The 144,179-nt window shown below is 48.1% G+C and overlaps 1 long non-coding RNA gene across 2 annotated transcripts; it reads right to left on the bottom strand.

Moving 5' to 3' along the window:
* Positions 1-26,968: 26,968 nt before the first annotated feature.
* LOC140399159 (uncharacterized) lies at positions 26,969-121,342 on the bottom strand. Of its 2 annotated transcripts, none has more exons than XR_011937648.1 (3): positions 120,955-121,342; positions 91,541-91,655; positions 26,969-27,001 (listed from the first exon to the last, which is right to left on the bottom strand). It is a non-coding gene; the product is annotated as an uncharacterized lncRNA (long non-coding RNA). The 2 variants fall into 2 exon arrangements; XR_011937649.1 differs by having other exon boundaries at positions 26,976-27,001; positions 91,546-91,655.
* Positions 121,343-144,179: the final 22,837 nt, after the last annotated feature.

Below are 144,179 nucleotides of genomic sequence, written 5' to 3'. Positions count from 1 at the left end.
GCCTCCTCTGGATCATTAGATCGGTCGTCGATAAAGGTATGTGCAAGTTGATTTTCTGCCACTAGATGTCAGAAGCACACTAAGTAAGGGCGTAAGAAAGTGTGAAGCAAGGAAATGCCCTTCTCCCAGGCCATGTGGACCCCTCTGCACACGATCCACCCCATAAATAATTTCCTAAGAGGGATTTTTGCATACCAGCTCTCCAACCCCGAAAGGCAATTAATATAGTGCCAGAATATTGTACCGTTGGCTTACAGCACTGTGGGTACATCTCCCTCCATTTCCACCCCACACCTCAACAACACAGCAATCATCATGTTGTAGAGTGTCTGATCACTTGACTTATTCCTTATAACTTTCAATTCTTTTCTTTCTGAAAACAATTAATCAATGTGATACCAACGTTTCTCCTATGACAAAGTATCAACGGATGAGACAACACTATTATAAGAACTTTAAATCACTCTATGCAAAAGTAGAAAACTGGATTTGAGTGTCTAGTAGTTAGAGAAGTCCACATCTAAGAGTGCTCCAACCACTATCCTACAAGTCAAGAAGCAGTCAATATCCTACTGTTAGATATCCTACAGGTAAAATAATAAGAACTTACTCTTTAGGGTTGATTAAGCTTTATCATAGGCTGAATGTGTGGAATTCTTGAGATTGGGCATTTTCTGGTGTCTGCTATTTACCACTGCTGACGGTATAGCTTCTTCATGGCACAAGTGCAGAAAAGGTTATTCTGCAAATGTTATTTTCTAGTATTACAGATTTCCTTGACAAGGAAGATTATCAAATGATCAGTAGAACTTATGTTGTCAAGAATGTAATACATGTTCAGTTCTATGGTAATGCAAAAGCCTTTGGATCATTTTCAGAGGATTTGGGAGTTTCTAGGGAATTGATATCCATCTTGTTCTCTCGATGCTGTTCTGATAGTGAATGACGCGAAGCACGGATACTGAGGTATTTCACAGAGTCCTTTTTCTGAGAAAAATAAATCCTTAAAAACAAATGGTTCACTAAAGAAAGACTGGCTCTTAATCTTATTACTGTTGTACTAATACTCAAAGCAAACTGCCATAAAATGAGTGTTCTGCATCTATTTTGCACCAACTAGTTAATCTGCGATCATATCATTTAAGAATCCGCTGGCAGGTAGAGATCAATGTTCCAGTTACATTCAAGATAGATAATACTGGCTTTACAAAGCGAAACATTAATTATTTTTGTTATTATTGGCAATAACATGAATACAATATTTCTGATAATATCTAAAGGAAGAAGTTTCAAAACGGAAAAAGAAAAGTTTGGTGATGCAAGTTATTGGTAGAACTTAGAATCCCCAGGCACTTGTAAATAGCTTTAATGCAGAATGTATTTTTCCTAAATTGTTTCCTAAATCCATAATGTCGTAACTTAATGCATTGACCACACCAATATTTCATTCAAGCATAAATAAATCATTTTAACGTTACTACAAAATCATTGGCAAACAAGGTTTTTGAAGTCTCATTAACAAATCATATTTGACAGTTTCCTTGATAAATGTAAAAAACCTGAACTTGAAGTACATAATCATGTGATTTTAAATATCCTGTTCCTCATTGATCATTTCAGGTGCAGTTATTTTGTGGTATCGCTATATTTTTGCTTTTGCATTCTGAGCATTTTAAAATAGAAAGAACCATTAGAAAATAATAAGTCACAAAGGAAAGAAGACAGACACAACCACAAATAGACTGTGCCCAATCGGGGGAGTGCTCTAGGCATGGGCCCTTATTTAGTAGCCTATTTAAACAATCTCTTTCTTTCTGTGCCTGTGTCATACAATTAGCATCAATTCCTCCTCGATAAATCATTAAAATGTGCATTGCATTATTTCAGCTGACTCAGTCCATTTTGGGTGACTCCTGTTATTGTCAATGTCTATGCACACCTGTGGTGACAAGGATTCTGTTAATGAGCTGATGAGAAAAAAAAGTGCTCTGATGTGTTATAATAAGTTCTTTAACTAGATCGCACACATAGTGAGGAGTGAGACAGTTGTACTGATTACAGTTTAGATGAAGGTCGGTAATTAGTAATACTCCCCCATTGTTATTGGCTGCAGTCAAGTCTAATTGCTCATTTTCTTTCAATGCTTTAGCCATTAGAGATCTGAAATTGTGCAGCATTCATTTATTTCAGCAATTTGAAGGCTATCAATCATATTCAAAATGGTGTTTAAAATAAAGACTATTGGACTTTCATCCAGAGATCGGGCCGGAATTCTCTGAGCCCACGCCGGCTCAGAGAATCGGAGTTGACGGCGAGACGGTGCGCGACACCAGGATGCGTTTCTCCGTCGACCGGAGAAACGCCGCCAGTCGTGCGCACGCGGTCGACACGCGCCGGTCGGGGGCCATTGAAAGAGGCCCCCGCGGTGATCCTCCACGGTCGACCAGCCGAGTTCCTGCCAGCATGGTTCTAACATGGTTCCACCCGACGGGAACTTGGACCCGTGGCCGCGGTGGCCGTCCTGGTGGGGCGGCAGGGGGATCAGACTCCGGGGGGGGTCTGCATGACGGCCAGGCCTGTGATCGGGGGCCGCCGATCAGCGGGCGCGCGTGATCCGGGGGAGGCCTACCTTCTTCCACGCTGGCCCGCTGTGTGGCTCCGCCATGTTGCACGGGCCCGGCGCGGAAGGGGCCGCCCCGCACATGAGTGGACCCATGGCCGACCGCCGCGCGCATGCACGGACCCGCAGCCGGCAGTGCAGGGCCGCGTATCGGTGCCGGTGCTGCGTGGAGCACTCCAGCACCGTGCTGCACCCCTGTGGGCCACGGAATCGCTGGGCCAGGAAGCCCGTTGACGCCGGCATGAAACACACCGGTGTATACTCCGGCGTCAACACTTGCAGAATCCCGGCCCATAAGTTCAAACCTCGTCTTGGCAATCATCCTGCCACAGCTAACCTTCTCCCATACAATGTTCTGGTTCTTTATCGAGTGTTTAGATGGTCTATCCTATATAGAATCATAGAATTTACAGGGCCATTCAGCCCATAGAGTCTGCACCAGCACTTGGAAAGAGCACCCTACGTAAGCCCATGCCTCCACTCCATCTCATAACCCAGTAACCTAACCTTTTGGACACTAAGCGGCAATTTATCATGGCCAATCCACCTAACCTGCACATCTTTTCACTGGGGGAGGAAACCGGAGCACCCGGAGGAAACCCACGCACACACGGGGAGGAAGTGCAAACTCCATACAGTCAGTTACTTACCTGAGGCCGGAATTGAACCCTGATCTCTGGAGCTATGTGTGAGCAGTGCTAACCACTGTGACACCGTGCCGCTCATAGTCATAGAACACTTTCTCTTGGGAAAACGGGGAGAAAGAAATGAAAATAAACTAAGACCTTAAAATCATGCCTCCTTTCATGTGACTGAAGCAAAGAAAGAACATTTTATGACCTTGCGGTGTCCCAAAGCACTTGGCAACCAATGAATTGCTTTTGAAGTCTGGTCACTATTGTAGGAAACGCAGCAGTCATTTTGTGCACGATAAGTTCCCACAGACAACAATAAAATAATTGACTACAAACATCGATTTTAGATGTTGTTTGAGGGATATAACTGCTAGCCATAATACTGGGAGAAACCCCCTGCTCTTTATTATCATTTACATCTACCTGAGGGGATAGTCCGGACCTTGGCTTAATATCCTACTTAGAAGAGACACATCCAGCAATGCAACTCATGTCATTTGCCTGTGAACTAATGGGAATGATGAATATTTTCGCATTTAAAAAAAAACTGCAAGGCAAACAGACAATTTACCTTGACCCCAGATAGAGTCCAGGGGTCAGGTGACCTATTGTGACTTCTGCAATGGCAAAGAACTAACTCATAGAACATAGAACATTACAGCGCAGTACAGGCCCTTCGGCCCTCGATGTTGCGATGTCTCTGGAAAGTCATTAAAATGTCAATGACAACGGGCGGAGTATTCTCCCTTGAAATAGCATTCTGGATACACTACAACATACTAATTTATAGCTCGTCTGGTTTGGACATTTACAAAAACTCAAATTCAATTATCCCCTGCCCCCTCCACACATACACACACACACACCTCTTGCCGACCATCTCAAAACCTATAAAAGATGGGTGGGGAGAAACCAGTTTATCACAAGCAGGTGTGAATAGCTGTCATTCATTCCCCCCCCCCCCCCCCCCGCTGTTTCAATGGCTTCTAACTTCAAGTCATTCACGTGGACAATTGAAGTGTTGATCACATGAAAGGAACTTGGCTTGAGGCAGCAAATCTCTTTACGATAAGGCCAGGCCAGAGAGAAGTCAGTCTGGGACAAATAACATAAAGAACCATACCTAAACAGCCAATAAATTCAGGTAATCTGAAGGGGCTTATGCATTTTACCTACAAAAGCTTGGACACAAACGTATCTGAAAACTGTTACAATGACAGGAAAGTGTAAAGTATGACTGAGTGAGGTCTGCCTACAACTTCACCAGTTAATCACTGACATATTGGGCAGTTTAAAGATGGCCTACTTTTTTCAATGAAAAAAGACACTGATCAAAAATGGCTGCCATAAATCATCTGATGGCTCATCCGGTAAGGGTGATCACTTCGCTGGAAAGTCTATAAGGATAGCACTGCAGACCTGTTACATGGAAATTCACACGGGGGGGTTAAGGTCTACTTCAAGGGATACTCTTGAAAGGAAGACATTAAAAATGCAAAGTGTTGGGTGGCACGTGGTGCAGTGGTTAACACTGGGACTGCGGCGCTGAGGACCCGGGTTCAAATCTGGCCCTTGGTCACTGTCCGTGTGGAGTTTGCACATTCTCCCTGTGTCTGCGTGGGTTTCACCCCCACAACCCAAATATGTGCAGGTTAGGTGGGCAGGCCATACTAAATTGTCCCTAAATTGGGAAAAAAATAATAATTGGGTGCTCTAAATTTATTTTTAAAAATGCAAAGTGATGGACTCTGATCAGATACTCAACTAGCATTAAAACAGCTGTGATAGACCTTAAGATCATAAGACATAGGAGCAGAATTAGGCCATTCGGCCCATCGAGTCTGCTCCGCCATTCAATCATGGCTGATGTGTTTCTCATCCCCATTCTCCTGCCTTCCTGCCGTAACACCTGATCCCCTTATTAATCAAGAACCTATCTATCTCTGTCTTAAAGACACTCAGTGATTTGTCCTCCACAGCCTTCTGTGGCAAAGAGTTCCACAGATTCACCACCCACTGGCTGAAGAAATTCCTCCTCATCTCAAGGATCATCACTTCAGTCTGAGGCTGTGCCCTCGGGTTCTAGTTTTTTTCTACTCGAGTAAACATCCTCTCCACGTCCCCTCTATCTAGGCCTCTCAATGAGTTTCAATAAGATCCCGCCTCATCCTTCTAAACTCCAACGAGGACAGACCCGGAGTCCTCATGAAAACCTAGCTTGTTTGGCTCCTTATTAAAAAATACATTTGGGCTGAAAAAGGCATTTACAGGGAAAAAAACATCAGCCGAGAAGCCAACTCACTTCTTCTCACCCAGCCATAACAAAACCCTGAGACTTCCAACTCCCATTCACCTTCAAAGAACCATGAGAGAGGACCACATCAAGCCCTGCAATGATTTCACCTTAAAGGACTAATTTAAACACATGGGGAGGGATCTTCCCTCCCGCTGCACCCGTTTTCCGGAGCGGGATCCTCCGTCCCGGCAGCTGGCCAATGGGGTTTCCCAGTGTGGGCACCCCACACGCCATCAGGAAATCCTGTCGGCAAAGCGGAGGATCCCGCCAATGGAGAATCCAGCCCATGATTTGTTTTCTTATTATATTGTTAATTACCTGAGCCACCTGTAAAACTCATTTTATCTTGAGTGTATGTGCCTGTGTATTTGAGGAATTGAGTATTTAATTGCATTTACATTCCGGCTGTTGTGTGAATAAATGTTTCTCTTTTCTTTTCATTTAAACTTACCAGAAGGCCTGTTTTATGTCTATCCTTTAAAGTCACAATACTAATAAAGTTTAAAGCACTCCCTCTAAAAATATACAACTTTTTGCAGATAACTGGGAGGTAAGGAGAAAAGATGTCCCACTGTCTCTCCCCATCCGTAACAGCGCCACAGAACTGTACAAATCAGTGTGGGCCTACATTAAGTGCTTAAGTGTCTGGAGTTTGACTTGAACCCACAACCTCTAACTCTGTTGCCTCTAACTCTACTACTGAGGATGCCATTCATGGAAAAATCTCCTGCGCAGATCACACCATCATTCAGATGAGGCATTCCAACATTGATGTGGGAAATCAGAGATACAACAGGAATGCAAAATATGTATAAAAGATAAAATGAAAACACCATAGTTTTTTTTTAATACACTCAGTTTATCTGCTTGCTTCATAATTATGGCCAGACCAACAATTCCTGTTTCCTTCCTATTTTACTTTTGGTCTATTTAAAGAAATTGCATAAGAGCAACACAGCTCTTAGAACAGTGAAATAATTAAAATAATATTTTCCATTCATTCAGTGATGGCACTTGCAACAGGTTTAAGTGGGTTAACTTCGGCACTTTGTTTGATGTGGCGTCTAGTGTCAGTTACCCCAAGCAACTTCAAATCTGGAACTCATGAGAACGTTTGTTCAAAATTTATAATCTGAGTTTTATTGCTAAAGTCACACCAAGTATCACTACATTGTTCCCATTTTCCATCATGTCCTTCAAACCATTCGCATTTCCACCCATTAATGCACCAAAAGAGGTGTACATTAAACAGACATCAAAGGTTTCCATGAATACACTGAACTAACTCGTCGTCCTTAGCCAATGCTGTTTTCTTAGAATTCATTTTTACAGGATGGTGGTTCGCTGGCTAGGCCATCATTTGTTGCCCATCCCTAATTGCCCTTGAGAATGTGGTGGTGAGCTGCCTTCTTGAACCACTGCCGTGCATTTGGTGTAGGTGGACCCACTGTGCTATTAGCGAGGGAGATTCAGGATTTGACCCTGTGACAGTGAAGGAACAATGATATATTTCCAAGTCAGGATGGTGAGTGACTTGGAGGGGGAGCTCCAGGTGGTGTTGTTCCCATGTATCGGCTATCCTTGTCCTTTTAGATGGTAGTGGTCATGGGCTTGGGAGATGCTACCTAAGGAGCCTTGGTGAGTGCATCTTGTAGATGGTACACACTCCTGCTATTGTGCATCGGTGGTGGAGGGAATGAATGTTTGTGGAAGGGGTGTCAATCAAGCGGGCTGCTTTGTCCTGGACAGTTTCAAGCTTCTTGAGTAAAAGCAAATTACTGCGGATGCTGGACTCTGAAACCAAAAAGAAAATGGTGGAAAATCTCAGCAGGTCTGACAGCATCTGTAGGGAGAGAAAAGAGCTAACGCTTCGAGTCCAATGACTCTTGTCATTGTCATTGGACTCAAAAGATTAGCTCTTTTCTCTCCCTACAGATGCTGCCAGACATGCTGAGATTTCCCAGCATTTTCTTTTTGGTTTCAAGCTTCTTGAGTGTTGTTGGAGCTGCATTCATCCAGGCAAATGGGGAGTATTTCTTTTTTTAAAAAAATATTTAGAGTACCCAATTCATTTTTTCCAATTAAGGGGCAATTTAGCGTGTTCAATCCACCTACCTTGCCCATCTTTGGGTTGTGGGGGCAAACACAGGGAGAGTGTGCGAACTCCACACGGACAGTGACCCAGAGCCGGGATCGAACCTGGGACCTCGGCACCGTGAGGCTGCAGTGCTACCACTGCGCCACCGTGCTGCTCTCAAATGGGGCGTATTTCATTACACTCCTGACTTGTGCCTTGTAGTTGGTGGACAGGCTTTGGAGATTCAGGAGGTGAGTTACTCGCCACATAATTCTTAGCCGCTGACCTGCTCTTGCAGCCACAGTATTTATAGGGCTGGTCCAGTTCAGTTTCTGATCAATGGCAACCCCCAGGATGTTGATAGTGGGGAATTCAGTGATGGCAATGCCATTGAATGTCAAGGAGCGATATTTTGATTCTTTCTTTTTGGAGATGGTTATTGACTGTCACTTGTGTGGTGTGAATGTAACTTGCCACTTGTCAGTCCAAGCCTGGATTTTGTCCAGGTCTTGCTGCATTTGCACATGGACTGCTTCAGTGTTTGAGGAGTCGTGAGTGGTGCTGAACATTTTGCAATCATCAGCGAACATCTCCACATCTGACCTTATGTTGGAAGGAAGGTCATTGATAAAGCAGCTGAAAATGGTTGCGCCAAGGATACTATCCTGAGGAACTCCTGTAGGAATGTCCCAGGATTGAGGTGACTGACCTCCAACAACCACAACCATCTTCCTTTGTGCTAGGTATGACTTCAACCAGTGGAGAGTTTCCCCCCCGATTCCCATTGACTGCAGTTTTGATCGGGTTCCTTGAGAACATAAGAACTAGGAGCAGGAGTAGGCCATCTGGCCCCTCGAGCCTGCTCCACCATTCAATGAGATCATGGCTGATCTTTTGTGGACTCAGCTCCACTTTCCGACCCGAACACCATAACCCTTAATCCCTTTATTCTTCAAAAAACTATCTATCTTTATCTTAAAAACATTTAATGAAGGAGCCTCTACTGCTTCACTGGGCAAGGAATTCCATAGATTCACAACCCTTTGGGTGAAGAGGTTCCTCCTAAACTCAGTCCTAAATCTACTTCCCCTTATTTTGAGGCTATGCCCCCTAGTTCTGCTTTCACCCGCCAATGGAAACAACCTGCCCGCATCTATCCTATCTATTCCCTTCATAATCTTATATGTTTCTATAAGATCCCCCCTCATCCTTCTAAATTCCAACGAGTACAGTCCCAGTCTACTCAACCTCTCCTCGTAATCCAACCCCTTCAGCTCTGGGATTAACCTAGTGAATCTCCTCTGCACACCCTCCGGTGCCAGTGCGTCCTTTCTCAAGTAAGGAGACCAAAACTGAACACAATACTCCAGGTGTGGCCTCACTAACACCTTATACAATTGCAGCATAACCTCCCTAGTCTTAAACTCCATCCCTCTAGCAATGAAGGACAAAATTCCATTTGCCTTCTTAATCACCTGTTGCACCTGAAAACCAACTTTCTGCGACTCATGCACTAGCACACCCAGGTCTCTCTGCACAGCAGCATGTTTTAATATTTTATCATTTAAATAATAATCCCTTTTGCTGTTATTCCTACCAAAATGGATAACCTCACATTTGTCAACATTGTATTCCATCTGCCAGACCCTAGCCCATTCACTTAGCCTATCCAAATCCCTCTGCAGACTTCCAGTATCCTCTGCACTTTTTGCTTTACCACTTATCTTAGTGTCGTCTGCAAACTTGGACACATTGCCCTTGGTCCCCAACTCCAAATCATCTATGTAAATTGTGAACAGTTGTGGGCCCAACACTCATCCCTGAGGGACACCACTAGCTACTGATTGCCAACCAGAGAAACACCCATTAATCCCCACTCTTTGCTTTCTATTAATTAACCAATCCTCTATCCATGCTACTACTTTCCCCTTAATGCCATGCATCTTTATCTTATGCAGCAACCTTTTGTGTGGCACCTTGTCAAAGGCTTTCTGGAAATCCAGATATACCACATCCATTGGCTCCCCGTTATCTACCGCACTGTTAATGTCCTCAAAAAATTCCACTAAATTAGTTAGGCACGACCTGCCCTTTATGAACCCATGCTGCGTCTGTCCAATGGGACAATTTCCATCCAGATGCCTCGCTATTTCTTCCTTGATGATAGATTCCAGCATCTTCCCTACTACCGAAGTTAAGCTCACTGGCCTATAATTACCCACTTTCTGCCTACCTCCTTTTTTAAACAGTGGTGTCACGTTTGCAAATTTCCAATCCGCCGGGACCACCCCAGAGTCTAGTGAATTTTGGTAAATTATCACTAGTGCATTTGCAATTTCCCTAGCCATCTCTTTTAGCACTCTGGGATGCATTCCATCAGGGCCAGGAGACTTGTCTACCTTTAGCCCCATTAGCTTGCCCATCACTACCTCCTTGGTGATATCAATCCTCTCAAGGTCCTCACCTGTCATAGCCTCATTTCCATCAGTCACTGGCATGTTATTTGTGTCTTCCACTGTGAAGTCCGACCCAAAAAACCTGTTCAGTTCCTCAGCCATTTCCTCATCTCCCATTATTAAATCCCCCTTCTCATCCTCTCAAGGACCAATATTTACCTTAACCACTCTTTTTTGTTTTATGTATTTGTAGAAACTTTTACTATCTGTTTTTATATTCTGAGCAAGTTTACTCTCATAATCTATCTTACTCTTCTTTATAGCTTTTTTAGTAGCTTTCTGTTGCCCCCTAAAGATTTCCCAGTCCTCTAGTCTCCCACTGATCTTTGCTACTTTGTATGGTTTTTCCTTCAATTTGATACTCTCCCTTATTTCCTTAGATATCCACGGTCGATTTTCCCTCTTTTTACCGTCCTTCCTTTTTGTTGGTATAAACCTTTGCTGGGCACTGTGAAAAATCACTTGGAAGGTTCTCCACTGTTCCTCAACTGTTTTACCATAAAGTCTTTGCTCCCAGTCTACCTTAGCTAGTTCTTCTCTCATCCCATTGTAATCTCCTTTGTTTAAGCACAAAACACTCGTGCTTGATTTTACCTCCTCACCCTCCATCTGTATTTTAAATTCCACCATATTGTGATCGCTCCTTCCGAGAGGATCCCTAACTATGAGATCCTGAATCAATCCTGTCTCATTACACAGGACCAGATCTAGGACCGCTTGTTCCCTCGTAGGTTCCATTACATACTGTTCGAGGAAACTATCGCGGATACATTCTATAAACTCCTCTTCAAGGCTGCCTTGACCGACCTGGTTAAACCAATCAACATGTAGATTAAAATCCCCCATGATAACTGCTGTACCATTTCTACATGCATCAGTTATTTCTTTGTTTATTGCCTGCCCCACCATAATGTTACTATTTGGTGGCCTATAGATTACTCCTATCAGTGACATTTTCGCCTTACTATTCCTGATTTCCACCCAAATGGATTCAACCTTATCCTCCATAGCACCGATGTCATCCATTGAGACCATACTTGGTCAAATTCCGCCTTGATTTCAAGCGCAGTCACTCTCACCTCACCTCTGGAGTTCGGTCTTTGGTCCATTTTTGAATCGAGGCTGAAATGAGGTCCGGAGCTGAGTGACCCTAGCGGAACCCAACAGTGAGCAGGTTATTGCTAAGTAAGTGCCGTTTGATGCCCCCTTCCATCACTTTACTGATGATTGTGAATCGACTGATAGGGCTGTCTTTGTACAAATATTGCTGCTTTTACTTAATATTTAGAAATGTAACAAAAAACAAAGAACATTACAGCACAGGAACAGGCCCTTCGGCCTTCCAAGCCTGCGCATATCATGGTGCCTGTTTAAACTAAAACCTTCTGCTCTTCCGGGATCTCTATCCCTCTATTCCCATCCTATTCATGTAGTCATCAAGATGTCTCTTAAATGTTGTTATCGTATCTGCTCCCACCACCTCCCCTGACAGCGTGTTCCAGGTGCTCACCACCCGCTGTATAAATGATTTGCCTCACACATCTCCTCAAAACTTTCCCCTTGCACCTTAAACCTATATACCCGAGTAATTGACTTTTCCACCCTGGGACAAAGTGTCTGACTATCCACTCTGACTATGCCACTCCATAATTGTGCAAACCTCTATCAGGTCACCCCTCAACCAACTTCGTTCCAGTGAAAACCAATCAGAGTTTATCCAACCTCTCCTCATAACTAATATCCTAACCAGGCAACATCCTGGTTAAACCTCGTCTGTAACCTCTCCAAAGCATCCGCATCCTTCTGGTAGTGTGGCGACCAGAATCGTATGCAATATTCCAAATGTGGCCTAACTAAGGTTCTACACAGCTGCAGCATGACTTGCCAATTTTGATACTCAATGCCCTGACCAACGAAGGCAAGCATGCCATACGCCTTCTTGGCCACCTTATCCACCTGCATTGCCATTTCCAGTGATCTGTGGATCTGTAAGCCCAGATCTCTCTGCCTGTCAATACTCCTAAGGGTTCTGCCATTTACTGTTTAATTCCCACCTGTATTAGACCTTCCAAAATGCAGTACCTCACATTTCTGGATTAAACTCTGTCTGCCATTTTTACACCCAAGTCACCAACCGATCTATGTCGAGCTGTATCCTCTGACAATCTTCTTCACTGTCCGCAACTCCATCAATCTTTGTGTCATTCACAAACTTGCTGATTAGGCCAGGTACATTTTCCTCCAAATCATTTATATATACTATGAACAACAAAGGTTCCAGCACTGATCCCTGCGGAACTCCATAGTCACAGCCTTCCATTCAGAAGAGCATCCTTCCACCACTACCCTCTGTCTCCTATGACTGAGCCAGTTCTGTATCCATCTTGCCAGGCCACCTCTGATCCTGTGTGACTTCACCTTTTGTACCATTATGCCATGAAGGACCTTGTCAAAGGCTTTACTGCAGTCCATGTGGACAACATCCACTGCACTTCCTTCATCAATCATTGTCGTCACTAACACAAAAAACTCAATCAGGTTAATAAGACACGAAAGGGCCAACCCTTTCCTTGGTTGCCCTCTTGCTCTTTATATATGTATAAATGCCTTGGGATTCCCCTTTATCATCCTTGCCAAGGACTTTTCATGACCCATTTTAGCCCTCCTAACTTCTTGCTTAAGTTCCTTCCTACTTTCTTTATATTCTTCAAGGGCTTTGTCTGTTCTCAGCCTTCAAGACTTTGCTTACAATATCCCCCATTATCCAAGGTTCACGTAACTTGCCATACTTGTCCTTCATCTGTACAGGAGCATGCTGGTCCTGAATTCTAATCAACTGACGTTTGAAAGACTCCCACATGTCAAATGTTGATTTCCCCTCAAACATCGGCCTCCAATCTAAATTCTTCAGTTCCTGCTTAATTATCCTTCCCCCAATTTAGCACTTCACCCGAGGACTCCTTACCCACGAGTACCTTAAAACTTACAGATTAATGGCCACTGTTCCCGTATTGTTCCCCTACTGAATCTTCGAACACCTGGCCGGGTTAATTGCCCAATACGGCTCCTTTCCTAGTTGGACTATTTACATATTGTTTCAAGAAACCCTCCTGGATGCTCCTTACAAATTATGCCCCATCCAAGCCTCTTGCAGTCAGTATAGGGGAAGTTAAAATCACCCACCACAACAACCCTGCTGCTTTTACATCTTTCCAGAATCTGCCTACATATCTGCTCCTCTATCGCCCATTGGCTGTTGGGAGGCCTGTAGTAAACCCCCAACATTGAGACTACACCCTTCCTCTTCCTGAACTCTGCCCATATAGCCTCGCTGCATGAGCCCTCTGAGATGTCCTCCCTCAGTACAGCTGTGATATTCTCCTTAAACAGTAGTACAACTCTCCCACCCCTTTTACATCCCCCTCTATCCCGCCTGAAGCATCTAAATCCTGGAGCGTTTAACAGTCAACCCTATCCCTCCCTCAACCAAGTCTTTGTAGTAGAAAAACTATGATAGTTTCAAGTGCTAGTCCAAGCTCTAAATTCATCTGCCTTACCTGTTACAATTCTCGCGTTGAAACAAATGCACTTCAGACCACAAGTCCTGCTGTGTTCAGCAGTTTCTCCCTGCCTGCTCTTCCTCTTGGACTTACTGGCCTTAGTCTCTAGCTCTCCCTCAGTTACTTCACCTGCTGAACTACTGCTCTGGTTCCTAGCCCCCCCTGTCACACTAGTTTAAACCCTCCGAGTGACGCTAGTAAACCTCTCGACCAGGAGTTTGGTGCCCCTCCCATTTACCATCACCTGCCCTGGAAGAGATCTCAATGTTCTAGGTATCTGAAACCCTCCCTCCTACACCAGCTCTTTTTGAGGTATTAACTGGGAGGAAGAATGTCGTGGCTTTGCATGGTGTTTGCTGTGGAGAAATGCAGGCTCAGTGATTGTGTCCGTTCATGTTTCAAATTTACAACCAAGTGACTATATGATGCATTATAAATAGATTAAATTTGTTGTGCTGTTTTGAGTATTTCCTTTGACTGGGGAAGTTGGGACCTTAACCAAATAATATGCATTTGGAATCTGTTATTTTCACTGCTGTGCAAGATTTGTGTATGAAGCAATCTCCAGTTATAGTCTGCGCCACTCACAAGCCATAAACTGCTTCTATTTTTCTTTTCCATAAAGATCTAATTTGTTTTATAGAAACCAACACAATGCATTAATCAGTTTGTTCAATCACACTGCTACAGCAGATGTCTGAGGTTAGCTACTCATTATATTTAACAGCAATGTAATTAGAAGTTATGGACATGCTTGCACAGAGCTGCAGAGGTGCCTCAAACACACTGCGGGATCAGAACTGATGCTGGGCGTGCTCAAAAACAAAAATTGCAAGACTGATTTTAATTTTCCCACTGAAGTACTAATTAACTATAATGACTATAAAGAAAGTTGCAGTGTATGGTTTAAACATAGGGTGAAATTATTATCAGTTTATTTGATTTGTCATGTACTAATCTTCTTCTGTACAATCAGATCGCACAATTGCATAAACATGTAGACTGAGGTTCTGCCTGGTGTTGGAGTTGATTTTAGTCTTGGGTCATCTCTTACCGGCTGGCTGTCACTGAAGGAACATTGGGAGTGAGATTCTTCCTGCCAGTAATATTATGAGGAAAGTTACCATGAGTACAAAATGGGAAGGCCCATGTATTACTGACGGCAACTTTGTAATGAAATTATCAACAGGTGGAATTCCACCCCTGTGTGGATGAATCCTATTCCTGATCTCGGCAATTTTGCAGTAAAAGTGCAGAAAAACACAGTTATTTGTCTAAAAGCAGGCAGTAAATTGAAGCAAATTGGACCGTGTTTTTAAGAGAGGAAATTCCAGACTGACAGGCTGTGTTCAAAACTGGGCCCCATACATAATAATAGTCTTTATTAGTGTCACAAGTAGGCTTACATTAACACTACAATAAAGTTACTGTGAAAATCCCCTAGTCGCCACGGCGCCTGTTCGGGTACACTGAGGGAGAATTCAGAATGTCCAATTCACCTAACAAGCACGTATTTCGGGACTTGTGGGAGGGAACCAGCGCATCCGGAGGAAACTCACGCAGACACGGGGCGAACATGCAGACTCCGCACAGACAGTGACCCACGCCAGGAATCGAACCCAGGTCCCTGGCACTGTGAAGTTATTTATGTCTTAAATTTAATGTTGAAGAATTTTGAGGCTGTCTTTTAGCTGCCCCATATGAAACTGGAAAGATCCAATGTGAAACCTGAAATGTTATTTGGGTTCTTTTTTCAAAGTTATGTGTCATTTACTTTGTTAACTTCCTCTCTTTGCTCTTCCTTCAAATGCACCCAACTGCCCCGAAAGAAAAGATTCATTAGAGGATCCTATTGCTCCAAGTTGAGTGAAACATTGGGCTGGATTTTACATGGCTGTGTCGGGCCGGGGGGCGGGGTGCTCTTAAAATAGGGTGGTCGTCTACCCCACCACATTCCCACCTACCCCATAACACAGTAGGTGGGCTGGTACTGAAATTGGCAGCCCGCCTGCCATGTTAAAATGAATAATCAAGAATCAATTGAGCTTGGGACCAAGCCAATTGACCCCAACAATACACTGCCCATGCCAGATTATGGTTGGTGTGGACAATTGGGTGTATACATGCCATGGTCTTTACTGGCAGGATATATAGACACAGAATCAATGGCACTTTAGAAAATAGATCTCTCATTCATCTAAAGACTCAAATTGCTTGTTATCATTTTCAATCAAGACATAGGATGGATTACCCATCTGTCTGAAGTATCAATATGGCTCACACTTTCACGACTGAGTCAGAATGTTGTCAGAATGGAAAGTTCCTTTCCATCCCTTTGGACACAATGAGCTGAATTTTTACAGTCAGGATGAAACTCTCGGGAAGACACTAGGGCGGCATTGTGGCACAGTGGTTAGATCATAGAATCCATACAGCGCTGCTGTCGACAGCGCCTGGGTTCAATTCCAGCCTTGGGTGACTGTCTGTGTGGGTTTCAAACTGTCTGTGGGGGGTTTCTTCCGGGTGTTCCGGTTTCCCCCCACAGTCCAAAGATGTGAATGTAAGGTGGATTGGCCATGCTAAATTGCCTCTTAGTGTTATTATGGGCCAGGGTTTAGAAAACTCCACAGTATATCATGGAGTTTACCTGACTTACAACTTTTAATAGATTTTGGTTATGAGGAGCACAAGGGCCTACTTTCCAGGTGTTATGCAACAGAGACCGTCCGTATTTTTAAACAAAACAATGTTTATTCTATGAATTCAGTTAACATTTCATAAACACACTTATCAACTACCAACACAAATACCCCCCAAAGATACAATGCTCTATAGGTAACCCTTGATAACTTTCCTAACAACATCCATAAGCCAAACACCCTTTTTCTACAAAAACATTAGGTTTGAATTCCTTACAGAAAAACAGGTATTACTTTGACGTTATCAAGTAGTCTGGAGACATTCTTTAGCATGCAGAGAGAGAGATATCAAAAATACTTCTTTGTTTGAATGCAGCTCCCAACTGAAAACAAAACCAAAAAACTCAGAGCCACAAGGCAGCTTCCAGCTCAAAACGAAAGTAAAAGACAGAATCACAGCCCAGCTCCACCCACACAGTGACATCACTGCAGCCATTTGATAAAACACACTTTTCTTAAAGGGACACTCACATGACAGTGTCCAAAAGGTTAGATAGGGTCACTGGGTTACTGGAATAGGGTGGGGGTGTGGGGCCAGGTAGGGTGCTCTTTCCAAGGGTTGGTGTAGACTCAATGGGCTGAATGCCGTCCTTCTGCACTGTAGAGATTTTATAATTCTATGATACCATTAAAAATGGTGGGCTGGTCCCGATTCTGGGATTCCCTGACTGCATTTCTTGGCTGTCTGATTTTCATGAATACCGTTAAAACGTGCAAGCTGGTTTCTATCAAAAGCCCGCACCTGGCACTCCCGACATGACAGGCTCCATTGCGGAGATAGTCATGCCCTACCCCTCTGCAATTTTTATGGTGGCGAGGCAGTTTTTAAAGAGTCGTTGTTCACGGGTTCTCGGAGGAGTGATGAACTCGGGTCTGCATGATGGATCCTTTTAAAAGGCAAGTTAAAAAGTTCTTTTCATATGCCTTATGCCATGGTAAGAACCCCCATCAACATCCCATGGCCCTCATGCCCCCTATGCCAAGGCAAGGCAGCCCACCCACCCCAATATCTCATTACGAATGCTAGGCTGAGAGCCCAGACATCCATTACTCTTGTTGAAACAGCTGCATCCCAGGGAAAATATTGCTTGACTGACATCTCTGGCTCCCTGACCTCTGCAGTCAATTTCACAATGTTTATTTACATGAGGTTTAATGGTTTCATGCGCTTGTGGTTTCTGTTATTGCTACTTTAAAGGGTCTGGATAATTGGCACTTTTATTGCCTTGTAGTGAAATTATATTTTATATCCAAGTTGAAAATAATGAATATATCAGTTTTTAAATCTTTTTCTTTACACAATAGGATTCATTGGTTATATTCAGAATATAATGGATCAATGGGGTGGAAGTGCCATAGCTTTGCATAAAGAGGATGAGAGGCCAAGGGGAATGCGTGGAAGGGCTTGACGTTGTGGGTATGGGGTCTGTAGAAGTGTTGGGTTTTCAAACACTGACAACAAGGACTTGTAACAAGCGATACTTTATTTACTAGCTGAGCAGCTACTCCACACTTGTGCTCTGCCTGCACTCAGGAGAATTCCCGCACTTCTGTCACATGGCTGTTTTTGTAGCCATGTCATTACGTCATCATGTGACCACTCAGTCCACAGGGACCATGGGAGTGGGTGGAATGAGGGTGTGATGTGACATAAATTGGGAGCATGAGGACTGTGAGTCAGAAGACCTTTGTGTTTTTAATTTAACTGGAATGAAGTCCTATTTGCATGAATCAGGCCTTACAAACAACCTCTGTGCCTGCCGCTGACCCCTTTCCCGAGTCGGCTGGCCTGACTCCAGTCCTCAGCCACCCCCAGCAATGAAGGTCCCGCCTTTGCAGGCACTTTCCAGCGAGGCGGGTGGGCTGAGTCGGGGAATTCCCCGACTCTCGCTACCTGCCTCGGCAATGAAAGTTCAGGCCATAGTCTGGCCTGACATTTCAATGCCACTTTGAAGATGTGATGCCACGTCAGAACTGCTATCCTTTGAATGGGAAGTTGAATTGAAACCTCCACCAATATGTTCAGGCGAAGATCAATTTGTTCTTCCTTTACCTTTCCTATTGTTTAAATAAGAACAGTAAAAATTATCAAATGCATGAAGAGAAATCTGAATTAACCAATCATACAACACTAAAATCTCAGCTTGCACAATTTGAGTTCCGATCCAACACTAGAAATGACCAGTCTACTGGAGTTGAATCCTCCGACCACTGAATGCAGCGTATAGAATTCGCAGACATTTAACATCTGAAAAAATATTAATCTGCAAATTTCCTGTGCTGTACATTGCAAGAAAGGCAGCTCCTTCATCGGGTGAATGATGAAGGAGCTGTGCTCCGAAAGCTAGTGATTCGAAACAAACCTGTTGGACTTTAACCTGGTGTTGTAAGATTTCTTACTGTGCCCACCCCAGTCCAATGCCGGCATCCCCACATCATTGCAAGAAAGGAACTGGCTTACGCTCCACAGTGCGTACTAGACAGAACCACAGGAACATGAGTAAATTGCAAACAGTGTAAGATATTGCATATATTTTACAGAATGCAAAGTTATCCCATACTTGAAAAATGTACAACATGGTCCTCAATCCAAAATGACGTATTCAACTCTGTGCCGCTTAATCAAAATTTTGGGTGATTTGGAAAAAGACTTGGAAATCTGAAACTTAGTGATGTTTAAGAAGTCTTAATCACTGTACTGTAGAACCACTGAAAAGTATGAAGATATTCTTGACTGTTTAAACAGGACTTAAATGACTGGCCTAAAATTGACAATGTAATACGGATATAGGTCTTTGTAAGAGTTACACAAGAAACGAGGCAGGCCAGTTCAAAATGAATAAATACACAGTGCGCAAAACTCAACTTCTGTACATGATTTAATAGCCGGATCTATGTTCAGAATTACCCTATTTCCTGGTGCAGTTACAAAGGGTTGTTTTCAAAAACAAATGCTGTACAGGCAGTGCAGAGGAGGTTTCCATTCCCTCCCCAAAACATCCCACAGGATTCTGTGGGGGGCTATAAGAACTGTTGGTCAGAATCTAATCATTTCTTCCAAGACATTGTCCAGGAGGTGCATTAAAGTTAACTTGCCTCCTAATCAAACGTTTGCCTTTTTCAAGTCAAACCAGCTTACTTCCTGAAAATAATTATCAATGGCTCCATAGGCGTGCAATCCTCATATAAACGTTCCAGGTAATGCCTTGAAATATGTAAGTTATTACCAAGCCTTAACTCTTTTCATTACCACCCTATATAGTAGTGATGAGGTAGTTTCTGCTTTTTGTTGGAAAACAGTTATGTAGGGTGGGATTTACTGATCAACCCGCTGCGTGTTTTTTGGCGGAGGAGGCGGCCCACCAGCGGGAGTTTCTGGTCCCGCCGGGATTTCCCGTTGACTGCGCCCCTCGTCGCCGGGGAACCCGTGCGCCATCGGCGGGACTGCAATAACCCGCCAGCATGAACAGCCGGTAAATTCCGCCCGTAGAACTTTGTGTCTGTCTTTCTCACATTTACAGGAATATTCCAGAAGAAGGTTCTGTAACGATCTTAACTAATGGATTTATTTCAAAACTAATCCTGATTGGAGCTGTCACATTCCCACTTTCAGTCCTGCCGGAGCTGTGAATTGACATTTCACCATCAAAGTCGATGGTCTACACATTATAATCACTGGAACATCTCCCTCAGTAAATGAAAGCTAGCTAGGCACTGATATGTTGGGTGTTCTGGATCACATACAGGTCACCAACACTTGAAGTAGTGCAACACTATTTTGTTAAAAGGCGGGGGCCCATGATGAGGCCACATCGCGTTGCAGGAGCACTGCCCCAACGCCAGAGTGGCTGGCATCGGTCGAAATTTTTGTCTCTTTCAGGAAGCCATTGGAAGTCTGTCGTCGTCCTGACCAGGTTCCTGAGAGCTGTGGTATGAGAGGCGAGGTTAGGGATGAACTTCCCTAGGAAGTTGACCATGCCCAGAAATCGGAGGACCGCCTTCTTGTCCTCTGGCATTTTCATGGCTGTGTTGGCAGCCACCTTGTCCGCATCCGGCCGCACACCCAACTGGGAGATGTGGTCCCCTAGGAACTTGAATTCCGTCTGGCCAAAGGAGCATTTGGCTCTGTTGAGGCGTAGGCCCTGCTCCCGTATGCATTTGAACACGCGCTGGAGGCGACTGATATGCTCCTGCGGGGTGGTGGACCAAATGATTATGTCGTCGACATTGACGCGAACACGTTCAATGCCTTCCATCATTTGTTCCATGACCCTGTGGAACACTTCTGACACCAATATGATCCCAAACGGCATCCTGTTGTAACAATAACTGCCAAAATGGGTGTTAAACGTACACAGTTTCCTGCTGGATCTGTCTAGTTGAATTTGCCAGAATCCTTTCGAGGCGTCAAGTTTGGTGAAGACCTTGGCGCGAGCCATCTCGCATGTGATCTCTTCGCGCATGCGATCTCTTTGCGCTTGGGGATAGGGTAATGCTCCCTCATTATGTGGCGATTCAGATCCTTTGGATCAATGCAGATTCTGAGCTCGCCGGAAGGCTTTTTTACGCACTCCATGGAACTGACCCAGTCGGTTGGTTCCGTAACTCTGGAGATCACTCCTTGGTCTTGGAGGTCCTGCAGCTGCTGCTAGAGGCGGTCCTTGAGGGATGCTGGAACTCTGCGAGGTGCATTCACCACAGGCGTGGCGTTCTGTTTGACTAGGATATTGTAAGTATATGGGAGCGTACCCATCCCTTCAATGATGGCATTGAGTTGCGCCCTGAAGTCAGCATCCTGGAAGGCAGACGCGTCATCAGGAGAGAGAGAGTGAACTTTTTGAACGAGGTTTAGCAGCTTGCACGCCTGTGCGCCAAGCAGAGAGTCCTTCGAGGAAGCCACGATCTCGAAAGGAAGGATGGCTTTTCGTGGCTTGTGCATCACTTCGAGTTGGCATGAGCCGGTAGCAGGAATGATGTTGCCATTGTAGTCCAATAGCTGGCAGGCCGATGGAAGAATGGTTAGTTTGACACGAAGGCTTTGGCAAGCAGACCACGCCATGAGATTGGCGGAGGCACCAATGTCCAGGCGGAATCGTATTTGGGACCGGTTGACCGTCAGGGTGGCGCACCACTCATCGTCTGGCTCGATGCTGTATACCGACAGCAGCTGGTGTCTTTGCTTCGGGGACAGCCTGTTTTTCGTTATGACACCGACTCGAAAAGGCGCCTTCGGGTTCTCGGTGTCACTGCTGTGCGGGAGGTCGGAATCGGACTCGGTGACCATGGGTTGAATTGCCCGAACATTCCTGCGAGGCTGGCTGAAGCGATATGAATTGGAAGGCTGAGCTGCTCGACAGCACGCAGCATAGTGGCCAAGTCTTCCACATCGTAGGCATTGTCGAGATTTTGCGGGGCATTGCCGCATTAAGTGGGCGGAGCCACAGTTGCCGCACGTTGTGACATCAGCATGTTCGCTGTGCCACCGCGCATGTGTGGTGCACGCTTGCGCATTACATTCCTCCACGTCACCGTCCCCTCGTTTGGTGCGTACAAGCGCGGGAGTCAGCGAAACGCGCGCGAAATGGCCGCCCTCATCCAGGCTGAGGCCCTGGAGGTGCTCAATCACTTGGACCCGTTACGCCTCGTGGGGACCTTGCCGCGCCGTTTCAGCCGCTTGTATATGGGAGTACCAACTGGTGGCATTTTCATGTAGGACACAGGTCTCGATGGCGGTTGCTGGGGTGAGTTGCTTTACTTTGAGGAGCTGCTGACGTAGGGGGTCCAACTGTGCACCGAAAACGATCTGATCGCGTATCATGGAGTCGGAGGTGGGCGCGTAGCTGCAAGATTGTGCAAGGATGTGGAGGTGCGTAAAAAGGATTGGAAAGGTTCGTCCTTACCCTGCAAACGCTGCTCGAACATGTAGCGCTCAAAACTTTCATTCACCTCTACGCTGCAGTGAGTGTCAAGTTTGGGGAGAACCGTCTTGAACTTCGTCTTGTCTTCGTCATCTGCAAAGGTGAGAGAGTTGAAAATGTGGATGGCATGGTCCCCGGCCATGGAGAGGAGAAGAGCAATCTTTCTGGTGTCTGAGGTGCCCTCCCTGTCCGTGGTTTCGAGGAAGAGCTGGAAGCGCTGTTTGAAAATCTTCCAGTTGGCCCCGAGGTTGCCGGCGATGCGGAGAGGCGGTGGCGGGCTGATGTTGTCCATGTTGCAGGATGACGGAATGCTGGTGGAAGGCAGAACACTTGCAGGTAGGTCTAAGACGTGCTAGTATGCAATCCCACTCCTGGTACCATGATGTGTTGGGTATTCTGGATCACATGCAGGTCACCAACACTTGAAGTAGTGCAACATTATTTTATTAAAAGGTTAACTATTTGAACATACTTGAACTGTGGGTAAATACGATACTAGCTTTAACTAAAGACCTTTGCCTTGTCCTAACCAGTTGATGCACTCAGCACATGGTGAATGTCTGTGTTGCAGGCTGTGAGCTCTGTGCTCCTAGCTAGCTGCTACTCGAATGAGCGGGAACTCTGATGCCCCCTGTCTTTATAGTGCGTGTGCTCTCACTGGTGATTGGCTGCGGTGTTGTGTATGTTGATTGGTCCCACTGTGTGTCATAGATTATCATAGAATTTACAGTGCAGACGGAGGCCATTCGGCCCATCGAGTCTGCACCGGCTCTTGGAAAGAGCACCCTACCCAAGGTCAACACCTCCACCCTATCCCCATAACCCAGTAACCCCACCCAACACTAAGGGCAATTTTGGACACTAAGGGCAATTTATCATGGCCAATCCACCCAACCTGCACATCTTTGGACTGTGGGTGGAAAGCGGAGCACCCGGAGGAAACCCACGCACAGACGGGGAGGATGTGCAGACTCTGCACAGACAGTGACCCAAGCCGGAATCCAACCTGTCTATCAGTGTGTGTCTGCACATGATACACTGGTGTATATTATGATAGGCACTGTCAGCTTTCAAAAATACTTTGTACCCTTTGTTTTGTAAACGTTTCAGGGCAACTTTCATACAGTACCCAAGGTGCAGCAATCTCCATTTAATGTTGTCGCTGCATCCGGCCTACATATTAACTATTTTTTGCGATTCATCACAAAGGACCCGAATGGAAGTTCCTCGCATTTTCCTTCCCTCCTCATGGAGAAACACCATATGGGACATGACTACCACTCTGAGTGCTCCAGTGAACCATGGCTTCAGTTGATGGCTAAATTCCTTTAAATACCTTTACAATGGCTGAACCGGGCAGCAGGGTGGTGCCGTGGTTAGCACTGTTGCCTCATGGCGCCGAGGACCCAGGTGAGATCACGCCCCTGGTTCACTATCCGTCTAGAGTTTGTACACTCCCCCTCTGTCTGCACGGGTCTCACCCCCACAACCCAAAAAGATGTGCAGGATAAGTGGATTGGCCACGCTAAATTGCCCCTTAATTGGAAAAAAGGAATTGGATACTATGGGCGGGATTCTCCGACCCCCCGCCGGTTTTCGGGAGGAGGCGGGGATCACGCATCGCCGGTCGGGGGCCGTTGGCAATTCTCCGGGCCCCTTTGGGCTGAGCAGCCGTCGGTTTCTGGCTAGTCCCGCTGGCATGGATAGGACATGGTCCCACACGGCGGGATCTGGCAGGTAAGTTGGCTGGTGCGGTCCTCGGGGGGGATCCGATGCCGGGGGGGGCCCCACAGTGGCCTGGCCCGTGATCGGGGCCTACTAATCTGCGGGCAGGCCTGTGTCCTGTCCGGACACTCCTTCCTTCCGCGCCGCCCCCTGTAGGGCTCCGCCATGGCTGGCGTGGAGAAGACACCCCCTGCGCATGCGCCAGAATACGTCGGCCGGTTTGCGCATGTGCTGAACCACGCTGCCGGTTCTGCGCATGCGCTAACTTGCGCAGTCCCTTCGTCGCCAGCTGGCATGGCGTCAACCCCTCCGGCGCCGGCCTAGCCCCCGGAAGTGCAGAGAATTCTCCAACTTCTGGTCGGTCCGACGCCGGAGTGTTTCGTGCCGTTTTTTACGCCGGCGTCGGGCCACCGCGATGGAATGGGAGAATCCCGTCTCCGAAATTTGAAAAATAAAATAAAATGGCTGATCCTATGTCTGCCTGTGGCAGTTTTGGGAAAATTCACTCGTTATCTCTGAGGAGTCACTAACCTTCACAAGTGCACTGTATACTCCAACTTCAACGAAAATTTTACAAAGGCTGTATGTATTTAATAACTCAGGCTGGCCAGAAGGAGGTGGATTGTCTGCAAAGATTAAAGCCCCACAGCCTTCTTTTCAATTCCTAATGGCTGAGACATTGAACAGTCTTTGGAATCCAGACAATGCATATACATCCTTTGTCAAAGACCTGGTGGAGAGGTGGGAGTCATGTGACTTGTGGAACAAGTAAAATTGCCTTGCTGAACTGCATAGCTCAGTCTGGTTACCACCTACCTAGCAGCCTCACAGTCAAGGAGCTCCGCCCAGGTGGAATACCTGCCCCCCCATCCCCATCTACACTGTTTCTGCTAGAAATTCTGTCCCATTGCCTACTAGAGTTATTCTTCCCTGTGTACCTAACTCTTCATGTGAAGTCAACATCACCAGAAAAGTGAATTATCCAGCATAGTTTTACAGCCCACTGACCTCGTGAATGAATTCCTCATTAGGCTTTGATTCTGGACTCTGGAACTCACATGAACAAACATTTATTTCTTCATGGTCCTGTACTGTGACACCCCCTTTACGCTATCCCTCTCTTTACTGTCTGATAGTGGAGGCAACGTTGTGACACTCCTATGTGTGGAGCGTGCATACATGTGTGTACTATGAGGGGACTAAGACCTCACACTGGATATTCTTTTGATAATGGATAGAAATCTTCATGGCTATTTCTAAAACTTTAAAAACTGGACAAAGACCTTTTAAAATGGATGGATCTATGTCTGTCTGCGACCCTGGAACAAAAAAAGCCATCATGGCATTTTCACAGAAACCTGCACATCGCTATCTCTGAAGAGACACTAATGACTCCCTGTGGGCTACAGAGACCAAATTCAAAGAAAATCATACAAAGGCCATCTGCATTTCATAAGCCAGGCTGGCCAACCAGAGCCTATTCATCTGCTATGACAAAGGGCTCCGCAGCATTCCTCTCAAGTTTTAATGGTTGGAACATTTAACAATATTAGGACCTTGACAAAGGGATACACATCCTCTGTCAAAGCCAGAGTGGAGATGTGGGAGACATGTGACATGGTTGTGATACCAGTAATATTGCCTTGTTGCCATTTTAAAACTACAAGCAGCCTTACAGAAAGGGGACTCTGCCCTGATTGAATTCCTGGCCCCATCTACACTGTTTCTGCTGGAATCTCTGTACCATCACCAGCAGGACTGATTCACCTCTGCATGCCTATCTCATCATGCGACGTGAACTTCACTGGAAAAGTGAATGAAACAGAATCAGTTTTCAACCTGCTGACCTTTGTGAAGGAATGCCTCATTGGACTTTGATTCTGGACTCTGGACCCCATGTGAAACAATAATTCTTCTCTCTGTGGTCCTTGCCCTGTAAATCATTATTTTCTCTATCTCTCTTTTACTGTATGAGTGCACAGGAGGTAACGTGGTGGCTCTCCTTTTGAGAGTGTGCAAATAAACTAACCCTTTGAGTTCATCGCATCTCAAGTTTGCAGTAGAAAATTGGATCGTACCAAAACTGAGGGGTTGGAAAATTCGGCACCCCTTATAAAGGGGGAAGCAAATCAAAACACCTTTCTGTTTAGAGAAATCAGGGTTATTTAAACTAACCCTCAGCCTGTCCGTAACAGTGTACATAAAACATCACCAATAACTATATATATTTCAATTAGAAATAAAGACTAATTCAAAAATAACAGGAAATTAATTGGCACCTAAAAGAGAACAATGAGCCCATTTCTTAGGTTGACAGTTTCTCAGATAAGGCCAGATGAAAAGCTTCATCCCGAACCTTAACTTACTTTCCCTGGCAGATGCTGAACAATGGGTTTTCAGTACTTTTGGGAGTTATCTCCAGCTTTGGTTCATTTAGAGTTCCTCCAACCATTCCCACATCGTTTGTAATTTAACCTTCAATATTGCGTCAACTCTGCACTTAAGTCGATCATATTCTTCACAGTTCTGCACAAAGTCACAGACCAGGAGCAGTGCCCCATCACCGTGATTAGTAACTGCCACATGCTTTATTTTACATGCAGACAGTTCAGCGAAGTTTCACTTCCATTTCTGAAGACAGTAGCCACAATGGTGTGCATTTCAGGCGGGAGTATTGCCGAAAGTGGCTGCAAAAAAAAAAACTAGCTTCCTCTGAGCACAAACGAAACCCACACACTAAATAATTGAAATAGCTCCTCCCATGTTACCAATCGCTGTGTTGTTTAACCTTTTACTCAGAACTATTTCAAAATCTGTGACCATTTGAAAAGCATACTGATGAAGAACACATGCTGACATCTTAAACACCAGCCAAGGCAGCTGAACTGACCTGAGCTTCTTGTTGATAGCCCGTGCCTGATTTATAAAGGTGGTTGCTTTGAACTTCGAGGGCGTGGGGATGGTTCCTTTGTTGCTCCATTGTAGCGTGTCTATGTGATGCTTTTTTTGTTAATCCTGTGGAGATACCAGTAAGTTAGATCTTTGCCAAAACAACCCTGCAACCAAGTATTAATTTCCCACAATCTGTTTTCTTGCCAACTCCACTGACTGTAAAATCAAAAGGCTGACCTTACATTACATTTTGAATCAATACATTCTTTCAGTTTAGCCTTCTTATACAAGATATTCGCTGGATACTATTTCGGAAGTCAACAGCAATTTCACATTTACTCGCCAAGCCAAAACAATCACGAGGACAATAGTTGTCATGCTAAGTCAAGCTTTTATTCATTGTCAATTATCCACATATCACATTACCTGTGGCAATACTACCCTGGAACTATTCTTCCTTCAAAAGTGTGACAAGATATAATTCTAAACAGTCTGAAAACACTGTTGTTTTCCTCTGGAGCTGGAAGCGGGCTAGCTGTGAGGAATTAAAACAGATTTCTCACTCAGTGTGAGTGCCACGATCTCACATGAAACAAAGTAATTTCTCAAGATCAGAATGAGCTTCACTTCCTGCTTTCGCAACGCTCCGAAGCTGGACATTGACAAACGTTTCGACAAATCATTAGTGCCAACGCTGTAAATGAACCATTAAATATTACTCAGAAGCTATTGCGAAACCTCCCGCCCACATGCAAATATATGGGTCACTCGACTAGATTTTACAGGATAAATTGGCCAGACTTTACTTTTTAACCCTTTCAACATGTGGTGTACTGTTCGCCACTCGTATTCCACAAAGGCTTCCCTCACAGCAAGAGCTTATTATGAGACAGTCAGTGACTGTATGCTCACCACAGCCTTTCCGTTTGGAGTGACCTACAGTAAAGTACACATGTAATACTGGGCAGTGAGTCAGTTACAGGAACTGAAAGAAATCTGAAGCATCAATTCTTTTTCTGGTATCTTACTAAAACTGTCCTGACTTGATCCATTCATACTGATATTTACTCTTTCCGATAATCTTTGTACCAGCTGGCACAAGATATACTTATTTACTTTTTTCTACTTCACAAAGTACTTTTTAGTGAGTCTGTTGTTTGCCTTCACTGGAAACACAGTTTAAAAGGATTAATGTGCTTGTATTTATTCCTTCATCTGAGATGAGGATAAAGTAAGTGATTGTTATTAGACCTAAATGTTGCTGAAGTGAATCAGATCACTAGTAACTTTGTGTCCTACAAATGTTCTATTGACTGGTGATATTACATACTTTTTAACCAAGGTCTTTAACCCATTGAGTACAATAACATTTTGTCAGTTTCCTTTTGTTTAATCTCGAGGAAAGGTACACCTATAATATCTGCAATAGCAACTTCATGCAGTAGAATACAAGAATCATGGAATCATAGAATTGTACAGCATAGATGAAGGCCATTCGGCCCAATTTGCCGGTGTCATCCCTTAGAATGAGAAATAGGAGAATCGAAAGCACATTTTTAAATACAAAGCAAGTAAATTGCCCGTGGCATTACTCACAGTCAGCTGCTGAACTTGACGCTATTTTAAAAATAAATTTAGAGTACACAATTCATTTTTTCCAATTAAGGGGCAATTTTAGCGTGGCCTGCACATCTTTTGGGTTGTGGAGGCGAAACCCACGCAAACACGGGGAGAATGTGAAAACTCCACATGGACAGTGACCCAGAGCCGGGATCGAACCTGGGACCTCGGCGCCGTGAGACAGCAGTTGTAAGCACTGCGCCACCGTGCTGCCAAAGTTCTTTAATGTGCAAAATAGTGATAGAACTGACATAGAGACTTAAGCAACTGGATCCACAGGACTCTTGCTGGCCTGAAGCAGCAACTATATTGTTACAGGCAATTATTTACTTCCAGGATTTCCATTCTAAGCGATTGCATTAGCAGTTTCAACCTTAGTTATTGATTCCAAAGCATAACCAAAAATCAGACCAGAAAGTTAAACCTGAAGTATGTGTATACAGAGAAATTTTTATATTTAGAGACAGTGCTTAGCAAAAACGTAAATATTGAAACTAAGTCATTCTTATTCTTAAAGAAACACCGTAAACATGGCACAAAGTTCACAAGAAGTGAACCCACTGTCCTTTGTGGTGTTGCTTTGTAAGTTTCAAATCCAGTCTGCACGGTTACATTATAACAGTTGCCAGTGAGAACATGGTGCTTATTTTTGCTTCATAGCGCCAGGGACCCGGGTTCGATTCCCAGCTTGTGTCACTGTCTGTGCAGAGTCTGCATGTTCTCCCTGTGTCTGCGTGGGTTTCCTCCTGATGCTCCGGTTTCCTCCCACAAGTCCCGAAAGATGTGCTTGTTAGGTGAATTGGACATTCTGAATTCCCCCTCTGTGTACCCGAACAGGCGCCGAAATGTGGCGTCTCGGGGATTTTCACAGTAACTTCATTGCAGTGTTAATGTAAGCCTACTTGTGACAATCATAAAGATTATTATGTTATTATTGTCATCTTAGGGCATTCTTAGTAACTCTGACTTTGACTGGCTAGGTGCAGGTTTGAAATTCAAAAACTGTGCTGCATTTTAAACCTTCCCTTAATCCTCAAGCAGTTTCCCGTCCCTGCCCTGGCACACCCTTTTTTGAAAAGATTTTTTTTAAAGCAAAATGCAGCCTGAAAATTGTTCATAGAATCAAAGAATTATAGAATCCCGACAGTGCAGAAGGAGGCCATTCAGCCCATCGAGTCTGAACTGATCCTTCGAAAGAACACCCTAATTCAGGCCCACTCATCCGCTCGACCATTTAACTGTCCCTAACCTTTGGACATTGAGGGGCTATTTATCATGGCCAATCCACCTAACCTGCATATCTTTGGACTATGGGAGGAATCTGGAGAATCCAGAGGACACCCACGGAGGCATGGGGAGAACGTGTGTGGTAGTATGTATTGGGGGTCATGTGGGACTGGAAGCCCTAATGTCATTGGCTGACAGATCCCGGGTCCTGGTTGGCCGTTGACCTCAAGCTCCGCCCTGAAGGCGGAGTATAAGAAGCCGGAGTCTTCCCACGCAGGCCAGTTTACTATCGAGCTGCGGGGGAACAGACACGCTTAATAAAGCCTCACCGACTTCACTCTATTCGTCTCACGGAGTCTTTGTGCGCTACAACGTGCAGACTCCACACTGACAATCACCTGAGGCTGGAATTGAACCCGGGTCCCTGGAGTTGTGAGGCAGCCGTGCTAACCACTGTGCCACAATGCCGCCCCATTGTGGTTGAAGGTATTCAGAAATGATTGTTTGTCCTGGTCACAGAATGTCCCACTGCCTGCTATGTTACTGGAAGCATCAACAAACATAAAACAGAAACACCAAGAACCGCCTTTCGTTAACAGACTTAGCCCAAACATGGACAAAAGAGCTGGACTCAAGAGGTGAGGTGAGAGTGACTGCCCTTGACATCAAGGCAGCATTTGACCGAGTGTGACACCAAGAATCCCAGCAAAACTGGAGTCAATGGGAATTGGGAAAACTCTCCGCTGGGTTGGGGGTCAGATGTACACAAGGGAAGATGGTGCAGTTGTTGGTCAATCATTTCACAACCAGGATATCACTGCAAGAGTTTCTCAGGGTAGTACCATAGGCTCAACTATCTTCAGCTGCTTCATCGATGCTTCCCTTCACAATAAGATCAAAGGTGGAAATACTTGCTCACGATTGTGCAATGTTCTGCACTATTTGCAACTCATGCCCAGAGGCAGCAAGTGCTGGACTATATCCAGGCTTGGGCTGCTTGTGGCAAGTTACATTTGCATCACACAAGTATCAGGCAATGTGATGTACCATCAATGACCACGAGACGAAATGGTCAAACTATTGAGGCTTTATTGCACTAGATGCTGTGCCTCCTGCAGCTGGAACCAGAATGGAAGCAGCGCAGGAGAGCATACACTTTTATACGCCGCCTGCTGGGAGGAGCCAGCAGGCTGGGATTTACTGTAATACAGTGGCAGTACCATAATACATGTAGTGTGTGATCAGTGGTGATTACCACATTCAACCCCCGTTTAAAAAACAAAAGTCCAGCGGGGGGGGGAAAACAACGTTACAGGTTGAGTCTGTCAGGGGCTTTGACCCTCCGCCGCAATCGCCTCAGTCCTAGTTGTGGTGTGGGCGCCGATGTGGGAACCTGTGACTCCAGGAGCATGTTGTCCTCCTGCTTCACCCAGTAGTGGATCCGGTGAGGGGACGGGTGCTGCTGGGGTGGAGGCTGCGGTGAGTGTCGCTGGTGGGAGGGTGAACGGCGCAGGGGCGTGGAAGGCAACTGGAGGGGGAGGGGATGGTACCAGGTCAGGGGTGCTGCTGGTTGTGGATGGGGAACCAGCGGGTGCCAGGTCCCGGAGGGAGACTGTGTCCAGTCACCCGTCATGGTGTGCCACGCAAGCATATTGTGGATTCGCATGGAGGAGGAGGACCTTTTCAACAAGGGGATCCAATTTGTGACTCTTCGCATGCTTCCGGAGGAGGACGGGCCCAGGAACTGTCAGCCAGGTTGGGAGCAAGACCCCGGAGGTGGACTTCCTAGGGAAGGCAAACACACGTTCGTGAGGGTCTCATTACTAGCAGTGCACAGGAGCGACCGGATGGAGTGGAGCGCATCGGGGAGGACCTCCTGCCAGCGGGAGACAGGGAGATTCCTAGACCGAAAGGCCAGCAGGACGGCCTTCCAGACCGTCGCGTTCTCCCTCTCCACCTGCCCGTTCCCCTGGGGATTGTAGCTGGTCGTCCTACTCGAGGCGATACCCTTGCTGAGCAGGAACTGACGCAGCTCATCACTCATGAAGGAGGATCATCGATCGCTGTGGATGTAGGTGGGAAAACCGAACAAGGTGAAGATGCTGTGTAGGGCCTTGATGACCGTGGCAGATGTCATGTGGGGGCATGGGATGGCGAATGGGAAACGGGAGTAATCATCAATGATATTGAGAAAGTACATGTTGCGGTCAGTGGTGGGGAGGGGCCCTTTGAAGTCCATGCTGAGGCGCTCAAAGGGGCGGGAGGCCTTTACCAGGTGTGCTCTATCCGTCCGATAGAAGTGCGGTTTGCACTCCGCGCAGACAGGGCAGTCCCTGGTCACGGTCCTGACCACCTCGGTGGAGTAGGGCAGGTTGCGGGCCTTGATAAAATGAAAGAACCAGGTGACCCCCGGGTGGCAGAGATCATTGTGGAGAGCCCAGAGTGATCCATTTGTGCGCTGACACATGTACCGCGGGATAGGGCATCTGGGGGCTCATTGAGCTTCCCCGGGCAATACAAGATCTCGTAGTTATAGGTGGAGAACTTGATCCTCCATCTCAAGATCTTGTCGTTCTTGATCTTGCCCCGCTGTTTATTGCTAAACATGAAGGCAACCGACCATTGGTCAGTGAGGAGAGTGAATCTCCTGCCGGCCAGGTAATGCCGCCAATGTCGCACAGCTTCCACAATGGCCTGGGCCTCCTTTTCGACGGAGGAGTGCCGAATTTCGGAGGCTTGAAGGGTGCGGGAGGAGAAAGCCACGGGTCTGCCCGCCTGGTTGAGGGTGGTCCCCAGAGCCACGTCCGATGCATCGCTCTCCACCTGAAAGGGGAGGGTTTTGTCGACCGCGTGCATTGTGGCTTTGGCAATGTCCGCCTTGATGTGGTTGAAGGCCCGGCGGGGAAAAACTGTGGACTTGATGAGTGGGCGGGCCTTGTCCGCATAATTAGGGACCCACTGGGCGTAATATGAGAAGAACCCCAGGCATCGTTTCAGGGCCTTGGGGCAGTGGGGGAGGGGGAGTTCCAGGTGGGGGCACATGCAGTCGGGGTCGGGTCCTAGGGCTCCATTTTCCACAATGTAGCCAAGAATGGCTAAGCGGGTGGTGCGGAAAATGCATTTCTCCTTATTGTTAAGTGAGGTTAAGGAGTTTGGCAGTATGGAGGAATTTCTGGAGATTCGCGTCGTGGTCCTGCTGTCGTGGCCACAGATGGTGACATTATCTAGGTACGGGAACGTGGCCCGCAGCCAGTACTGGTCAACCATTCGGTCCATCTCTCGCTGGAAGACCGAGACCCCATTGGTGACGCCGAAGGGACCTCTAAGGAAATGATAGAGGCGGCCATCTGCTTTGAATGCAGTGTATTGGCGGTCCTCCGGGCAGATGGGGAGCTGGTGATAGGCGGACTTCAAGTCAACTGTGGAGAAGACTCGATACTGCGCAAACTGATTGACCATGTCAGATATGCGTGGGAGTGGGTACACATCGAGCTGCGTGTACCGGTTGATGGTCTGACTGTAGTCGATGACCATCCGGTGTTTTTCCCCAGTCTTAACTACCTCCACTTGAGTTCTCCAGGGGCTGTTACTGACCTCAATGACCCCCTCCCGCAGAAGCTGTTGGACTTCCGACCTGATAAAGGTCCTGTCCTGTGCACTGTACCGTCTGCTCCTCATGGCGACAGGCTTACAGTCTGGGGTGAGGTTTGCGAAAAGTGAGGGCGGATCGACAGACGTGAGGGGGAAGCAGGGATCCGCCGAACTTCAGAGTAAGGCTCTGGAGGTGGACTGAAAATCAATACCTAGTAACAGGGCAGCGCAGAGGTGGGTGAGGACGTAGAGTCTGAAGTTGCTGTACTCTACGCCCTGTACAGAGAGGGTCATGACGCAGTACCCCCGGATTTGTACGGAATGGGATCCGGTGGCCAGAGAGATTTTCTGGGTGACGTGGAAGACCGGGAGGGAGCAGCGCCTCACCATAGCAGAGTGGATGAAACACTCTGTGCTCCCTGAGTCGAAAAGGCAGGTCGTCTCATGCCCGTTCATCCTTACAGTCGTCGTAGCGAGGTTGCGGGGCTGAGACTGATCGAGGGTGATGGAGGCGAGCTGCGGAAGATGTTGGGAGTTGTTGGGCTGATCGGCGGTGGCGAAGGTATCAGTGGGCCGCGAATGGCCAGGCGAGCAGGGGTCCTGAGGCGTGGTCCAAGATGGCGCCGAAGATGGCGGCGCCCATTTGGCGCACATGGTGGATGACGTCCAAGATGGCGACACCCACGGGCCGCACGTGGCGGGCGGCGGCGAAGATGGCGGTGCCCATGGAACGCACGTGGGGGGTGTAGCGATGCTGGGCCTGGAAACAGCAGCGACTGATCGGGCCTGGCAAACGGAGACGAAGTGGCCCTTCTTGCCACACCCTTTGCAGGTCACTCTCCATGCTGGCCAGCGTTGTCGGCGGTGCTTGTTCTGGCCACAAAAATAGCATTTGATGGCCTCCGGAGTTAGCTGGCTGCCACGCGGCGCAGGCTTGTGGCGTACCCGGGTCAGAAGATGGTGGGGCCCATGATGCCCACGAGGGTGCCGCGCGGTCGGAGGTGTAGGACTCTAGATTGCGGGAGGCCACGTCTAGGGAGCTAGTGAGCTGCACAGTTTCTGTAAGGTCGAGTGTACCCCCTTTCAATGACTGCTGGCGAATGTAATTGGACTTAATGCCCATGACATAGGCGTCTCTGATCAGCAGTTCGGTGTGTTGGACGGCCGAAACTGCATGGCAATTACAGTTCCTACCAAGTATCCGCAGAGCACGCAAGAAATCGTCCTGAGACTCCCACGGGTGTTGCCGTCTCGTGGACAGGAGGTGCCTGGCGAACACTTGATTCAGTCCTGATGTACTGTCCTTTTAGTAGCGCCATCGCTTCCGTGTAGGTGTGGGCGTCCCGAATGAGGGGGGAAACTTGTGGGCTCATCCATGAGTAGAGGATCTGGAGCTTCTGCGGGTCTGAGAGGGCTTCTGTAGATGCTCCGTGATATCCTTCAAAGCAGGCTAGCCAGTGCTCAAAGGTGGCTGTGGCGTCAGCTGCATGAGGGTCCAGCTCCAGGCGATCAGGCTTGATTAAGACGTTCATCTCTAAAATTCTAGTGCAATAAATTGATGCACCATCAATGACCACAAGACAAAATAGTGAAACTATTGAGGCTTTATTGCACTAGATGTTAAGCCTCCTGCAGCTGGAACCAGAAAGGAAGCAGCGCAGGAGAGCATACACTTTTATACAGCGCCTGCTGGGAGGAGCCAGCAGGCTGGGATTTACTGTATTAACTGTAGTACAGTGGCAGTACCGTAATACACGTAGTGTGTGACCTGTGGTGTTTACCACACAATGATAATCTCCAAGAGAGAATCTAACCATTGCCCCCATGATATTCATACTGATACTATCAACATTACGGGAGTTATTGTTGATCAAAAACTGAGCTGGTTGAACTACCGTAAAAATACTGTGGCTACAAGAGAAGGTCAGAGGCTAAGAATTCTGTGGTGAGTAACTCACCTCCTGACTCCCCAAAGCCTGTCCACTACCCATAGGGCACAGGTCAGGAGTGTGATGGAATACTCCCCCACTTGCCTGGATGAGTGCAGCTCCAACAAGATGCTCGACACCATCCAGGACAAAGCAGCCTGCTTGATAGGTGTCCCATCCATAAACATTCACTCCCTTCACCACCAGAGTATCAACAGTGTTTACCATCTACAAAATACACTGCAGCAACTCACCAAATCTCTTTCCACAGAACCTTCCAAACCTGTGAGCTCTACCATTTAGAAAGACAAGGGCAGTAGATACATGGGAACAGCATCACCTGGAGGTGCTCCTCCAAACCGCACACCATCCTGTCGCCATTCCTTCGCTGTCGCTGGATTGAAAACCTTGGAACTCCCTCCCTATCACACATGGCCTACACCACATGGCCTACATCACATGGCTTCAGCAGTTCAAGAAGACAGCTCACCATCACCTTCTCAAGGACAATTAGGAATGGGCAATAAAAAGATTATTGGCCCAGGCAATGAAGCTCTCGTGAAAAGAATAACAAACTAATTAGAGGAATGCTATTGTTACAACTGGTCCCCTGAAGAGGTTCCCTAATTTGTTAACTTTGTGAATGGGATCCCAATTTTGTCCTGCTCCTGGCTGAGGAGGAGTTAACTGCTCTCCCCCCCCCCCCCCCCCCCCCCCCCCCCCCCCTATTTGTTCAACTGCTGCGACAAAGCCAACTTAAAAGGAATCCGTTCCCCAGTGGATACCTTTTCCCCATCCAAATGTTTTTACTTTTTAGAAAAAACCAATTTAACCCGGCTTTCTTGAGTCAACACATATGTTCACACACTGGTCAGAAATGAGAAGTTAAAAGTCCAGGTAAAAGTAAAGAACTGTCAGATTTTTGCTTGTCCATGAGCACAGATGATGGTATGTTGTGGGCGTTAAGTTGGGTGATTCCAGGAGAGCTGACTTTGGCATTTTAGCAGTTAGTCTGGCGACACTCGATTCTGGGGTGAGGCTGGAAAGCTGTCTGATTTCTTTTCAATGGCAGCTTCTGCTGACCCTTCTTCGAGCATCAGAACTAGAGTAAGATCCTTCGCCCGCTTGTCTTTTTACAGGGTTGACTGGCAGTGGTTTCTTCTTGTTTCCATGTCACACAAACACTCTGGCACATCAGCACACCAGTACACACCAATCAGGTCTACAGCTAGCTTTTTAACCCATGTTGTCTGTAATCCTGGAAGACAAAAACAAACATGTCTTTCGCCCCAGAAGTTTTTCTTTGAATTTAGCCCATTTTCACATTCTAAGATAAAACTCAGCAGGAGGTGGATTTTGGATTTCTACTGAGATGTGACAAGACAATCAGTCTCCATTGTCTCTGCAAACACAGGAGATTAAAGTTCAGTCTTTTGAACTTTTTCTATCTCCCTTTCTAATCTCTGCTTGAAGAATTCCCTGACACCTTTGAGGTTCGACATTCCATTCTCTCGGGACTAGTCGGTCAAGTATGATCCACATAGGACTTTTTCAGAAGGTGGTCACTTTATATTCTCGGCCATCTTTGGCTCCGTGCCTTTGGTATTTTAAAAAACACATTCCTCTTGTTAAAAAGTTCAATACGTCCATAAGTAATTTCGAGCTGTAATGCACCGTTGTGACAAGCTTTGCCTACCTATTAAATACATGTCCATGAACATCGGCAACAGTAATTTCTATTTGTATCCTCGTTGGTAAGAGAACTGCAGTGAAGGCAAAATCAATTGGTGAAAAGTAAGCTGATCAAACTCTTTCGAAAAGTGCTCTAATTCTTTTTAAAAATTACATCACTAATCTATTTTTTTAACCAATTTAGCCTATTGTTCTCCAATTGCTTCAACTTTAGTGAAGAAACTGAGTTAGCATGCAAGTTGACATGATACCACTGCCACTGAATATTGTTACATCCCCTATTATGGGCATGTACTTGCCTTCTTGCACTGTGGGCAATATCAGGATGTTGCTATTTCTGGCAGTCTTGCGCTGAGTAACACTGGGCCATGCTGAGCTCTTCCCATATGGCTGGCAAAGTAGCGCTGCGCTTGTAAAAGTTATTTAATTTTTTTCTGCTTTAGTAATTCACTGAAGGTTTCATTTCTAAATAGGCCTAAGTGCACAGTAGAAAGCAACTGATTCAATATTCTCCACCTGTACATTCGTGATGCTTGAGGCTCTGCTCTGGGGCAGCAGGAGACCTCCTACAGGTTTCCCAATGCCACTAACCTTCATGTATCGCTGTATCAACAAGATGCACTTTGGGAGAGCTGGAGATGGCTTAGCACAGCGTTAGCCCAAGCTCACGCTAAATTCCCTTCAACACTTTATATCTTTTATAGGTCTATTTAATTCAGCCACATAATAATAACAATCAGAAATTGTTATTTAATCCAGTCGATCGGACTTCTGTTGCCCAGTGAGCGATTCCTGCTTTTCCACCCCTCCCCCACCGCATCACTGAAAATTAATGTCTCGCACACACAGCTTGTGATGCTGTGCACAGATATTAATTCAAAGACAGCATAGTAACAAGGAAAAAAAATCAGCAAAACCTGTTGAATAATGTATGTATTAACCTTTTGTATGTAATGAATGAAACATTGAATTTAATGTTTTCTTATGCAGGGGATTTGTTTCATCTTTTGCTCCACCTCGCTGCATCTTTAGGCCTAAGCTGGCCACATGCAATACACCAGCCTTCTCTCGCCACTGTCACGTCTGCCTTTTAACCAAATGCTTCAGACTTAAGACCGGAGGATTTGCTTTCAGTGCCTCTTCCTCCCCTACGAGGGAGTGCATGGCCTCTGCTCAAGGCCACCCTACCACAGCATTGCTCAGGTCAGGATTTTTCCTTGTCGGGAATTGTGGACAAGGTTTCGCCATTCCCCGCCACGGCCCTTTGGAGCTCGAACCCAGTCCTTTAGAAAGAAAAAGCTTATGCGTGGGTTACGGACAAATAACGGCATTGCATTGTTTGTCCTGTCTAAGAATCAATCTTCATTTTGTGATTGATTCTGTGACGGAAAATTCATTGACATGGACAGGAGGGAAGAAATTGGTCCATGCAAGCGACTGGCACCAACTGGTCAAAGTCACCAAAGGGAATCTGAGTTCCAGATTGGGCTGGTGTGAGGCCTGGTTGGAATTGGAGCTTGGGCCTAAGGCGGCCACAGTTGAAAGCCACCGAGACCAGAGGACATTGTTCGAGATGGAAAGGGCCCAAGTGCAAGCAAGTGAAAGTTGATGAGATGTTGGGGCGGGGTTGGAGGGGGGTGGGGGAAGAGAGAACAAAATCTGAATATGAAACCAGCCTCTCTTCTCTGTGTCCCAGTGGGTTTGACGCGGCTGCAGGGAAAAGGAACAGACAGATCCGTGCCAGTGCTTCACTGAGGCTGTTGTGAAAATGATATTTACCTTGTTGAGAACGGGAGGCCAGGAACATCAGCTCCTGCTGGACAGCGGAGCTTTTGTGTGTATGCAGACCGGAGCGGGCTGCACATGTGCAGTTTTGCAATGTTGACATCTTTTTCGCCCAGTGTGCTAGTGCATGAATACAAACTGCACTAATAGCCCAGATCAGGTGACCAAGAGTGGAGCACTATGGGAATCTGTGTCCTGGCAAGGGACAGGGAGCGAAGACAGGAAGATGTCCCAAAAGAAAGGCCCAGGGAGCGGACAAGGTCAGATCCCTGTTAAATTATGGTTGAAACAAAAGAGGTGAGCAGAGAAACAGGATCTGAATGGGAACGGTGATCGTTGAGGCAAACGTGCCCCTTTGAAGCAGTGGTATTCTGCTCAGCACAGCTGAAGGTCTTAACTTGTGCATGTGAGTTGGTGCTCAAGTGTATCCTCAGGAGTCCAGGTGACCATGAAACAAGATTGAAAGCCTATAAGTGGGCCGTTGTTTATACTGTCCAGGTTGGAGTGACATTTGGAGAGAATTCGCAGGTTACATTTTCAAAGGGGACGACTGGAATCCCACATGAGAGAGGCAGAGTTTCAGTAAGACTGGTTGACGCACGATCAATGACCACTAAAGCGAGGCTGTAGTCCAACTGAAGGCTTTAATAAGCTAGATGTTTCCCCCAGCAGCTCAGGTACAGAATGAAGGCTGCTGGGGCGGCACGGATCTTATACCCCGCCTAGCAGGGCGGAGCTACCATACATCTTGACCAATGGGAAGCATACAGTTTCTACCAATGGTTTTCCAGCATTACCAGGTACCATAATACCTCCACTACCACATTCACCCCCTGTTAAAAAAGAGTCCGGCGGGGGTGGTGGCCTGATACTACAAAAATGGCAACGTGGTAGAATTAGTAATGGAGGTACCGTAATACCTCCGTACAGCATTTTGTAACTATTTACAATTCTAATAACAATTTACAATTTATGATTAAAATTTACAATTTAAAATGAAGCAATCAGTCGATCGGGGGCCCTGGCCGTCCGCTGTGATCGTCGGAGCTTCGATGGTGACTCCGGTGGAGGCTCGGGCGTCTGTGACTCTGAGAGCGTGGCTTCGATCTCCGTGGCAGCTTCGACACCCCTTGACGGCGCTGGTGGGGAAAATGGTTGACTTGGGAAGGGAGCGCCTGCGGGGTGCATCGGTGGGTGGGGGGGCCTAGACGGGGCTGGCGGAAGGACCGATCCTCCTGTAAGGTGCCCTGGTGGAGGGGAGGGTTGGACTGGTGGCTGGGGTGTGCGTGGGGCTCCGGTGGGCATCAGGTCTCGTAGGGAGACCGTATCTTGTCGGCCGTCGGGGTACACCACGTAGGCGTACTGGGGGTTAGCGTGGAAAAGATGGTCCCTCTCGACCAACGGGTCCGACTTGTGCGCCCGCGCGTGTTTTCGGAGCAGGATGGGTCCGGGAGCTGCCAGCCAGGTCGGGAGCGAGGTCCCAGAGGACCTCCTGGGGAACACAACGAGACGTTTGTGAGGTATCTGGTTGGTTGTGGTACAAAGCAGTGACCGGATGGAGTGGAGGGCATCCGGGAGGACTTCCTGTCAGTGGGTGACTGGGAGATTCCTGGACCGTAGGGCCAGTAGGACGGTCTTCCAGACCGTTCGGTTCTCCCTCTCTACCTGTCCGTTACCCCGGGGGTTGTAACTGGTCGTCCTGCTTGAGGCGATGACCTTGCTGAGCAGGAATTGACGCAGTTCGTCGCTCATAAAGGAGGACCCCCTATCACTGTGTATGTATGCGGGGAACCCGAACAGTGCAAAGATGCTGTGGAGGGCCTTGATGATGGTGGTTGTGTCGGGGCAGGGGGTGGCGAATGGGAACCGGGAGTACTCGTCAATCATGTTCAGGAAGTACGTGTTGCGGTCGGTGGAGAGGAGGGGGCCTTTGAAGTCCATGCTGAGGCGTTCAAAGGGATAGGAAGCCTTTATCTGGTGCGCTTTCTCTGGCCGGTAGAAGTGCGGTTTGCATTCCCGCAGATTTGGCAGTCCCTGGTGGCTGCCCTGAGCTCCTCGATGGAGTAGGGCAGGTTGCGGGTCTTGACGAAATGGAAAAAGCGATTGACCCCCGAGTGGCAGAGGTCCTCGTGGAGGGCTCGGAGGCGGTCCACTTTGCGGTGGCACATGTGCCGCGGGACAGGGCATCAGGAGGCTTGTTTAGCTTTCCGGGACGATAGAAGATCTCGTAGTTGTAGGTGGAGAGTTCGATCCTCCACCGCAAGATCTTATCGTTCTTTATCTTGCCCCGCTGTGCATTATCGAACATGAAAGCAACCGACCGTTGGTCAGTGAGGAGAGTGAATCTCCTGCCGGCCAGGTAATGCCTCCAATGTCGCACAGCTTCTACGACGGCCTGGGCCTCCTTTTCAACTGAGGAGTGGCGGATTTCAGAAGCATGGAGGGTACGTGAGAAGAAGGCCACAGGTCTGCCCGCTTGGTTGAGGGTGGCCGCTAGATCTACGTCAGACGCATCGCTCTCGACCTGGAAAGGGAGGGACTTGTCGATGGCGTGCATCGTGGCCTTTGCAATGTCTGCTTTGATGCGGCTGAAGGCCTTGCGGGCCTCTATCGACAGGGGAAAAGCTGTGGATTGGATCAGGGGACGGGCCTTGTCCGCATAGTTGGGGACCCACTGGGCGTAGTAACTGAAAAACCCTAGCCAGCGCTTCAGGGCTTTGGGGCAGTGAGGGAGGGGGAACTCCATAAGGGGGCGCATGCGTTCAGGGTCGGGGCCTATAATTCTTTTGCACTATGTAGCCGAGGATGGCTAGGCGGTCGGTGCTAAACACGCATTTATCCTTGTTGTAGTAAGGTTAAGAATCTTTGTGGTCTGGAGGAATTTTCGGAGGTTGGTGTCGTGGTCCTGCTGGTCGTGGCCGCAGATGGTGACATTATCGAGATACGGGAATGTTGCCCATAAACCGTACCGGTCAACCATTCGGTCCATCTCACGCTGGAAGACCGAGACCCCGTTGGTGACACCGAAGGGAACCCTTAAGAAGTGATAGAGCCGCCCATCTGTCTCAAAGGCAGTGTATTTGCGGTCACTAGTGCGGATGGGGAGCTGGTGGTAGGCAAACTTAAGGTCCACCGTGGAGAAGACCTTGTAATGCACGATCCTGTTTATCAGGTCGGATATGCGGGGGAGAGGGTATACGTCCAGCTGCGTAAACCTTTTGATGGTCTGACTGTAGTCGATGACCATCCTATGCTTCTCCCCGGTCTTTACCACCACTACTTGAGCTCTCCAGGGACTGTTGCTAGCTTCAATGACTCCTTCCCTCAGTAGCCTTTGGACCTCTGACCTAATAAAGATCCAGTCCTGGGCACTGTAGCGTCTGCTCCTGCTGGCGACGGGTTTGCAATCCAGGGTGAGGTTCGCAAACAGGGAAGGCGGATCGACCTTGAGGGTCGCTAGGCCGCAGACAGTGAGGGGGGGTATAGGGCCGCCGAATTTGAAAGTTAGACTTTGGAGATTACATTGGAAGTCTAAACCTAGGAGTGTGGCCGCGCAGAGGTGGGGAAGGACGTAGAGCTGGTAATGTTTAAACTCCCTTCCCTGGACTGTGAGGTTTGCTACACAAAACCCCTTTATCTCGACTGAGTGGGAACCGGAGGCCAGGGAGATTTTTTGATTAACGGGGTGGACAAGGAGAGAACAGTACCTTACCGTGTCGGGGTGTATGAAGCTGTCCGAGATCCCAGAGTCGATTAGGCAGGACGTCTTGTGCCCGTTGATAAATACAGTCGTTGGAGCAGTTGAGAGTGTTCGACGCCGGGACTGATCCAGAGTCACCGAGGCTAATCGCAGCAGTTGAGTGTTCTCTTCGGGCAGTGTGTGGTCAGCCGAGCTGGGGTCCTGGGCGTTCATCCAAGATGGCGGCTCCCATTGGTCACATCTGGCTGGGGGTGCACAAAATGGCGGCTCCCATCCCTCTAACGTGGCGTCTGCGGGACAAGATGGCGGTGCCTGGAGTACGTGGCCCTGGAGTAGGAAGATGGCGGCGACCACTGGCTGCATGGGGACCGTGGAGAGGTTTGTGGTGGCGGTCCGTATTCGCCGCCGGAGACCGCGGCAACCGCACGGGCCTGGCATACCACCACAAAATGGCCCTTTTTACCGCATCCCTTTCAAGTGGATGCGCGGGCCGGGCAACGCTGGCGGGGGTGCTTGGCTTGCCCACAAAAGTAGCAGCGGGGCCCCCCGGGGTTGCCAGGCCGCCTTGCAGCACAAGCTTGTGGGGGGATGGGAGACGTCTCGGAATCGGCTGCGGAGGGGTTCCACGCTGCCCAGGGGCTGTCGCGCGGTCGGGAATGTAAGCGCGGGCATTTCTGGAGGCCACATCCAGGGAGCCTGCAAGGGCCCGTGCCTCCTTGAGAGCTAGAGTGTCTTTTTCTAGCAATCGCTGGCAGATTTGGGAGGATAGCATACCTGCCACGAAAGCGTCCCGGGCCAAGAGTTCAGTGTGTTCGCTCGGCGAAACTTGCGGGCAGCTGCAGTTTCTCCCCAACACCAGGAGTGCACAGTAGAATTCTTCCAACGATTCCCCAGGGGTTTGTCGCCTCGTTGCTAGCAGATGTCGGGCATAGACCTGGTTTACCGGGCGAATATAATGTCCTTTTAGCAGCTCTATTGCTGCATCGAAGTCTTCCGCTTCCTCGATGAGGGTGTAAATCTCCGGGCTCACCCTTGAGTGCAGGACTTGCATTTTCTGTTCTCCCGTGGGTGTGTTTTCGGCCGTCCCGAGATATCCTTTAAAGCACGCCAGCCAGTGCTTGAAGATTGCCGCTGAGTTGCAGACACTCCGGCTTGATTCGGAGCTCCATCCTTTTAAATCTAGCTTATTAAATTGATGCACGATCAATGACCACTAAAGCGAGATTGTAGTCCAACTGAAGGCTTTAATAAGCTAGATGTTTCCCCCAGCAGCTCAGGTGCAGAATGAAGACTGCTGGGGCGGCACGGGCTCTTATACCCCACACAGGAGGGCGGAGCTACCATACATCTTGACCAATAGGAAGCATACAGTTTCTACCAATGGTGTTCCAGCATTACCAGGTACCGTAATACCTCCACTACAACACTGGTTGATTCACAATGTTAGTGACGTCCGATTGGGTTGTTGGGAAATCCATGGACTTTGCCTTGGTCACATTTGTTATTTATTGTGTAGTGTGGTGTGTTCGACCACAGTTGGTTGGTTATTTTGCATGTACCTCATATTTACTCTGGATGTTGGAGCAGAAAATAAATTGTGTAAGTTGTTTTATCTTTGTGGTGTGCCCCTTTCAGGGGTGGGTTCCCAGAATGCCATGCGATCCGATTGGCCAATGTGTCTAGAGCACGCGAACCCTGGGGACGGAGTGCGGTTTTCCCATTTTTTTCGGATTTGGGCACCTTGGCTCAAGGTAGCGTTTTCTCACACCTTCTGTATATACTCATTACTGTAATAAACCGTCATTCGTAATCACTTGTGGTCGTCCTTCTGTCAGGATATTACATTGGTGATGAGGAACATCCGGAACGCCTTCCTGTTGCTACAGGAATCGGGAGAGCAGACCTCATGTGAAAGCCTTTCCTTGTAGCAAGCATGTTCAGCAGTCTGAGTGTCAATTTGCCTGTTTTTGGCAAACTAGAACCATTCGACCCCAACACAGAGAAATGGGGACTATGTGTCAAAATCCTCCACTTTTTTTTAAGGCCAACAAAATTTGATGGGTAGGAAAGCAGTGGATAATCCTATTAACTGCCTGAAGGGCTCCCACATATAACCCGATTAGGAGTCTGACTTCCTCAGATGCCCCCGACTGAAAAACTTGAAAGTAGCTTGTGGAATTAGTCAAGGGACATAATCACCCTAAGCCCTCAATATTAATTCAGGTGACAGGGGACCCAGGGGAGACAATTGTGGCATTTGTAGCACGGCTTAACTATGCAAGTTCGAGTCTGCACTCAACGACATGTTGAGGGGCAGGCTGGTCTGTGGTATTAACAACACGGCCATACAAAAAAAATAGTTAGTAGAGGCAAAAATTAATTTAAAGAAGGTATTAGTGGTCGCCCTGCCTGTGGAAAGTGCGAGGGGGGGTAGGGGGGGGGGGTTGGCGATGGAGTTACAGAGCGTGCAAGCAGGCGAGGTCCACAAGGTTTGGTGGGATGCCGTTGGCAGTTGTGGCACCAAAGATGAAGGTATGAAAAGTAACAAGAAAAGAGGCTTGGAAAAGAAGAAAGTGCAGGGGTACAGGGAATTTGGTCCGCAGACTCAAGTGACCAGAAGAATTAGGTATTATCAAACCTATACAGTTTTCTGAGTGGGAAGCTCCAATCGTGCCAGTGGTGAAGCCAGATGGAACCATTGGGATATGTGGGGACTACAAATTACCTGTGAATCGGGCAGCCAAATAGGACTGATACCCAATACCAAGAATTGAAAATTTATATGTGAAATTGGCAGGAGGCTTAATTTATACTAAACTTGATATGAGTCATGTGTACCAACAATTAGATTTAGATAAAACATCCATGGAATTTGTCATATAAACAGAAACAAAGCAGTATACCGGCACCCTTTTGGAGTCTCTTCTGCGTGTGCGATTTTCCAATGCTTGATGGAAAGTTTACTGCAGGATCTACCCAAGGTGATAAAAACTTGAAAATAGGAGCAGGAGTAGCCATACGGCCCTTCGATCCTGCTCCACCATGCATTCTGATCATGGCTGATCATCCAATTCAATAGCCTAATCCCACTTTCCCCCCATATGCTTTGATCCCATTCTCCCCAAGTGTTATATGTAACTGCTTCTTGAAAACATACAACTTTGCTTCAATTACTTCCTGTTGTAACAAATTCCACAGGCCGACCACTCTCTGGGTGAAGACATCTCTCCTCATCTCTGTCCCTAATGGTTTTCCCCCTATCCTCAGGCTGTGACCCCTGGTTCTGGACACACCCACATCGGGAACATCCTCCCTCCACCTACCCTGTCCAGTCCTGTTAGAATTTAGGTCTCCAAGAGATCCTCCCTCATTCTTCTGAACTCCAGTGAATACAATCCTAACCAATCCATTCTCTCCTCAGTTTTCAGAGCCACCATCCCAGGAATCAGTCTGGTAAACCTTCGCTGCACTCCCTCTAGAGCAAGAACATTCTTCCTCAATAAGAAGACCAAAACTACACACAATATTCCAAGGCCCTGTATAATTGCAGCAATCCTTTCTCCTGTACTTGAATTCTCTCGCAATGAAGGCCAGCATACCATTTGCCTTCTTTACTGTCTACTGTACCTGCGTGCTTACCTTCAGTGACTGGTGTACGAGGATACCCAGGTCTCGTTGCACATTCCCTTCTCCTAATTCACAGCCATTCAGATATTTTTACCATCAAAGTTTTTACTACCTCACTTTCTTCCAAATTATACTGCATCTGCCATTCATTTGCCCACTCACTCAACTTGTCCAAAATCACACTGAAGGATCTCTGCATCCTCCTCACAGCTCACCCTCCCAGGCAACTTGATGTCATCTGCAAATTTGGAGATATTACATTTTGTTCCCTCATCTAAATCATTAATATATATTGTGGAGAGCTGGGGTCTTAACACCAATCCCTGTGGTACGCCACTAGTCACTGCCTGCCAATTTGAAAAAGACCCATTAATTCCTATTCTTTGTTTCCTCTCTGCCAACCAGTTTCTATCCGTCTCATTACACTACCCGTAATCCGATGCGCTTCAACTTTACGCGCTAATCTCTTAGGCGGGACTTTGTCAAAAGCCTTCCAAAAGTCCAAATACACCACATCCACTAGCTCCCCCTCATCAACTCTGCTAGTTACATCCTCAAAGAATTCCAGTAGATCCTTCAGGCATGATTTCCCTTTCATAAATCCATGCCGACTCTGTCCGATCCTGCCACTGTTTTCTAAGCGCTCTGCTATAAAATCTTTGACAATGGTTTCTAGAATTTTCCCACTACCGACGTCAGGCTTACTGGCCTATAAATCCTCTTTTTCTCTTTACCTCCCTTTTTAAATAGTGGAGTTATATTAGCTACCCTGCAATCTGCTGGAATTGTTCCAGAGCCTATAGAATCCTGGAAGGTGACCACCCATTGCATCCACTATTTCTAGAATCACTTCCTTAAGTACTCTGGGATGTAGCAGTGTCTGATGATGTACTGATTACTGATTACAGGAGCGTCTGCGAAAGAGCTCCTCTGGCTGTAAATTAGGAGAGAGGAATGTGCAACGAGACCTGGGTGTCCTAGTACACCAGTCACTGAAGGTAAGCATGAAGGTGCAGCAGACAGTAAAGAAGTTTCAAAACGATTTAAGAAGACGTAAGACGAAGGAGTAAGGCTGAAAAGAGAGAAATGTACGTTCCAAGCTCAGGCATTGAGCTACTTAGGATTCACGATCGACCCCACAGGGCTGCACCATATGGAGGAGATGATCAAAGTAATTAAGCGAGCACCGGCCCCCAAAATTACATCCAAGTTCAAATCTTTTTTGGGAATGGTAAACTAGCAAGGCGTCGAGGACCCAGGTTCGACCCCAACCCCAGGTCACTGTCCATGTGCAGTTTGCACATTCCCTCCGTGTCTGTATGGGTCTCACCCCCACAACCCAAAAGATATGCAGGTAGGTGGATTGGCCACGCTAAATTGCCCCTTAATTGGGAAAAAAAAGAATTGGGTACTTTAAATTTAAAACATGGTGAACTATTACGGTAGCTTTATTCCTAATCTTTCGACAATGTTGGCACCTTACATACACTACTCAAGAAGCACCAAAGGTGGTATTGGATAGAGCATCAGAAAAGTTCTGAACAAGTTAAACTAGCCTTACAGTCATCCAATCTCTTGGGAATTTGACCCTTCAAAAGATCATTCTTACCTGCAATGCGTCTCCTTACAGAATCTGAGTGATATGGGCCCATAAAATGGAAGATGGTGCAGAAAGGCCTATCGTCCATGCCTCGAGGACTTTGACTGGTGCTGAACAAGCTTATTCGCAAATCAAAAAGGAGAGACTAGCCGCAAAATGTGGAGTGAAAAACTTCCATCAATACATCTGTGGACGATATTCCATAGTCGTTACCGACCACAAACCTCTGTTGGGGTCATTTAGGGCGGATAAGACTATTTCCCCCATGGCTTCAGCTTGCGTTCAAACCTGCCCTTTATTGGTAGCAGCCGACAAGTACACGTTTCAACATAGGCTGTGCACCCACATTTCAAACCTGAACGTTTTGAGCCATCTTCCCCTACCTGACAGACTACTGCCCCCCCTGTACCACAAGAGATCATTCTTGCGCTACACCTTCTAGATACACTGTCAGTGTCGACACGACAGATCAAGCATTGGACCCCTTATTATCTCGAGTCTCTTCACGGTCCTTCATGGCTGGCCTTATGATAACAGGTCTAAGCTTTTGTGACCCTTTCAGATAAAAAAAGACAAGTTAAGTTGCTAAGACGGAATGTTGTTATGGGGAGCAAGGGTGGTCATTCCCACTCCCACCAGGAAGTTATTCTTACAGAAGCTACACTGTGCCAATCCAGGGATGGCAAAGATGAAGATGCTTGCCTGCAGTTATGTGTGGTGGCCCGGGATGGAGATCGACGTAAAGGAACCTGGTCAAGCAGTGTGACCGACACCAAATGCAGCAGAACTTGCCGTCCGCTGTCCTAATGTATCCTTGTGGCCTGGTCGACCTTGGGTGCGACTACATATTGATTTCCTGGGCCCATTTATGGGCTCCATGTTCTTGCTCATTGTAGATGCTCACTCCAAATGGTTTGACATACACACAATGAAGTCCATGACCTCATCCGTAACGGTAGCGAAATTGCGGCAGACATTTGTCACCCATGGGTTGCCCGAGGTCTCAGATAATGGGGCTGTTTTTACTGGTGAAGCATTCCAACATTTTATGGGCATTTTTTGGGGGGGCTGCCTACCACCCTGCTTCAAATGGACTGGCAGAGAGAGAACCATCCAAACATTCAAAGCCGCTATCAGCCCCTCTACAACTCAGACCGACCTGGTTCCTGTTCACCTATTGGACTGCACCTTATGGTGTTATACCCGCCGAGTTACTAATGGGCAGATGCATTAGAACACGATTGGATCTTATATTTCCGAATTTGGCGGGGAGGGTGGAGGTTAAGCAGAACGAACAGAAAAAACACCACGACTCATAGAAGGCTGAAAGAATGTTTGAGGTGTTTTTGGTATATGGTTTATGTTTGGTACATGTGATTTGGTATTTGTGAAGAATTTTGGTGCTGGCCCAAATTGGTCATGGCAAAATCAGGTCCAGTATCGTACAAGGTGGATGTTCAAGGGAGAAGGTTAAAGAAACATCTGAGGGAGAGTACTGCACACATAACAAATGGACAATCCAACCCGGGTAGGCTGGTCGGTGATACGGTTACGAATTAAAGTGATTTTGCAGCAAACTACCCGAGGATGAACCCAGTAATGTTCAAGGGGGAACTGAGAAAACTGTCTACTTGGATGCATCTTCACAGATCGAGAGTCAACCATTGATGTTCAGACCGAAGTTACCTCTGCTGCTGCAGCACCCGTTAGTGAATTGCGTCACTCTCAAAGGATCAAGAAGTCCGCTGACCGGCTTAACTTATTAGAGACTGTTTGGGGAGAAACTAGTTGTGTATTTTTGTAAATAGTTCCTTGGTTAACTGAAGAATAAAATCAGAAACTTGTTGTGTTATGTATGCTGGGATAACACAGGCTGCAACTGGATGCAGCTTTAACCAAAAGGTACTCCAGACCTTGAAGTTAGTTCAATCTGATTTATTGAACCAGTAGCGCAGTTAGCACAGTTCTCTATGAGTTCGACTTCTGCTAACCTAAGTGTAGTTACTCTGTCTGAATGAACCAGACTAGCTCTTAGCCACGTGCTGGAGGTGTGATACTGTAAATACACCCTGATTCACTCTGTAGATGTTCATCAGTGGAAAGAGGCGGAGTGTGAGTGTCTCGTGCCTTTTATAGTGGGATACCACCCCTGAGAGTCCTGCCTGCTCATTGGTCATGCCCTGTTCTCTGTGTTCATTAGCTGCCTGTCTGTGCCTGTCTGTATATCATTATCTGCATGTCTGCAGATCATGACATCTCCCTTTTTAAAAATGTTTTGTTGGCATATGGGAACGTACTTACATGTGGTGGCAGATATTAACATATTTACAAGCGGTGGCATATGTGAATGTATTTACATGTGAAGACAGCTGTCTAATGTGAGAAAACAGAACATAGCAAACAAAACAAATGTTCATAAGTCCAGTCTCTCGGGCTTGCGTCTGATCCTTGTTGACCGCCGGAGAGGTGGTGGTGGGGGTGACGGCGCCTTGACAGGCGGGATGGAGGCCTGACTGGTGGCCTCATAGTTCGAGGTATCAGGAGGTGGCAAAACAACGGACGGAAACGGAGAAGAAAGCAGTTGTGGGCAGGCAACTTTGCGCAGCGCCCGTCTGTTTCATCGCACAACAAAACCACCAGCCATACGTACAACATACAAGCAGGGTGCAGCCTGTCGAACAACGACAGCTGAAGCAGACCAGCCACCATCCGGTATCTTGATCCTGACAGTGTTTGCTGGGGATAACACGGGCAAATCGGTGGCATGAGCATCATAACCCTGCTTTTGCTGGTTTCGGAGCTGCTGCACCTTCTGCAGCACGGGGAGGTGATCCAGGTTGGGCAAGTGTATGGCTGGAAGTGTCGTCCGCAGGTCCCTGTTCATCAGGAGTTGAACCGGCGACATGCTAGTGGACAGTGGGGTCGCCCTGTACGCAAGCAGCGCGAGGTAGATGTCAGAAGCAGAATCCGCGGCCTTGCAGATGAGCTGTTTCACAATGTGCACCCCTTTTTCAACCTTCCCATTGGACTGGGATAGTGTGGACTGGAAGTGACATGTTTGAAATGGTATGACTTGGCAAACATAGACCACTCGTGGCTGTTGAAGCACGGGCCATTGTCATTCATGACAGTGAGTGGGATACCATGCCTGGAGAACGTCTCCTTACAGGCCTTGATGACGGTCCGAGATGAGAAGTCTGAGAGCTTCACGACTTCAGGGTAATTGGAGAAATAGTCAATAATCAACACATAGTCACGACCATTCGCATGAAAGCGGTCGATGCCAACCTTGGACCACGGGGAGGTCTCGATTTCATGCTGCTGGAGCGTCTCCTTGCTCTGCGCTGGCTGGAAGCGTTGACAGGTCGCACAGTTGTGGACCATGTTCGAGATGCCCTGGCTAATACCGGGCCAGTAGACAGCCTGCCTGGCTCTGCGTCTGCACTTCTCGATGCCCAGGTGTCCCTCATGGATTTGACGGAGCACCAAGCTCTGGAGACTGAGTGGAATGACAATCCAGTCCAGTTTCAGGAAAATACCATCAATCACCGTCAGGTCGTCCTTTACATTGTAAAATTGAGGGCACTGCCCTTTCTGTCAGCCATTGGTAAGGTGGTGCATGACATGCTGCAAGAGGGGGTCTTTGGCTGTCTCCTCGTGGATACGAATCACCTTCTCATCAGATGCCGGGAGGGTGTTAGGACACAGCTGCACCTGTGATTCAATTTGCCGGATGATTTCCAGCGGTTCACTAGGCAATGTGATGGAGGGGGAAAATGCATCAGCGATGATGAGCTCCTTGCCAGGCGTGTACACTAAGTGAAAATCGTACCTTCTGAGTTTGAGGAGGATGCGCTGCAACGGAGGCGTCATGTCGTTCAGGTCCTTGTGGATAATGTGGACCAGAGGCCTATGATCCGTCTTGACTGTGAATGTCGGCAGGCCGTAGACGTAGTCGTGAAACTTGAGAATGCCAGTCAGAAGACCCAGGCATTCCTTCTCTACTTGCGCATACCTTGTTTCGGTGGGCGTCATGGCCCTCGATGCGTAGGCTAGCGGTGCCCAGGATGAAGTGTCATCGCGTTGAAGCAGCACCGCACCGATGCCATCCTGGCTCGCATCAGTCGAGATCTTCGTCTCCCTGTCTGGGTCGAAAAATGCCAAGACGGGTGCAGTGGTGAGCTTGGCTTTCAGCTCCAACCACTCTGCCTGATGTGCTGCCTTCCACTCAAAAACAGTAGACTTTTTCACCAGGTTTCGTAGGGCCGTGGTGTGTGAGGCCGGGTTTGGGATGAACTTGCCCAGAAAATTGACCATGCCTAGGAAGCGCAACACTGCCTTCTTGTCTTCAGGGACCTTCATGGCTTCGATGGCCTTGACCTTGTCTGTGTCCGGATGCCGCCCTGCTGAGAGATCTGGTCACCTAGGAACTTGAGTGTCGATATGCCAAAGCAACATTTGGACCTGTTCAGCTTGAGGCCATTGGCATGGACACGGCGGAATACCTGCTGGAGATGGGAATATGCTCTTCAGGGGTCGTGGATCATATGATGATGTCGTCCATGTCCACACAAACCCCTTCAATGCCTTCCATCATCTGCTCCATGATGCGATGAAAGATCTCCAATGCCGAGATAATGCCAAACGGCATGCGATTATAGCAGTATCTGCCAAATGGTATGTTGAAGGTGCAGAGTCTTCTGCTGGACTTATCCAGCTGGATTTGACAAAATCCATGTGACGCATGTTATGGGTCAGGGTTTATAGAACCCCAAAGTGTATCATGGAGTTCACCTGACCCACAACTTTTAATAGATTGGGGAGCACACGGCCCACTCTACAGGTGTGGTACAGCAGAAAATGGACAAGTATTTCTTTAAAACAAAACAATGTTTATTCTATGAACACAAGTTAACCTTTTTAAAACAGTGAACATCTAAGCAACCATTAATTCAATACAACCCCAAAGACTACAACACTAAGTAACACTGTAAGCTGTCCTTTTAACATCCAAAAGACTTAACAAACCTTCAAGCAGGAGCACATTAGGTTTACATTCAATACTGAGACCGTTTACAATTCTGGGTTCACCAAGTGATCCATAGATCAGCACGGTAGCATTGTGGATAGCGCAATTGCTTCACAGCTCCAGGGTCCCAGGTTCGATTCCGGCTTGGGTCACTGTCTGTGCGGAGTCTGCACATTCTCCCTGTGTGTGCGTGGGTTTCCTACGGGTGCTCCGGTTTCCTCCCACAGTCTAAAGATGTGCAGGTTAGGTGGATTGGCCATGATAAATTGCCCTTAGTGTCCAAAATTGCCCTTAGTGTTGGGTGGGGTTACTGGGTTATGGGGATAGGGTGGAGGTGTTGACCTTGGGTAGGGTGCTCTTTCCAAGAGCCGGTGCAGACTCAATGGGCCAAATGGCCTCCTTCTGCACTGTAAATTCTATGTAAAAAATTATATAGATAGTCTTTGGATGGCAGAGATCAACAGTACAGCCCTTTGTTTTAACTCCAGTTGCAGCTCACTGAAAAACAGACACACCCAAGCTTTTTCTCAAACTGAAACTAAAAAGCAGAAGTAGAGCTCAGCTCCACCCACAGTCTGACATCACGGCAGTAACATGAGCAGCCAAACATTTCTTAAAGCGACATTCTCATGACACGCATCTAACTTGGTGAAAGAACGTGCGTGTGCCATCTCACTGGTGAGTTCCTCACGCTTTGGGATTGGGTAGTGTTCACGCATTATATTCTTATTGAGATCCTTAGGATCAATGCAGATACGCAGGTCTCCCGAAGGCTTTCTAACACATACCATCGAGCTGACACAGTCAGTCCGTTCGGTTACCTTGGAAATGAAGATCCTTGAGTTGTGCCTTCAGGCGCTCCCTCAGCAGAGCCGGGACCAGGCCTGGTGCCTGGACCACTGGCTTGGCATCAGGTCAGAGCAGAATCTTGTATCGATATAGCAGCATGCCCATCCCGTCGAACACATCTGGATACTGAGCGAGGATGTCGTCAATGCCGGCCTGAAGATCCACATTGGAGGATGTTGTTGTGTAAACCCGCTGCACGAGGTTCAGCTGCTTGCAGGCATGTGCACCAAGTAGGGGTGCCCCATCTGGCTTAACAATTTCAAAACGTAACCGTGCATGGGTGCTCCAGTTGGAGACGAGTAGATGGCAGGATCCCAGTGCCGTGATGGCATTTCCGTTGTAGTCCAGGAGCCTGCAGGCTGCTGGAAGGACCTTGGGAGTCTTCTCGATGCGTTTGAAATCTGCCTGTGAGAGGAGGTTGGCAGAAGCACCTGTGTCCAGCTTAAACTGGATGGAGCAGTGGTTGACCTGCATCACCGCACGCCATTCGTCCGCAGAACCCACAGCGAGGATGGATTGAATTTGTGATGAGTTGGATGTGGCATATTCACATTTGGTAATGATGCCCACAAAGTAGGCGGAGTCCAGGCATTCTTCCTCTGGATCCGTTGTGCTGCCAGGATCAGAATCCTGTAATCGTTGTTGCACGCACTGAGCGCGCCGTTGTCAGAATTGGGAGCGCTGGCCCCTTACTGGTGGTGCAGACCTGCACAAGGCTGCATAGTGTCCAGGCTTCCCGCAGTTTAAACATCGCCTGCCTCTTGCAGGGCAGTTTCTTTAAGTGGGCGTTGCCGCAGTTCAAGCACGTCATGACATCGGCGTCCTGACATTCCGCGCGTTGTCGCACATGCGCAGTGCAGGTGCCGGCCGCTTCGTTATCCCGTTCGCATCGCGCATGCGTGGGGCCCCGGGAAAAGCACGCAAAATGGCTGCTTTCATCAATGCTGAGGCGCTGCATCCGGGAGATGGCCTGCACACTCTCTGCCTCATGGGAGGCAAGTTTCTCATTTTCAGCCGATTTGTACTGGGCATAGCTATTTTTGGTGTGCTCATGCCCTGTGCATGTTTCAATCGTGCCTGGCAGGGTCATATGCTTGATTTTCAGTAGCTGCTATCTCAGAGGATCAGAGTGAACTCCAAAAACGATTTGGTCTCTGATCATGGAGTCAGCAATACCACCAAAGTTGCAGGACAGCGCTAGCAGGCGGAGGGTAGTTAAGAAGGAGTTGAAAGATTCATCTTTACCTTGTAGACGCTGTTTGAATATGTAGCGCTCGAAGATTTCATTGGTGTCCACTTCACAGTGACTGTCAAACTTGCCCAGGATGGTCTGAAACTTTATCTTGTCCTGACCTTCGGTGAAGTGAAAAGAGTTGAAGAGTTCGATGGCTTGATCACCCGCTGCTGAGAGGAGAAGCGCGATCTTCCTTGCATCAGACGCACCCACGAGGTCTGAAGCTTCGATGTGCAGCAGAAACCTTTGCTTGAATGTCCGCCAGTTGCCACTGAGATTGCCGGAGGTCCTGAGCTGGTGAGGGATACATTCGCTGGTCGTCACGGAACGGACTGAGGTAAACCACCTAGATTAAGCAGTCTCCTGGTAGCATGTCTCTTTGAGGAGGCGAGTTCCCAGAAGTCGATGGGACTTTTGAATGACTTGCCACATTTTACCACCCCACCCCCGTTGCAATAAAGCAGTAAGGTTCCATCCAATGATGGTGTTGAATGGCAGAGCAGACGCAAAGAGCCAACTATTTGAACCCTGCTCCTATTTCTTACGTTCACTGGGATTATGTTTTATTTCTTTACGTGGCGATTCAAAGTATAGATTTATCTGCTTCATCCAACAGTACAAAGCAGAGCTGAAGGAATGTTTTGAGGCTCAAGGACTGGCTTGTGGAGAACAAGTGCCACACAAGCACTCATACATCGACCTGTAGCACTACCTACAGCTCAAATGGTGTTCTGTACGACAGGGTTCAGGTTAGCGCCCGACGCTTTAAAAAGATTTGCCAACCCATGATGTTGCATCATATTGGAAAAATGTTATTTACTCTTCTTCTGCCAGAAACCCGCTTTTAAATTTGTACCTCCTCGCATAGCACAGATGCAAATGAGTACTCGCTGCCCCAACCACTACAGCCCAGGCATTTAAATTCCGGAACTGCTTTCCACCCAGCGCAAATAAATCATTAGAAATTGAAGTAATTCAATAATCCATTCAGCAAAATAGTCACGGAAAAATGATGAAAAAAAGAAAGGCATGTTGATGACTAACTAGCTGAAGGTTAGCAATGTTGTAAAAGTTTTTGCATAAAATTCAGGTCACTCAGCGGCTGAACCCTGTTCCGATTGTCATCCTTGTCTAGTCGGCTTCTTTTCCCTCATTTCTGAGAAACACTATTTCAAAGACAAACATATTGTCTTCTTCTGCATTTGATCCATCACCTAATAACTGTGTGGCACTGAAGTGGAGCTCAACAGCTTGAGGCAACAACATGAATATAAAGTATAAATATTAATAAAAGCAACTTTGAACAGTATGCCCAAGGGTGGCTGGCAGTACATGACTGCAAAAAGTTGCAATTAAAATTCACCCATCTCCAGTTACTGGCACAATGCCCATGCTTCTTAAAGCAGTAAATATTTATTCATACAGTCAAGAGCAGTCTGCTCTATCACAGATTATTTTACAAGCAGACAAAACCTGAAGCAATTAACACAGCTCATGTCACCCAGCATAACAGTTTCAGTGGCACTTTTAAGGATAATTTAGACATCCAGTAATGTGCCAAGATTTTGACTGAAAACACTACATGTCACCCAACCAATTTGCACAAAGCATTGTAAATTACAAACCAGTTAAATGTAATTATATAATGGGAGCAAAGGTCCTTAACCTACAAAGGCCACAGGTGTCATGTCCACACGAGTAAAAGAATATCATGGAGGCACCATTAATATTTCAATATTCTCTCTATTCGACAATTAATCAAAAATGAATTCTGAAATTGATGCTACGAGTGATCTATTGTTTCTCACTATTTCCCCTTCCCTCGCCCTCCATTTTTATTGCAACGCTTCCGTTCCTTTAGCCACAGTTATGCAAACGAGCACGATCGATTCAACTTACTTCAGGCTTGGGTTCTGTTCAAAGGCTTAAGTAGCTGATAGTCAGATAAGTCACAGTGGAAATGTGTGGCTTGCTTTCAGATGGTAACAGTGTCAAGGTTCTGCTGCCATTTTGTAACAGACCACTGCCCTTTTAGCTGGGCACGCTGCAATAAATCTCAAACAAACAGAGGGGCCAATGGTCCCTGTGACTTTGCTTCAAAAGGAAACAGGGTGACAAATTACTCTCGTGACTAAGTGTAGTAACGTCCCTGATGCATTCAAAAACCCTTGGGAAGTCTCAATTTGAGCTCTCATTTGCCATGAGCTCATGCTACAAAACTGTCTTCAAATATGGTGGCACATACTAGTTATGCCTTTTTGTTCACTCAAAGAGATCAAAATGGAAGGGTTTAGGAAATTAAACCATCCTCTGGTCTGGAGTACAACGTCCTGCTAAAGGGTGAAATGAAGGTCAATGGTTGGGATGATGTGGTTGGAGCAGCACTTGTATCTGGCCTGAGGAAATTGGGTGACATTGCTTGATGTGGATTGGAAACTCATTCTATTTTCCAGCATGGTACCCACAACTTACCAAACACACCAGGTCATACCAGGGCTTTGACAAAGGGCCGTCTGGACTCGAAACGTTAGCTCTTTTCTCTCCTTACAGATGCTGCCAGACCTGCTGAGATTTTCAGCATTTTCTCTTTTGGCACCAGGTCATATTACCTTAGTTTCTGCAGAGTCATTTCAATAGAATCACTACAGAGTATCGGCGGTGAGTAACTCTGGAACATGTGTTTTATTCCATGAATGAAGAAGTCCCAGGAGGGGGTGCGGGGGCGGGGGAGAGGGGGGGGGGGAAGGGAGGGGGGGGAGGGGTGGAGGGGGAGTGTAAGTTTTCCCAAATAAATAAAAATGTATTCCACAGTGATCTGTTGACCATAGGTTCTATTTATATTGTGAAGTAAACAAAATAATTATAGCACAAGGCTTTCATTTCATTATGGAAACATGTTAATGTTCTTCTGTCATAGGGAGTGGGATCGAATTCCCAACGGAGGTGTCTGGTGACATTTTTAATCCCTAACCCCCCATAGACCTGAGAGTTTTAGCTGGTCACAGAGCTTGTTCACATTGTTATTAGTTCAGCTTGCCCAAGATTTTGTGAGTCAATGCACTGACTGGCTGGTCCACGTTTGATCTCCAGATGGTGTAGAGTCAGCTGGACATCAGGTAGGTAGAGCAGATCAGTGGCCTTTTGTAGGGGAAGGGGAATAATCAGCCTGTGCTCTTAATCCATATCTGGTGACCAGTGCTGGGAAACATAAGCTTGAAACCACAGAGCAAGGAGAGGGACCATTCAGTCCATCATGTCAGTGCTGGCTCTTTGCTGAAGCAATTCAAAACTAATCCCACTGCCTTGCTCTCTCCCAATCATCCTCGGCTTCATTTATCTACCTGACGTTCTGTTAAAAGATGTAATGGTCTTTTAGCTTCAGCCCATCCCTTGGGCATGGTTTGATTTTTTTTTTTAGGTGGTCGACTCAGCCGCCCCACCCCCAGCCATCCGGCAGACTGAGGTTCCACATTTACATTTGTCAGACAGATTGCTGAGCACTTCAGGGATATCCCAACACAGCTCAGCAGGTTCGGCAAAGGAAAACAGACCCCAGTTACCTCCAAGAAGTTGAGTCATGAGGGGTCTTCATCATGGAAGGCGGGGTATGACGGATGCAGCCTAAATCATTTAGGTGTATGATTACAAAGGACATACAGCACAGAACAGGCCATTCAACCCAACCAGCCCATGCCATGGCTATGCTCCACTCCTCCCATCTTTTGTCATTTAAATCTCATAACTATCCATTCCCCCCGTCTCCCTCATTTTTTGATCTAACTTTCCCTTAAATGCATCTAGTTTATTCTCTTCAACCCTCCCTGTTTTTGAAGGCTGCCCTACAGGCTACAGTCAGTTGCTACCTAAACCGGCAATCAGGGCCATTTGTGTGCCAATGAAGCCCGATTTCCATAGCAAATGGGGCCTATCACCTGAAACTATCCAAGAATAGGGGTTTTAAAATGGCACTGAGGTCTTGTCTCACGTTAATAGGGTGCCAAGGCTACCAACCCTAACTTGGGGCCTTTCCCAGATAATGCCAGGCAAAGGGAGTGAAATTTACCCCAGTGGCAAATTGGCCCCTGCTCCAACAACACTGAGGGATAATGAAGCTTGGTTCTGATGTCGCACAATTAAATCGCTTGACACATTTACTGGTTAATTCACATAATGGCCAGTTGACCGCGGCACCTGAGCAAAACTACCATCAGAACAATAACCTGGCCAAAAAATTTCAACTTGCAATCACGCAGAGGAAAAATGGGAGGGGGGGGGGGACAGGGGGGAGGGTGGGTGGGACAGGGGGGACAACTCATTTAAAGGTTTTTCAGAGGTGATTGAAAATAAGTGGTTGAAACTGAGGCCGGGGGGGGGGTGGGAGGGTAAGGAGGGGGGGGGGGGGGAGGAGGTTGGAGAAGAGAAGTGGTCGGAGGGATGGGAGATCAGGGGGACGGGTTCTGAGGAGAGGTCATGGAGGGGGAGAGGTCAGGGAAGGAGATGTTGGTGGATGGAGAGATCAGGAGGAGGTCGGGGTGGAGGGAGGTGAAGAAATGTTGTTATTGTTTCAATAATGACAGATAAATTCCTCACAATTAATTTTACCAAAGTAGAAAACGAGAAGTGTGGAGAACGCTTCATCCAGATTAAGCCATGAATAAGGGTAAAAATTGCCATTAGAAAATGTCATTGAAATTCAGCTACAGGTGTGAACAACAGATATTAAACCATCTAATCAGAGTTAATTATTCGTAACAAAGACAAATGGTGTTGTTAGACAACATTAATATAAACAGATTTGATATAGATTTTCAAAACAAGGGTGTTTCCAAGTCATTTTAAGAGATTTTGCTCCACCTCCTCAAATACTTAATTTACACCATTGTTCTAAACTCGCAATCAGATATTACTGAAGAGATAAAGATCCAGTTGTCATCACTGTGACTCAAGAATTACTCAACCATCCTGGATAACCCAGCTCAGACAACAAGGTTTGTTGTTTGTAATATGCATTTCGGACCCAATCTCTCTACCCCCACAGTTATGCTGAAATATATAATACTGGGCAGGTTTTGTAAACTAGGGGACAGTTTAAGAATAATGGGCGGGATTCTCCGATCCCCTGCCGGGCCGGAGAATCGCCGGGGGGGGGGGGGGCGTGAATCCCTCCCCCGCCGGCTGCCGAATTCTCCGGCGGCGGGGTTTTGGCGGTGGCCGGTTGGCGCGGCGGCAAGCCCTTTGACGCTAGCTGGCGCGACGCCAACCCCGCCGCCGCCGGCCTAGCCCCGGAAGATCCGGAGGATTCCACACATTCCGGACAGCCCGACGTCGGAGTGGTTCACGCCACTCCTCGGCACAGGGACGGCCCGCCCGGCCGAGTAGGGGAGAATCCCACCCCACGGGTCTCCCTTTTGAGAAAGAGGTGAGAAGAATCTTGTTCTCTGCGTGTTGTTAGTCTGCACAATTATTTTTCCCCAGAAAGCAGTAGAGGCTGGTAATTTAATATATTCAGGCTGAATTAGACAGATTCTTGATAGACAAAGGAGTCAAGGCTTATGGTGGAAGTGGGTAATGGTGGGGGTGGGGGGTTAGGTGGCAGACGGGAAAGTAGAGTTCAGACCACAACCCGGTCAGCTATTATCTCACTGAATGCAGGCTGAAGGGGCTAAATGGGCGACTCCAGCTCCATGGTCCTTTGTTCCTATGAAAGTTCGTACAACCCAGATATCAGCAAGCAGCCCATGTGGGCGGCAAGGTAGCACAGTGGTTAGCAATGTTGCTTCACAGTTCCAGGGTTCCAGGTTCGATTCCCGGCTTGAGTCACTGTCTGTGTGCAGTCTGCACGTTCTCCCCGTGTCTGCGTGGGTTTCCTCCGGGTGCTCTGGTTTCCTCCCACAAGTCCCGAAAGACGTGCTGGTCGGTGAATTGGACATTCTGAATTCTCCCTCCATATACCCGAACAAGTGCCGGAATGTGGTGACTAGGGGCTTTTCACAGTCATCTCATTGCAGTGTTAATGTAAGTCAATAAAGATTATTATTATTATGATAGGAGTACTGATAATTAGAGTTCATGTAAAGTTTTTGTGGGATTATTGCAAAGAAGAGAGTTAAGGAAGACTGACTTCCATGTGTGCAGGCCATTAATGGTAAGAAGTCAACAAAGAATTCAGGGATGAATCCTCTTCTCCTGCCTGCCCTGATAATTCGGTCACTAAAATATTAGTCGGCCTTGTGACATTTGAGAAATGTCCAGAATACAAAGGGTTAATGTCATATTATAATTAACCACTAGATGGAGCTAGATGCAGAACTATATAAAGCACTGACTCACAGGTTTTTGGGAGCAGGCTGGAGAGGAGAGCAAAGGAGTAGTGAGAGAGATCTGAGTACAGTTATAGGTGGAGTATAGAGGCTAGTGTTAGTTGAGTGTAGATTGTAGGTTACTAGACTATTGTTTACTATAGGAGTAAGTGGTCGAGCTTTAATAAGTAGTGTGAATAAATGTTTAAATGTTAGTTTTGTTAATGAACTTAACTTCTGAGGTCTTTGTGAACACTATAACATCCATCCTGATAACAAGAATCACAAACAACACCACAAGCCTGAGTTGCCAAGCATGGTATGGTAGAGTTATTGCTCTGGTACAATGATTAGATTCCAATGATTGCTTCAGTGCTGTTCTTCTTTTGGCCTGTGTCTATGAGACCCAAAGAGTGAGAGCCTTTTCTGCCTAACCTTACAATGAAGGATGTCAATTGCTCATATACTGAACTGGGGGCGCTCAGCTCTCCAGCAGCCATTAGAAGCATATTTGAGTTATGGAAATATGTAGTTTAACAATGAGAACAGATTTGTCTGCGGAGCTGTTTTCTATCAGCCCTTTCATTCAGAAATAAAGTTACAAGTTCTAGGTTTACTCATAAGTAGCTGCTTCATGTTGTCAAAAATGACCCATTGGCCAGGAATTTAACGATGTCGGGTCTATCAGCGCTCAGCATTATGAAGATGGAAATTGCCAGAAACTTGTGATATTTGCACATTCACAGTCAAAAGTAGAAATCAGAGAGGTGATCGTCTCCCTAGATGCAGAAAAGGCCTTCGACAGAGTCGAATGGAAATATCTCATAAAGGTACTGGAGCGGTTCGGGCTTGGAACAGGGTTCACCTCCTGGGTAAAGCTCCTATACAACGCTCCCATGGCGAGCGTTCGGGCCAACAACACCAACTCCCGATACTTCCAGCTGCACAGGGGCACCAGACAAGGATGCCCACTGTCCCCGCTGCTGTTCGCTCTAGCGATCGAACCATTAGCAATCGTGCTCAGAGCAGCAAAAAGCTGGAGGGGAATCCGAAGAGGAGGCAGAGAGCACAGAGTCTCACTCTATGCAGATGACCTGCTCCTCTACATTTCAGACCCACAAAGCAGCTTGGACGGAATCATCGCACTCCTGAAAGAGTTTGGCGCGTTCTCGGGCTACAAACTCAACATGAGCAAAAGCGAGATCTTCCCGGTACACCCACAAGTAGGGGGGGCAGCACTAACGGGACTGCCGTTTAAACAAGCCCGACACAAATTCCGCTACCTAGGGATCCAAATAGCCCATGACTGGAAAGGGATCCACAAATGGAACCTCACCAGTCTGACGGAGGAAGTAAAAATGGACCTGCAAAGATGGAACACACTCCCACTCTCCCTCGCGGGGAGAGTCCAGACGATCAAAATGAACATACTGCCCAGGTACCTCTTCCTACTTAGATCCATTCCGATCTACATCCCCAAGGCCTTTTTCAAAGCACTGGACAAACTAATCATGGCATTCGTATGGGGGAGCGAAGAATGCTAGGATCCCAAAGAAGGTCCTACAAAAAACAAAATCCGGGGGGGCGGGGGGGGGGGGGGGGGGGGGGGGGGTGCTAGCCCTCTCAAACCTACAATTGTACCACTGGGCGGCGACGGCCGAGCGGATAAGGGGATGGATCAAGGAGCCAGAAGCCGAGTGGGCGCGCGCGAAGAGACCTCCTGTAAGGGGACCTCCCTCCGGGCCCTTGCCACGGCGGCACTCCCATTCCCACCCAAAAAACACTCCAGCAGCCCGGATAGCCACCCTCCAATCCTGGAATCAACTACGGCAGCAATTTGGCCTGACATGTCGGTCAAAGCTCCCATCTGCAACAACCATACGTTCACACCAGCGCTGACTGACGCCACCTTCAAAAGGTGGAGACAGGACAGTCAGGGACCTACACTGGACGAACTGACAGAGAAATTCCAGCTAGCCACGGGGAATGAGCTAAGGAATCTATGAAAGGAGACAAAGACATACCCACAACCGCCATGACAGACATCACTGGAAGAGTTACTGGACGCAAGTATACTAGATAAAGGGAACATGTATGACCGACTGGTAGAAGGGGCCGACACCGTACTGCATGCAACAAGAAGGAAATGGGAGGAGGACCTGGGGATCGAGATAGGGTGGGGACTCTGGACCGAAGCACTGCACAGGGTCAACTCCACCTCCACGAGCGCAAGGCTCAGCCTGACGCAGCTAAAAGTGGTACATAGAGCCCACTTAACAGGAACCCGTATGAGTAGGTTCTTCCCGGAGGTGGAGGATAGCTGTGAACGGTGTAGCCACCCAAGTTGGCCAACTCCCGATTTAAAATGGAGAACAGCAAAGGCTGAAGGGAAATTCAGCCAACACAGGCAGAAACCAGCAGGTGCAGCCTGTGATTGGCTGTGGTGTTGTGTGTGTGTTGATTGGTCCGTTGATCTGTCCATCAGCAAGTATGTATGTTTGTACCATGATGTTTACCTGAATATCATGACATCACCCTCAGCGGCTTTACAGGCCACTCACAGCAGGGACACATCACAGCCCCTGTACCCATTCAAATCGGCACCATCACCACCAAGCACCCCGTAGTTTTAGTTGACCTGCCCCACACAGCAGAACACATTCTGGGAATCGATTTTATGAATTCCCACAACCTGTCCTTTGATCAAGTCAATCAATGTGTCTGGAAAATGGCAAAATCCGCGAGAACCCCTGCAACGCTCAACATAGGTGAATACGTGAACAAAATTAGCGCAGTAGGCAAATTTTGGTTCAACCCGACCACGATTAGCACGGACAAGCAGGTTAGGGCAGTTTTACAAAAGAACAGGACAGCATTCGCGACCCACAAACTCGACTGTGGCCGGATGACTGGTTCCGTACAAATCACAGGACCTGACCCTAGACCCCAAAAGCAGTATGGATTTCCCCAAGAGGCAGAGGGAGCAATCTCAAAGGTAATAGACAGCTTATTAGAGCAGGGTGTACTTAGATCAGTAGCCTCCACTAATAATGCCCCGATTTGGCATAATCCATTGGGCTTTCAGTGAGACAGCCCAATGGATTATGGCGACTGACGATCGATTACCGGGAACTCAACAAAATCACCCCCGCAGCAGCCCCCACAGTAGCCACAAGTCCCTAGACCATGCTCAAGCAGGTACTCAATTCCCGATACTTCACGGTTTTGAACATCAGTAATGGATTCTGGTCCATTCCATTGGCAAAGGCGTGCCAGTACAAATTTGCCTTCACCTTTAAGCACAGCAGTACACGTGGACATGCCTTCCACAAGGATTCCACTACTCCCCCTCCAGTTTCCACCGACAGCTGGCAAATGGTTTAGCCAAATTCTCTCGCCCCGAATGTCTGGTCCATTATGTTGACGACCTACTACTGCAGACAGACACCAAGGAAGAGCACATCGATCTTCTGTCCGAACTCCTGGAACTCCTCCAAGCAATCGGATGTAAAGTTAACCCCAAAAAGGCCCAGAATTTGGAAGATAAGGTGATATATTTGGGAACAATTATCACACATGGTAAACGCGAGATCGAGCATAAAAGGATTGACTCGATTGCTAAATTGCCCCTTCCCCAGAACGCTTCAGCCCTCCGGTCGTTTTTAGGACTGGTTGACTACTGCCGAAACCACATTGACGGTTTCGCCAGCAAGGCAGCACCCCTCTCAGACCTCCTAAAGAAAGGAGCCCCCTGGGAATGGCTTCCGCAGCATACGGATGCTGTGGACACCCAGATTCCCTCCCCAGCCCAGCAGACATATACTCGGACAGCCTCTATGTCTGCAACAGCCTTACGGAATTCCTACCCCTGTGGAAAGCAAGAGGTTTTGTTTCCGCAGCTTGTCGCTGACCAAGGTTCCCATTTTACGGGACGTGTCATGAAGAACGTCCTCACGATATTTGGCATTACCCAAAAATTCCACATTGCATACCACCCCCAGTCGAGTGGTATCGTGGAGCGCATGAATCGGACCCTAAAATCCACCCTCAGAAAAATGGTCCAGCAAAACAACACCATTTGAGACTCAGTCCTCCCTTTTGCGCTGATGTTTTTGCGAAATACAGTTTCCACATCCACAGGTTACACCCCACACACCCTCATGACCGGACGCCCCATGAAAAGCACAGAATTTTGGAGAACTGCAAAGGCTGAAGGGAAATTCAGCCAACACAGGCAGAAACCAGCAGGTGCAGGTTTGCTGTGTATTTAACTCTGCAAAAGCCCAGACAGCATCGATACCAGCGACCATCAGCGTAACAATGGAGCAGCCATCTAATACGAATAAGCAATCTCCGGGAACAATCGCAACATTTAAGACAAACAAAGCTAAGCCAGACTCCCCGGCGCCAGCAGGAGCCAACACAAAAGAGGTTAACGAACACCTCAAGACCGCCCATCGATCAGGGAACCGCTCCAGTATTGGAGAAATCGAACCAAGCGATTGGAACGACGTCCAATCACCTGGAACCAGGTACAGGGTCCACCTCGAAAGGCGGGAAGCCCCTGGGGATTATAAAAGTTAAGCCCCAAGTTCAAATTGTTCTTCTTGACCGGGTCACACAGCAACGCGAACCAACCTTGACCGTGACCGGTGCAGTTGCCGCCGAGAGACCGTAAGTCTTAAGTCAATGCTCGCTACGAGATAGGCGCTCCTAGTTACCAGTCCGTACCAACTTCGAATCCCGCAGGCTCAGAACCCGAACGAAAGGCCATTTGTTCCCCTGACCTGGTGGGCCAGTCCGAAGTTAAGTATAGGCCTGTTAGTTGTAGAAGTAACTTAGACTTAGAATTTGTGCATGAGTAGCGACTACTGTATATAATAAATGTGCTTTGATTTAAATCTTACTAATCGGTGTATTGAGTTATTGATCATTACTTGGACTTGAACCTCGTGGCGGTATCATAAAGATACCTGGCGACCCGAGAGCATAGGTTATAAAACAGAGCCAATTGAACCAACCAAACGTTAGCAACAACGGTGCCAAGGAGGCCCGGCCAACCACGCCCACATGTTCTGGTCTTGCCCCAGACTTGCGGGGTACTGGACAGCCTTCTTCGAGGCAATGTCCAAAATGGTGGGGATGGGGATGGAGCCATGCCCGAAAGTGGCGATCTTCGGAGTTTCAGACCAGCCAGATCTATTTCTGGGGAGGAGGAGGGCAGACGCCCTTGCCTTTGCCTCCCTGATCGCCCGGCGTAGAATCCTGTTCGGCTGGCGGTCAGCAGCACCGCCCAAAGCTGCAGACTGGCTGCCCGACCTCTCGGAATCTCTCCAAATGGAGAAAATCAAATTCGCCATCCGAGGGTCAGGCGACGGCTTCCACAGAACGTGGGAGCCATTCACTCGATTGTTCCGAGACCTGTTTGTGGCCAACGAACAAGCAGAAGAATAGCCAGGTAGCCAAGAATCAGGGGGAAGTAGCCAAAGCATGAGAGGGAGAGATAGACCGGGAGGCCGGGGGGGGGGGGGGGGGGGGGGGGGGAGGCAGGGAAACAGCTAAACCTAAGAGGAAAGAAAGGCGAACCACAGGAGGGGGGGAGGGGGCAGAAGTGGGGGAGGGGGGGAGAGGAAGGGACTGGGAACAAGAGAGGAGAACCAGGGAGGTGGGGGGGGGGGGGGGGGGGGGCGGGAGGCAGAGAAATGAGAGCCGGAAGGAGGGCACGGGATACGATAACAAACCTGGCATCTTCAGGAACAGAGAACAAGGAGAATCCAGGCGAAAGATGGGAGGAACGGCTGAAGCGGAGGTGAGCACGAGACGACAACGGCAGCGAGATCCGGCCGGGAGTTGGGTGTGCCCTTCTCTTCTATGTATGTGTATATATATATTTCTTATTCTGTGTACATAACGGTAAATATACTTTGTTCAAAAACCCAATAAAAAAACATTTATAAAAAAAAAGTAGAAATCAGCAAGTTACTGTCCGAATTGCCCATGAACTGCACTCTACCAGTATTTCACTGAGAGACTCACCTTTCAACCACATATAAGGGCAAGAAGTTGTGGTAATTGCCCACTAGATATCCACTAAATAGAAAAGGTTAGGTCACGTCCACCATCTACAAGGCGCAAGTCAGGAGTGTAATGGAATACTCTCCACTCGCCTGGATGAGTGCAAATCCAACAACACTCAAGAAGCTCAACACCATCCAGGACAAAGTGGCCCGATTGATTGCTCCCCCTTCCACAAACATTCATTCCCGCCATCACTGACGAACAGTGACAGCCGTGTGTACCATCTCCAAGATGCACTGCAGTAACTCACCAAGGTTCCTTCGGCAGCGCCTTCCAAACCCACGACCACTACCACCTAGAAGGGCAAGAGCAGCAGATACCTGGGAACCCCCCCCTCCAAGTCACTCACCACCCTGACTTGAAAATATATTGTCGTTCCTTCATTGTCGCTGGGGCAACATCCTGGAGCTCCCTCCCTAACAGCTCAGTGGGTGTACCTACACCTCAAGGACTGCAGCGGTTCAAGAATGCAACTCATCATCACATTCTGAAGGGCAACTAAGGATAGGTTAAAAAATGCTGGCGTAACCATGTAATAAAAATACCAATTTAAGCGCAAGTAATTCTTTTTACAGTCTGATAACTCTTAATCACTGGCTAACAGCCTCACTGAAACTGAAAATTGACTCTTACAAATATGGGGCGTCATTCTCCGACCCCCCGCCGGGTCGGAGAATGGCCGTTGGCCGCCGTGAATCCCGCCCCCGCCCCCGCCGAAGTCTCCGCTCCCGGAGATTGGGCGGGGGCGGGAATCGGGCCGCGCCGGTTGGCGGGACCCCCCACTGGATTCTCCGGCCCGGATAGGCCGAAGTCCCGCCCAGGAATTGCCTGTCCCGCCGGCGTAAATTAAACCTGGTATTTACCGGCGGGACCAGGCGGCGTGGGCGGGCTCCGGGGTCCTGGGGGGGGGGCGCGGGGCGATCTGACCCCGGGGGGTGCCCCCACGGTGGCCTGGCCCGCGATCGGGACCCACTGATCCGCGGGCGGGCCTGTGCCGCGGGGGCACTCTTTCCCTTCCGCCCCCGCCACGGCCTCCACCATGGCGGAGGCGGAAGAGACTCTCCCCACTGCGCATGCGCGGGAAACTGACAGCGGCCGCTGACGCTCCCGCGCATGCGCTGGGAAACTGACAGCGGCCGCTGACGCTCCCGTGCATGCGCCGCATTTCCGCGCCAGCTGGCGGGGCAACAAACGCCATTTCCGCCAGCTGGCGGGGCGGAAATCCCTCCGGCGTCGGCCTAGCCCCTCAATGTTGGGGCTAGGCCGCCAAAGATGTGGAGACTTCCGCACCTTTGGGCCAGCGCGATGCCCGTCTGATTGGCGCCAGCTTTGGCGCCAGTCGGCGGGCATCCCGCCGTTGGGGGAGAATTTCGCCCATGGAATCTCATTCATTCAGATTTTAATTATTGTTGGAGATTTTGTTTTATTACTTTGTCTTCCGATCTATTTTATCTGTCTCCTAATCTCACTATTCTCTTACTTATTTCATCTTCTGAACATGATTTTACAATGAATTACCCATTCCTACTCACACTTGCTGCTTTAGACTGTGCCTGGCTCAGTGAGGGTTTTTGCTTTACTTTAATATTGTGTTCAGTTTTGGTCGCTTTGCTATAGGAAAGATGTTATTAAACTGGAGGGAGCGCAGACAAGATTTACAAGGATGTTACCAGGACTCAAGGGACTGAGTTTCAGGGAGAGATTGGACAGGCTAGGACTTTTTCCTTTTGAACATAGGAGACTGAGGGGTGATCTTATAGAGGTGCATAAGATCATAAGAGGCATGGATAGGGTGAATGCATTCGGTCTTGTTCCCCAGGTTGGGGAATCGAGAACTAGAAGGCATAGGTTTAAGTTAAGAGGGGAAAGAATGAATGGGAACCTGAGAAGCAACTTCTTTTACGCAGAGGGTGGTACGTTTGTGGAATCAGCTGCTGGAGGAAGTGGTTGAGGTAGAGGCATTGACAACATTTAAAATGCATTCGGACGGTTACATGGGTAGGAAAGGTTTAGAGGGCTATGGGCCAAATGCAGGCAAATGGGGTTAGCTTCGGTGAGCTTTTTGTTTGGCGCGGACCAGTTTGGGCTGAAGGGCTGTCTCCGTGCCGTAGATTCTATGAATCTATGAAAAACAACCATGAAGAGCCTGTAGGTAGCTATCAGCCTAATTAATAATGTGCTGTTCCTTCAGTTCTGACTACAAACTCCAGGCCAAAGTTTCTCAGCAAACCATCACTTAAAGCTGCTGCAGGTTTTAACTACTGGAACTTCCTGCCTCACTGCTCAAATGGTGAGTTCCTATTTGGAGGCGGTGCTGAAATCAAGATGACAGGAAATATGACAGGGCGATGCCACTTCACTGCCAATCTGTGTGACCATTGCCCGTCATGAACTTGCCTGTTTTTTTTTGTGCGAGTGGGAAACGCCGCTCATTGTCTCCATTCTGTTTTCACTAGATTAATCCTGGAAGTTTCGATAAAATGCCTCGCGGGAAGAGACACCCTCTGCGTTAGACTCTGTGTTTTAACCCTTTGTGTTTTCATAGATTTCATAGAATTTACAGTGCAGAAGGAGGCCATTCAGCCCATCGAGTCTGCACCGGCTCTTGGAAAGAGAAACCTACCCAAGGTCCACACCTCCACCCTATCCCCATAACCCAGCAACCCCACCCAACACTATGGGCAATTTTGGACACATAGGGCAATTTATCATGGCCAATCCACCTAACCCGCACATCTTTGGACTGTGGGAGGAAACCGGAGCACCCGGAGCAAACCCACGCACACACGGGGAGGATGTGCAGACTCCGCACAGACAGTGACCCAAGCCGGAATCGAACCTGGGACCCTGGAGCTGTGAAGCAATTGTGCTATCCACAATGCTACCGTGCTGCCTGTGTTTATTGCCCGATGTGATACAGTTTGGGATCTTGTCATGGATCTTTGAGTGATGTGTAGTGCTGCAGATCGAAACACACTGCTCTTCCTCCCAGGCGTGTTGGGAGTTTTGTTAGTGTAATAAAAAAAATATTGAAATTCTTGGAAGTATTTTATTTAGATCATTTGTCTTTCTTACATTATTTAAAATTTATTGCCGCAGCCAAGTTATTGATGATCCGCCTCTTAATTAGCCTGCACACTCCAGGAAATTTGGTTGGCTGACTCGGAATATATTAAACTGACCTCAAGTTAATAAGAAGATTGTTGAGAAGGGGGTCCTTTAGCTTTAAGAAAACGTCAGCAAAATTATAAAACAAATGAGCTGCAGGGTAGCAAACAAAGTAGCGAACAAGATCACAACAAACCGAACTTTGCGGCAAGAATGCTTTTGTTCATATTTGCTCTTATTTAACGTGTATATCCATTGTGTGCAGGCTTTATCTCCCCTGCTTAATGATGCCACTTGCTCCCTTGCCAGTCATGTTATTTTGTCAGTAATTAACATTTCCACAGTTGTTGCGCTGAAATTAAGGACAGAGCTGATTCAAGCATGATAGAGTCGAGTCTTGAGACAATTCGAAATACTCAATTGCAGCAGCAAATATAACCCGATCATACAAGTTAACAGCACAGAATGAAGCTATTCTGTCCGTCGGTTCTGAAATAGCTATCTGCCTCATTCTGTACCCTGCCATTAGTCGGCGGCAGAATTTTCTGGTCCCATTGCTGCCAATGGGGTTACCTGTTGAATGCGCCATCGACAGGACCGGAAAATCCCACCAGCGTGAACGGCTGGAAGATTCCGAGCAACATTCAGTGACCCCCAGTTATAAGTCACCAACCATTGTGACTGGTTCTTTTCCCAATGTACCTTATCAAATCATCTCATAATTTTGAGCACTTCTATTGCTCTCCTCTTGACTATTCTAATGAAAAGATCGCCAGGATTTCTACTGTCTCATCTGAACTGAAACCTCTTATACCCGAATCTCTTCTCCACCTTCTCAATGTCGTTGAGATTTGACCGATAACGCATCTCCAACTGCACACAATATTGCAGCCTTTTTCTTTTCATCTGTCCATCTACGAACTGCAGACCAGCCAATGATCGGTCATTGCCTCTTTGCTTTTGTACTTTATATTTTTATTGGGGCATGTGTGTTAGGATTGGCAAAGATGTATTTGTTACGACCAGGTGTGAAAGGGTGAACAACATCCTCACATCAAAGGTTTAAATTTGTTTTTCATGAGAATATGCCTTTATGCAAATTATAATGTATTTTATTATTTAAATTGTGAGCGATAAGGAACCAATCAAACATAGTTCTCCTGAGTCAAAGAAAGAGAAAATTTATTAACAGCTAAATCTGAGAAGATTAACTTCAACGTGACATCAAGCGTTCGGACATTCGAACACACAAACATGAAGGCACATGGGCATGCAGGCATACACACACACACTTATGAAGACTTTTTTGACACTTCCTGTGTCACTTGCCATCTCTCTAGTGGCTGGCAGCCTTGCTTTGAAGCAAGTTACTTCACCCATTGTGTACTTCTGAGAGGTTTTGGGTATATCTGCCTGTGGCGGCCATTGTTTCAATATCTAGAACCTTGCATTTTTAATGTATCTTCCTTCGACAGTTATGAATTTCAATGGGGGTCTGGAGTATAGGGAATGTCTCTCTCGTCACACTCACATGATATTGATTTGTTGGCTTATCACTTTCACCTTTGAATGTTGCCTTGCATTTTCAAGAAGCTTACTCGCTCTCAGTTCAAAATTGAATAATTCTAGTTAGTTGAAAATTGCAAGGTCATATTTTCACAGATAAAGGGGCATAGCCTCGTAACAGCATAACGCAACAAAGGACTTGGTAGATTTATCTTCTTCATGCCGAGGGATGCTGTTTTCAATGATCAACAAAATTAATGTCAGTTTAGCAAATGCAAGCAAATGTCTGAATCAATCATATGGCGGCACAGTGGTTAGCACTGCTGCCTCACAGCGCCAGGGATCCGGGTTCGATTCCGACTGTCTGTGTGGAGCTTGCACTTTCTCCCCACGTCTGCATGGGTTTCCTCTGGATGCTCCGGTTTCCTCCCACAGTCCAAAGATGTGCAGGTTAGGTGAATTGGCCATGGTAATAAGAACATAGAACATACAGTGCAGAACATACAGGGCAGAAGGAGGCCATTCGGCCCATTGCGTCTGCACCGACCCACTTAAGCCCTCACCCAACCTATCCTGGTACCCCACTAACCCCTCCTAACCTTTTTTGGTCACTAAGGGCAATTTAGCATGGCCAATCCACCTAACCTGCACATCTTTGGACTGTGGGAGGAAACCGGAGCACCCGGAGGAAACCCACACACAGACTCCGCACAGACAGTGACCCAAGCCGGGAATCGAACCTGGGACCCTGGCACTGTGAAGCCACAGTGCTAATCACTTGTGCTACCGTGCTGCCCGAAAATAGGTTTGGTGGGGTTACAGGGATAGGTGCGGGGGATAGGTAGAGTGCTCTATTGGAGCAAGGGCTAGTGCACAATGGATGGGTTGAATGGCCTCTTTCTGAAAAGTAGGGATTCTATGATTCGATGAAGTATTTGTATTATAATACAATATTTGATGGGCCGAATGGTCTACTTCTGCTCCTATCTTTTATGATATTATGATATATATTTATATTGCAGGAAAGAAACCCACATAAGATTATTTGTTACAAAACATAGGGAATTGAAGTGTACTGTACAAAGCGCTTCTTGGATGGAAAGTAATAAAATTAGCAAGAAACAAATAGAAAAATAAACCAGATAATCAATAACGTGACTAATTGCATCTATCAAAATCAAAGGAAACGGAAGTCTTCTAGAACATGTCAGGCATCTGTTTTACCCTATATACTGGGCTAACCAAATATGATTGTCCATTTAGCTGCTTATTTTCCCCCAGACAGATGAACTGAAAAAGATAGATCTTGATGTAGATAGCTTCAGATTGTTAAAAGCTGCTTCATAAATATTCTTAGTTATGTACCTTCAGGAGTGGCAAGAGGCTCATGCCAAGCATTAACACCAGCATGGACTTGTTCAAACAAACAATGTAAATAATTTATAATACTTTGTAATCAAGACTGAAAGACAAAATGGAATTTCCCAACTCAGATAAATGTGGACATTTTCTGGGCTATACGAGTAACCTTGAAAAGTTTCTCAATAAAGAAACTTTTGTAAACTGACTTTTTAAAATCATTCATGGGGTGTATGCATCGCTGGCATGGCCAGCAATTATTGTCCATCCCAGTTTGCACTGAAGAAGGTGGTGGTGGTGAGTCACCTTCTTGAACCACTGCATGGTGGTGTAGATACATGCATGGTGCTGTTAAAAAGGACGTTTCAGGATTCGGACCCAGCAATAGTGAAGGAAGGTGTGTGTTACAAGAGGGAGATATAGGAACTTGGATTGAAGATGTAGCAGTAAATTTAAGGGTTAAACAGACTGAGGAGGGAAAACTGCTAGCATGGGGTCAGAGGGATACATCCACACTTGGCCAAGTTACACTGTCCCAGTCAGATTAAACTCATTAGTGGGAATACACAGGTTTCCCCAGATCCATTGTCCTTTGGGACATTCCTGTCTGACCAGCCATTTGCCGATTGGATTGGATTGCTTTATTGTCATGTGTACCGAGCTACAGTGAAAAGTATTGTTCTGTGTGCAGCTCAAACAGATCATTCCTACATGAAAAGAAAATACATAATATGGCAATCATAAAATACACAATGTAATAGACACAGGCATCGGGTGAAGCATATGGGAGTACAGTACTTCTCAGTAGAGAAGATGTGTGAAGAGATCAGATCAGTCCATAAGTCTATCAGTCCATAAGCGGGTCGTTTAGGAGTCTGGTAACAGAGTCTGATGGCCCGTTTGTCTGACAATGGGAGGTTAATTGCATATAAATAGCATGGATCTGTTCTTTTGCATTATCAGGAGTGGAAACCAAACAGCCAAGATAACGATGATGGGTTCAAGTCTGGAAACCCCAGGAAAGAATCTTTGTTTGAGAGGTTAGGCGGGGATCAGTGAGAGAGAGAGAAAGAATCCTGTTTTGAACAGGTACGGAGAAATATTTGAAAAGACACAGGGAGGGAGGTCATGCAAAGCTGTTCTAGGGACTGCCTTTCAAAAACGGTTCTGAGAGAACTTCATTCATTTAGAAAATTGCTTCATAAATGCAAGCATCACATCTGCATCTGTGTAAGTGCAATGAGAGCTGCATGTTCATTTTAAGTATATTGTTTAATGGAAATTCATGTGTTAGGATTAAGAAACTACATGTAATCTGTTATTGCTAGGATTAAACTTTAAATATTGTTTTCTTTTGTTTTAATAAAGTTTTTTTACAAAATAACCAAGCCCTATTTTTTATATTATCACTTCTGGAACAAATAGATCTTTCCGTATCGCCTTAAAACTAAAAAAGGTTGTGGCTCTGGTCCAGTATCTTATCTACTGTTGGGATCTGACCAAGCATCCAAAACATGTGATTTGAGGGAAACTTGCAGGTGGTGGCATTCCTATGTGTCTGTTACCCTTGTCCTTCTCATGGCAGAGGTCACAGGTTCGGAAGATGCGTGGGAGCATTTTTGAATTGCCCTATATCTTGCTTGCAGTGCACACAACATTCACTGTGCATTAGTGGCGGCTGGAGTGAATGTTTAATGTGGTGGATGGGGTGCTGATCAAGTGAGTTGCTTTGTTCTGGATGGTGTTGAACTTCTTAAGTGTTGTTCGAGTTGCAGTCATCAGCGTAAGTGGAGAGTATCTCAAAACATTCTTGGCTTGTGCCTCGTAACTGATGGCTTTGGCAAGTCAGGACCTGAGTTACTCAAGCAGAATTCTTAGCCCCTAACCTACTCTTGGAGACACAGTATTTATATGGCCTGTCCAGCTAAGTTTCTGGTCAATAGTAATCCCCAGGATATTGATGGTAAGGTAGATGGTAAGAGGTAGTTCCATCGAATGTCCAGTGGAGAGAGTCAAAATCTGTTTTGTTGAAGATGGTCATTGCCTAGCACTTATGTGATGCAAGTTTTAGCTAAAATGTAGTAACATTTTGCTATGACTGTAACTATGGAATTTCCCAGTTGCCATGGGACTAGCAACATTAACTTATAACTAGGATCTGCAATCTAGTAGATTCAAATAAAACATCGCATAGTTTTGGTGTGTAAAATAGCAGCAAAATTTACAAATATGTACTAATATAGCTGTACTTCATCTAAATACATATGAATGGACAATCATATTTGGTTAGTCTAGTATATATGGTTCAAGAGATGCCTGACTTGTTCCAGAATTCTAACATTGCAACAGACTTTAAAGTAAACTGCAATCTCTCTCAGACAACACGACATCGACATGTCTTGAAACACGGATAAATATGCAAGATTAACATACCAGAAAAGATTACAATTTGGTGCTCATTTTGTAATGAGTGGCAGGGTTAGATTATCCTCAAAATACCAGAATAATATAGGTGCACATAGTCTGCAAAATGCATTTTTAATAATATAGATTACTACATCGTATGGTAAATTTTGAAGTATTTGAAAGGTCTATCACGTTTGATGCAATCAATCCATTGATAAATTACACCAATGCATTTTAACATTAACATGATACATTGGTACTATTAATTCATTTACATAATTCTTTCAAACTACAGTTCAATTTTTACAATATACTGGGCTCATAAAACTGCATTACATACGTTGACTGGGACTTAAATTGTTCCGGTAATATGCATTCCTAATGCACAAGAAACGCATTACATAGGCTTCATCTATATCATTGTTACTTTGCTATTAGATCCACTATATTTAGATTAAATTTAAACAAAAAGTACTAGCCATGCTGATCTTGCCTCAATTTTATTTTGCTCTGTGCGCAAACAATTGTCATTCTGACTAAGTGTCTGTATTTCGTTCCGATCAGCCCTGCTCAATGCTGCTTGAATTTCTCTGGTCAACGTAACCACAAAATATTTTTTTCTAACTTCCTTTCACCTATGTTGGGTAGGAAGGAAGACTCCAAGTAGCAGTTATTAACAGCTCAAAAGTTAGTTCCTGCTTTTTATGCTTCGACTCTCTTACTCACCTGCTTACTAACATTTATTTTTTTCCCATTGAGCTAAATCTGTGGAGGAAAATGTTGACTTGAGCAATTGTTTCCTACTTTTCCAGCACTTTTTCTGGCCATCCTTCTCATCCCACTGACATTTAAATTACTTCTTGGGATAGTTGAAGTTGCCGCTAAGCAGATTCAATTAAAATTTCTGCCTCAACTATTTTTTATAAGAGACTGTTTGATAAGAAACAAATGAAGCATTTTTGCCTCTGATATAATGCAGTATTAGTATGTTGCTCTGTCATGGTGGGCGCAGGAATATAAAGCAGATACAGGGTCAGAAAATGAGCAAACTTGAATTGATGAACAGTAGTCCCAGAATAGTGATTTATATTCACAACAGGTATCCATGCCTGTACTGATGCACTTTCACAGACTACATTAGAAGCACAAAATGTATTTATTGATAATAGAAGCGTAACTGATTAGCCACTCTGCGTCCCAATTGGTCCCCCAAGCCAGGTGACCCTTACTCTACTGTGTGGCCCTTAAAAGGACAATCGCCACAAATCACCACATCCCTCCCCCTTAAACTCCTTTATATAACCTTCAATAACCAGGTTACTCAGTCCTAAATTCCAACTACACATTATGTGCACAAGTTGGACAATTATCAATCGAGTCTGTGGTTTTTTTTTCTGTTTCTTGTAGAGAGGCATAATTCTGCAGTATGAGATGCTTCACTAGGATTGACAGTAGCAGGAACTGCAATAACGGATGCCTCTTCAGGCATAGGCAGTTCATTACTACTTCCTTCCACGGAGACATCAGCTATGTCTAAAACAGGTCGATCAGGTACTTTGGTGCTAATGGGTTTGAAAACATTTCTTGATGGCAACACTGGAGTGTTTCTCTACTCCTCAAGTGATCCACATGCTAACAAACGATCCGTCCCTCCCTGTCTACTTGGTATGACAGGGTTCTGTCTCAGAGACAATAATTCCGAGGGTCTAACTTGATCCACTCCCGAAGTTTCATATTACTATACCATGTAATATGTTGAATATAGGTTTTTTATAACGCATGCAGGCACATATTATCACAATACAACAAAGTCTTATGTCTTGACAGTTCTTTCGCAGTCTCGGTCCGTCACATCTGAAGGAATGGTCGTGGTTCTCTGTTTCTGGTACTTGGGTTGTCTGATAGTTTCTTCTCTTTCCAGCATCTTTTTTGTCGACCATTTTTTGATATTGATTCTTACACTTTTCCATTCGCGTGACCAGTTCTGCAGTCTTGTTCTGGCACGTAATCTTACTTTCTTTCTTTGTCTGAATCGTTGATTCTGCTGTCAATTTCAATGTTTGTACTTCTTCAGTTAATTTCTCATTGCTAAGCTTCCTTTTTCAAGCTCTTATTCTCCTGTTTCAGTTCTTCACTGGACTTGCTCTTATTTTCAAGTTGCTTTTTCATGGACGTCAGCTTATTCATTGCCTCATTAATTTTTCCTTATTCTTTAAACTTCATTTTGTAAATTTGCACAACTTTTTAAAAAGTTTGCTGACAGTCATTTCATCTTGTGGTTTTAATGTCTTTTCTAGAGTTTTAATTCTTTTTGCTGATTCTTCTTTATGTTCATAGTTCCTCGTTTCTTTTGAAGTATTTAATTTCTTCTCAGGAGAATCCATCATGTTGTCACTGGACATATACATTTGACAAATGGAACCTTCACTTCTACTTGTCTTAACTTCAACCTTTTTGGCTTCACTGTTGGTCAGATCTGTCTTCAACAAAGTGTTGACTTGTTTTTGTTCTGCAATTCTTTCAGTGCTCTCCATCTTGTGAGATCTTTTGTTGCCCTCCTTCTGGGGTCTTACATTGCCCTCCTTCTGGGGTCTTTCATTCCTCTCCTTCTTGGGTCTTTCCGTGCCCTCTTTCTTTTTCCCAATTCCTCTGAGGTCTTGCATTGCCTCTTCCTTGAGGGCTTTGTTGCTTATGAACCTTTTTCTTTTAGAGTTGCCCTCTAAATGGGATCTTCTCCAATTTTCCAGTCCATAGATGTTTGTTCCGTCTTGTGGTTGTCGCTTTAAATGCATTGCCCACTTTAAATGCATTACTTCTTTAAATGCATTACTGCCTTAAGACTATCATTTTTCTTTCACTGAGCAGTCAGCAGCTATCAACTTTCTCTCTGTGTTTTGGCGCAAACCTGGCTGCTCTTTTCTTAACTTTTAAAACTTCCACTTTTAGTGCTGTTTTTTTTTGTCTATTTCACTTGCAGAACCAATGTTCTTGAGCTTGCTTTTAAAACTTTTTGACTTGTCTTTTTTAAATTTCAGAACTTCTCTGCTTGAAGTGCATCAGTGCAGTGATTGTTGGCAGGGACCCCTGCAGGCTCTGTTCCAATTGGGTACTTGTCAGTTTCAGCCTTTTGATTTTCCTGCCACTTCGAGTCAACTCCTGTAGCTCCCTGGCCATTTTTTTCTTTTTTCACTTATGGCACTTCTTTCTGAGTTCTCTTTTTTTTAAAGAAAACTTTGCAACAACTCTTTTTTTAACTTAAGTTACTTTTTGAAAAAACTTAAAGCCACAGATCTTGCTTTGCACGGTTATCTTCTCTTGATTTTTTTCTCTATATGTTTCTGATTTTACCAGCCAATTCGGGTTTGATCTGTATCTGTCCCTCAGGGTCTGGCAATATCTCAACATCGGAAATGGGCCTATTCGCAAAAGAGAGGCATTCAGGTGAGTACTTTATGTTTCAGACATCGCTTAAAACTGGGTACTCACAGGTGTCGGGCCAGAGGCAGTGTCATCATTATCTAATCCTCATTGCCAGATGTAATGATGCACTTTCACAGACTTAATTAGAAACACAGAAGATATTTATTAATGAGAAAAACTGTACGGCACCTAGCCTCTACATGTCTCCTGCCTGAGAGAGGACTCCACCCCTGATGTGTAGGGTGTTCTGGATCACACACAGGTCACCAACACATGAAGTAGTGCAACACTATTTTATTAAAATGTTAACTATTTAAACATACTTGAACTGTGGGTAAATACAATACCAGCTTTAACTAAAGACCTTTCACTTGTCCGAACCAGTTGATGCACTCAGCACATGGTGAATGTCTGTGTTGTAGGCTGTGAGCTCTGTGCTCCTAGCTAGCTGCTACTCGAATGAGCGGGAACTCTGATGCCCCCTATCTTTATAGTGCATGTGCTCTCACTGGTGATTGGCTGCGGTGTTGTGTATGTTGATTGGTCCCACTGTGTGTCCATCAGTGTGTGTCTGCACCATGATATACTGGTGTATTATGACATACCCCCTTTTATATAAGAAAATGTGCCTGCGTGACAATAAATAGTGTGTGGTGAATGTTCCTGATTACGTGTGTGTGAAATATTTACAGGACTATGTACATAAAACTAAGCTATTTATATGGGAAGGTACGTGGTGCAGAAAAAAACAGTGTGTCACACAAATAACGAGATGAACACTATATACAAACCCCTTGAATGATTAAACAGAAGAACAGAACAGACCAGAGAGTCCATTAGTGCAAAGTTCACAAATTAAGTCTCTGAGGTGGGCGACGAATTCTGGTTGACCGCCTCAAGGGTGGGTCAGGAGCCACCAGCTGAGGAGTGGGCTGGACTGCATCAGAGTGAGGAGAATGCAGAGTAACCGGAATCTCTGCATAGTCCAGGTCAGGGACAACAGGAGGGCGTGGCACTGGCGGAGGATCACGTAGCGAGCACGGAATGAGACGAAGGGCACGCCGATTATGGCGCAGAATGGAACCATCCGGGAGATGAACCAGGAATGAGCGGGGAGCAACCTGCCGAAGAACCACAGCAGTTACAGAACAGCCACCATCCGGACGATGGATGCGGAGGTTGTCATCTGGAGCCAGAGCAGGGAGATCAGCTGCACGGGTGTCATGAGCCGCCTTGTGCTGTGCATGAGACAGTTGCATTCATTGAAGGAACAGAATGTGGTCGAGGTCTGGGACGTGAATGGACGGCACCGTTGTCCTCAGGGTGCGACCCATGAGCAGCTGGGCTGGCGACAGGCCAGTGGACAGTGGGGCCCAGCGATAGGCCAGCAGAGCGAGGTAGAAGTCGGATCCTGCATCAGCAGCCTTGCAGAGGAGCCGTTTGAATATGTGGACGCCCTTCTCCGCTTTGCCATTGGATTGGGGGTACAGGGGACTGGATGTCACATGCACAAAGTTGTACCTCCTGGCAAAGTTGGACCATTCCTGGCTTGCGAAGCAGGGGCCATTGTCCGACATCACAGTGAATGGGATGCCGTGACGAGCAAAGGTGTCCTTACAGGCACGGATGACTGCAGACGATGTGATGTTGTGCAAACGTACCACCTCCGGGTAGTTTGAAAAATAGTCTACAATCAGAACATAGTCCCTGCCCAGCGCGTGGAACAGGTCGATGCCGACCTTGAACCAAGGGGACGTGACCAACTCATGGGGCTGTAGGGTCTCACGTGGTTGGGCCGGCTGGAACCGCTGACAGGTGGGGCAGTTGAGTAATGTGTTGGCGATGCCGTCATAGATGCCGGGCCAGTACACTGCCTCTCGGACCCGTCGGTGGCACTTCTCCACGCCAAGATGCCCCTCGTGTAGCTGTTCAAGAAGAACTGGTGCATGCTGTGCGGGATAACAATGCGGTCCTGCTTCAGGAGGACACCATCGACTACCGCCAGATCGTCTCTGATGTTGTAGAACTGCGGACATTGGCCCTTGAGCCACCCGTCTGTTAGGTGGCGCATGACACGCTGTAGCAGGGGGTCAGCCACAGTCTCGCGTCGAATTTGGACGAGGCGCTCATCCGTGGCCGGTAGATTGGAGACCACGAAGGCCACATGGGCGTCAACCAGGCAGACGAACCCCTCTGGGTCACACAAGGTGTTGACTGCCCTGGACAGAGCGTCCGCTATGATCAGGTCTTTGCCCGGGGTGTATACGAGCTGAAAATCGTATCGCCGGAGTTTGAGCAGAATGCGCTGGAGGCGAGGCGTCAAGTCGTTCAAGTCTTTTTGTATTATATTGACCAGCGGGCGATGGTCGGTCTCGTCGGTGAATTGGTAAAGGCCATACACATAATCATGAAATTTGTCGACACCGGTCAACAGGCCCATGCACTCCTTTTCTATCTGCGCGTAGCATTGTTCCGTGGGGGTCATGGCATGTGACGCATATGCAACGGGAGCCCATGATGAGGCCTCATCGCTTTGCAGTAGCACTGCCCCAATGCCAGATTGGCTGGCATCGGTCGAAACCGGGGCCGTGGTAAGTTTGGTTTTAAGTTCTGTCCATTGGCTCTCATGGGCAGGAAACCATTGGAAGTCTGTTGCCTTCCTGACCAGGTTCCTGAGAGCTGTGGTATGAGAGGCGAGGTTAGGGATGAACTTCCCTAGGAAGTTGACCATGCCCAGAAATCGGAGGACCACCTTCTTGTCCTCTGGCTTTTTCATGGCTGTGATGGCAGCCACCTTGTCCGCATCCGGCCGCACACCCAACTGGGAATTGTGGTCCCCTAGGAACTTGAATTCCGTCTGGCCGAAGGAGCATTTGGCTCTGTTGAGGCGTAGGCCCTGCTCCCGTATGCGTTTGAACACGCGCTGGAGGCGACTGATATGCTCCTGGACCAAATGATTATGTCGTCAACATAGACGCGAACACCTTCAATGCCTTCCATCATTTGTTCCATGATCCTATGGAATACTTCTGATGCCAATATGATCCCAAACGGCATCCTGTTGTAACAATAACTGCCAAAATGGGTGTTAAATGTACACAGTTTCCTGCTGGATCTGTCTAGTTGAATTGCCAGGATCCTTTCAAGGCGTCAAGTTTGGTGAAGAGCTTGGCCCGAGCCATCTCGCATGTGATCTCTTCGCGCTTGGGGATTGGGTAATGCTCCCTCATTATGTTGCAATTCAGATCCTTTGGATCAATGCAGATTCTGAGTTCGCCGGAAGGCTTCTTTATGCGCACCATGGAACTGAGCCAGTCGGTTGGTTCCGTAGCTCTGGATATCACTCCTTGGTCTTGGTGGTCCTGCAGCTGCTGCTTGAGGCGGTCCTTGAGGGGTGCTGGGACTCTGCGAGGTGCATGCACCACAGGCGTGGCGTTCTGTTTGAGTGTGATCTTGAAAGTATATGGGAGCATGCCCATGCCTTCGAAGGTGCTGGTCAATGATGGTGTTGAGTTGCGCCCTGAAGTCAGCATCCTGATGTGTCATCAGGAGAGAGAGAGTGAACTCTTTGAACGACGTTTAGCAATTTGCACGCCTGTGCGCCAAGCAGAGAATCCTTCGAGGAGCCCACGATCTCGAAAGGAAGGATGGCTTTTCGTGACTTGTGCGTCACTTCGACTTGGCATGAGCCAGTAGCAGGAATGATGTTGCCATTGTAGTCCAATAGCTGGCAGGCCGATGGAAGAATGGTTGGTTTGACACGAAGGCTTTGGAAAGCAGACCACGCCATGAGATTGGCGGAGGCACCAGTGTCCAGACGGAATCGTATTTGGGGCCAGTTGACCGTCAGGGTGGCACACCACTGTAGCCACCTAAATTGGCCAACTCCCGATTTAAAATGGCGAACGGCAAAGGCTGATGGGAAACTCAGCCAACACAGACAGAAACCAGCAGGTACAGGTTTGCTGTGTATTTAACTCTGCAAAAGGCCAGACAACATCGATACCAGCGACCATCAGCATAACAAAGTAGCAGCCATCTACATACTGATGAGCAATCCCCGGGAACAAAAAGTAACATTTGGGACACACAAAGCAAAGCCAGACTCCTCGGCGCCAGCAGGAGCCAACACAAAGGAGGTGAACGAACACCTCAAGACCGCCCATCGATCAGGGAACCGCTCCAGTATTGGAGAAATCGAACCAAGCGATTGGGACAAAGTCCAATCACAGGGTCCGCCCCGAAAGGCGGGAAGCACCTGGGGACTATAAGAGTTAAGCCCCAAGTTCAAATCGCTCTCTCTCTCTCTTTGTCCTGCCCGGGTCCCCCAGCAACACCAGCCAATATTGACCGTGACCGGTGCAGTGACCACCGACAGAAGTAAGTCTTAATTCAACGCTTGCTACGAGATAGGCATTCCTAGCTACCAATCCAGACCAACTTCGAATCCCGCAGACTCAGAACCCGAACGAAAGGCCATTTGTTCCCCTGACCTGGTGGGCCAGTCTAAAGTTAAGTATAGGCCTGTTAGTTGTAGAAGTAGCTTAGACGTAGAATTTGTGCATGAGTAGCAATTACTGTGTATACTAAATGTGCTTTGATTTGAATCTTACTAATCGGTGTATTGCGTTATTGATCATTACTTGGACTTGAACCTCGTGGCGGTATCATAAAAATACCTGGCGACTCGAGAGCAAAGGTAATAAAACAGAGCAATTAAACCAACCGGAAAGTTAGCAACACCACTCATTGTCTGGATTGATGCTGTATACCGACAGCGGCTGGTGTCTTTGCTTCGGGGCCAGCCTGTTTTCCGTTACGACACCGACTCGAAAAGGCGCCTTCGGGTCCCCGGTGTCACTGCTGTGTGGGCGGTCACAATCGGACTCGATGACCGTGGGTTGAATTGCCCGAACATTCCTGCGAGGCTGGCTGAAGCGATATGAATTGGACGGCTGAGCTGCTCGACAGCAGGCAGCATAGTGGCCAAGTCTTCCACATTGTAGGCATTGTCGAGATTTTGCGGGGCATTGCCGCTTTAAATGGGCGGGGCCACAGTTGCCGCGCGTCATGACGTCAGCACGTTCGCTGCGCCACTGCGCATGCGCGGTGCGGTCCTGCATGATGCGCGCCTGCACATTACGTTCCTCCATGTCGCCGTCCCCTCATTTGGTGCGTACAAGCGCGGGAGTCCGCAAAAAGCACGCAAAATGGCCGCCCTCATCCAGGCTGAGGCCCTGGAGGTGTTCAGTCACTTGGACCCGTTCCGCCTCGTGGGGACCTTGCCGCACCGTTTCAGCCGCTTGTATATGGGAGTACCGACTGGTGGCATTTTCATGTAGGTCACAGGTCTCGATGGCAGTCGCTTTACTTTGAGGAGCTGCTGACGTAGGGGATCCGACTGAACACCAAAAACGATCTGGTCGCGTATCACGGAGTCGGAGGTGGGCCCGTAGCTGCAAGATTGCGCAAGCATGCGGAGGTGCGTTAAAAAGGAGTGGAAAGGTTCGTCCTTACCCTGCAAACGCTGCTGGAACACGTAGCATTCAAAACTTTCATTCATCTCTACGCTGCAGTGAGTGTCAAATTTGAGAACCGTCTTGAACTTCGTCTTGTCTTCGTCATCGGCAAAGGTGAGAGAGATGAAAATATGGATGGCATGGTCCCCGGCCGTGGAGAGGAGAAGGGCAATCTTTCTGGTGTCCAAGGCGTCCTCCCTGTCCGTGGCTTCGAGATAGAGCTGGAAGCGCTGTTTGAAAATCTTCCAGGTGGCCCCGAGGTTGGCGGCGATGCGGAGGGCCGGCGGTGGGCTGATGTTGTCCATGTTGCAGGATGACGGAATGCTGGCGGAAGGCAGATCACTTGCAGGTAGATCTAAGAAATGCTAGTATGCAACCACACCTGGTATCATGATGTGTTGGGTGTTCTGGATCACATACAGGTCACCATCAGTTGAAGTAGTGCAACACTGTTTTATTAAACGGTTAACTATTTAAACATACTTGAACTGTGGGTAAATACGATACCAGCTTTAACTAAAGACCTTTGCCTTGTCCGAACCAGTTGATGCACTCAGCACATGGTGAATGTCTGTGTTGCAGGCTGTGAGCTCTGTGCTCCTAGCTAGCTGCTACTCGAATGAGCGGGAACTCTGATGTCCCCTGTCTTTATAGTGCGTGTGCTCTCACTGGTGATTGGCTGCGGTGTGTATGTTGATTGGTCTCACTGGTGTATATTATGACAACCCCTTGGGGTGATTACCCATTCTGTGTTCCACTTTGTCCCCTTAGCCAGAGGACCCTATCTCTGCTGTATTGCCCTGAAAGGGACAATTACCACAATCACCATGTTACCATTCAATTCAAATACAAGTATTCTATAATTTTCTTTGAATTTATGTTTGATCAGTGTAAGATTTAGAGGTACATAATGGAAATTTGCTGTCATGTTTTTGAAAGTTTTCACCAGCCTGTTTTGTTCCAATCCATGATCCATGTATGTAAAGCTATCAGACAGATGTATCGATTCACAGTGAAATTTAATGCAGCAAATGTGACAATTATTTGCCATTCCAGAGAATGATGCAAGGCAACAGAATAACATTCGTACTGCTCACAGACTTTTTAAAGATCATCTGAAGTCAAAGGAAATAATAGAAGGATGTACAGTGGGCTAAATTATGCCAGCGCTCTGGGGACAGGTTGGGAATTGTCTGGCCTGTGAGGAGGCAGGGGTTGGAGTGCCCGCTATCATCCCACTGTCATGCCATTTTGTCATTTGCGGGGGGGGGGGGGGGGGGGGGGGGGGGATAGGTTAATGGGCGAATGTGGCATACAGCCCTCCTGCACAGAAGCCAATTGAGCCACTGAAGTGATCAATCAAAGGCCACTTCCTGTTGCCACTGGCATTTCATCAGTGACCGGTGGGTCCAACACCATGTGGGAAGACTGTCTGGTAAATCCCTGCAGCCTATTAGTGGGCACCCGAGGGGGATGGAGGGAGGAAGTGGGTGCCATCCTATTGGGCATTATTTGGCCTTTCAAGGGAACCCAACAGAGCAAGGCTGCTGCCTACCCTTACCAATCCCAAAGCCCTCACCAGGACCTGCATGACTGGCCCCAGTATCCACAGATCATGACTTCCTATTTGGGAGGGCACCAGCCTTCCATGGCATCCTCTTCATCCACTCTTGGTGGCACTTCTGAGACTGTTGACCTGTTGTTGGGGGCTGTCTGCCTCCTGTAATATGTACACCTGCCTTCACCCCTCCCCCTATAGTATGCATGCCTGAGTCCTGCAAATGCCCAAAGTGGAGTCGCTCCCCCGCTTTAAGGCCCAGGATCCTGCTGCATGAACAAAGTCACGGCCAGTGTAACTGCAAAGCTGGAGGAAAGTAATAAGAGTTTTGTTCAAATCTTGGTCTTGCTGCAAATAATCTCGGTCTTGGGCAGATTAACGCAGACTGCAGCTCATATGGTGTGCCATTAGGTACTTAACCTTAGCAAAGTAGTGGGCAGCACGGTAGCATTGTGGATAGCACAATTGCTTCACAGCGCCAGGGTCCCAGGTTCGATTCCGGCTTGGGTCTCTGTCTGTGCGGAGTCTGCACATCCTCCCCGTGTGTGCGTGGGTTTCCTCCGGGTGCTCCGGTTTCCTCCCACAGTCCAAAGATGTGCAGGTTAGGTGGATAGGCCATGGTAAATTGCCCTTAGTGTCAAAAATTGCCCTTAGTGTTGGGTGGGGTTTACTGGGTTATGGGGATAGGGTGGAGGTGTTGACCTTGGGTAGGGCGCTCTTTCCAAGAGCTGGTGCAGACTCGATGGGCCGAATGGCCTCCTTCTGTACTGTAAATTCTATGAAAAGTAACTGGAGTAAAGCCCCCCCCAAAACATAACAGAGATATTAACTGATTTGAGCCAAATAGCTTAAAAGGACCACTTAAAAGCAGCGACGGTAATGCATTAAACAGTCATTCACTCCTTCACATTGTATAATTTCCAAATCATCTCCTTCTTGTTTGCCATTTTCCATCGTGCTTACTCTCTACTGCAAGAGTATAATCTTTTTAATTTCCAATACTTGCTATCTTTACCATTTTTCTGTATGATTGGCAATGCTTGGTATTATGGGGAGATTTTGCTGAACTGGGCAAGTTTTTCTAATTCATTTTACTTTCACCTATTAGCCATCATGACCGGTCCCCGGATGAGGGGCGAGTTCACCGTTTTGGAGGCTAAGTGCCGACACCGGCATGGCAATTGTGATGTTTTAGGACGCCAAAATTGGCGCCGAGTAAGACTCCCGGCTGCCATGATATAAGTGACTGAAAAATGGCCGGGTCCATGGCCGCGCATGCGGACGGAGACGGCATGCAGCGGTCGCGTCGTAAAATATGGCGCTGGCCGTGCGCGGACTCGACCTGCCAAATAGTGCCTCTGGCCACCCCCTGGCCTCACGGAAGCACCCCCCCCCAGCCAGCAGCATGGCTTCCGGCCGACTGTGGCGGCGCTGAACACAGTCCGCAGCCGCCAAGCTGGGTTCCCGACTGCTGAGATCACCGGCCCATCGGTGGGGAAGCATCAGGGGAAGGCCTTCCAACGGCATGCAGCGCGACGCGATGACGCAATTCCGCAGGGGGCGGAGGATAAAACACTGGCGGCGCCCCCGATTTGGGTGTCGGAAGGGATTTTCCGCCCGATCGCCGATTACGACTTCGGCGTCGGGGAACGGTGAATACCGCCTGAGGTCCCTCAATTTATTATGATCCTGGAGGGATGAACTGGTTCCCCATCTTTATTCTTTATTCAACCCCTTTGACTGGCCTCTGCTGCAAGGCTAATTTAAAAAAGGATCACCTCATAGATACCTTTTTCCAGAGCTAATGTATTTATGTTTTAAAAGGAGCCAATTTGACTAGGTTTCGTTGAGTTAAATAATGATTGAGATTATTAATTAATAAAACATGAGAAGAAAGTAATAAAATACAACATACATGCACACAGATTATGAATAAGAAATGAGTCCAAAAATAAAAGTTGAAAAAGGCACACAAATCAGTCTTCGGTTTGTCCGTCAGGAGTGGATTGTGAAATGTTGCAGCCATTAAGTTGGGTGATTCTGGTAGCGCTGAGTTTGGCATTTGAGCAGTTGGTTTGGAGATTCTTGGTTCCGTAGATCAGCTGAAAAGAGTTGTCCTGTTTTCTTTTCAACTGTGGCTTTGCTGATTTATGACTTGCTTCCAGCAACCAGAGAGAGAGAGACCTTTTTTACCTGCATGTGTAGGGATACCTAGTGGATGTTCTTCAGCTGTGACCTTCACATACTGGCACAGCATAACTAGAACACCAGACCAGCCCACAGAAACCAGGGTTGGTTTGACAACTCTTTTTCTTGTGTATTCCAGGAAGGGGAAAAAAACACAAACATGTGTTTCGCCCAGAACTTCTTTCTTTCAACTCACATCAGCTGGTCTATTCCAACCCCACTATGTGGGAGATCCCGCTGGCGTGAAGGGTTGGAAAATTCCAACCATCATGTCCACAGTTTGGGATATAACTCACAGGAAATGGTTTCTGCTGAGACGGTAATCAGCCACACAGCATTATCTCCACACAAGATTACAGTTCGGGGTTTTGTACTGCATCTCTTCCGAGAACATAGAACATACAGTGCAGAAAGAGGCCATTCAGCCCATCGAATCTACACCGACCCACTTAAGCCCTCACTTCCACCCTATTCCCCGTAACCCCTCCTAACCTTTTTGGTCACTAAGGGCAATTTAGCTTGGCCAATCCACCTAACCTGCATGTCTTTGGACTGTGGGAGGAAACCGGAGCACCCGGAGGAAACCCACGCAGACAGGGGGAGAACGTGCAGACTCCGCACAGTGACCCTTTTGCATTGTGGGCAGGATTCCACCCCTTCACTGAACTACCCCACCCCGCTGGAATGATTTACAGCAGCACAGGTAACTCACCATTAGGTGGTGGCACAATCCTCTGGTATTGCCACTGTCAACGGATTTTCCCATTATTCGCACTGCTGGGAATGGCTGGAAAATCCCACCCTGCACCTCTTCCTTTGCAGTATCTCTGTCTGAAAAAGGTGTGACATTCCGTTCTCTCTGGACAAATTGGTCAAGCGTAGTCCACATAGGGATTCCAGCAAGTGGTTACTTTGCAGCGTCAGCCAGTTTATGTCCATTTTTAAAAAGCGTATGTCTTATTTAAAAGTTCAATTTATCCGTGAGTAATTCAGGGCCATGACCCGTAGTCATGGCACAGCATAGATTGGCTTTTGTCGATAAAAGATAGTGTTCTCAGATAGCTGCTGTAGCAGCCTATTCTCAATGAGGAATGCTGCTGTACTGGGGATACTAGAATGACTGAGTGTGACAATGTCTGAGAACTGAATTCAGAATAATTAATATAATCATTAACTCAGATTTTAACTAAACCATTGGGAGGGTCAGTAATATTTTGCTGGTCCCTCGACATGTTTATTATTGGCATGCATTACTTGAACATAAGTATTAGACCAAATTTCATCATAAGTTTCTTCCTCTTTTTCCAAAGATTCATAGAATTTACAGTGCAGAAGAGACCATTCGGCCCATCGAGTCTGCACCGGCTCTTGGAAAGAGCACCCTAGCCAAGGTCAACACCTCCACCCTACCCCCATAACCCAGTAACCCCACCCAACACTAAGGGCAATTTTGGACACTAAGGGCAATTTATCATGGCCAATCCACCTAACCTGCACATCTTTGGACTGTGGGAGGAAACCGGAGCACCCGGAGGAAACCCACGCAAACACGGGGAGGATGTGCAGACTCCGCACAGACAGCGACCCAAGCCGGAATCGAACCTGGGACCCTGGAGCTGTGAAGCAATGGTGCTAACCACTGTGCTACCGTGCTGCCCACGGCAAGATGATGGAGCTTGCTCTTTAAGGGAGATGAATCACAGTCATGACTTTTGTCTTTAAAGGTTCAAATATAGAGTTGCATATTTCTAAACTGCTCCTTCATTTGCTATTTCCCCCCATTTTCGAGTCACCCCCTCCCCCAAACCCCCACCCCCGTGCCTGAAATCTAGAATCTTACCGCTTACCGCAAACTCTCACATCTGTCGCCCAAACCTGAAGGAATCCGTGAAGCCCGTCTGGAGCCAAATCAGCGACAGAAATAACTTCCGAGCACAAGTATGGGGGTTAACACCGGCACTGCTATCCTTCCACATCTTTCTGCTTGGGTTTAATCAGCTGCCCCTCAGCAGCCTCAGCATGACCCCACCACGGTCGCAACTCCTGCCCCAATACCTTCGCCACTCGGACCTATGATTCTGTGAAAGTGTTTACAACTCATCCACTTGATGGTCATCACAAGACACTTTCACATGGTTCCTGTTACAGTCTGCTAGGACCCATTCAAACAGCTGCAGTTGAAATGCTCCGACTGTGTAATCACTCATTAGGTTCATTGGCAAAGTGATGAATGTGTCTTTTCACTACCATGGCCAGAATAATGTCAATTCAAATATCCGCTCAAGTCTTAAAGCCTCGACCCCTTGTAAAACTACTAAAAGTCGAACCCTAATTGAGAGTGATACAGAGTTGTTATTAAACAGTGACTTATAGTTTATCTGCAACAAACCTTCTGCAGGAATGCATGAATAATCTTAAGGAATCTGCTGCTTCGAAAAAGACCTAACTTGTGAAACATTTCCAGAAGGGAAAATGCCCCTCACCTTTCACATCATTAATATCGTTCGTCAAGTCTACTTTGAACCAGATTTAGAAAAGGAGTACACCCATCGGGAACCCTTTTGCACATAAGGCACATACAAAGGATTGTAATAAACTTGTTTTTCTGCATTGAAGAAATAAAGAAATGCTGATCGCTTTGCCCAGGAATACTGGCGGGGAAGCAACAGTTGAATCTAATTGTGAAGAAGTGAATTAAATCAAGTTGAGATCTGAAAGATGTGAAAAGCAGAGTGATGCTGAACTTTGCCAGTTCAAGATAAGTAGAAATGAACTCTGAGATAAAGAAAAATCAATCAACAAATATTAGAACCGTTGAAACAATGCAGGAGGATAATCAGAAAGTTAAAGGAAAGATTACTAAACACATTGAATATGACGAGAGGGCAGCCCGGCTAGCACTTTGCTTCACAGCGCTAGGGACCCGGGTTCGATTCCCGGCTTGGGTCACTGTCTGTGCAGAGTCTGCACATTCTCCCCGTGTGTGGGTGGGTTTCCTCCGTGTGCTCCGGTTTCCTCCCACAGTCCAAAGATGTGCGGGTTAGGTCGCTTGGTCACGCTAAATTGCCCCATAGTGTCCAAAAGTTAGGTGTGGTTGCTGGGTTGCGGGGATGGGGTGGAGGTGTGGTCTTAGGTAGGGTGCTCTTTCAGCGGCCAGGGACGCTGAGCCGAATGGCCTTCTTCTGCACTGACTTCTGTGACTATAGACTTCCAACTTCTAGGCTGATGCGAAATTAGGCTATCCTTTTATTCACGATGTTGAGTGACTTGCTGAGCAGTTTAACATCTGTTTTTATTTGGGAAAAGTAATTTTTACTGAATTTTAAGTTCAAAAATGTACCTTACTTCCAGGATGATTTCAATTTCTGATTGTGGGCTGTAGTTCTCCCTTTCCCGTTGGATTCTTCTCCACTCTCCTGGTGGTTAGGGAGGGTTAGGGAGTAAACTGTTGCCATCTGTGGATAAAGCAATCGGGAGGTCTGCATTCCTCTAAAATTACATTGTCTTATCAGCAGTCAGTCCTGATTGTGGTGTTTTCTACCATTTCATAAGATCAATATGTCTAGAATGATCTGCTCCAATTGCTAACAGTGTGGAGGAAACTCCTCTCCCCAGTGTTGTAGCGGAGCTGAGGGATGGATTTTCTCTTTCTTGTCTGAAGGGACACACTGGTTTTGTCACTCAAAGCTGAATCAGAAAGGAATCTGAATTCTCACTCTTGCAACATACTTAACCCCCACTTCTTTTTGAATAGGGAACAATTTGGGTGCAGCTACTGTAATCTGGCTTTCAGACAATAAACTGGTGTAAAGTCTTGTCACTGAGATTATACCTCATGAAGGAAAGACAGTAAGAACATAAGAAACAGGAGTAAGCCATTCGGCCCCTCGAGCCTGCCCCTCCATCCAATTAGATCATGACTGATCTTATTGTGGCTTCGACTCTACTTCCCTACCTGTCACCCATAACCATCGATTTCCTTGTAGATCAAAAATTTGTCTAACTCAGCCTTGAATAGAAGACATTGGCGTGGTTTGAGGCTGAACAGACACACTGATTAGTAGAGGGCTGAACCCAGGATTCCAGCATTATTCACACCATGATCTAACCATCTGAATTAACCAGTCACGTGTGCCAATTAGCATAGTACCTTCCACCACCTCAGGGCATTCCAACTCCTTCATTTATATAGCACCTTCTACCTCCTCAGGTCATTGCAACTGCTTCATTTATATAGCACCTTCCACCTCCTCAGGTCATTGCAACTGCTTCATTTATATAGCACCTTCCACTTCCTCACGGCATTGCAACTGCTTCATTTGTATAGCACCTTCCACCTCCTCACGGCATTCCAACTGCTTCATTTATATAGCACCTTCCACCTCCTCAGGTCATTGCAACTGCTTCATTTATATAGCACCTTCCACCACCTTAGGGCATTCTAACTGCTTCATTTATAGAATCATAGAATCATAGAAGTTTACAGCATGGAAACAAGCCCTTCGGCCTAACCAGTCCATGCTGCCCAGTTTTTACCATTAAGCTAGTCCCAGTTGCCCACACTTGGCCCATAACCCTCTATACCCATCTTACCCATGTAACTATCTAAATGCTTTTTAAAAGACACAATTGTACCCGCCTCTACTACTACCTCTGGCAGCACATTCCAGACACTCACTACCCTCTGAGTGAAGAAATTGCCCCTCTGGGCCCTTCTGAATCTCTCCCCTCTCACCTTAAACCTATGCCCTCTAGTTTTAGACTTCCCTACCTTTGGGAAAAGATGTTGACTATCTACCTTATCTATGCCCCTCATTATTTTATAGACCTCTATAAGATCACCCCTAAGCCTCCTACGCTCCAGGGAAAAAAGTCCCAGTCTATCCAGCCTCTCCTTATAACTCAAACCATCAAGTCCCGGTAACATCCTAGTAAATCCTTTCTGCACTCTTTCTAGTTTAATAATATCCTTTCTATAATAGGGTGACCAGAACTGCACACAGTATTCCAAGTGTGGCCGTACCAATGTCTTGTACAACTTCAACAAGACGTCCCAACTTCTGTATTCAATGTTCTGACCAATGAAACCAAGCATGCCGAATGCCTTCTTCACCACCCTGTCCACCTGCGACTCCACCTTCAAGGAGCTATGAACCTGTACTCCTAGATCTCTTTGTTCTATAACTCTCCCCAACGCCATACCATTAACTGAGTAGGTCCTGGTGATTCGATCTGCCAAAATGCATCACCTCACATTTGTCGAAATTAAACTCCATCTGCCATTCGTTGGCCCACTGGCCTAATTGATCAAGATCCCGTTGCAATCCTAGATAACCTTCTTCACTATCCACTGTGCCACCAATCTTGGTGTCATCTGCAAACTTACAAACCATGCCTCCTACATTCTCATCCAAATCATTAATATAAATCACAAATAACAGTGGACCCAGCACCGATCCCTGAGGCACACCACTGGTCACAGGCCTCCAGTTTGAAAAACAACCCTCTACAACCACCCTCTGTCTTCTGTCGTCCAGTCAATTTTGAATCCAATTGGCAACCTCACCCTGGATCCCGTGAGCTTTAACCTTCTGCAACAACCTACCATGCGGTACCTTGTCAAAGGCTTTGCTAAAGTCCATGTAGACAACGTCTACTGCACTGCCCTCATCTACCTTCTTGGTCACCCCCTCAAAAAACTCAATCAAATTTGTGAGACATCATTTTCCACGCACAAAGCCATGCTGACTGCCCCGAATCAGTCCTTGCCTCTCTAAATGCTTGTAGATCCTGTCTCTCAGAATACCTTCTAGCAACTTACCTACTACAGACGTTAGGCTCACCGGTCTGTAGTTCCCAGGCTTTTCCCTGCTGCCCTTCTTAAACAAGGGCACAACATTCGCTACTCTCCAATCTTCAGGCACCTCACCTGTGGCTGCCGATGATTCAAATATCTCTGTTAGGGGACCCGCAATTTCCTCCCTAGCCTCCCACAACATTCTGGGATACATTTCATCAGGTCCCGGGGATTTATCTACCTTGATGCGCTTTAAGACTTCCAGCACCTCCTCCTCTGTAATATGCACACTTCTCAAGACATCACTATTTATTTCCCTTAGTTTCCTAACATCCATGCCTTTCTCCACCGTGAATACCGATGAGAAATATTCATTCAGGATCTCACCCAACTCTTGTGGCTCTGCACATAGATGTCCTTGTTGATCCTTAAGAGGCCCTACTCTGTCCCTAGTTACTCTTTTTCCCTTTATGTATCTGTAGAAGCTCTTTGGATTCTCCTTTGCATTATTTGCCAAAGCAATTTCATGTCCCCTTTTTGCCCTCCTGATTTCCCTCTTAACTCTATTTTGACAATCTCTATACTCTTTAAGGGATCCACTTGATCCCAGTTGTTTATGTACGTCATATGCCTCCTTCTTCTTTTTGACCAGAGTCTCAATATCTCGAGTCATCCAGGGTTCCCTACTTCTACCAGCCTTGCCCTTCACTCTAAAGGGAATGTGCTTACCCTGAACCCTGGTTAACACATTTTTAAAAGCCTCCCATTTACCAGCCGTCCCTTTGCCTGCCAACAGTCTCCCCCAATCTACCTTATATAGCACCTTCCGCCACCTCAGGAAATTCCAACTACTTCACAGCCAATGACATGCTTAATGCAGTTAATTTTGTAATGTAGAAAACACAGTTGCCAATTTGAAAACAAGTGCCCAGAAAACACAATGTGATAATGACTAGATAATCTGTTTTAGGATTGTTTAAGGGAAAAATGTTGACCAGGAGACTGGGAGAATTCCCCTACTCTGCCTCAAGTAGGCTCTTTAATGTCCACCTGATATGATAGAGTCCATGATAGTGTAACAGCTCTTCATTAGTCCCATTGTTGGCTGCAAATTACAAAGAAGATTCCGGAAAGTGTGAAGATGTAAGTTTCTGGATGAACCTTGGCGATGGCAAATCTATTGGCCTAATTATAGTACCGTGTCTGAGACAAACTTTATTACTGGGCCATATGCGTTCATATTTCACAAAACATTTATCTGGTGTAAAGTCGCCATATCCCATATGACCATAGGCTGCTTTTCCCTTTGAGGGGGAGAGCTGCCTGGTGGTGATTTAACCTGAGGATCACCTCACCTCAGGCAAGGGACAAGGTTGAGAAGGCGGGGCCTTCTTGGATAACCTCAGCCTGAATTGAACCCACGCTGCTGTCCTCTCTGCATCATGAACCAGCTGTCCAGCCAGCTGAGCAAAACCAGCCCAGAGTTCTTGTTTAAATATGTAAGACATTCTCAATAAGATCATGACTCTTCTCCAAGTGAAAATGCCACCCTGGTCTGTCGATGGGTTTACCCAATGAGATGCAAGTTCATCAAGTTAGTACAGCATTAGCAGTAAAATAAAAGGCTTGCATTTTTATAGACCGGAATTTTCTAGCCTTTCCTGGCAATTGAATCGTCTGGTCCCGCTGACAGCGCACCCCTGCCATGGCCCCCCCCCCCCCGGCAATGAGGGTCGCATTCAACGGGAAACCTCATTGGCAAACGTGGAAAATCCCACCCATGTTGCCTTCCATAACAGGACATTCCAAAATGCTTTACAGCCAATATTCTTTTTGTTTTTAAAAATTTAGATTACCTAATTATTTGTTCCAATTCAGGGACAATTTAGCGTGGCCAATCCACCTACTCTGCACATCTTTGGGTTGTGGGGGCGAAACCCACACAGACACGGGGAGAATGTGCAAACTCCACACGGACAGTGACCCAGAGCCGGGATCGAACCTGGGACCTCAGCACCGTGAGGCAGCTGTGTTAACCACTAGGCCACCGTGCTGCCCTACAGCCAATATTCTGCTATGTAGCCACCGTTGTAATGATGCAGCCAATTTGTGCACAGTAAAATCCCATAAACAGCATTGCGACAGTGACCAGGGTTACCAGTGACAGATGAATATTGACCCGGACATTGGGGATAATCCTCTTTGAAATAGGGTCCTGGAATCTTTTACACAACCTTGGTTCAACTTCTCAACCGAAAGGCTGACATTATAGCACTGGAGTGCCGGCCGAGACTTCTGCATCTAACTACAGGGTCGGAACTTGAACCCACAAATTTGTGATTCAGAGGCAAGAGTGCTACCAACTGAGCCTTGGCTGACACTAATATACAATCACTTGTATCAGGAGCAGAACTACCAAGCAGGCAATAGGCTTGGGGAAAGAGAGAGTGCTTCGCATTCCAATAATTTTGGCAGCTCGCATGACCAGACGTGGCATTTTCTGAACTTGAATGTCCTGTTTCTTTTTTCTAATTCACTCTAAATGAATTCACTCCCCCCCCAACACTCACACCTCCTTGAATGTTCAAGGATGTTCATTGTCAAGTTATGTGCAGCCTGAAGAACATCCTATTGGAATTCCTCACATAATATCCTCCTTTTCCTTCCCAAGCCGCCACTGTCGCTGTCTCGGGAAAGTCGTCATTTTTAAAAATCCTGGAATCCACTTCCCCCTCGAGTGTTACCATTTCCTCAGGAATCACCAGACGCCAAAATCAACAGTCTCGCAAATATGAACCATGGTTTTTCTTTGATGTACTGAACCTCTGTCACCAGCAAGTTAGTTTTCGCCACCCTTACCTTTTGTTCTAACCTGGAAAACCCACCTCAAAATAACCTGATTCTCTTGCGCATAATGAGGTGGGCTGTTTAGCGCAGGGCTAAACCGCTGGCTTTGAAAGCAGACCAAGGCAGGCCAGCAGCACGGTTCAATTCCCGTAACAGCCTCCCCGAACAGGCACCGGAATGTGGTGACTAGGGGCTTTTCACAGTAACTTCATTGAAGCCTACTTGTGACAATAAGCGATTTTCATTTCAGGTGCAGCACTGTGCTGCTTCAGTTCAACCAGCGAGGAGAGCACTGACAGCACTGGGCAGCACGGTAGCATTGTGGATAGCACAATTGCTTCACAGCTCCAGGGTCCCAGGTTAGATTCCGGCTTGAGTCACTGTCTGTGCGGAGTCTGCACATCCTCCCCGTGTGGGCGTGGGTTTCCTCCGGGTGCTCCGGTTTCCTCCCACAGTCCAAAGATGTGCAGGTTAGGTGGATTGGCCATGATAAATTGCCCTTGGTGTTCAAAATTGCCCTTGGTGCTGGGTGGGGTTACTGGGTTATGGGGATAGGGTGGAAGTGTGGGCTTGGGTAGGGTGCTCTTTCCAAGAGCCGGTGTAGACTCGATGGGCCGAATGGCCTCCTTCTGCACCGTAAATTCTATGATTCTATGACCTGGGATTAAGGAAATGAACATAGCAAACTGGAAATTTCAGAAAAAACCCAAACTATCACAGCTTGGCAGGATTTCGTAAAAGAAGCTGCCATCATTTGGTGGCTGAAAAGATGGAGACAATGGCCAAATGTGGCCGTGGCAAGATTGGTGACATGGATTGTAACTTTCAACTTTATCAAAATAAATTTTGGGTACCTAATTCTTTTTTTCCAATTAAGGGCCAATCCACCTACCCTGCACATCTTTGTGTTGTGGGAGCGTGACCCACGCAAACACGGGGTGAATGTGCAAACTCCAGACGGACAGTGACCCGGGGCCAGGATTGAACCCGGGTCCTCAGCGCCGAAGGCAGCGGATTGTAACTTTCAATATCTATTCCACCCGCAGGGGCTGGCTTAGCTCAGTGGGCTAGACAGCTGGTTTGTGATGTAGAACAAGGCCGGCAAAGCAGGTTCAATTCCCGTACCAGCTGAGAATTCGGAATTTTCCCTCTGTGTACCCGAACAGGCGCCGGAATGTAGCAACTAGCGGCTTTTCACAGTAACTTCATTGCGGGGTTAATGTAAGCCTATTTGTGACAATAAAGATTAATGGAAAGGAAACCAACCCCATCATTGTTCAAAAACTGTTCAGTATCAATTTTATTTTGCTTGTTCTGGGACCTACATTTATTGGCAATATGCCCTTCATGCTCACCAGAGCTTCTATTTTGCTGTGTTAGGATTATTACTATTTATCATGAAAAACTTTGCAAAACTTTAATAAAAAAATATTTTTTAAAAAACATAACTATAACTTCACTCTGGTGCTCAAACATGCTGTCTAAAAGGAATGGATCATTTTATAAATTCAGTTATAAACGTTTGAAAATCTTTTTTATCTATTGTGGTGATATATCACCATAACTTCTTATCAGACAAAACAAAGAATTACTTGGCGGGAACAATAACTGTTGCAAGAGGGAATCCCTTAATTATCACCTGCCCTGTGAGGAAACTTGGACTCTGCACATGAAGCGCAAACAATACTTCGATTGCACTGTTAATCGAAAAGACTGATGTCAGTCCATGTAGATGAGTTTATCAGACAGTAGGAAATGACTCATGCAAGTATCTAAAACTGCCTGAATGGCTCAGTTGATGAAAGCGATCCATCCAGACCGTGTGTTGAGACGTGGGTGTGTGGTCGGTTGGGTGCGTGGTCAGTTGGATGCGTGGTCGGTGGGGTGTTGCGGGGTACATGTGTTGCGGGGTGGGTGAGGTGTTGGGTGGGCACATTGTGACGAAGCTGTTGTGGGTTCAGGGTAAGTGTGCAGTGGGCCGGGTGTTTTCTGATGTGGATATGTTGTGGGCGGGAGCTAAATCGGGTGGGTGCATTCTGGTTGCGTTTTGGGGTGGGTGTGATTTGCGGTGTGTGTGTGTTGGGGTGAGTGTGTTTTGCGGTGTGTGTGTTGGGGTGGGTGTGATTTGGGGTGAGTGTGTTTTGGGGTGGGTGTGCTTTGGGGTGGGTGTGCTTTGGGGTGTGTGTGTTTTGGGGTGAGTGTGTTTTGGGGTGGGTGTGCTTTGGGGTGGGTGTGCTTTGGGGTGTGTGTGTTTTGGGGTGAGTGTGTTTTGGGGTGGGTGTGTTTTGGGGTGGGTGTGTTTTGGGGTGTGTGTGTTTTGGGGTGGGTGTGTATTGAGGTGAGTGTCTGTTGGGGTGGGTGTGTGTTGGGCTGAGTGTGTGTTGGGGTGTGTGTGTGTTGGGGTGGGTGTGTTTTGGGGTGGGTGTGTTTTGGGGTGAGTGTGGTTTGGGGGGGTTTGTGGTGTGTGTGTTTTGGGGTGAGTGTGTTTTGGGGTGGGTGTGTTTTGGGCTGCGTGTGTGTTGGGGTGGGTGTGTGTTGACGGTGGGTGTGTTTTGGGGTGGGTGTGTGTTGGGGTGGGTGTGTGTTGGGGTGGGTGTGTTTTGGAATGGGTGTGTATTGGGGTGGGTGTGGTTTGGGGGGCGGTTTGGGGTTTGTGAGTCTTGGGTTGTGTGTGTTTTGGGGTGGGTGTGTTTTGAGGTGAGTGTATGTTGGGGTGGGTGTGTGTTGGGGTGGGCGTGTTTTGGGCTGAGAGTGTGTTGAGGTGGGTGTGTTTTGGGGTGTGTGTGTGTTGGAGTGGGTGTGTTTAGGGGTGTGTGTGTGTTGGGGTGGGTGTGTGTTGGGGTGGGTGTGTTTTGGGGTGGGTGTGTGTTGGGGTAGATGTGTGTTGGGGTGGGTGTGTTTTGGGGTGAGTGTGTGTTGGGGTGGGTGTTTTGGGGTGTGTGTTTTGGGGTGGGTGTGTTTTGGGCTGAGTGTGTTTTGGGGTGAGTGTGTTTTGGGGTGGGTGTGTTTTGAGGTGAGTTTGTGTTGGGGTGGGTGTGTGTTGATGGTGGGTGTGTTTTGGGGTGGGTGTGTGTTGGGGTGGGTGTGTCTTGGGGTGAGTGTGTGTTGTGGTGGGTGTGTTTTGTGGTGTGTGTGTTTTGGGGTGGGTGTGTCTTGGGGTGAGTGTGTGTTGGGGTGGGTGTGTTTTGTGGTGTGTGTGTTTTGGGGTGAGTGTGTGTTGGGGTGTGTGTGTTTTGGGGTGGGTGTGTTTTGGGGTGAGTGTGTGATGGGGTGGGTGTGTTTTGGGGTGGGTGTTTTGGGGTGGGTGTGTTTTGGGCTGAGTGTGTTTTGGGGTGGGTGTGTTTTGGGGTGGGTGTGTTGTGGGGCGAGTGTGATTTGGGGTGGGTGTGTGTTGGGGTGGGTGTGTGTTGGGGTGAGTGTGTTTTGGGGTGGGTGTGTTTTGGGGTGAGTGTGTTTTGGGGTGAGTGTGCTTTGGGGTGGGTGTGTGTTGGGCTGAGTGTGTGTTGGGGTGGGTGTGTTTTGTGGTGTGTGTGTTTTGGGGTGAGTGTGTTTTGGGGAGTGTGTGTTGGGGGTGTGTGTTTTGGGGTGGGTGAGTTTTGGGGTGAGTGTGTGTTGGGGTGGGTGTGTTTTGGGGTGGGTGTGTTTTGGGGTGGGTGTTTTCGGGTGGGTGTGTTTTGGGCTGAGTGTGTTTTGGGGTGGGTGTGTTTTGGGCTGAGTGTGTTTTGGGGAGGTGTGTTTTGGGGTGGGTGTGTTTTGGGGTGAGTGTGATTTGGGGTGGGTGTGTGTTGTGGTGGGTGTGTGTTGGGGTGAGTGTGTTTTGGGGTGGGTGTGTGTTGGGCTGAGTGTGTTTTGGGGTGGGTGTGTTTTGGGGTGAGTGTGTTTTGAGGTGAGTGTGCTTTGGGATGGGTGTGTTTTGGGATAGGTGCGAGTTGGGTTGGGTGTGTTTTGGGGTGAGTGTGTGTTGGGGTGGGTGTGTTTTGGGGTGGGTGTGTTTTGGGGTGGGTGTTTTCGGGTGGGTGTGTTTTGGGCTGAGTGTGTTTTGGGGTGGGTGTGTTTTGGGCTGAGTGTGTTTTGGGGAGGTGTGTTTTGGGGTGGGTGTGTTTTGGGGTGAGTGTGATTTGGGGTGGGTGTGTGTTGTGGTGGGTGTGTGTTGGGGTGAGTGTGTTTTGGGGTGGGTGTGTGTTGGGCTGAGTGTGTTTTGGGGTGGGTGTGTTTTGGGGTGAGTGTGTTTTGAGGTGAGTGTGCTTTGGGATGGGTGTGTTTTGGGATAGGTGCGAGTTGGGTTGGGTGTGTTTTGGGGTGAATGTGTTTTGGACTGAGTGTGTTTTGGGGTGGGTGTGTTTTGGACTGAGTGTGTTTTGGACTGAGTGCGTTTTGAGGTGAGTGTGTTTTGGACTGAGTGTGTTTTGGGGTGGATGTGTTTTGAGGTGAGTGTGTTTTGGATTGAGTGTGTTTTGGGGTGGGTGTGTTTTGAGGTGAGTGTGTTTTGGGATGGGTGTGTTTTGGGGTGGGTGTGTTTTGAGGTGAGTGTGTTTTGGGGTGTGTGTTTTGGGGTGGGTGTGTTTTGGGCTGAGTGTGTTTTGGGGTGTGTGTGTTTTGGGCTGAGTGTGTTTTGGGGTGTGTGTGTGTTGGGGTGGGTGTGTGTTGGGGTGAGTGTGTTTTGGGGTGGGTGTGCTTTGGGGTGGGTGTGTTTTGGGCTGAGTGTGTTTTGGGGTGGGTGTGTTTTGGGGTGAGTGTGTTTTGGGGTGTGTGTTTTGGGGTGGGTGTGTTTTGGGCTGAGTGTGTTTTGGGGTGTGTGTGTTTTGGGCTGAGTGTGTTTTGGGGTGGGTGTGTGTTGGGGTGGGTGTGTGTTGGGGTGAGTGTGTTTTGGGGTGAGTGTGCTTTGGGGTGGGTGTGTTTTGGGATAGGTGCGAGTTGGAGTGGGTGTGTTTTGGGGTGAGTGACCTTTGGACTGAGTGTGTTTTGGGGTGGGTGTGTTTTGGACTGAGTGTGTTTTAGGGTGGGTGTGTTTTGAGGTGAGTGTGTTTTGGGATGGGTGTGTTTAGGGGTGGGTGTGTTTTGAGGTGAGTGTGTTTTGGGATGGGTGTGTTTTGGGGTGGGTGTGTTTTGGACTGAGTGTGTTTTGGGGTGGATGTGTTTTGAGGTGAGTGTGTTTTGGACTGAGTGTGTTTTGGGGTGAGTGTGTTTTGGGATGGGTGTGTTTTGGGGTGGGTGTGTTTTGAGGTGAGTGTGTTTTGGGATGGGTGTGTTTTGTTGTGGGTGTGTTTTGAGGTGAGTGTGTTTTGGGATGGGTGTGTTTTGGGGTGGGTGTGTTTTGAGGTGAGTGTGTTTTGGGATGGGTGTGTTTTGGGGTGGGTGTGTGTTGTGGTGGGTGTGTGTTGGGGTGGGTGTGTGTTGGGGTGAGTGTGTTTTGGGGTGAGTGTGTTTTGGGATGGGTGTGTTTTGGGATGGGTGTGTTTTGGGGTGGGTGTGTTTTGAGGTGAGTGTGTTTTGGGATGGGCGTGTTGGGGTGGGTGCGTGTTGGCGTGGGTGCGTGTTGGCGTGGGTGCTTGTTGGGGTGGGTGCGTGTTGGGGTGGGTGCGTTGGGGTTCATCTGTTTTGGGGTGGATGCGCGTTGGGGTGGGTGCATGTTGGGGTGGGTGCGTTGGGGTTCATATGTTTTGGGGTGGGTGCGCGTTGGGGTGGGTGCGCGTTGGGGTGGGTGCGCGTTGGGGTGGGTGCGCGTTGGGGTGGGTGCGCGTTGGGGTGGGTGCGCGTTGGGGTGGGTGCGCGTCGGGGTGGGTGCGCGTCGGGGTGGGTGCGCGTCGGTGTTCATCTGTTTTGGGGTGAGCGTGTGTTGGGATGGGCGTGTGTTGGGATGGGCGTGTGTTGGGATGGGCGTGTGTTGGGATGGGCGTGCGTTGGGATGGGCGTGCGTTGGGGTGGGCGTGCGTTGGGGTGGGCGTGCGTTGGGGTGGGTGTGCGTTGGGGTGGGTGTGCATTGGGGTGGGTGTGCGTTGGGGTGGGTGTGCGTTGGGGTGGGTGTGCGTGTTGCGGTGGGTGTGCGTGTTGGGGTGGGTGTGCGTGTTGGGGTGGGGGGGCGTTGGGGTGGGGGGGCGTTGGGGTGGGGGGGCGTTGGGGTTCATCTGTGTTGGGGTGAGTGTGTGATGGGGTGGGTGTGTGATGGGGTGGGTGTGCGTTGGGGTGGGTGTGCGTTGGGGTGGGTGTGCGTTGGGGTGGGTGTGCGTTGGGGTGGGTGTGCGTGTTGGGTGGGTGTGCGTTGGGGTGGGGGGGGCGTTGGGGTTGGGGGGCGTTGGGGTTGTGGGGGCGTTGGGGTGGGGGGGCGTTGGGGTGGGGGAGGGTTGGGGTGGGGGGGCGTTGGGGTGGGGGGGGCGTTGGGGTTCATCTGTGTTGGGGTGAGTGTGTGTTGGGGTGAGTGTGTGATGGGGTGAGTGTGTGATGGGGTGAGTGTGTGATGGGGTGAGTGTGTGTTGGGGTGAGTGTGTGTTGGGGTGAGTGTGTGTTGGGGTGAGTGTGTGTTGGGGTGAGTGTGTGTTGGGGTGAGTGTGTGTTGGGGTGAGTGTGTGTTGGGGTGAGTGTGTGTTGGGGTGAGTGTGTGTTGGGGGTTAGGTGTGTTTCCGACAGGTGGGACCATGAGAGAACAACCCCGTCGGTAACTCGGCCAGTTACACCTGGAGAATCTTCGCGGGAGCCTCTGTCAATGGCCCCCTACCTGCGCTGCATAGACGGTGCGCGCGTGATTTGCCGTCGACACCAACCGTCCCCGCACCGATCGCTATTTTGGCGCGGAGGCTCGTAGAATTCTGCCCATGATGTATCAGCCTTTAGTCTTTAAAAAATAATTTTTTTATTGAAGGAATTTCCCATATGTATATGGCCAAGAAATACAGAAACCAAGCCCCTCCCTCCATCCCCCAACAAACACCGCTTACTCACCCCGCTGCAACCCCAGCAACTGCCCCGCTTTTCCAGTTTTTCACACCACCCAATTAGGAAATAAAATTAACCCCCCCCCCCTGCTGACGACTCAATACTCCTAAAAGAAGTCGATGAACAGCTTCCACCTTGAGGTGATCCCCTCCTCAGCACCTCGAATTGCCAACTTGATCTTTTTGAAATGCAGGAACTCTGCCCAGTCGCTCACCCACACCCCTGCCTTTGGCAGCTCCGAGTACCGCCAGCACGCAAAACCAGTCTCCGGGCTATCAGGGAGGCACAGGCCAGCCTCTCTCCCTATCTGTACTTCCGGATCATCCGACACTTCAAATATTGCCAAAATCGCTCAACCACACCCCTGCCTTTGGAGGCTCTGGGTCCCGCTTGCTCATCCTGGACATGTGGGCCCTGTGCACCACATTAAATTGGATAAGGCCTGGTCTTGCACATTATGAGGACGCATTCACCCTCCGCAGAGCTCCACCCTATACTCCGGCCGCCAATGCCCCACCCAACCCCTCCTCCCACTTACAACTTACCTCCTCCATAGGAGCACTCTCCCTCTTCAACTCCCCATAGATGATCGCAACTCGGCACCCCTCCCCCCCCCCCCCCCCCCCCCCCCCCCTGTTATTTCATCCTCGGTTAGAAGATTATCCAGCTGCACTGAGATACATTGGCCAGTTGATTACCGGAAAATGGAGAGTTCATGGTTAATGCTCATCAAGTATTCTATCGACTGAATGTCATGTTCAGCACACTGAGATAACACGGGCTGCAACTGGATGCAGCTTTAACTGAAATATACCCCAGACCTTGAAGTTAGTTCAATCTGATTTATTCAAGCTGTCACACAGTTAGCTCAGTTCTCTGTGAGTTCGACTCTCTGCTAACTTAAGTGTGATTACTCTGTCTGACTGAACCAGACTTAGCCATGCTGGAGGTGTTATGTGATATATACACCCTGACTCACTCTGTAGATGTCCCCAGTGGAAAGAGGCAGAGTGTGAGTTCCCTGTGCCTTTTATAGGGGGAAACCACCCCCAAGTGTTCTGCCTGCTGATTGGTTATGTCCTGTTCTCTGTATTCATTAGCTGCCTGTTTGTATCTCATTCTGTGCATGTCTGCATATCATGACATCTCCCCTTTTGAAATGTTTTTCTGTAGCATATGTGAAAGTATTCACATGTGGAGGCTGAAAACTAACTTATTTACATACTATGGCAGACGGGAACATATGTACATGTGAAAACAGGTGTCCAATGTGTGAAAACAGAACAGAGCAAACAAAACAAATGTTCATAAGTCCAGTCTCTGGGGCTTGCGTCTGATCCTGGTCGACCGCCGGAGAGGTGGTGGTGGGGACGACAGCACCTTGATGGGTGGGATTGAAGCCTGACTGGTGGCCTTGTGGTTCGAGGTATCAGGAGGTGGCACAATAACAGATGGAAACAACAAAGAATGTGGTTGCGGGCAGGCAACTGTGCGCAGTGCCCGTCTGTTTCACCGCACATCAGAGCCATCAGCCATACGCACAACATACGATCGAGGAGCAGCCTGTCGGACAACAACCGCTGGAGCTGACCAGCCTCCATCAGGTAGCCTGATCCGAACAGCATCCGCCGGGGATAGCACAGGCAAATCGATGGCATGAGCGTCATAGCCCTGCTTTTGCCGGTCCCTGAGTTTCTGCACCTTCTCCAGCACTGGGAGGTGATCCAGATCAGGCAAGTTTATGGCTGGAAGAGTCGTCCGCAGGTCCCTGTTCATCAGGAGTTGAGCAGGTGACATGCCGGTAGACAGAGGGGGTTGCCCTGTACGCAAGCAGCGCAAGGTTGACGTCAGAAGCAGAATCCACGGCCTTGCAATTGAGCAGCTTCACTATGTGCACCCCTTTCTCAATCTTCCCTTTGGACTGTGGGTAATGTGGGCTGGAAGTGACGTGATGAAAGTGATATAGCTGGGCAAATCTTGACCACTCTTGGCTGCTGACGCAAGGACCGTTGTCACTCATGACAGTGAGTGGAATACCATGCCTGGATAACGTCTCCTTACAGGCCTTGATGATGGTCTTGGATGTGAGGTCCGAGAGCTTCACGACTTCTGGGTAGTTGGAAATATAATCAATGATTAACACATAATCACGACCATTGGCGTGAAAGAGGTCGATGCCCACCTTGGACTACGGGGAGGTCACGATTTTGTGCTGCTGAAGCGACTCCTTGCTCTGTGCTGGCTGGAAGCGTTGACAGGTCGGACGGTTGAGGACCATATTCGAGATGTCCTGACTAATCCAAGGCCAGTAGACAGCCTGCCTGGCTCTGCGCCTGTACTTCTCGACACCCAGACGTCCCTCGTTGATTTGCCGGAACACCAAGCTCTGGAGACTGAGTGGAATGACAATGCGGTCCAGCTTGAGGAGGATACCATCAATCACCGTCAGGTCGTCCTTCGCATTGAAGAATTGAGGGCACTGCCCTTTTTGCCAGCCATTGGCGAGGTGGTGCATGACACGCTGCAGAAGAGGGTCTTTGGCTGTCTCCTCACGAATGCGGATCACCTTTTCATCCGACGCCGAGAGGCTGCTGGCCCACAGCTGCACCTGTGATTCGATCTGTCGGATGAATGCCGGCGGGTCGGCAGGCAAGGTTATGGAGCGGGACAAGGCATCGGCAATAATGAGCTCCTTGCCAGGCATGCACACGAGCTCAAAGTTGTACCTTCTGAGTCTGAGGAGGATGTGCTGCAACCGAGGCGTCATGTCGTTCAGGTCCTTGTGGATAATGTAGACCAGAGGCCTGTGGTCCGTCTCGACAGTGAACGTCGGCAGGCCGTAGACATAATCGTGGAACTTGATAATTCCAGTGAGAAGGCCCAGGCATTCCTTTTCAATTGGGCATACCGCTGCTCGGTGCGTGTCATCGCCCGTGTTGCGTAGGCAACCGGTGCCCAGGATGAGGTGTCATCGCGCCGGAGCAACACCGCACCGATGCCGTCCTGGCTCGCATCTGTTGAGGTTTTAGTTTCCCTGTCAAGGTCAAAAATTGCCAATACAGGTGAAGTGGTGAGCTTGGCTTTCAGCTCCAACCACTCTGCTTGATGAGCTGCCTGCCACTCAAAGGCAGTGGACTTTTTCACCAGGTTTCTGAGGGCCGTGGTGTGTGAGGCCAGGTTTGGGATAAACTTGCCCAAGAAGTTTACCATGCCTAGAAAGCGCAGTACTGCCTTTTTGTCTTCAGGGGTCTTCATGGCTTCACTGGCCTTGACCTTGTCTGTGTCCGGGCGCACACCCTGCTGAGAGATCACTGGTCACCTAAGAACTTAAGTGACGACATGCCAAAGCAACACTTGGCTCTGTTCAGCTTGAGGCCATCGGCATGGACACGGCGGAATACCTGCTGGAGGCGAAAGATGTGCTCTTCGCAGATCGTGGACCATATGATAACGTCGTCCACATACACACAAACCCCTTCAATGCCCTCCATCATCTGCTCCATGATTCTATGGAAGATCTCCGAGGCCGAGACAATGCCGAACGGCATACGATTGTAGCAGTACCTGCCAAACGGTGTGTTGAAGGTGCAGAGCCTACTGCTGGACTCATCCAGCTGGATCTGCCAGAATCCATGTGACACATCTAACTTTGTGAAAAACCGGGCATGTGCCATCTCACTTGTGAGTTCCTCCCGCTTTGGGGTGAGGTAGTATTCCCGCATTATATTCTGATTGAGATCCTTGGGATCAATACAGATGCGCAGCTCCACCGAAGGATTTTTTACCACATACCATTGAGCTGACCCAGTCAGTCGGTTCTGTAACTTTGGAAATGATGCCCTGGTCCTGAAGATCCTTGAGCTGTGCCTTCAGGGGAGCCAGGACCCGGCGTGGTGCGTGGACCACAGGTGTGGCATCAGGCCGTAGCAGGATCTTGTACCGAGTGCCCATCCCGTCAAACACATCCGGATACTGAGCGAGGATGTCGTCAATGCCGGCTTGAAGATCCACGTTGGGGGAGGTCATTGTGTAGACCCGCTGCCCAAGGTTTAGCTGCTTGCATGAATGTGCGCCGAGCTGGGATGCCCTGTCTGGCTTGACGATTTCAAACCTTAGCCTTGCGTGAATGCTCCTGTTGGAGACAAGCAGGTGGCAGGATCCCAGTGCTGTGATGGCATTTGCTCTGCAGCTTGTCCGGAAGGGTTCTGAGGCAACACCCTCCAGAGCGGTGAGCCCATGCAGATATGGGAATAATAAGGCTCAGAGATGCATGACATTGGCGAAGCTTGCTGGTGCCCTTGATGCCTGACTCTCTTTCCACCCCCCCCCCCCCCCCCCCCCCCCACACCCCCCGCTCCTCCACTTCCAGGCAATGTGTGAGTTCTCTGTGTGGAAGGGGGAGGGACCCACAGTGATCTACCCACCTGTAGAGAGGATGGACTGCAGTGAGGCCATGAGGCATGATGTTATCCTGGTGCCAGTGAGACCCATGTGCCATGTCCCATTCATTAAGGTGACTGTGAAGGTTGAAGGTTCGTTTAACCTGGAGGTGTGGATGAGGTCATTCATCCACTTCCTGCACTCCAGAGCCGTCCTCTGCTGGAGGCCCTGGGCTCTGACTGCCCTGGAGACTTGTTCCCATGCAGGGCCTGTATCCCTGTTCGACCTCCCCCAACCCTCTAAAGGAGGAGGTCTCTCCTGGCATCCACTTGATCGAGAAAGATGCCCAGCGAGGCATCGCTGAACCCCTTCAGGCTGCTTCCTCAATCGGCATGGTGAGTAAGTTATGTCCAGGAGTCTTTTAAATATGGTATCTTGCATGGGTTTCCTCCGGGTGCTCCGGTTTCCTTCCACAGTCCAAAGATGTGCAAGTGCGGTGGGGTTAAGGGGTTGCAGGGGTGGAGTAGGATCTTTCAGAGAGTCGGTGCAGACTCGCTGGGACAAATGGCCTCCTTCTGCACTGTCAGGATTCTATGCTTCAATGACAGCAAGGCACCTGCCACCCAGCCCTCCCCTCCATGAAAAATGCTGGGAAACGCCCGACTGCATAATTAATTAAGTTGGGGTCGTGCGATCAGCACAAATTCCTGGCGGCCTCCGCGGTGGGAAACATTCCCCATCCCCTGCCCTGGCCACTTAACCCAGGAAGGGAAAAAGCTACCGAAAAGCCTGGAACTCCCTCCCTAACAGCACTGTGGGTGCACCAGGTGGACAGTAGTGATTCAGGAAGGTGGCTCGCCCTCCATCTTCTCAAGGGAAGTTACGAAAATGGAATAAATATTGGCCTTGCCACCGATGCTCACATCTCAAGAATATTTTTTAAATGGCAACTGGCACCTAGTTTACAAACAGCTTGATGTAGACATACCACCTCTCTCCAAACATGAGTCAAGATTAGAAATGGCACCTGGAAGACAGGCTGAGATCCATTTATCTGCTCTGCTCTGCCAAATGTAGAGTACATGTGACAGGATGAAAATCAAAATAGAGAAAGAATAATTCATGAAAATTAAAACAACAAATCTTCCCATAAAGCCCTCCACAAACTGGATTCAGTACTAAAATATTTATGCCCGAAGCCTTTTTCAGAAGGAAAATGTATTCATATTTAATGTAAAATTGGTATCGTATGAGGATTTTTGGTCGCCATTTACATGTCCAGGGATTAAATATTATAAAAGATCAAAAGAAAATATGTAAATACTGGATATCTCTGAAATTAAAACTGGGAGTGCACAGCAGATCAATCAGCATTGTAAAGAGAGGTTAATGTTTCTAGTCAGACCTTCACCACAGAAATGTTACCCTGCCCTCTCTTTCATATGCTGATCAATCAGCTTTGCATTATCAACATTACCTGTTATTGTTACAAATAGTAAACTTGCTCATTTCTATCTTTGTGCTCAGATGTAAGCAAGTGAAAGGAGTTTCAAAGAAATGGCACGCGGACACAGCACTGAGAGCATTAAAGGTGCAAAAGTCTATCATTTGCAATGAACCTGAACGTTCTGAAATTATCCATTGTTCTTTGTGGCATTCACAAATACTCAGAGTTAATCTCAGAAGAGGCCGCCGCACTGCGGATGGAACAGCTCCATGAAACTCCGCAAAATAATGAATTAAAAAGTTAAATAAAACCCCAGAGTTAATCTCCTGTTAACTGTACAAAGGATCATTAATGTGATTTACTATAAAATTACATATAATCTACTGCACAGAAACGGGCCATTTGCCAAACTAGTCCATGCTAATTATGTTTTGCTCCATGTGTAAAATGTGTAGTCCTCATCAGTGTTCACTCAATGAGTCTTTATTGAACCGATCAGAAATGCAGCCTACAGTCGCTTGCCTCATGGCAGAGTCACATGACTATGGCAAGCTAGGTAGTACATTGCTACTGCACTCATTGCATTTTCAAAACTCAAACATATTCCACATGAGTCCCCTCCTAACCCTGTTCGCGTAATCCTATCAGCATAACATACTAGTTCTTTCACCCTCATCTGCCGATCTAGGTTCCCCAGATAGGAAGATGTTGAAGACCCCAAGAATGTTATTGGGTTAATTTAAATAGTGAAAATTGTATGCGAGAGCTAATACGCATTAATGATATTTTTAAACCACCACCTCAATTCTTACCCCCACCGCCATCAGCAATACTAGATGTAAACCAGCAAATCTTCACCCTTGTGTTAACAGAGTCCAAAATGCTCTGTTCGGACTCAACCCAAGTTTGGAAGGGCAAAATCTGGAAATGCTCTGCTGGCCGTTTTCACAGCTCAGATAAATGTGATACGAAAAGTTCACGCATTCAATACATTTCACTGAAACATGGGGCTGCTTTTCAACAGATGAGCAGATAGTAAGATAGTAAATGGCAAGTCACACATGCCTTGCGTTTAGGACAAATAGTGAACGTAGTATATTTAATAAGGCACGGGGTGTTCTAAGTAGCCGAACGACATTTATATACATGAGTAGTACCTCGCCAGGTACTCTCTCCTGTTCCAGACTGGCCAGCCTTTTGTACAAGTGAAAGGTAACTACCCCGCCCCTAGCGGGAGAGCTGGTACTCCTCGAGGAGCACAGGGAAAACAATCATCCCCCACACCACATGTCCCGTGCAGGTTATTACAGCATAAGCCTAATGTGATCACTTGGGCAGACTTCAGTGGTGACTGAGATTCAAGATCGCCGAACAACTTGCAAGGGAAGGAACGCAACCGTTTGCAGAGGCCTTTCAGTTTGGTGCGTGGGTGAAAAGTCTGGGCCAGATACTCAGCCGGGAAAACCCTGCATGATGTTAGAAACGTAGAGGTTAAAAAAAGAGAAGATGGTGCAGGAAGTTGCATCAGTTGTAATGTGTTTTTGCTGAAAGCAGAAGTAATTGTACATGAAGCGAAAGTGGACAGAAGAGTGTGTGGTTTGTTACAGAGCATGGATTGTAGGTATAACAGCCGCAGCATGAGGTTGCCTATCTAGTTCCCCTTATGAATAGCATTTCAATGCATTGCACATAGAGCCAAATATATTGGGTTAAATTTTCATAAGAATGTACTGAAACATACCCGGCATGTATGCACTAGTGAGTAATAGGGGTGCAGTGGTTATGATTAATTTTTCTGTCATTGATTTATTGTTGGGTAGAATTCGTTTTTGGTTGATTAATTGTTCGGATCCATAATATTTACCCTTTCCTCTATTCTTCTGCTGCGTTCAGCAACTGTATGTTGCAGGCAAAGGCAAATAGTCAGATTTTGTTTGTTCCTTGAGACTTTGGCCGTATTTAGGAACGCTGCAGTCCCCTAAAAGAAAAGTGGAGCAATCCAGGGAGAGAACAGCTTTCTTCATTTATTTACATGGTCTTGTAGCAAAGCCTTTTAAAATCCCAAATTATTTAATCATTCAATTGCAATTTCAGTTTGATTACTTACCAACTCTAAACTTTACTGGTGAGTTCGGGTAATCGAATGAAATGTTTAACTCGTCACACTGCCTACGCCCACGTGTTGCTATAACCTCATGGATGAGTTTATTGTGTTCTTTACCTTTGTACACGCCATGGGGTTCAGAAAACATACAGCGCATGTTTAACAACTCAAATCTGTCAACCTTTATGGTGCTAAATATCGTGCTAAAGGTTGGATGCAACCAGGTTACAAACATAGAGGCTTACAGCACAGAGCGAGAGGCCATTCAGCCCATTGCACCAGCTCTGGCCCTTTAAAAGAGTCAGGACTATTAATGACTTTGCTCACCTGGCAGAAGCTCTTTCCCTATTGACACATTTTTACAGAATAGTGATTGACCTAGTTATATCTATGATATAATCAGTTCATTATTCGCATGTTTGGCACACAACCAAGTGAAAAGAAAATAACCAGAGATGGTTTCAGCCATTGTTTCGGATATGCACCGTAACTTTTACAAATGAGGAAGGAATGTTGACCAGTTCACCAGGAGAACTCTCTACGAATACCAAGGGTGAAAATTTTACCTCCGCCGGGTGGGTGTGGAAACTCCCAACCCAGAAGCACGCTAAATGGCACGTGATGATGTCGAGTGCGTACACTGACACCATTGCGTGCTTGGGCGATATTTCGATTGGTGGGTGCAGGTGCGATTGACAACGTGCCTGATTAAATCCCCAATTGACCAACGCTTTGGGCGGCATCTACCGGCCACGCTGAGCCCGAAAAGCAGTGCGCCGTGCGCAACGTGGCCAGTAACTGTCCGGAGACCCCACTCCCAGGATTTACCCGGCTTGCCGCGCCTCGTGAGATCTATGGCGCTCTCACAAGATGTCGTGATGTGAAGCCTGTCCATTGTGGGCGAGATCACTTTTTGGCAAATTTGCCTATTGGAGCGAGACAGCTAGTCTCAATCTTATGTGCAATTCCCTGAGGTAACCAAGGCGTTGGGATCTATCCCATTCACCTTGAGACATCGGCTGAGTGCCGTCCAGTACTGGTCTCCACAAATGGGGACCAGACAAAATGGCTCTCGTGGGAGTCTCCCAGGGGATTGGAAGCCCCCAGCTGCATGCTCTCTGGGCAGGGTGGTACACTTGCACTGATGGTGCCACCTGGGCACCCTGGCATTGCCAGTCTGGCATCTACGCAGTGTCACCTGACACAGTGGCACTACCAGCCGGCAAGGGCACTCCCAGTGTGCCAGGCACTTCCAAGTTGCCAAGCTGATATTTTATGCATGGCGGTGATCGGGCTAGGGGGTGCCCTGCATGGGTGTGGGGCCCGGGAGCCCTCTTAGAGTGAGCTGGGGCTTGTGGGGGTTTTGGGGGTTGTGTCAGGTGCTCGAGAGATTGGGACGTCATTTAAAAATGGGGTCCTTACATCTCTCTGCACTGAGGAATTTTGCGAGTGGGGCTCCTCAGTGCAGGAAATGGAACAAAGTGTGGCCTCAGGCGCATGTTCCCCGCTAAGGCCGCGTATCTGACCAGATCCACATTCGATAGCGCTGTGTTTCTCGGCACTGTGAGTGCCAGGAAATACGTGGCTAAACGCGCTCACTATGGGACATAGTTCGCATTTGGTTTGATCTCGCCTTTACTGCCCTGTGTGACAGGCAGGGCAATACGGGCAGGCAGACCAACCATTTTTTAACTTTTGGGATTCGAGAGTGGAATAAACGGCAAATGGAGCAAATGCTGGAGGAGAAGGGGGGGAGTTTCAGGGAGTGACCTGAGATAATGTTTTGGGGTTTAGCGAGAGTGCTTTTTGGGGTTTAGCGAGAGTGCTTTCTGTATTGGCTCAGCATAGTGTGGGACTCGCAGGGCTTTAGGCTTCGTTCCCTCTGTCACCGTTTGCGCATGGGTCAACCCCACCTGCAAGTATGCAAATGAGCATTGTTCACTCAGCAAGGAAAGGGTACAATTTTACGGCCACACTGTGCTCAAAAAGCAGTTCGCCGTGTCCGATAGAAGCCCCGGCTCGTGACATGGGATCTTCCTCCTTCGCCTAGGAGACTTCGGACGAGTGCTGTTCAGTACTGGTCTCCACAAAAGGAGACAGACGGGATGGCACTCGTGGGGGTCTCCCACCGGATTGGAAGCCCCCAGCCGCATGCCCTAGAGGCAGGGTGGTACCCCGGCACTGCTGGTACCATTCTTGCACTGCCAGCCTTGCACCCTGGCACTGCCAAAGTGTCATGCTGGCATTTTGTGAGCGGTGGTGATAGGACCGGAGGTGACCCGTGGGGATGTTGGGTAGACGCGGGAGGCCCGGGGGCTCCCATAATACATTGCGGCTTGGGGTGTCGGGGCCGCTTCAGGGGCTACAGAGATAAGGACGCCATTTAAAAATAAAGTCCCCATCTCTTGCTACACTAAGGAGTTCCGGCGAGCCGAGCTCCTCTTGTGCGGCCACGATTTACATTGGCTGCCATTTAAGTGGTGAAATTTGAATTCAATAAAAGTCTGGAATTAACAGTCTAATGATGACCATGAAACTATTGGTGATTGTCGTAAAAACCCATCATGCTCACTACTGTCCTTTAGGGAAGGCAGTCTGCCGACTGTACCTGGTCAGGCCTACATGTGACTTCTGATCCACAGCAATGTGGTTGACTGTTAAATAGCCTAGCCAATCACACAGTTCAAGGGAAATTAGGAATGGGCAATAAATACTGGCCCAACCAACGGCAGCCACATTCCACCGGCTTCCCCGAATGAATAAAAAAATAACTCACCAAGGTTTCTCCGACAGAATCATCCCAAGCAGGGAACCTCTATCATGTGGACCTCTATCATGTGGACCTCTATCGTGATCAAGAACAAGCACAGCAGGGACTAGCCCTGAGTTCCCCTCTAAGTCATACACCATCCTGACCTGGAAATATTTATTCATCAATGCTGTGTCAAAACCTGAGCACTCTTTACCTAACAGCACCAGTACCTTCACCACACAGGCTGCTGCAGTTAAACCACCTTCTCCAGGATAATTAAATGGTAGCCTGCTCGTGTCACGAACATCGTTTGAATGAATAAAAAAATATTTCATCCAAGGGGTGTTCCTTCAGGACAGTGCTGAAGTGTTAGAGAGGAATATGCTGAACTCTTGAGTGGAATGCAAACTCACAGCCCTCCAGTCACAGCTGAGCAAAGAACAGAAAAACTCCCCCAAGAAAAAAAAAAGAGGCAAATTTAATTTTTTTTGCCACTAGCTCACATTCCGATTTTGGCATACACTGTGGTCTAGAAATCTATCTTTCAGAAATATCAAGTGTCTGGGAATGTTTTGAGCAGAAAGTAAGAAACTCCTGAAGGTGATCAGCATCATTTTAGTTCAGTACTATAGGAGCATATAGATCGAATATACAGTGGGGGTACTTTACCCCCCCCCCCCCCTTCCCGGCGGTAGGATTTTCTGGTCCAATCAAAATCTTTTGAACGAGCTCAGAAAGAGGGAGGCAACTAGAGAAATAGAGAAAGTTATTGATGGGGATGGGAACTTAGTTGGGGACTCGGCAGGGGTGAGTAAGGCGTTCAGGGATTTCTACAGCAGGTTGTACAGGCCGGAATCCCCTGCGGGGCCGGAGGGGATGAGGCACTTCCTGGAGGGGCTGTCTTTCCCGAAGGTGGACGGGGAGCTGGTAGAAGGGCTGGGGGCCCCGATCGGGTTGGAAGAGATAGTGGAGGGCTTGAAGGCCATGCAGTCGGGTAAGGCCCCGGGACTGGACGGGTACCCAGTGGAGTTCTACAAAAAGTTCGCCGGGATATTGGGACCGGTGCTGATGAAGGTGTTTATTGAGGCAAGGGACAGAGGGGTTCTGCCCCAGACGTTGTCACAGGCCACGATTTCGCTTATCCTGAAACGGGACAAGAACCTGGAGCTATGTGGGTCTTACAGGCCGATTTCCCTGTTGAACGTAGACGCCAAACTGTTGGCCAAAATATTGTCCTCCAGGATTGAGGATTGTTTACCGAAATTCATTGTGGAGGATCAGACGGGGTTCGTTAAGGGCAGGCAGCTGGTGGCCAATGTAAGAAGGCTGTTAAATGTGATCATGATGCCCCCGGAAAGTAGGGAGGTAGAGGTGGTGGCCGCGATGGATGCAGAAAAAGCTTTTGACCGGGTTGAATGGGATTATTTATGGGAGGTTCTGGGGCGGTTCGGATTTGGGGGGGGGGCTTTATTGACTGGGTCAGGTTGCTGTACCAGGCTCCTGTGGCAAGTGTACGGATGAACAGGACGACTTCGGACTATTTTAGGCTGCACCAGGGGACGAGTCAGGGATGCCCCCTCTCCCCACTGCTTTTTGCACTGGCTATAGAGCCGCTGGCAATTGCCCTGAGGGCTTCAAGGGGCTGGTCCGGGGGGCGGGGGGAGCACAGAGTCTCGCTGTATGTTTCAGATCCAATTGAGGGGATGGAAGAAATCATGAGAATTTTAGGGGAATTCGGCCGGTTTTCGGGGTATCAGCTTAATATGGGGAAGAGCGAGATGTTTGCAGTCCAGGTGAGGGGTCAGGAGAGGCGACTGGGGGAACTGCCGTTTAGTTTGGTAGGGGATAGTTTCAGGTACCTAGGTATCCAAGTGGCGCGGGATTGGGACCAGCTACAAAAATTGAACTTGGCCCGGTTGGTGGATCAGATGAAAGATGATTTCCGGAGATGGGATGCGCTCCCGTTGTCTCCAGCTGGTAGAGTCCAAACGGTGAAAATGACTGTCCTCCCGAGATTCCTGTTTGTATTTCAATGTCTCCCCATCTTCATTCCGCAGTCCACTTTTAAGCGGGGCAATAAAGTTATAGCGGGCTTTGTAAGGGGGGGTTAGCATAGATTAGGGGGTTAATTAATGGTGGGACCTGTGGGGGAGGGAGGCGGTATTTGCACTATGTTTATAGTCTCATGTACATTGTTTATATTGCTGCTGTTACAATGCCCCAAAAAACCTCAATAAAATGTCTATTAAAAAAAAAAACGGCTCTGCATTTTGCATTCTGCATTTTTCAGCCCCGCCACTACCATAAAATTCTACCCCATATTTGCATAAGTTAAATAACCTTTATTTCTACTCGGTAGTGTTTTATGTCTCAGTTGCATAGTTAGATCTACGTTTTTTTCCACTTCAACGCACTTGTGGTTAGGCATCCTAACGCCGTTCATTATCCAGAAGATTCCAAAATCCCGAAACGACTTGGTCCCATGCATCCCGGACAGGTGATGTTTCAGTGCATTGGTCATCAGAAATAGATGGAATATTCATGCAACACTGTGATCCGTGGAGCAACCATTTTATAGATTGTGGCAAACATTCCCAGCGACATAACGTGAAGAATGCAAAGTCCGGTGAATCAGGGAACACAAACGGTTAACCTCTCTCAGCCACACTCAGGATTTTGAGAAAGTATTTTTCGGATCACAATGGTACAATGGCCCTCACTGTAAAATAAAAGTAATCTGTCATCTGCCACCTGGGACCCCTCCACTATTGATGCCATGTGAGTGACTAGCCTGTGGTAACCGATTGTTCCTATTGGAGTTGTGTACAGATCTATTATTGAAGCTCCATTCCCTGTAACTCACTGCAAACTAAACAAGGCAGCACAATCCCCTCATAACAGAAGGTTTTCCGGTGACGGTGGAAGCAGGCGGACTTTGTTTTGATTGCATTATCTTATATTTTGAGTATTATTGGCAGACATGAGCAAGCATCTCTTCAATTTCTTTATGGTTTAAAATGTTCTGCTCGTTTATTTGCTCAACCCTGGGTTCTTTATTTTATGCCGATATAAAAGGCACATTAATCAGTTAAATTTCCCATAGCATGACTACAAGCTCCTGCAGAGGCAGTGATGTTGTTGCACCAGGAAGGGAATCCCTGAGGGAAAAAAATATATCAGCCGACACTCCAGGTACTTCCTGTCTGTGCAAAGTAGAGATCTGGTTGAGAACAAGACTTCTATAACAAAAAAAATCTATACGAGTAAAATAATAATCCATCTTCTTACGGCCCCAAACCTAAAATTTCAATTATTCATAATACACTTGAAGATATTTTCTGGAGAAACAAATATTTTCACTTGGATATTTAACACAAAATTGATATCCCTGTGTCCCTCAAGCCTTTACTTTAAAAGGACACCTTTGCTCATCTGTCCATCATCTGAACCTCCTACAAATTCAGCTTTTTAAAGTGTTTTGCTGTCTGTTTTCACCCCCTCTTTATTTTAAATGCAGTTGCTCACCAAATGCTTATATTTTGTTCTCAATTCATAAAAACTATCAGTCTCTGGTGTCACGAGCTTCTCCCACATAAAACAAAACCCAACGTGCACCTTGTTAAGAATGACATAGGTATTGTAGCCATCTAAGATGGCCACCTGCAAAGGACCATGGGAATTATGGCCAACCCAGGACTCAGACAGATACAGAGCCGATGTGTATCTGAAACACAGGTAACCAGACCTGATCGAAACCCCCACTCGTTTGCATTTCAATGACCCATTTTCCCAGGACAATAGAACTCCAATCAAGAAACCGGTACAGCCACAGACTGATCGGTGCCACTCCCTTTACTCAGAAAGCCCAACCGCCAAGGTCAATGACGGCTAAGGACCCGCCCAGCTACCAAGGCACCCGCCCCTTTATTGGCCGAAATCGAAGACACTGATCAGAGCCCTGTCGAACTATTGGGTCCAAGGTTAAGGACCGCCCCAAAGAGTGTGAAATCCCAGAGGGATAAAAGAGAGCACAGCCTCTCTTTTGGATCCGGCCTGTGCCAAACCAATTGCAGCAGGAACAGCCAGCCAAGTTCAAGACTAACGACCGCTACGTGACGTGACCGCTACGTAACGACCAGCAGAGACAGAGCCACTTTCTTCAAACCAGCCAAGTAAAATCCAGATAAAGGTCTTACCCATTTGCACAGTGCCGGTCGCCCTGAAGTTAAGTATAGGTTATTGTAGCTGATAGGTGTAGTTTAACTCGTAGTAGATATTGTGTTTGCATGTCGAGGTAACTCTTGTGTATGTAAATAAATCATCTTTTGAACTAACTAACTGGTCATTTGATCGATATAAGGGAAGGCTTGTGGTTCACCACCATCATTAATATTAGCAACAGTATTGGCGACGCTGATGGGATCAAGACGAGCAACAGTTTATACCCCCAAAGGGATATTCATTCCTGGCCCCAGTTTAGGGAGCCATGGAAATTTTTGGTGTTGTTGCAATTGTCTCGGGGCCTGGCTATGATAACCCCTACATTGGGATATCTGGTCAACACTCAATTACCCAGAATGAGACAGACAAAATACTTGCATTTACAGAGCACTATTCACAACCTCAGAACTACATTATCCACTTCAGCAGCAAAATTAGGAAGGCAGACTATTGTATGAATGGGTGTAAATTGAAAGAGGCGGATACTAAGCGGGAACTTGGTGCCTTCTTGCATCGGTCACTGAAAGTAAGCACGTTGGTACAACAGGCAGCAAAAAGGCAAATGGTATGTTGGCCTTCATAGTGAGTATAGGAATAGAGATGTTTTACTGCAACTGTATAGGGCATTGGTGAGGCCACACGTGGTGTGCAGTTATAGTGTCCTTATCTGAGGAAGGATATTCTTGCTATGGAGGGAATGCAGCAAAGGTTTACCATCCTGGGATGGTGGGACTGTCATATGAGGAGAGACGAAGTCGGTTAGGATTCTATTTATTGGAGTTTAGAAGAATAAGGAGGAATCTCATAGAAACTTACACAATTCTGACAGGATTAGACAGGGTAGATTCAGAAAGAATGTTCCTGATGGTGGTGGAGTTTGGGGGGGGGGGGGGGATGAGGGGGGAGTCCAGAACTAGGGATCATGGTTTGAGGATAAGGGGTAAACCTTTTAGGACTGAGGTGAGGAGAAAATTCTTCACCCGGCGAGTGGTAAATCCGTGGAATTCGCTACCACAGAAAGTGGTTGAGGACAAAACGTTGTGTAATTTCAAGAAGGATATTGCTCTTGGGGCTAAAGGGATCAAGGGTCATGGGGGGGGGCAAGGCGGCATCAGGGTATGGAACTTGTTGACCAGTCATGATTCAAATGAATGGCAGAGCAGGCTCGAAGGGCCGAATGGCCTCCTCCTGCATCTATTTTCTATGTATGTTTTTCTATGTAACTTCCCACAGGCAGTTATGTATTTTGGAATGGTGTTGGAATGCAGGAAACATAGCAGACAATTTGCACACAGTAATCTCTCATGAGCAACAGCACGATAATGACTAGATAATCTATTCGCTATGATGTTGACTGAGGGATAACAAATACTCCACATTTGCATTCCCAAATGGCCAGAACACGAGGAATAACTAACTCCCCTGTTATTTATTAAAGTAGTGTTATAAGGTCTTCTTTGCCCACTCAAGAGAACAGATGGGGCTTTGATTTAACATCTCGTACAAAAGATAGTACCTCCAGCAGTGCAGCACACCTTCGTTACCGCAAAGGAGTGTCAGCCTAGATATTTGTGCATGAACCTCTAGAGTGGGTCTTCCTTCCAGCTCAGCAGTAAGTAAGGTACACATTGAGCCTAAGTTGACACATGCAGGGTGGTCACTGGAATGAGCCACTGAGTCCTAACAAGGATATCCTAAGTATGACTCTGCTTCTTTAAGAAAAAACAGGAAGGAAAGGGGAGGGCAAAACAGGTTTTGGGGAACAGGGGAATATTAGGTAGAGCTTCGTTTTAGCATTTCAAGGAACTTAACCGAGTCACACAAGTGATGATGCAAAAAAACTTGTACTTCTTAAATCGGAACGGATAATCTAAAGAATGCTTCCGAAATAAACTTCGCAGCAAAACTTTTGCAAAGTTACTTTGAAAAATGCCACATGAAGGGAGGGGATCTGTCTCTAACAGCTGAAATGTCCTTGTTGTGACTCTACGGAGGAAGGAAGCTGCTGTGATTTATTTACATTAGATACGAACTTCAGCAATTCCACTGTCTCACAGTGATAAAAGAGGCATCTGAATCATGTTGGAGCTTTAACATTTATATATATATATGTACATAATATAGATGTACATGCAGGTAAGAGGAGACATTAGACAAGTTACGCTTAACAGTAAATGATCTCTTGCAAAACCGTGGCAGGTTAAAGCACATGTTACATTCAAGTTAATTAGAAAAGGTAATAATCAAACATCAGGGGGAAAAAAACACAGACCTACCAGGACCTATAGCTCGTGAATTGGCACAGAAACTGCCCTGCTGATTATGGAAGAATCGATCAAACAAACAAAAACATTCTGGAAGGATTCGTCCTTGGGAAGCAACTTGTGTTTGCGCTCCATGAAAATCCACTCTCTTTCTGAAGCCTGTTTCAATTTACATGCCACGCAGGCCTCCCAGAAGGAACGTTCGACTTTTTTTTTCTGAGAAGGGGAGGGGACGTTGACTTTGCGTGAAAAATGACTGAAACCTTCTCTTTTCCCTAATCCTGGCCTTCTGGCCTCAGGCAAACACTGCACGAGGATAGCCGAAAGTAAACTGAAACGGCAGCCTTTTCAAAACCAGATGTTTGCCATACTGAAGGAAGGGGTGGGCTTTCAGGGGTTAGCTAAGGGGGTGCGGGTTATGGAGGTGGCGGGGGCGGGGTGGGGGGTGGTGTTGTGGGGAGGGAGCATGCAACCTCCAGTCAAAGCGCTGATAAATGAAACCTTGTATTGCAAAAGAATGTTGAAGCTTCACTCTGTTTTTTTAAAATCACAAGCTAAGCTGGTTTGTGTTTATTTTTAATTGAAGCCAGATTGACCAGTTTTGCGAGTAGAACGATTAAGAGCTCTCTCTTTTGCCATTCTCTTTCCCTTGTCCCAGAATGCTTTTGAATTACACTGGAATGCACAGTTCCTCTCAGTCTGTCAAAAGCACAGTTGCAGAGTCTCTCAGCTTTCACGGCCCAGATATGGGAGACATGCTGCTCTGCCTCCCAGCCCAAGCTGCTCCACATTTGCATTCCCATCCAGCAAGGTTTCGACAGAAACTTCCAGCTCAGTTATGTAGAGCTGTTCGAATGTGACTTTGCAGAATTTGGGGAGATTTCCAAAATAATCAACGCTGCTGGCAGCAGCAAGCAAGGATGCGAAATAAAATCAAAGGGCCATTCGCAGCACATCTTAATGAGAGTGATCTTATAATGAAATATTAAAGACCTCTGGATATTCTCCATACCTAAATGTATGCCAATGCAACACATTTAAAGAGAAGCCTAACCATGCATATATTGCAGAATAAACATTACCTTCCATTATATGCATATCACACACATTATCATAGAGGAAGAGGAGGTATGATTGAGTTGTGGTGCAGATTCTTAGTTTGATTTAATCTAAGTTTATCCCAGCCTATATGCACTCAATCACTGAAAGTGCATTGAAGTCAACAATGTGAAAAGGGAACTTGACTGAGCCCCTAAGTTTCCTGTCAGTTTGGATTCACATTTCTAACAGAACTGCCCTTTCACACATAATATGGAATCCAGTTCAACTAAACAAACAAGGTTTGCTTGAGGTCAGGCTGATATATGCTTAAACATGTATCCGTGTCAATGGTGCTCTCGAAATCGAAGTTAGGCTGATCCATTTTGTGGATTACGTAACCTAACACTTCAAAAATTACTTGAGCGGGTTTCATTTGTTGTCATGGTGTTAGCAAGCTATAGACTTGCTTCTCACTGACTGACTGACTGACTTAAGGGCAGCACGGTGGTTAGCACAATTGCTTCACAGCTCCAGGGTCTCAAGTTCGATTCCCGCTTGGGTCACTGTCTGTGCGGAGTCTGCACGTTCTCCCCGTGTGTGCGTGGGTTTCCTCCGGGTGCTCCGGTTTTCTCCCACAGTCCAAAGATGTGCAGGTTAGGTGGGTTAGCCATGCTAAATTGCCCTCAGTGTTGGGTGGGGTTACTGGGTTATGGCGATAGGGTGGAGGTGTGCGGTTGGGTATGGTGCTCTCTCAGAGAGCCAGTGCAGACTCGATGGGCCGAATGGCCTCCTTCTGCACTGTAAATTCTATGATAAAGTATCTATGATTAAGCTTGTACATGGTTCCATGGGCACAGATTTTCCTTTGGTACCTCAGTGGAGTGGCAATCTTGATGTGTGAATCTAGGGCAGTATTTGTGGGTTGGATATAGGGGTCAGCCAGCCATGCCAGAACCTGTGCTCCACTTACATCCTCCTTCACGCACGCACAGTATTTGTAGCATGTGTCTGTATTTGAAACTTTATCATGATAAAACATGTCAAATCTCTTCAAACAACAAATTAATTTTGCAGGCAGTGCCTATGGAAACATGTACTAGCTTAAGTCAGTCAGCGCCTTCAGAAGAGATGTAAGAAATTGAGGGGAAAAAGTCTATCGCTTGTTAGCAATATGACCTGAAATGAAATCCACTCATGCAATTTTGAAGTATTAGGTTACATAACCCACAAAATGGTTCAGCCTAACTTTTATTTCGAGAGCCCCGTTGACACTAATACATGTTTACGTATATATCAACACGATCTCAAGCAAACCTTGTTTATTTAGTTGAATTGGATTCCATATTATGTGCGAAAGGAGTTTGTTAAGGAGCCAAAATGGCTAGTAATCTCGAGCAGGTAGCTTGGTTTATTTTCTTGTCTAAAACAGCGTCTAATTGAAATGCTCCATCACCTGCTCTCCCAACCTCTTCCGATAAGCAAACCCAGCATAGATCAAGAACAAAACCAAGAAACTCCCTGGTTTGTATCCCTGAGGAATAGTCTAGACTATACACAATGGACTTATGCTGATACAACAAGGGATACACTATGCACAGAGAGGCATCTTGGTGTGGGTTAGCATGCGAGAGCCTTGAGGCCAATTGATAAAGAGAAGGAGAATTGGTGTTCTTTTTTGCAATCCTCCATCATCAGGGAACTGGACGGGCGTGAGATCATGTGAACAGGGAACATAATCAACTCCCATCGCTTCCATATTCTTCTTGGCAGAATTGTTTCAGCCTGACGATGTCAATGCATCCAACAATGCACTTACAATCACAGCAGTGTATTGTCTTCAGTGGTTTGCCGAAAAAAAAAGAGGATGAATATAGGCCTGGAACATGTCGCCCTCTCTGCCAGGCACAGTACAGTTCCACAGATGTGCGGGTTAGGTGGATTGGCCATGATAAATTGTCCTTAGTGTCCAAAATTGCCCTTAGTGTTGAGTGGGGTTACTGGGTAATGGGGATACGGTGGAGGTGTTGACCCTGGGTAGGATGCTCTTTCCAAGAACCGGTGCAGACCCGATGGGCCAAATGGCCTCCTTCTGCACTGTAAATTCTATGATTCTACATTGCGAAACAAGCCTAAAGGAGAGGAAAAGAAAATATTGTACAAGGCAGAGCAAGGGGAAGATGACTAAAAAAGTTAACTATTATATTGCTGCTGGTGGTGTCGAACTGAATGTTGTTATACCATGTTGGGTGGTACTATGGTTAGCACTGTTGCCTCACAGCTCAAGGGACCCAGGTTCAATTCCGGCCTCAGATGATGGTCTGTGTGGAGTTTGCACTTTCTTCCCGTGTCTGCGTGGGTTTCCTCCGGGTGCTCTGGTTTCCTCCCACAGTCCAATGATGTACTGATTAGGTGGATTGGCCATGTAAAATTGCCCCTTAGTGTCTAAAAGGATAGGTGGGGTTACTGGGTTACGGGGATAGGGTGGAGGCTTGGGCTTAAGTGGGGTGCTCTTTCCAAGGGCCGGTGCAAACTCGATGGGCCAAATGGTCTCCTTCTGCACTGTAAATTCTATGATTCTACGTTAAGATTTGTTACGATTACTCTAATTACCACTTTCCAACACTGTAACTAGGTTGTCAAATGAGGTTCACATCTGCTGAAGATGCAGGATAGGTGGAAAAGTGTATTTGTTTAAACCTTACGGGCCAAACATTCCATGAATTTCCATTATTTTTGAATTAAACCAAACAGCGAGTTTGGACCTGCTCGATGAATAAGTTAACCATGATCCCGCAAGAACAAGCAATGAAAGAAAGCTGAGAAAGCAAATATAGTGGAAAGCCCTTGGAGATAATGCTGAAGCTGAATTAAGCCATTCTGAGACATCTGCACCGTTTTACAACTTCAGATTCTCAAACATATTTCCATTAACTGAAGCATTCAGATGCGATTCCTCCTTGTCAGTCCACTTGAAAGCAGACTGTCAGTCATGACCATGTCTTAGCATTTGATTGACGGCTAGGAAACCAATACGGTAATCTGAAATGCACATTTCCAAATTGCTGTAATTAAAGACACTTGGTCCCTGATTACTACTTTTTCCAGGGAGTAGAGCATTGTAGATACAACTTCGAACTGTAGGATGCTGTAGTTTCAATTTGTACTATATGATTAGATCATTGAATCAGAGAATCATAGAATTTACAGTGCTGAAGGAGGCCATTCGGCCCATCGAGTCTGCACCGGAACTTGGAAAGAGCACCCGACCTAAGCCCATAACACAGTAACCCCACCTAACCTTTTTGGGCGCTAGGGGCAGTTTAGCATGGCCAATCCACCTAACCTGCACATCTTTGGACTGTGGGAGGAGACCGGAGCACCCGGAGGAAACCCGGGGAGACACGGGGAGACTCCATGCAGGGACTCAAGCTGGGAATCGAACCTGGGACCCTGGAGCTGTGAAGCAACTTTGCTAACCATTGTGCTACTGCACTGCCTCTTAATCTGTTTCAAGTAACTGTTCAGTTACTTGAAACAGATTAGCTACAACACTGCAGAGTTAAAATCACTATGCTTAGCTCACTAACTCTTGACATTGCAATCGTGATTTCACTTCCCTGCATTACAACGGTGACCTTGTTGACTGTGAAGTGATCTGGGATGTCCTGAGGTCCAGAAGGACACGATACAAATGCATATTTTTATTTTTTTTAAATATATTTTTTCAAATTTTTCAACAAATTTTCAACAAAACCCCCCCAACAAAAAGAAAGAAACAAGAACACAACAAACAGAAATTATACATTGGATTTCCCCCATATACACTAACCGTCCATATAACATTTAAAAACACAAATAGGGAAACCCCCCCACCCCCCACCTTCACCCAAACGCCACCCCAAAAGACCCCCCCCCCCCCTGTGTTGCTGCTGCTGCTGACCTCCTCCTAACGCTCTGCAAGATAGTCTAGGAACGGTTGCCACCGCCTGAGGAACCCCTGCACAGACCCTCGCAAGGCAAACTTTATCCTCTCCAGCTTGATGAACCCTGCCATGTCATTGATCCAAGCTTCCACACTAGGGGGCTTCGCATCTTTCCATAGTAGGAAAATCCTCCGCCGGGCTACCAGGGACGCAAAGGCCAGAATACCGGCCTCTTTCGCCTCCTGCACTCCCGGCCCGTCCGATACCCCAAATAACACCAATCCCCAGCTCGGCTTGACCCGGGCGTTCACCACCTTGGACATAGTCCTCGCAAAACCCCTCCAAAACCCATCAAGCGCTGGGCACGACCAGAACATATGGACGTGATTTGCCGGGCTCCCCGAGCATCTCCCACATCTGTCCTCCACCCCAAAGAACCTACTCAACCTCGCCCCTGTCATATGCGCTCTGTGAGCAACTTTGAACTGTATTAGGTTGAGCCTGGCGCAAGAGGAGGAAGAATTAACCCTACTCAGGGCATCAGCCCACAGACCCTCATCTATCTCCTCCCCAAGTTCCTCCTCCCACTTGCCCTTTAACTCCTCCTCCTTCAGCTCCTGGTAAATCGCCGAAACCTTGCCTTCTCCAACCCCTACACCTGAAATCACCCTATCCTGAATCCCACGTGCCGGAAGCAGCGGGAATTCCCTTACCTGCCACCTCACAAACGCCCTCACTTGCATGTACCTGAAAACGTTTCCCGGGGTAGCCCAAACCTCTCCTCCAGCGCCTCTAAGCTCGCAAACGTCCCATCGATGAACAGGTCCCCCATTCTTCTAATCCCTGCCCGATGCCAGCTCCGAAACCCCCCATCCATCCTTCCCGGGACGAACCGATGGTTCTCCCGAATCGGGGACCAAACCGAGGCTCCCACCTCGCCCCTGTGTCGCCTCCACTGCCCCCAGATCTTCAGCGTCACCGCCACCACCGGACTCGTGGTGTACCTTGTCGGCGAGAGCGGCAGCGGTGCCATCACCAGCGCCTTCAGGCTCGTGCCCACACAGGACGCCATCTCTAGCCTCTTCCACGCTGCCCCCTCTCCCTCCATTACCCACTTACGGATCATCGCCACATTGGCTGCCCAATAATAGCCACACAAATTCAGCAGCGCCAGCCCCCCCCTGTCCCTGCTACACTCCAGAAACACTCTCTTCACCCTCAGGGTCTTATTCGCCCACACAAATCCCATGATGCTCCTGCTTACCCACTTGAAAAAGGCCTTGGGGATCATAATGGGAAGGCACTGGAACACAAAGAGAAACCTCGGGAGGACCGTCGTTTTGACCGACTGCACCCTACCCGCTAGTGAGAGTGGCAGCATATCCCATCTTTTAAAATCCTCCTCCATCCGCTCCACCAACCGCGTCAAATTGAGCTTGTGCAGGGCCCCCCAACTCCTAGCTACTTGGATCCCTAGGTACCGAAAGCTCCTTTCCGCCCTCTTCAGCGGTAGCTCGTCTAGAACAAAGAACAAAGAAATGTACAGCACAGGAACAGGCCCTTCGGCCCTCCAAGCCCGTGCCGACCATGCTGCCCGACTAAACTACAATCTTCTACACTTCCTGGGTCCGTATCCCTCTATTCCCATCCTATTCATGTATTTGTCAAGATGCCCCTTAAATGTCACTATCGTCCCTGCTTCCACCACCTCCTCCGGTAGCGAGTTCCAGGCACCCACTGTGTAAAAAACTTGCCTCGTACATCTACTCTAAACCTTGCCCCTCTCACCTTAAACCTATGCTCCCTAGTAATTGAGCCCTCTACCCTGGGGAAAAGCCTCTGACTATCCACTCTGTCTATGCCCCTCATAATTTTGTAGACCTCTATCAGGTCGCCCCTCAACCTCCTTTGTTCCAGTGAAAACAAACCGTGTTTATTCAACCACTCCTCATAGCTAATGCCCTCCATACCAGGCAACGTTCTGGTAAATCTCTTCTGCACCCTCTCTAAAGCCTCCACATCCTTCTGGTAGTGTGGCGACCAGAATTGAACACTATACTCCAAGTGTGGCCTAACTAAGGTTCTATACAGCTGCAACATGACTTGCCAATTCTTATACTCAATGCCCCGGCCAATGAAGGCAAGCATGCCGTATGCCTTCTTGACTACCTTCTCCATCAGTGACCTGTGGACCTGTACACCTAGATCGCTCTGACTTTCAATACTCTTGAGGGTTCTACCATCACTGTATATTCCCTACCTGCATTAGACCTTCCAAAATGCATTACCTCACATTTGTCCGGATTAAACTCCATCTGCCATCTCTCCGCCCAAGTCTCCAAACAATCTAAATCCTGCTGTATCCTCTGACAGTCCTCATCGCTATCCGCAATTCTACTAACCTTTGTGTCGTCTGCAAACTTACTAATCATACCAGTTACATTTTCCTCCAAATCATTTATATATACTACAAACAGCAAAGGTCCCAGCACTGATCCCTGCGGAACACCATTGGTCACAGCCCTCCAATTAGAAAAGCATCCTTCCATTGCTACTCTCTGTCTTCTATGACCTAGCCAGTTCTGTATCCACCTTGCCAGCTCACCCCTGATCCCGTGTGACTTCACCTTTTGTACTAGTCTACCATGAGGGACCTTGTCAAAGGCCATACTGAAGTCCATATAGAAAACATCCACTGCCCTACCTGCATCAATCATCTTTGTGACCTCCTCGAAAAACTCTATCAAGTTAGTGAGACACGACCTCCCCTTCACAAAACCATGCTGCCTCTCACTAATACACCCATTTGCTTCCAAATGGGAGTAGATCCTGTCTCGAAGAATTCTCTCCAGTAATTTCCCTACCACTGAAGTAAGGCTCACCGGCCTGTAGTTCCCTAGATTATCCTTGCTACCCTTCTTAAACAGAGGAACAACATTGGCTATTCTCCAGTCTTCCGGGACATCACCTGAAGACAGTGAGGATCCAAAGATTTCCGTCAAGGCCTCAGCAATTTCCTCTCCAGCCTCCTTCAGTATTCTGGGGTAGATCCCGTCTGGCCCTGGGGACTTATCTACCTTAATATTTTTTAAGACGCCCAACACCTCGTCTTTTTGGATCTCAATGTGACCCAGGCTATCTACACACCCTTCTCCAGACTCAACATCTACCAATTCCTTCTCTTTGGTGAATACTGATGCAAAGTATTCATTTAGTACCTCGCCCATTTCCTCTGGCTCCACACATAGATTCCCTTGCCTATCCTTCAGTGGGCCAACCCTTTCCCTGGCTACCCTCTTGCTTTTTATGTACGTGTAAAAAGCCTTGGGATTTTCCTTAACCCTATTTGCCAATGACTTTTCATGACCCCTTCTAGCCCTCCTGACTCCTTGCTTAAGTTCCTTCCTACTTTCCTTATATTCCACACAGGCTTCGTCTGTTCCCAGTCTTTTAGCCCTGACAAATGCCTCCTTTTTCTTTTTGACGAGGACTACAATATCTCTCGTTATCCAAGGTTCCCGAAAATTGCCGTATTTATCCTTCTTCCTCACAGGAACATGCCGGTCCTGAATTCCTTTCAACTGACACTTGAAAGCCTCCCACATGTCAGATGTTGATTTGCCCTCAAACATCCGCCCCCAATCTAGGTTCTTCAGTTCCCGCCTAATATTGTTACAATCTATCCCCCTTCCCTGGTCCCCTGAATGCACCACAAAGAGCTCATTCTTCCCTACGTTGAGTTTATACCCCGAAAAGTCCCCAAACTCCCTAAGGATCTGCATGACCTCCGCCATCCCCTCCACTGGATCCGCCACATACAACAACAGGTCATCGGCATACAACGACACCCGGTGTTCCTCTCCCCCCCCCCGGACCAGTCCCCTCCATTTCCTGGACTCCCTCAGTGCCATGGCCCAAATGCATATTTTGTTTTGCTCTATAAGGGGGAAACATTAATCTTAAGACATTTGATCCACCAGATTTCCCTAAGCAATGGCATCTGCTATTTGAAGATGACCCTTAATCCTTTGATTCTAGAAGCTGCCCTATTGATTTTTCAGGAAAGAGCTTCAGACCGACACGACAGGGGCGACAACAGTCTTTATGCACAAGTGCTAAAGTTCACAGTATATCCCCCATATGTCAGCTTGGTGAAACCTCTGGACCAAGCCATCCTGGGTGCAAGCTCCCCCATCCTTGAAGAGTGTGAAAGAAAGAAAGTCTTGCATTTATATAGCAGCATTCACAAATTCCTTCCAAAGTGCTCCAGCCAATGAAGTATTTTGGAATTGTCGTCTGTGTCGTAATGTCAGCAACATTGCTTGTTGGGGTGGGGCTTTAGAGATTCAATTCAGGTAACTTAAGTTTCAGATGGGTTTACGATTCTATGAATCCATCAAATTTCTCCGTTAAAAGGCACATTTCAAAAGTAGGATGGCCACCATGTTTAGATGACAATCGGATAAGGCCTTCTGTAAATGCAAGTGTTTATTTTATCACCATGCTTGTGTTTCCAATGCAGTTACTCAGTCAAGTGCAAAGTATGAAAAACAGTTGAAAACGCAGTTACATATTTCATCTTAAAATTCCTTCCCTCTGGTAGCAGTAAGCTGAGAAGGTAAAACATGTTGAAGCCCATCTGGCTGAAGAATTGCACCCAGAAAATAGCTAAGCTGCAACTTAAAAAATCCTGACAGTGTTTGGCATCCTGTAATGTATAATGGTGCACATCCTGCACAGAAATGGAAATTATGCTGATTACAGTCATAAAAATGATAAAAGCTTTGAATATCTATAATTCACAAAGGAGGCCTGTTGGAGGGAAAGTAACAGAAGGAAAAAGAAATATGCCTAATCCTGCAATGCCTACCTAACTGCGAAAGGATTGATTGGATACTAACCAGTGTGCTGTTTAAAGCCTTAATGTTTATGTAGCTGGTGAATCTGTCCTATTTCTCAGAGGGAGAAGTTTCTAAGTTTCACAAATTAGAACAGCACAGCAAAAAACAACAGTCTGTGCTCTGCACAAAGAATAAATAGGTAATTAGTATGATGTGTAGCGCAGAGCAAAACCATTTCGCAGCTTCCCAATGTATGATTTTGTTTCCCTTTCTCGTATCCTTCATGTTGTGGGATGTTTCTACCAAACTCCATCACCTCACTTCCTGATCTTAACTTTTTTATTTAAAGAGTCATTGCATCTCTCCCCACACCTACTGGTTCACAAGGCAGACTTTCATCTGACCCCATCGTGAGACCTTTCCTGGAACAAGTCACTAGTCTGTCGCCAGAGGCTTATACACCAAGCATGGCTGACCAGGGGTCTACCCCCGCTCTTACCGCCAGCCACTGGTGTATTGGTAGGATGTTGCAGGTGGATATCCCTGTTTGGCCATCAAGTCTTAGTGTGGGGCTCGAACCTGAGCTTCTGGCTCAGATGCTGGTCGCTATTTACTGCGCCCCAAGACCTCCAGGGTATTTCAAAGAGTGTCAAGGGTATAAATAATACAAAACCTGGAAGGGATTGTCTTCTAAACTGGAAAACGTAATGAGAGTAGGACTGCAGGTGACACAGGGATTACATATCAGACAGCAAGATTTTTACTGTTTCATTGATCAGGACAATGTATGGGTTTTGAGTGGATTCAGATTTTATAGAGAATTAATAGTAGTTGAAGGGTAAAAGAAAACAGGATTGCGTGAGGCAGGCTTTTCCTCTTCTTAGGGAGAGGGCAGAGACAATTTTGCTTTCTGACTAGTGCCTCGGCTGAGATCTGCTAATTTATGGGCGGCACGGTAGCACAGTGGTTAGCACTGCTGCTTCACAGTGCCAGGGTCCCGGGTTCGATTCCCGCTTGGGTCACTGTCTGTGCAGAGTCTGCACGTTCTCCCCGTGTCTGCGTGGGTTTCCTCCGGGTGCTCCGGTTTCCTCCCATTAGTCCCAAAAGATGTGCTCTTAGGTGGATTGGACATTCTGAATTCTCCCTCTGTGTACCCGAACAGGCGTCGGAGTGTGGTGACGGGGATTTTCACAGTAACTTCATTGCAGTGTTAATGTAAACCTACTTGTGACAATAAAGATTATTATTATAACACAAAGGATCGTGCCTGGAGATCTTCTGACCTGTATGGTGTAAAACCAGACCCAAGGAATGACTGGATGAGTAGATGTCAGGCAGGTGGCTGTGTGATTGGCTCTGTACTATCTTTCTAGCAAATGTGCCACGTGTGGATGTGCAGGTGACGACAGGAGCAGGCTTGGCTGTCATCGCCAAACAGCTCACCAAACAGGTTCGCACATGAAGCATAAACACTTGGGTGGAGTACCAAAGAGGTTTCAATACCTTTAGCACTGTGACCTGGATTGGATCAGTGTTTTTCAAACCGGAAAATAAAAAAGACTTGCATTTACATAGCACCTTTCACAACCACTAGGTATCCCAGAGCACTTTGCAGCCAATTAAGTATTTTGAAGTGTAGCCACTGTACGAATGTGTGAAAGGTGGCAGCCAATTTGCACAGTGCAAGTTCCGCAAAGCAGCAATGTGATAATGAGCACATCATCAGTATCGTGATTAAGGAATGAATTTTGGGTTGCTAAATGTCATCATGATGCCCCCAGAAGGTAGGGACGTGGAGATGGTGGTCGCAATGGACGCAGAGAAGGCATTTGATCGGGTGGAATGGGAATATCTGCGGGAGTTACTGAGGCGGTTTGGATTTGGGCGGGGCTTCATTGACTGGGCAGGCTGTTGTATCAGGCTCCTGTTGCGAGCGTACGGACGAACAGGTCAACATCGGACTATTTGAGGCTGCACAGGGGGACGAGACAGGGATGCCCCCTCTCCCCACTGCTGTTCGTGTTGGCCATAGAGCCGCTGGCAATTGTGCTGAGAGCCTCAAGGGGTGGAAGAGGCTGGTCCGGGGGTGGGGGGGGGGGGGGGGGGACGGGGGGGGGACAGAATCTCGCTATACGCAGACGACCTGCTCCTATATGTTTCGGACCCACTAGAAGGGATGGAAGAAATTATGAGGATTCTGGAGGAATTTGGCCGGTTTTAGGGTTATAAACTGAATATGGGGAAAAGTGAGATGTTTGCGATCCAGGCAAGGGGGCAGAAGAGGCAATTGGGGGAGCTGCCGTTTAGGGTGGTGGGGGGAAGCTTCCAGTACCTAGGCATTCAGGTGGCGCGGGAATGGGAACGGCTACATAAGTTAAATTTGGCCCGATTAGTAGATCAAATGAGGGCGATTTCAGAAGGTGGGACGCGTTTCCGTTGTCACTAGCTGGGAGGGTGCAGACAGTGAAAATGGCGGTCCTCCCGAGATTTGTGTTTCAGTGTCTCCCCATCTTTATTCCACGGTCCTTCTTTAAATTGGTCAATAAGATAATCACTGGCTTTGTATGGGCGGGCAAGACCCCGCGAGTAAAAAAGGGGACGCTTGAGCGGAGCCGGGGTGAGGGCGGGCTGGTGCAACCGAGCTTTAATAATTATTATTGGGCAGCAAATATAGCCATGATTAGGAAGTGGGTGGTGGGGGGAGGGTCGGTATGGGAGCGTGTGGAGGCGGCATCACGCAAGGGCACTAGTTTTGGGGCATTGGTAACGATGCCTCTGCCATTCCCGCCGGCACAGTACTCCACCAGCCCCGTGGTGGTGGCGGCCCTGAGAGTCTGGGGGCAATGGAGGAGACATGTGGGAGCGGAGGGAGCATCAGTCTGGTCTCCAACCTGTAATAATCACCGGTTTGCCCCGAGAAGGCTGGATGGAGGGTTCCGGAGATGGCAGAGAGCAGAAATTGAGAGGATGGGAGATATGTTTATGGAGGAGAGCTTTTCTAGCCTGAGGGAGCTGGAGGAGAAATGTGGATTGACGAGAGGAAATTAGTTTAGGTACCTGCAGGTGCGGGACTTCCTACACAGGCAGGTCTCAACATTCCCGCTCCTACCGCCAAGTGGGATACAGGACAGGGTAGTTTCCAGAATGTGGGTGGGAGAAGGGAGGGTTTCCTGACATTTACAAGGAACTCATGGGGTCAGAGGAGACGCAGACCGAGGAGCTGAAACACAAATGGGAAGAGGAGCTGGGTGGAGAGATAGAGGATGGTCTCTGGGCGGACGCGTTGAGCAGAGTCAACGCATCCACATCATATGCCAGGCTCAGCCTGATACAGTTCAAGGTCGTTCACCAGGCTCACATGACAGTGGCCCGGATGAGCAGGTTCTTTGGGGTACAAGATAGGTGTGCAAGGTGTGCGGGAGGACCAGCGAACCATGTCCATATGTTCCTGGCATGCTCGAAGCTTAAGGGATTCTGGCAGAGGTTTGTGGACGTAATGTCCAAGTTGTTGAAAACAAGGGTGGTGCTGAGTCCAGAGGTGGCGATTTTCAGGGTGTCGGAAGACTCGGGAATCCAGGAGGAGAAAGAGGCAGACGTTCTCGCCTTTGCTTCCCTGGTAGCCCGGAGACGGATACTATTAGCTTGGAGGGACTCAAAGCCCCCAAAGTCGGAGACCTGGGGGCGAAATTCTCCGTTATCGGCGCAAAAAACGGCGCAAATCCGACTTGCGTCACGTCGGAAAAATGGGTTGAAAGTCTCCGGCCCGAAATGGGCTAGCAGCGACGTAACGGGATCCGCGCTTGCGCAATGGTTCACGCCGTGCAGCGTCATACGCGCCGCACGGCGTGACGGCTCATAAGGCCGCGCTGCTCCCCCCCCACCCGACCGGAACACCCGACTGCAACACCCGACTGGATGGCTGGCCGCCGCTCAGCCCCGAGGTTCCAGTCACGGGATGTGGAGGCGCTCCTGGACGCGGTGGAGCAGAGGAGGGACGCCCTGTATCCCGGGCACGGCCGCAGAGTTGCCCCACGCCACAGACGGCGTCTGTGGAGGGAAGTGGCAGAGACCGTCACCGCTGCGGCCCTGACACCACGGACAGGCACCCAGTGCCACAAGAAGGTGAACGACCTCGTCAGAGCAGGCAGGGTGAGCCTCCCCATATCCCCCCTCCCCCATATCCCCCCTCCCCCATATCCCCCCTCCCCCATATCCCCCTCCCCCATATCCCCCCTCCCCCATATCCCCCCTCCCCCATATCCCCCCTCCTCCATATCCCCAAGTGAATCCAGCCCTAACCTTAACCTCTGCAATGCACGTGCAACCGATGGCGTGCATTCATATACCTGCCTAACAGTGTTGCCTTTTACCCCGCCACCCCCCCCCGACAGGAGAAGCGCGCACACAACAATAGGGAGCATGTGAGCACTGGAGGAGGCCCCGCTGATGAGAGGCCACTGACCGACCACGAGGAAAGGGCCCTGGAACTGGCTCGCGGACCTGACGACCGGGAAGTTGCTGATGCAGAGGTCGGGGCCCCACGAGCAAGTGAGCCACCGACAGCCCGTCCCTATATCCCCCTCCCCCATATCACCTGATCACTGCCTGATGTCTAACCATGCATGCTTCATTGTGTATCGCAGGACCAAACGTCCAGGCACCCATCCCCGCAGATGCAGACCGCCCGCAGGATGCCCCTCGGAGACCACGGGAGACGGAGAGACCCGGACCCTCCAGCATGCGACGCCCGCAGGATGCCCCTGGCACACCACGGGGGACGGAGAGACCTGGAGCAACAGGGAGACGACACCCCCTTCACGTGCGGGAGCGACCACCCAGCGGCGAGGGGGGCAGCCACAGGCCCCCGTCACATCCGAGCCAGGACACCACTACCCAGGACACCACTACCCAGGACACCACTACCCAGGACACCCCTACCCGGGACACCACTACCCGGGACACCACTACCCGGGACACCACTACCCAGGACACCACTACCCGGGACAGCACTACCCGGGACAGCACTACCCGGGACACCACTACCCGGGACACCACTACCCGGGACAGCACGGCCCAGGCCACCCCTACCCGGGACAGCACTACCCAGGAAGTCGAAATACCGGACAGTGACTCCGAGTGGATGGGTGGAGACGAACTCCCACCCCAAAGTGCCATGGACTCAGAGTGGGACGAAGAGCACGACACAACGCCACTGCTGTCACCAACACCCTCCACCATCACAGAAACACTCACCTCGGTTGGGCACTTTAGTGATGAGGCGTCTGGTACACTCACTGGTGCGCACAACACAGCCGTCCCGGTACAGCAGGTGGAGGTAGGAGCAGCAGAGGGGCCGGGCGGTCGGAGGGCAGCCCAGCCCAAGCGAACATCTGCCGCCCAGATGGATCCCGGGTTCCTGGAGTTACCACACCCACACATAGATCCGATGCAACCACTGACCCGGAGACGAGCGAAGAGGGTGACGGGTGGCTTGCGGCGGCTGCAGTCGCAGGTGGAGGAGTCCACCCGCGTCCAGGAGCTGGGAGTGGTGCTGGTCATGCGTGCCACCCAGGCTGACACCGCACGCGTGGCGTCCGCGGTGGAGGCAATGGGTGCGACGGTGTCAGACATGGGGAACGGTTTGCGAGGCCTGGAGCTTTCCGTGCAGGCGGCGTCTGTGGCCCAGGACATGGCTGCCCTCTCACAGGAGGCCATGAGCCAGTGCCAGCGCCAGATGGCAGAGGCGCTCAACGCCATGGCCCAGTCTCAGCAGGCCATGGCCCAGTCTCAGCAGGCTATGGCCCAGTCTCTGCAGGCCATCGCTGAGGGCATCGGCGCCAGTGGCCATGTGCTAGCCGGCGTCGCACTGTCACAGACAGGGTTTGCCAACCCCCTGGGCTCCATGGCTGCAAACCTGCAGACCCCTGTCGATACCAGCACGGGCCTCCAGGACTGGCAGCGCCAGATGTCGGGGGGGCGTCGGATGGCCAGTCCGTTCGCATCCCCCACCCATGTAGAGGCCTGGGGGCCATCGGGCACCCCGAGGGAGGAGGAGGTGGTGTGGTCCGTCCCGGCTCCCCCTGTAGGGGAGGTCCTGGTACACCGCGACACCTCGGACTCCCCCCCTTCCGTCCCAGGTGCATCGGGTGGGCAACGGGCAGGACAGGCTGGCAGCTCGCCATCCCAGTCGCCCGGGCCGCAGCCTGGCCCATCTAGGCCAGAACGCCCCAGGAAACGGCCGCCAAAGGGATCCAGTATCAGAGGGCAGGAATCACAGGAGTCCACCTCCAGTTCTGCTGTACCGTCTGGGGAACCACGTAGACTTAGTCAAAGGGCCCGTAAGGCCAAACAATTAGACACTGAGTAAGTTGGCACGGGTGCAGGGCACAGATGAGTTTTAGGGGTTAGGGCACGTGCATGAACTCCTTTGGTTATTAAAGTCAATGTTACACCTACAGAAGCTGCCTTTGTGCTCTGTCCAAAGCGTGCGGGGGTGTCATGTACGTTGAGCGCAAGTGTGTGTGTGAGGGGTGGTCTTACCTCAGCCCCAGGTGAGTCTGCCCCCTTCCCCCTGGGCCGCCATCAACATCCCCCGGGCAGAGGACGGGACCGTGCGCTGCAGTGTCACAGCCGCATGCAGGGATGGTCCGGGTGGATGGTGGTACTGTGGCCATGGGTCAGACATAGTCCAACGATGTGGAGCCAGGAGCTCACCGTAGGGCGGGTTGTCATCATCCTCCATGGCCTGCAATAGACACGCGTCCACCCGCAACTGTGTGAGCCCGGCCCGTTGTGCCGCAGGTGGATCGGCAATGGGGAGGTGGGGTGGTGTGCATGCGGGTGGGGTGGGTGGGGTTGGGGAGGGGGGTGAGGGTGCTGGGTGGGTGGATGGGTGGGGGGTGTGGGTGGTCGGCTGTTGCCATAGTGTGCGGTCTGTGGCCATACTACCCGATTTCCTCGCCCATCTAGTCAGTGAAGCGGGCGGCTATCAGTCTGTCCCGTGCCCGCTGGGCCAGCCGGTAACGGTGGACAGCCACCCGCCTGTGTCTACCCCGTCTGCCCTGACCATTACCCCCATCCCCCTCATCTGGGGAGGACTGCGCCTCTTCCTGCTGCTCCTCCACTCCGCCCTCCTCTGCCTGCGGCACATCGCCCCTCTGTTGGGCTATATTGTGCAGGACGCAGCACACCACAATGATGCGGCCGACCCTATCTGACCAATACTGGAGGGCGCCCCCAGAGAGGTCCAGGCAACTGAAACGCATCTTCAGCACGCCAAAGCACCTCTCTATCACTCCCCTTGTCGCTGCATGGGCATCATTGTAGTGGTTCTCCGCCTCATTGCATGGCCTCCGTATAGGCGTCATCAGCCACGATCGCAATGGGTAGCCCCTGTCGCCCAGCAACCAGCCCCTCAGCCGGGGATGGCGTCCCTCGTACATGCCGGGGATGGATGACCACGACAACACGTATGAGTCGTGTACACTGCCTGGGTAACGGGCGCAGACGTGCAGGATCATCATGCGGTGGTCGCAGACCACCTGTATGTTCATCAAATAGGCCCCCTTCCTATTGGTGAACACGGCCCTGTTATCTGCAGGTGGCCGCACGGCGACGTGCATCCCATCGATCGTGCCCTGGACCATGGGGAACACGGCCACGGCAGAGAAGCCCACGGCCCGGGCATCTTGGCTGGCCCGGTCCACGGGGAAGCGGATGTAGCGGTGCGCCATGGCATAAAGGGCATCTGTCACTGCCCGGATGCACCGATGCACCGATGTCTGCGATATGCCGGACAGGTCCCCACTCGGTGCCTGGAATGACCCCGTTGCATAAAAGTTCAGGGCCACCGTAACCTTGACGGACACGGGGAGAGGGTGTCCCCCGCCAGTGCCACGCGGTGACAGGTGTGCCAGCAGGTGGCAGATGTGTGCCACGGTTTCCCGCCTCATCCGGAGTCTCCTGCTGCATTCCCGGTCCGTGAGGTCCTGGTATGACTGCCGGGGCCGGTACACACGGGGCGCCCTCGGGTGCCTCTGTTGCCGTGGGGCTGCGACGTCCTCCTCGCCCTCCTCGTCCTGTCGGTCAGGTGTCCCTCCAGCCTGGGCGGCTGCCGTCTGTCCCTCTGTGCCAGACTGCGCCGCCTCTCTGGCACGCTCCTCCTCCTCCTCATCCAGGGCAACATAGACATTAGCGGCTGCCGCCACGGCGGCCAACATCGCTGGATGATCGGAAAACATGACGGCCTGGTGGGGGGGGAGGGGAACGACGACATGTCATCATTGCCCATATCCCCTCCTCCCCCCAGCCAGGTGGCATGGACCGCGTGGGTCCAACTGTTGGAGGCTGGCACCTGGCCAGGTGGACCAACTCACTTGCCCTCGCATCCCCCTCCCCGGCACGGACCCCCCCCCCCCTCCAGCCTCCTCCCCGGCACGGACCCCCCCCCCCCAACCTCCTCCCCGGCACGGACCCCAAACTCCTCCCCGGCACGGACACCCCATCCCCCTCCCCGGCACGGACCTCCACCCCGGCATGGACCCCCCCCATCCCCCTCCCCGGCACGGAACCCCCCCAACCTCCTCCCCGGCACGGACCCCAACCTCCTCCCCGGCACGGACCCCCAATCCCCCTCCCAACCAAGGACCCCCCCCCCAACCTCCACCCCGGCACGGACCCCCCCCCATCCCCCTCCCCAGCACGGACCCCCCCCCAACCTCCTCCCCGGCACGGACCCCAACCTCCTCCCCGGCACGGACCCCCCATCCCCCTCCCCGGCGCACGGACCCCCCTCCCGGCACTCCCCCGGAGCCCAGCCCACTCTAACCAACCCCCCCCCCCCCGCCGCACACGCACACACACGACCCGAGACACACCTCTCCTCACACATTCAGACTGCGGCCACGCCATCGCCTGCCCCGAGCCAACCCCCCAGGCCGTCACTCACCTCCACGCTGGTCGGCGTGACCCTGGAGCACAGGGTCACGCCGATGAAAAGGAGGTTTAATTTACGTCGACGTGAACGGTCATCACGTCGACGGGACTTCGGCCCATCCAGAAGGGAGAATATTGGCAGGCCGAAAATCGGCTGCCTTGCGCAGACCCGTGCCATTCTCCGACGGCAGCGGCGACATTAACGCCCCGCCGACTTTTCTCCCTTCGGAGACTTCGGCAACCGGCAGGGGCGGGATTCACGGCGGCCAACGGCCATTCTCCAACCCCCCAGACGCCCCTGGTAACTGACATGGCTAGCTTTTTCTGTCTGGAGAAAATCAAGTTCACCTTGAGAGGGTCAACGTTAGGATTCGTCCGGAGGTGGCAGCCGTTCGTTGACTTCCTTGGGGAAAATTAACCATCAGCAGAAGGGGGGGCGGGGTTGGGGGGGGCGGGGCGGGGTTTAGTCTAGTTTAGAGTAGGGGGTTAGTAAAGATGGGATCTGTAAGGGAGGAAGACGGCTTTTGCACTATGTTTATATTTTCATGTACATTGTTTATTCTGTTGTTGTTATAAAACCATCATACCTCAATAAAATGTTTATTAAAAAAAGGAATGAATTTTGGCCAGGACACTGGGGATCACTTGCTCTTCTTCGAAATAGGGTTCCTTTACATCTACTGAATAGGCAAACAGAGCTTTTGTCTTACCGTCTCATCGAAAACGTAGCACCTCTGATAATGCACCTCTCCCTCAGTACTGCGCTTTATTTGGGTGTTCAAGTGCCGGAGTGGATCTTGAACCCGCAACCTTCAGATTCAGAGGCAAGAGTGCTACTAACTGAGCTCCAGTTGACGAGAAAAGAGAGCAACCTGGAAGAAAAAACAATTAAGCATTATTTTAAAACTAATTGTGGGTAATAGCACAGTGAATGAATACACATTTTCTAAATGTAGAGAAAAGAAACAGCATGTAGGGACAGGTCATTCAGTTCTTCGAGCCTGTGCTTCCAGTCAATTAGATCGTGGCCGGAATTCTGACCGTTGCGATTCTCTTTTCCCACTGGCAGTGCGACCCCGCCCACGGGTTTCCCAGTGATGGCTTCAATGGGAAATCCCATTGACAAGTGGCGGGAGTAGAGAACCCGCCACCAGTGAAAGATGCGCTGCCGGGAAACTCGCGGCTGACAGACGAGAGGATCCCGTCCCATGGCTAATCTGTAACCTAACCCCACTTACTTTCCCTTGCTCCATATCCTATAATCCTGATATCCAAACACAATACAACTTCACTACCATACTGTGCCGCAGGACGTCCCTGCCAGGTAGTGCAGGTACCTGATTTAGATGCAGGCACCAGAAACAGTGCACAGAGAAAATTTAACCAACTTGTTTATGAATGAATGAATGAAAATCGCTTATTGCCACAAGTAGGCTTCAATGAAGTTACTGTGAAAAGCCCCTAGTCGCCACATTCCGGCGCCTGTTCGGGGAGGCTGTTACGGGAATTGAACCGTGCTGCTGGCCTGCCTTGGTCTGCTTTCAAAGCCAGCGATTTAGCCCTGTGCTAAACAGCCCCTGTGGGTAGACTACGGTACATAAAACAGTGCATGGGTGTGCTGGTTCCATATGAGATTCAATTGATCTTTGCTCCGATATTTTGGAAGTGTTACCGATCATTGCAAGCCCCACAGTTCAGAATGGAAAAGAATGATTTGCTCTAGGAGTGATTGCATGAAACAAATAGGGATTTGGTATTTCTAAAACAACACTTTATTATAAATACAATATTAAACTTTTTAACATTGCATTGAAAAGAACAGCTTATAATTACCGCTTAACACTACCATACAATTCCCATTAAATAACAAGAAAATAAATATACAGCTCTCAATCTATCTTAAAATTAGCAGTGCATAGAGTAATAGCTACAGTACAGAACAGATTCTGGCTCTTGTTAGAGCCACTTCAGACTCTGGCTGAATATCAAAAACTCAGCTGAACCTTTATAAAGCTCTGGCTTATAAAGGGTTGGATGTGCCAAATGTCCTCCTTCTAAGCCATAATGCTCTATGACTTTATGATATTGCTTCGATAGAAATTGTTAGTTTCATTGGAGACAAATGAGTCATCATCAAATACTTTACAGATAAAATTCAATCCTGCTCTGATTATAATGGAACATACTTCAGGGCATTCTATTGAGGGCAGCTCTTTAGTGACTTGTACCATTGCATGTTAAGGAGAAGTCTGAATGTATTGCATTGAGCTTGAGTTACACCTGCATAAGCAGGGGTATAGTTTTAGAAATAACTGGCCTTTCATTCGCAATTTACATTTTAATTTAATGACATATGAAATCTTTTCACTGTAATTTGCAGGCTAAGTGTTCAGACAGTATACAACGTCTCTGCTTCAGTTCACATTGCTCCCCATTGGTTTTTTCAATGGTCATATCACTTTGTTTATTTTGTTTTAAATGTCATTTGAATAGCATGAGGTAATGTGAAGTCATTATAATTTATCTTGATAAATGCAGTGGAATCTGGAAAAGACACAACTATATGGTGAAGTCCCCATTCATGCCTTCTCACAGTGCTTGCAGACCATTGAATGACATAGAACTCAAAACACATACTTAGATTATTCAGTCCAACAGGTCTATGCGGGTGCTTATGTTCCACTGGAGCCTCACCCTACTCACTTCCTCTCATCCTATGGGCATAACCTCCTATTCCTTTCTCTCATGTGCACTTTTCTAGCTTCCCCTTCAACGCATTAATGCTTCTGGCCGTAAAAACTCCCTCTGACAGCAAGTTCCACATTCTCACCACTCTCTGGGTAAAAATGTTTCTCCTTGTTACTGGCTGCACTCTAACAGCCTTTCTACATCCCAATTCATTTAATACTCTCTCTCATTGTCATAGAATCACAGCACCCGTACAGCACAGAAGTAGGCCATTTGGCCCATGAAGTCGGCACCGACCTCCCGAAAGAGCACCCTTACCTAGGTTAACTCCCTGCCCACCCCTGTAACCTCGCCTGCACATCCCTGGACACTAAGGGTCAGTTTAGCATGGCCAATCCACCTAACCTGCACATCCCTGGACACTAAGGAACAACTTAGCATGGCCAATCCACCTAACCTGCACTACTCTGGACACTAAAGGACAATTTAGCATGGCCAATCCACCTAACCTGCATTATTCTGGGCACTAAGCGACAATTTAGCATGGCCAATCCACCTAACCTGCACATCCCTGGACGCTTAGGGGAAATTTAGGATGGCCAATCCACCTAACCTGCACATCCCTGGACACTAAGGGGCAATTTAGGATGGCCAATCCACCTAACCTGCACATCCCTGGACAGCAAGGGGCAATTTAGCATGGCCAATCCACCTAACCTGCACTACTCTGGACACCAAGGGGCAATTTAGCATGGCCAATCCACCTAACCTGCACATCCCTGGGCACTAAGGGACAATTTAGCATGGCCAATCCACCTAACCTGCACATCCCTGGACACTAAGGGACAATTTAGCATGGCCAATCCACCTAACCTGCACATCCCTGGACACTAAGGGGCAGTTTAGCATGGCCAATCCACCTAACCTGCACATCCCTGGACACTAAGGGACAACTTAGCATGGCCAATCCACCTAACCTGCACTACTCTGGACACTAAAGGACAATTTAGCATGGCCAATCCACCTAACCTGCATTATTCTGGGCACTAAGCGACAATTTAGCATGGCCAATCCACCTAACCTGCACATCCCTGGACACTAAGGGGCAATTTAGGATGGCCAATCCACCTAACCTGCACATCCCTGGACAGCAAGGGGCAATTTAGCATGGCCAATCCACCTAACCTGCACTACTCTGGACACTAAGGGGCAATTTAGCATGGCCAATCCACCTAACCTGCACTACTCTGGACACTAAGGGGCAATTTAGCATGGCCAATCCACCTAACCTGCACATCCCTGGACACTAAGGGACAATTTAGCATGGCCACTCCACCTAACCTGCACATCCCTGACAGCAAGGGGCAATTTAGCATGGCCAATCCACCTAACCTGCACATCCCTGGACACTAAGGGACAATTCAGCATGGCCAGTCCACCTAACCTGCACATCCGTGGACACTAAGGGGCAATTTAGAATGGCCAATCCACCTAACCTGCACTTCTCTGGACACAAAGGGGCAATTTAGCATGGCCAATCCACCTAACCTGCATATCCCTGGACACTAAGGGACAATTTAGCATGGCCACTCCACCTAACCTGCACATCCCTGGACACTAAAGGACAATTTAGCATGGCCAATCCACCTAACCTGCACATCCCTGGACACCAAGGGGCAATTTAGCATGGCCAATCCACCTAACCTGCACATCCCTGGACAGCAAGGGGCAATTTAGCATGGTCAATCCACCTAACCTGCACATCCCTGGGCACTAAGGGGCAATTTAGCATGGCCAATCCATCTAACCT

The sequence above is a fragment of the Scyliorhinus torazame genome, chromosome 22, assembly GCF_047496885.1.
Source record: "Scyliorhinus torazame isolate Kashiwa2021f chromosome 22, sScyTor2.1, whole genome shotgun sequence".
Taxonomy (NCBI): Eukaryota; Metazoa; Chordata; class Chondrichthyes; order Carcharhiniformes; family Scyliorhinidae; genus Scyliorhinus; species Scyliorhinus torazame.
Note: the sequence above shows the minus strand (reverse complement) of the source record. Positions and strands in the feature narration are given on the sequence as shown.